We start from the raw sequence: 144179 nt of genomic DNA, 5'->3' as shown, positions 1-144179 counted from the left end.
CTATTCATTATACACCACTGTATCAGATACCTCCTTTAGTACAGACACTGCAAAAAAAGGAGCAACTAAAGTCTATCACAAACTAGAATCGGAACTTTTGGTATATGTTTTGTCCTCTTAAATGGCCACTCACCATTTAAGTGAAGCATAATCAATACAGTCAACTCTTCTTCTGGGATTTCAGTCTGAATCTCTGGCCATGCACATATTTCACTAGAAATTCAGATTTACTATGTAAAATAATTTTACATTAGCAGAATTCCAGTGTCAGTGCCCACAAACCCCCAACTTTTCCAGCTCAAACTGAACACTAAGCTACCATGCTCTCCCTTTCCTACAGCACCACAGTAGAGCACTGGGAGATTGATGTACATCAGTGAAAACATTCAGAATGGTTTTGGGTTGTTTTTTTTGTTAATATCTTCTATATGCTATTTATTGGTAAGAAGTATTGCTTGACAATAAGACTGAAGACAGCATACATGTTTATTCTACAACAGTACTGAGAAGCAAACCAGTCTTTCTTCAGTAGAAGCCTACTGAAACATGACAAAAGTGACACACACCAGGTATACTGAAAAGTGAGCAGGCCAGCTGAAATTCACCTCAATCAGCACTGACAATTAGAATGTGCCAGCTCCTACTAATTAGCTGAGGTTGTAACTTTTCCTTATTTTAATCACCAGAAAATAACACAGTGCTTCAGTGGAGTAGCAACTGACAGTTACAGTAACTTAAAGCATATAGCATTAGACAGCAATCATAACATCCTTCCCTCTCACACCTGTTTTGTAAATAGATATCTTGGAAGAGAGGATGTCAGCAACATGCCTTGGGCAGTTGAGTGTAGAAGCCACAGTGTTTATACCCTGGTGCAGCACTCAGTATCTACACTTGCATAAACTGTTTTCTATTTCAGATTACAACTTTAGATTGATTTTAATTTGGTTGGTTTTGTTTTACTTTGGTGGGGTTTGTTGTTTTTTTTTTTTTTGTTTGGGTTTTTGTTTTGTCTGGTTCATTGGTTTGGTTTTTAACTGCTCTAACAACACCTCTGAAGGTGAAGACAGCAAAAGTAGCTTCAAACTTGCCCTACATGAATGTTGCTCCCTGCTAATCCATGTTAATGACCAACTAGATGATCAGGCTATATTTTTTTCATGTTAAATTTATCATGCAGCACAGTGCTTCAGGGCAGGCAGTCATGAAGAAAAACAAGGTTACAATGTCAGCCTCAGTACTCCTATGGGCCTCCTACTCCCTTCAGAAATCAAATTACATTCAATAAGTATTTCACAGCAAGAAGTGGATGACAGCCATCTATTAAGCTTAAAGTTGAGAACAGGTTGACCAGGCAACACAGAAAAACACTAGCTTGTTCTATATCAAGCACACAGAGGGATTCAAAAGTTAGTTCTGTTTCAGCAGGACTTCAGCAGCAACATCAGCATGAAATATGCTGCCACCAGTAGGTTTTTAAACAGCACAAAAAAGTAAGAGAGGTGTGGCCCTAACTATCTTTTCAACAGTTGAACATTACAACTCCTGTAGAAGAGCCTGTCATCAGTACTGTGCTGGCCCTCCTTGGAACAGCACACAGCATTATGTAATTCACCCTTAGCCAAGCCCTGCTTGCATGCATTTCCAGTCTCCAGACATATACTCCAGATATATACAAGCATATACTGACATTTACATTCAAAGAGCAGACACGGAATAATAGAAGTCAGAGGACAGCTACACTATTTTCCTAGTCATTCCTCTATACAGAACTCTCTGTACATTATGAGACTAAAAAATTTCAGTGGTCATGGAAATCACAAGTAACATGAGCTAGCTTAAATTGACAACCTTGCGTTGTACTGAAGGACCAATTCAAATTGTGTGGAAATACAATAGGCTAGATGCTGATTTAAGCTATGATGCAATTCCTTCCATGCAAATAAAACCAATAGCAGCCTTGAAATTCCTTTAATTTGCATCAATACAGACTATGCCTTAATTCTGCAGCAAATGGGGATTACCAAAAACCTGCCCAGTGCCAGAAATATTAAAACGCTGGGTTTTCTTATTTATTTTATTAGATAATTTTTAGAGCTTTGAATGGAGCCAATTCTCAGGGTTCTATTCACTGCATGATTTTCAAGCAGTTACTCAAAAATAATGTTTTCCTTAATCCAAAAAAAGCAACACCAAACAGCAATAGCAAACTTGCTATACCATAAACGGTATTTTCATTTTCTATCTTCAAATCTTACCTGCCTCACATCACCAATATCTTAAACAGCAAGCAACTTTAAGCAATTTGTCAAATACTTAAGACAAACATCTACATAAAGCTATATGGAAAAGAATTGACAAATCTGCTCAGCATAAACTAAGCAGCAATAGATCCAGAAGCTGCTTCTGCATAAGCACTAATGCTCACTGTCCAGGGTATTATTTATAGCTTGTAATTCTCACAACAGATAGCTCAACAGACTACTTAAAGTTTCAAATTACTGATACCATCATTTACACTACCTTCCACCCTCTTGTTTAGTGCTGTCAAATTACACTGGTACCATAAACTAGCAGCACTTAAACTAACAAACCAAAATTCCTAAAAACAGCTAGAAAGGAAAACCAGAATTTTCCATGTTACTTAATATTAAATGAAAGTAGTTTAATATTTGAGGGGCTTCATGCTTTCTAACATCCACCAGGTCACTGTTAGCACTGCTTGGTAGTCTGAGCCTCCCTGTGGTGCAACTTCAGTTTCCTCAACAGCATGCACAATAACACCATTATAAGCAGGCACAGTAAGACCAGACATTCCTCTCAAAATTTTGTGTGTCTTACTCACACTGCTCACTACATTCAAGAAACCTGGAACAAAGACATACACAGTAGACAAATTAGATACTTCTGATATTGTTATAGCCTACATTTTTGAAGAGTTACTCTAAGTTAGACAAACAATTGTAGGGAAATAATTTTCTCTGATAATTTAGTTGCAATACTTTAATTGAGCAAGATCTTCAGTAAGTATCTGCAGAATATTTGAAGAGATAAGGATAGAAATCACTTTAAATTTTAGATATTTACTACAGAATGAATACTTAACCAATGAATTACCTCAGACTGCATTTAAATGACTTCCTATATAGGATGAACCAGTGCAATGTTCCTAGTTTCCTTTCTCCTTTGTTCCTACTTTTAGCTGTTTGACTAATACCAGATCTCTATATGCTACAATAAATTCTGGACCCCTGGAAGTTTCTTTTTAGTAGCCACATCATGGACCCTATTTGGCAGTGAACAGTGTACTGCTCATTTACTAATGTCCTTTGATATTTGGAATATTTGGCTGTATTTACATTTTTTCATTCAAATCTAATGGGGAGGGATGGTGGTGTTGGGTTATCAGTCCATTTTCCTATATTTCAAGTTTGAAAATATTTCCCAAAATGCTTTGCATAAGAATTCTAATCCTTTGTAGCCCAAAGAAAAGTTACATCTAAATCAAAACACACTGGACTTTCCACTTGATACAATGTATCTTTGATGTTTTAAAATAGCTTGACTCCCAACCCTAAGGCTTACTAAATTAAAAATGTGTTCATATGGAATTTAGTGCTTGCAACAGTCACCTTCATAAATTACAACCTGGTACACATGAGGGTGTAAGCTAGCTTAGTTTACTTACAGTACACACAGCACATCAAGAAAAAAAAAATAACACTAGATGGACTGAATGAGTTTTTAAGTCAGGTTTACATAGATCTATAAGTAACAGTACCAAAACAGATTCATGAAGATGCTTTAAAAAGGTCATCCATTTACTACTCTAAACTACCTGGTGGAAAAATTATTGAATTATGTCTATTTCAATAACCACCAAAATCTTCAGCTATTCTTTACCTACCTTCAGATGTCTTCCAACGTTTCCACAGATCCTCAATGGTGATATGCTTGTCTTCTCTGTGCAGGTGACTATGTTTATTAGAGGCATCCTTGTATTGCATATCTTCTCTTAGAAACTGAAGGAAAAGGAAAACGTCTTCAATGACAAAACAAAAGAACTACAAGGAAATCAGGCAGAGCAGAATCTTTAGGAGCTCTTCCCCATGCAAGCAACACACAATTCACATAAGTTGACCACATCAAAGACTCAGAAAGCAAGTTAAACACCCTTACAGGGATTCATTTTCACAATGATTAAATCCTAGTATACTAGTAATTTCTAGTTTTTCTAAGTTCAACATTATAAGTATGCCTTACATTTACAGTGATTACAAGAATGCACCACACAAGTCATACTACATACTTCTCTATTCTCAACATATTTAACCAGCTTCACCTACTTGAAGATCATTTAAGATCTGAAAATGTACCAGTCCTTTATAAAGGAGTAATACTTGAACCCTTCTATATCAGATAAAGCAACTGCTTGAGGTATGAAAGAAAAGTGGTGACTAAATATAAACAGTCTTTTGATTAGACAACAAAAATTTTACTTCTGTCTCATCAAATTAAAAAACAGAAGTCCATCTTAGGGCAAATTTTCTTCTTGCTAACCATCCCTCAGTGGTTATACTCCTAGTATAGAAGCATTAAACAGAGCTGTTTCATTCTCAGTAATTAATAGGAAGCCTATGTCAAAATACCACTTTTTGCCTTTCAGTAAAAGAAAAGGAAAATAAGATGACAAAAAGGAATAGCCTGGAATCTCGTCATACATAGCAGTGTTGTATCAGTATTTCACAAGTCACTACAAACAGGATCTCCAAATACATCCAAGGGAAAAAAAAAAAAAAAAGCATTGAACTGTAAAAAGCCCATTTTGCTTTTACTTCATGCAGGCCTAGAAAAGTTGGAATCCTGGTTAGCAAACCACCTCTCATTAATAGTGGAAAACTACCAGACACATCAGTCCCTAAAAGCACAGCATGAGCCATGTCTGTGGGTGGAGATCTTAGTATTAGTACCAGAAAGCTAACATGGGAGCTAAGTCACCTTCCATAGCAGATTGCTTGCTTTCTTCATTTCCTGAAGATTAAAGCTGCTCAGACAGGAACAGCTATAGGCAGTCATGACACTAAATCAAAAACCAGCTTTTTATGTGGCTGGTCATATGCCATCATCACCACTTCAAGCAGACGTGAAGAAGAAAGCCAAACTAGTGATGCACTGCAGAAGAACCCCCCACTTAAAATTTAGCCTTGCTTTATCTGCAAAGTATCCTGTACAGACCCCATTTCTAACAAATCAAGAGACTTAGACACTCAAAAAACTGAAAAGCAGTCAATTGTAAACCATAATATTAACTCTTAATAAAAGGAGGCAGTGTATGTTAGCAGAAATATGCAAGAAAAGAAAACACAAATTCCCCTTATTAAAAACTTCAATCATACTTGTAAGAAGGGAATCTAAACATATGGGAAGGGATTCAAGTTTCTCCTCTAACTGCTAGACTTGGGATAAAGTACTATTTGCCTTCCCTAATCCAGTCAAAGTCCTGTGTGTCTTTTGGTTTCAGGTTGAATGCAAGCCCTCTCTCACTCATCTATCACTTCAAAACTTGTCAGACATTAAATTTCTAAAGCCTTTTGATTCCTAAAATAGTTCCATTTAACCCATACAAATTGCATGGCACTTTTAACTCCTCTTCCCTACATATATGAGAGAGGCATAAATACAGGTATTTATAGATACACAGAGATACATATATACATGAGAAATACAGGAGCAATTTATTAAATATATGAAAACAAATGAAAATAGCAGCCTGTTAGAGCAATTACAGAACTTCTGAAACACCATGGACCAGCAACTGCAAAAAAAGTACAATAAGCACAGAAAAGGACTGGCTGCTGTAGCTATAGGCAAATGTAAAAATACCTCTTGCATATTCCACCATACAAGTATGAACTCCAAGTACTTCCCCAATTAGTACAGCTACCATGAAGCTCACAATTTCCATAGCTAACATGCAATCAAAGCTGGATTACCTTATTGGTTCCCACTTCATTTTTATTAAAGGCTAAATTGAAGAAAAGGAACTAAACAATAGGGAAACAATCATCTTATTCACCAATGTCTCTAAAACTTTCCAGATTCAAATACAGTCTCGCAGCTGGACCAGCAGGAAAGAACTGATGTTTGCCTACCTCAACTTTTCCCTTCACACTGCAAGTACCTACTGTCAACTACCATCCCCTGCACACCTTTTGGGAACAATGTACTAAAACAGTAAAAAATACATTACAGTGCCCTCCCTGTAAAAGCTATCTTACTTCATATGGGGGTTAAGGTACATGTTAACACTTCAGCTTTCTAGTGACTGGTGATGCAGTGCCCTTGGAGACTTCAAATATCAGGTGTGGACATTAGTTTTAAAAACAAACGTTGTAGGCAATCAAGTTTCTGAAGAGGAACAGCATGAGATATATACTACACTTCAAAGGTCTTAGCAGATTTTGCACCTCCTCTGCTAATAGTCACTTCAGATCAGTTTTGTTATTAAGAAATAAACTTGCTTCTATCTTTACTGCTAGTTATCATAAAAAGTTGTAAAATACTTCAGGACAGGAACATGTGAACAGCTGCAGGTGCTGTCAAGTAAAATCTGAATTGCTGTTAACAATACTACATACAGGAATAAAGAAGATTCCAACTGATATACTAAAAAAACTTCAAGATGTTACAACTCACGCCAAAGCACTAAAAGGTACTACAAGAAAGCATTCTGGTTTTCAAAATGGGACAGGAATGGGTTACCTTGGCACCCAGATAAGAAATACAGTTTGTGGAAAACCTGCAGCATTTCATGTCATTCTGCTACAGAGCCCGCAGAGGGAGCAAGAGTTAACGCATGAATTCATAGTCTTAAAACAGTGCTAGAGCATAACCTGCTACAGGGTCAGGAAGGGGGGAATGAAAATCCCACTTTCAAATTTCATCACAAATACAGAAACAAATCCAAGTTCAAAACACAAGACTTCCTAGGAGAATAGGACAACAGTGGAAAAGATCTGGTTTATACTGACAGGCTACTCAGAATATTTGACTAAGTTCCTTTTTAGAAAAGGAGCTGTCAAGACACAAACTTATAAGCAGCTTGCATTTAGTAATCAGTATGCAGCTGCTCCTCAGGGGGAGAGATTATGCACTTGTGAGAATTTCTTCAAGAAAAGAAAGAAGCTCCTTTTCTGCTCAATGCTACCCATATTGCTCCCAGATCCTGTGAGAATAATCACAATAATTTTCTCAGTGATATTCTCTAATACCAGACAGTCACAACGGTAGTTACAGTGTGCACAGCTGGAAAGAGGACATCATGTTTCAAAGAATGAATGCATTTACTAATGACATGAAACATCACTCTTCTGTTTAAAAGATCTTTGTTTCATAACTGGCCTAATATGGAAGTGCTCCTCTAAGAAAAGGAATTGTGTCCTAAATTGAAGAAAGCCATAAAAAAGAGGACTTTTCTGTTCTTTGTCATGGCAGCTAATCTCTCTTCTGTTGCCCTGGTCATTAAGTACACAAAGAAAAGGTTAGAAAAATAACTTTAAATGGGCAGGTTAAAAGAACTAACATTTAAAAAAAAAAAAAAAAACACACAAACATTTAAGAATTATCTTAGCCAACATAATTACTCAAGAGGGAGAGAGCCATTTAAGACTACAAAGTTGAAACAAGAAAGCAGCAGGTAAGATACCTAAAAACAGTGTGGAAAAAAAAGTAATTTATCAAAATAGTTACTTCAAAAAAAGTAAAGCGTAAAAAAACCCCATCACACCTAGGCTCAAAACCAGAGCTTTGATTCCAGAAGTACCATTACAACCATGCTTCTACAAAGATTCACATCCCAAAGCCTAAGGTTCAGCAGTGTAATAGGTAGAGAGGAAACTTGCTCCCCCCTGGAAGGAACAAAACTTGTGGAGTCCTGGGAAAGAGTTACAAAGTCAGGTAGCTACACAACCACCTTTCTTCCTCTTCAGTAAGCTTTTAGTACCATAACATTCACCAAAATCCAGTCAACTCATAACCAAAAACTAACCTGAACTAAGAGCCACCAAAATAAGAAAAATAATACATTCCAATACCAGTTTGACATGAAGAGTATTAAGGTCACATGCAACAACACAATAAGTTCACGTATGTTAAAATACAGAAGTTGCAGGAGATGCCTGGTCCTTGAAGAGCAAATGAATAATTGCATTCTTCTGCAATTGCCAGTGGAAAAGTAAAAGTAACTACACTCACTAATTGCAGAAGGAAGCACTCATGCTATGTTTATGTTCTGTTCTGTGTGAAAGCTCAAGTTCATGAATTTCAGTTGCATCAATTTAACATAGACTCTTTAACTGAAAGTTCACTTTAAGAACAATTAGTAAAATCTCCTGGCTAAGTATCACTGTCTTCCTTGAGCATCTATACCTTAAACAGTGTTGTGTCCTTCAGTTTTATTCCTTTAAAGGAAAACCTGCAAAAGTTACAACTTCTGTTTTCCTGTAATCCTACTTTCAGGTACAGCCAGTCGCTGTTAGCCTCTTAATACATTCCCTCTCATCTTCTGCTACCAGACTCATTGCTGCTATCACAATGTCACACTTATTGGCAACTATGCTTCTAAAAGGCAATATATAATGATTCAGGTATGACAGCATTCTCAACTACTTACTCTTTAGAAATGGCTTCTAACAATGTTACACAGTAAAATAAGTAAATGTATTTAAGCATAATAAAAACGTCACTAGAAAAAGTTAGGACATGGTGTTACCATGTTGCCAAATATTACAAAGTGTTACCAAGTACATTTTAAGTAATCTACAAATTCTGTTAAAAAAAAAAAAAATTGCCGCTCAAAACAAAATTGTAGCTATTCTATTGCAAAGTAACCTTCACAATCTCTTCAAAGAATTTCCAAGAGGTCATTTCATTGTAGCAGGACTAAACACATGCAGTGTTACACAAATAGGTACAGAGAGCTACATATTAGCTTAAGTACCTCCAAGGAGACAAAGGCATGAAGTAGGTCTGATCCAAATCGCATTGCAACAAGTTTCTATGCAACCGTATCCATGATAACACACGCTGCCTCTCTACAGGACACCTTAGCACAGGCATAGCCACAGACTAACATGATCAGAATGTTTTGCAGACAAAATCTGGCTCTGAAAAAATCCAGAATGTGCAGACATGCTCAGAGTTGCTTACAAAACTTCAGAAGACAGCCTGAGTTATAAAATCCACTGAAAAAAAAAACAAAAACAAAACAACAAACAACATAAACCAAAGAACAACCAACCAAAAAAAAAAAAAAAAAGGCAAAAAAAAACCCAAACACCCTCTACTAACAGACCTACAACCAACTAAGGGAATCAATGTAAGCCAACAGCTCTTGGGGGAGAAAGGATTTGCTACCCTGGTTAGGAAGCTAATACACCAAGGAGCCACCCCAGTTTTATGCAAAACAGGTGTGTTCAGTTTCCAAACCACTGCAGCCGGTGTTTCTCTACATGCAGAACTTTGCCTAATCAGCTGACACTGAAGTATCAGCTAGTTTACACAAATACAAACATCAGTTTAAGGACCTTTATTATATAAATAAGGACAAAACCAGTATACCAAGGCAACTTTACAGGACATTTAACACTTGCTGAGTGTATATCTGCAGACAAAATAAAGCAAGAGCTCAGTCTATAGCAATGCTTCTCCCAGCTGAACTTAAAACACTCTGCTTAATTTTCTGCTAAAATCTCTGCTCCCTCCAACACATAACAATCAAAAGGAAGAGAAATTCTGCACATAAATTTGCTGCTGTTCAAGAATACAGGACTATTCACTTAAGTCATCAGAGTTAATATTAAAATTCTGAAAGTGTTTTTTGACCTCACACTTCATGCTCCCAATACCCAAAATATACATACTTAAAATGGGAGTATCACACTGTCCTGGTATCCAGTTCTTTGGAATTTCCTGTCACAGAATTTCTTGCCATTGTGCCCACAGTATTTAGCACTCATACTGTCCAGAACAGGTTACTGAAATGAATGGGTCTCTGGTCCAAACTAGTAAATCATGTATTATTCAATTTTTATATCTCTCAAGGAATTAAAGAACAAAGATCCATAAACTTCTTTACCAACTCATCTTTACACAAATTGAATAGGCAGGTCTGTTTCAGCAGTAATTCAGAAAATTATTTTTCAATGAGAAGATACATGTTAAATTTTATTTCTCCAGATTTTCCTAAAGTAGAAATTCTAATGTATGATATTTTAATTTAGCAAGCTTCTAAAATAGACTGTAATGTACAGACACATGTACCATTTTAATTCCTAACAGAAAGGAAGCATAAACAACCAAGAGTGGGACTAGCAAACTGATTATGTAAGAAAAGCATGAAGTGGTTCTCCTTTATAATAAAACCTTTAATCACAAAATAGCACTAATGGGAATATATATTGGAACATACATTTCTGAACTCACCCCCTTCTATAAATTATTTATTGTGAACCAAGTAATTTATACTTGACCTCTGTATCTTTCCCACTTCAATTTCCTTATGGATTCTTCCTTTGACTTTTTTCTCTTCAGACTCCACCTCTTCATCCCCTCTTAAAAAGCACATCATACTCTTCAAGATATTATGTTTGTTCCAAGTCTCTTGGATTATTTGCATCAACAAAAGATTTACAGAGGCCATCCATTCAGGAGACTGTCACTTCAGAGGAAGATCATGGGCTGTCAAAAACTCTGCCTCTATCAAACATACTGTAGCCAAAGTGCTAACAGATTATACTAGCTACTTTTTCTGCTTTAATCTCTGTATAGAAGACAATCACACTCCCTGGTTTAGACCAGTAAAACTAGGTTCTTTTCAATTCTTACCCCAAGACAACATTTTAAGTCAGGCACTTTTTTGCATGACCTCTGAGGTTCCAGCTTCTTTGTACTGTTAAAAGCTATACTCTGACTGTTTCATGTTTTCAATACTGCAGTTTCTTCCTCTTCACACAGTTTTGTGTTTGGGGGTTTTTGGGGTGGTTCTGTGTGTGGTTTGGTGCGTTGGGGTTTTTTGTTAAGTCACTATGCAAGTACACTCAAAAAGCATAAAACAAAATATTAACATATTAAGTGATCTATCCACGCAAAGTTGTAGATTTATGCCATTAGCTCTGTGTCCTGCAAGAGGCTAATGAGGAAACGCACTCGAGCCAGAAACATCCAGCTGATGTACTGGTAAAGAAGATCTCTATGGTGCTGGCAGGAAAAAGCGGCGGATCATAGTAGCAGGGGACTCTACTTTGAAAGGGACAGAAGCACTCGTCTGTCAGCCTGACTCAGACTCAAGTGAGGGGTGCTGCCTACTGGGGGCACAGATCAGGGATGTTGCAAAGAGGCTGCCTGCTCTAGTAAGTCCCACGGACTATTACCCACTCTTGGTGATACATGTGGGTGCTAGGGGCATAGATAGTAGTAGCCTGGGGAACATAAAGAAGGACTACAGAGCCCTGGGGGAGGTGGTTAGGGGCTCTGGAGCTCAGGTGGTCTTTTCATCAATTCTCCAGGATGCAGGGGAGGACTTAAAAAAAGCTAGGAGGATTGGCCAGGTTAATAAATGGTTAAAAGGGTGGTGTCATAGTCAGGGGTTTGGGTGTCTTGAACACAGGACCCAAGCTTGTAGGCCAGGTCTAGTGGGGGCTTGTGGAGCTGCTCTAAGGAAGGGAAAGAGCAGTTTTGGTAGTAGGCTTGCCAGACTGGTCAAGGAGGCTTTAAACTAGATGTGCTGGGGGAGGGGAGCATCATTCCATCCCAACACACCCAGTCAGTTGCCAGCACCTATAATAAATGCTCGGAGAAATGTAGATACATTCCAGCCGCTCCAGCCAATGAGCCGGCTTCAGTTGGTGCTTGGCTCAGATGCCTCTGCACAAATGCCCGTAGCATGGGGAACAAACAAGAGGAATTAGAGATGTGTGCACGTCTACGGGGGTATGATACAATAGGCATCACAGAAACATGGTGGGATGGCTCCTATGACTGGAGTGTTGGAATGGAAGGTTACAGGCTCTTTAGAAAAGACAGGCCTGGCAGGTGGGGAGGGGGAGTTGCCCTTTGTGTTAGGGATAGGCTGGAGAGTATGGAACTCTGTCTGGGGACAGGTGAGCAGTCCACAGAGAGTTTGTGGGTCAGGGTTAAAGGGAATATAGTTATGGGAGACATTACTGTGGGGATCTGTTACAGACCGCCTGATCAAGGAGAACCTGCAGATGAAGCACTCTATAGACAGATAGGAAAAGCCTCACGCTCACAGGCCCTTGTTCTCATGGGGGACTTCAACCACCCTGACATCTGTTGGAGCGATGTTACAGCCCAGCACAAGCAATCCAGGAGGTTCCTCGATTGTGTGGAAGACAACTTCCTTCTACAAGTAATAGAGGAGCTTACAAGGAGAGGTGCCATGCTTGACCTCGTGCTCACCAACAGGGAAGGGCTCGTTGGAAATGTGACTCTCCAAGGGCAGCCTTGGATGCAGCGATCACGAGATGCTCGAATTTGAGATCCTCAGGACAGTGAGAAGAGCGTGCAGCAAGCTCACTGCCCTGGACTTCAAAAGAGCAGACTTTGGCCTCTTCAAGAACCTGCTTAGTAAGGTTCCATGGGATACAGCCCTAGAGGGCAGGGGGGGCCAAGACTCTTGGTTGATATTCAAGGATCACCTGCTACAAGCTCAGGAGTGTCGCATCCCAACTAGAAGGAAGTGCAGCAGGAGGGCCAGGAGACCTCCTTGGATGGATAAGGAGCTGCTGAGGAAAATTCAAATGAAAATGAAAAAAGGGGCTTATAAAAGGTGGAAGCAAGGACAGGCAGCCTGGGAAAAGTACAGGGATGTTGTCTGGGAAGCTAGGGACCAGGTTAGGGAAGCCAAGGCCCAGTTAAAATTAAACTTGGCTAGGGATGTTAAGGATAACATCTGTGTGCAGTTCTGGTGTCCTCAACATAAAAAGGACATGGAACTGTTGGAACAAATCCAGAGAAGGGCCACGAGGATGATCAGGGGACTGGAGCACCTCCCGTATGAAGACAGGCTGAGAAAGTTGGAGCTGTTCAGCCTGGAGAAGAGAAGGCTGCATGGAGACCTCAGAGCAGCCTTCCAGTATCTGAAGGGGGCCTATAGGGATGCTGGGGAGGGACTCTTCATTATGGACTGTAGTGAGAGGACAAGGGGCAACGGGTTAAAACTTAAGCAGGGGAAGTTTAGATTGGATATAAGGAGGAAATTCTTTCCTGTTAGGGTGGTGAGGCACTGGAATAGGTTGCCCAGGGAGGTTGTGAATGCTCCGTCCGTGGCAGTGTTCAAGACCAGATTTGACGAAGACTTGGGTGAGATGGTTTAGTGTGAGGTGTCCCTGCCCATGGCAGGGGGGTTGGAACTAGATGATCTTAAGGTCCTTTCCAACCCTAACCATTCTATGATTCTATGACATTAAACACACAGGAAGATATTAGTATTTCAAAACATAAACTTACTCTATTTGTAAAGTGAGATTCCTTGAGAAAATTGCTTTATGTAGTATCTACATATAAAAGCTCTTTGGAAATAGGAAAAACCTGTGTAAATAGTGAACATATGATAAGCCTCACTGCTTGTGCCTCTTCGGCATTAAAACGAATCATGTACACATGGTGGAACAGATGCTTCCTGAGGCAGATAGCCTCCCACAACACATGACTAAAACCTCAGTAATGTGTCCTCCCTTTCGGTTACCCTTTTACAGCCTAACTCTAAACAAGCTTAATCAATTGCAATCTTTTGTATGCTAAGAAGTAACAACAGAAGATAGATTTGATAGAAAAAATTATATTAGCCTGCCCTAAGAAAATCAGGGCTAGTACTAGAAAGTTACATGAATCCTGACCTGAACGGAAAAAAAAAAAAATGAGTAGTAATGTCAAAATGCACTTTTCCACCAAGTATTTTGTAATAATTAGAATTAGGAAAGTATCTTCTAGTGATTTTGAAAGTTCAGGGTTTTTTTTATCACTATAAATATCTTAAGTTATACCATCAAGTCTAACTCAGGTAAGAGACTAAATAATAAGGAAAAAGCATATCTAACCAGTCCATGCTCAAACTAGAACCCCTCTATCTTCCTTAGAAGACTTTCACAAATCCCTCATGTGTTTCAATGGCTAATAGATCCCGTGTTAAAAATTCAGATCAAGTTTCCCCACATCAATTTCATCAAGGTCAAATACAAGCTTCTTTCCAGTCCACACAAGGTACATCCAACAGGCTTCTAGTATAATACAATTTTTGAGGAAATAAGTTTCTAGTAACAGGTAAAATTTTCTTATATTCTAAAGAAACTCTTCCTCTATAGAATGCTTTTATGTAAGGATTCATTTTACAGAGGAAAAACAAACTACAACATAAAACAGGGCATGACGAGCATTAGGAAAAATGGACTGCAGATGAAACGCAGCATCCCCCATGAACTGTTCTAATTTCAGTCATTTTAACAGATTTCAAGAGTAGCTTCTGATGCTGGGGTTTACCTTGACATTTCACTGGAACAAAGAGAAACTTAAGGTCAGATATAAAGATGGTCCACTTGAAACCAGGACAGATCATTTGATTATTAATAAAGTTTTTCCAATGCATAGGTATTTCAGTGTTTTCTTTTAACTTTCTTAACAAATACAGCACAAGTCAAGAGAATCACATAGTGCTGAGAAGCTCCTCAAGTAAGCTTACACTCCATCACTAATGTTTCAGTTTGCAGACTGGATTGTGCCTGTCCCAAACATTACTGGCTAACCAACCTTTCTGCAGTAACAGAGATAGTCTGCTTCTAGCATCTGAACTACCTCACACCATGACACTCATTAAGGTACAGAGCAGATTTTTTCCCTCCAAAGTTACATTATTCTGGACCATTCTCTCCATTGTACCATATTCCTTCACAAAACTCCTAGCAACAAAGCATCAGTCACTGTTGATGCTGTTTGTACATAGTCACACAGAAAGGTAAATAGCATCACGTTAAACTTGACAGTGGTAACTGACAACTTTTTCAGGGAGAACAATCTTCCCAGAGATGTTACAAAAACGGGAAGAAAAATCAGCAGTAGATACTTCTCCCACTCACCTCCAGTGAAAATGGGCTTCAGAACCACATGGCAATACCCTCTTCACTCCCCTTCCTTTCTCAAGCCTGTACCTGACAACTGCCAGAAAGCAAAATAAGCAAGAACAATGAAACTACATAGATGTTTCAATTCCTACCCAGCAACTCTAAGAACCCCAGTGGTAAAGTTGAGACCTGCCTGTGATCAGCAGGTTCAGGGTGGTGACTCTACTCCTTGGCTCTTGTGAGACTCCATCTGGAGTACTGCATACAGCCCCAACTTATAAAGGACATGGACATGTTGCAGCAAGTCCAGAGGAGGGCCACAAAGATGATGAAGTGGCTGGAGCAGCTCCCCTATGAAGACAGGCAGAGAGAGCTGGGTTTGCTCAGCCTGGAGAAGAGAAGGCTCCGGTGAGACATAAGAGCAGCCTCTCAGTACTTAAAGGGCACCTGCAAGAATACTGGAGAGGGACTTCTGACAAGGGTATATAGCAACAGGAGAAGGAGGAAGGGCTTTAAATTGAAAGAGGGTAGATTTAGATTAGGTATTAGGAAGAAATTCTTCACTACAAGATTGGTGAGGCACTGGAAGCAGCTGCCCAGAGAAGCTGTGCCTGCCCCATCCCTGGAAATGTTCAAGGCTGGGCTGGATGGGGCTTTCAGCAACCTGGTCTACTGTCAGGTATCCCTGCTCACAGCAGGGGTCTGGAACTAGATGATGATCTGTGAGGTCCCTTCCAACCCAAACCATTCCACGATTCTATGATAAGCACAAAGCCCTTTCCAGGACCACTAGAAGCCTGCCTACCAAACTCATTCAAGCAGTCACAAAAAACTTCAGGTAGGTCCATATAACCTTCCTTAGGAGGCACTTCCTACTTGCCCATAAAATGTAAGCAAAAACACAATTAAAAAAAGAAAAAAAAACCACAACACCAAAAACCAAGAACAAAAAAGCCACACCTTTCTTAACTGCTGCCTGTAACAGGTATTATTTTGCACCATGAAGTGCCAGGAACAGATCTAAAGTAAACAGCAAAGACCAACGATGACTTAAGCAGGAAAATCTTGGAGCAAACAAATTAAAATATGAGGTGGCAGATCACATCAACCTCACCGCAAGCTAAACCAACACCATTTACCTGCCTCTTACACTAATCACAAAAATAACAGCTTTTATACATAGTTGTATGAAGTTTGCCTTTAGGCTAGAACAAGGGACAATAATATTCAGTTTCAGACAATTCTAGAAGTTAGACTTTCCTTCTACATTTGGCTGTGGGAAGGTCTGAATTAAGAAAAACAGTAACAACTAAAGTGCTGGAACATGAGCAGCTATCTAAAACAGACAGACCTCATGTATGCGTAAGTGAAGGCTTTTACTCCTACCTCATCACTTTCATCTACTTCAATACCACCATCTTTGTCATCATCCATTTGCTTATGGATCATGCGGAGAGCTTCTAGACTGAATCGGTCCTCCTCAGTAAAGCACGGTGGGCTGAGTGAACTGCAGGGATCTAAAGGGAGGGGGGGAGAAAAAAAAAAACAAAACAAAAACCAGAAATATTATCTACTGTTGCACTAGAATATAAAGCTTCCAAGAAAAAGAATGGGCTTAAATTTCTGTATGTGTACATGTCCTTCACCTCACATAGCCGGGAGGTCATAGATACCAAATTCAGCTGTAGAGTTGGAGGGGAAAGGGTGTCAACTCTTTGTTAGGAGGGAAGCCCAAAGAACTAGCTAGAACAGACTGGCTCTTGGATATTTTTTTTTATCCCTGTAACTGCTATCTCTTCTATCATCCACCCTCATATCACTGCAATAGCAAATAAAGTCACTGTGCTTTCCAACCTCCTTTCTGAAAGTCTGGGCTAAACAGACCAGAGGAGGGAAAAAAAAGTGTCATTCTTATGATTATAGCTTCATAAACAGGTAACAAAGGAATGATAGCCATACTGTAGATCATATTCAAATTAGACAGTACTACTGGATGCAAAATATTCACAGTGGACTGCAAGAGAAGCAAGCAAAGAAAGCTCAAGTGGTAGCAATTCATATTCTCAGCCACATATGTTCTGATTAAAATACACTAGAATTACTGTGGAGCAGGTTTTTGGGTCAAAAATAGCACATTTTCATCTACATTCATCACCAAAGACTAATGATTTGCATGCACCTGATGGCTCTGCTTTCACCATGTCAGATTGTTATATCTCTAGTTTTTCCCTTCTACAAGGCACATGCCAAATGCTCCAAAAATTCTACAATGCATGATCAACCATTGTTAAAGATTGTCTTTCACAGACCTTGGCATTAACTAATAGCTATTTCATTAATTCTGATGTACTGAACACCATCAAAGAACAGAAGGTGGAAAAGGATACACAAATTAATTTTTGAAAGTTCAGCTTTAATAAGGTAGTGAATTCCCACTGCAATAGCCATTATAAAAATGCACTCACTAGTCCCATAAACTGGTCAACTCCAGTCACATCAATGCAAATACAAATTGAGGCAGCACAAGTAATTTTTGCTTCTTCTAGTCTACCAAAGGATTAAGATTAAATGTTACTACAGATTTTATTAAAGGCTCATTTATATAAGTAATGAAAGGGAAGCACATATAGAAATGGGTAAGATCAAGAGTTTGCACAGAAAAACAGATTTATTGGTTTAGTACTTCCATACCAATTTGCATTAGCATGATTCTGACTATTAGAAATTTCAAAACAATCAAAAGATATGGAAGCTGGTAAGACTCAGCTTGCAGAAGGCTACAAAGCAGAAATATAAAGGTGGCAGCCACAGCATAGCTGCAATCTCTAACGCGTATTAACAGGATTGAACCCTACAGCTAGACATGAGTCAATGCACTCTCACTTTATACACCAGCTTTATCACACAGAAGTTAACAGTTATCTGTTATCTGTGTCCATGTATCAATTGAAAACACAAACAAAACAAACAAAACCCAACCAAGAACCAACCACAAAAACAAACCAAATGCCTTACTGAAACCATCCCAGAATGGAGATGCTGAATTTAGTAATACTTCATAGAAAGCAGAAAAACAAATAACTAAACATTAAACAAGACCACTCTCAAACAATTTTCAGCTTTGGAACGAACAGAAGTAATGTGTCATGAAAAAAGTGAAACTGAGTAATTTTATGTTAAAAAAAAAATAATCTTCTATTTGCCCATCATCACTTCATTAGAAAAGGTTTAATTTGTACAATACACAGCCTTCAGAATTTTGCCTTGCAATGAAAATATTACTATCATTGGGGGGTTAAAGGACTTATCCTTGTAATACAGAGTATTTGTCGTAGAAAGGCTTCCCATGCAATAGTATGACTCACCTCAAAATTCTGCTAATAATTGAATTCCAATAGCCACAAAGAAGATGACATTATTTGAACACAAACATATTTCAGAAGAACATTTTGTACTGCAAGATTAGTTCTATAGTATGTTTTAAGTTAGAAGAAAGCATAATTGTCAGAACAGACGAACAGGTCCTCCAAACACACCCAACTTCATTTGTAGTTATTCCTAGACTTACACAGAAAATGTCAGACCAAGTGTTCAGTTTGCAAGCACTCACTCAAATGCTTTTCTGTTCTGTTCAGCTGAAAGCCCAGCTTTTCAATTAAAAGAAGTTCTCAGAGTACATTTTCTGAAAACTGAGGTTTTCAACTCTTTTCTCAATCAATTTCTTAATCGGAGTATTTATTTATCTTGAAGATGCCTTTTTTTGGTTATTTAAGAAGGAATGCACTTTAAAGAGCTATGGCTCTTCTTGAGAGAAGTAAACAGCCTGCTTGTGCTTCAAATGTCCCACGTCCTGGCTCCAGGAACACTTGATCTCTCTCTGGAGACAACAGAGTTCCAATTGCTCCTTTTGGAACTGAGAAACATGGAGCAGGACAACATCTTGGCTGTAATAAAAATTAACCCACTCTAAACAGAATCCAGATTTACCTTCAAGGTTATTTTCATATGGTAAAATTAAACATTCCTAGACTGACAACACCTGTCATCCCTTTATTCAGAAAACAATCTCACAACAATTTACAAAGCCACAACCTAAAGAATAAGTGAAAAACATTTCACAAGCATACCTATGAAGCCCTACCAATCCCAAAAACACCTGACAAATTTAATGACCTGCAGCTTTAGAGAGGATTCTAGCGCACATAATTTTGCCTCACTTGCATGGCAGAAACAATTCAAATTAATACTACATGAAGCATGGCTAGAAACCTCCCAAACATCCTGTTAATTAAGGTAACAGCCAAGAGGAAAAGTCTCGATATAGAACAAGCACCATAAACATAGGTCTGAGACCATGCAATAAATTATAAGACAAGTTGATAGTTTATTTTTCAATTTGAATCTATTGAAGGTGTTCTGGGATTCCAAACCTTCTATTGTACTGTAATGACAAACTATTTCACATCTGGACCAATTTCACTGTCCTAGTCTGGTATGTGTGGCATAATACACTCGTCCAAAACCATCATCACAGGAAAGATCACAGGGATACCAAGTTCATTCAGGGTTAAACTTGATATCTTAGAATCTGATCCTTCCTTTAACAAACAGCACAGAAGAATTAGCAAAGCAAACAAAAGAGATATAGGGTAGATGAGATGGACAAGAGTCATACAAGCACACCATATGTCACTCTAGGCAGGAGTTATTTTACAGACCGGTTTTTCATGTTGCTCAGAAGCAAGTTTTCAGAAATTCTGGTCATGATATGGAGAGAATTTGCTACTAAAAAAATTACATGTCAAATTTGTGGCTCAACAAATGCAGCGCAGGCTTTTGAACTGACCCTTCTACCTGCCTCAAGTAGCTCAGTAACTGATTCCTAGCTCTGAGGCAAGAGGAGAAAGTAGTCTTCACCAGTCCAAGGAGCTGCACAAGGCCACGGGTACAGACCAGTCTTACACAAGACAGTTTGATAGTAAACTGAGTACAGAGTTATCCAAGGGGGTATACAGGAAACTTTGTATTTGCAGATAAGGGGAAAGTAACACACTTTCCCCTCCCCCTTCTTTTTCCACTTCTGTTTTTCAATGAGGTTAGAATAAGGCAAGACTGCAAGAAAAACTTCAGTTTGAAACTCTCCTAAACGTTAGAATAATGTTTTTTCATCCCATTTTCTAAAAGCAACAGGGGTTAACTTAAATTGACACTGTCAACACAAACCACTAAAGAAGATTAATTACATCCATATCTTCAAGCATTCAAGCATTTCAGCAAAGCCCTTGAAATTTATTTCAGGAATACACCATTAGAAACGGTCCCAAAGCAAAAGGATACATGCACCTTGCAGTCTTTATCTATCCTGCACTCACTTTTCCCAAGTCTGTTGCAATCGTAACAGACTTCAGAATGAAAGACTGGCAGACAAACAGCTAATAATCCTGTGGTCATCACACACACACACCCTGTGGCATATGGACACTGGAGCATAGCAGCTTTGTGACAGAGGGACCCTAGCAAGTATTTGCACTTCCAATCTGGCCTCCAAAGCACTTGAGCCCTCAAGTCTTTTAAATGCCTCAAAGAGCCTTTCTAAGGAAGAATACAGGGTCACACAAAACCTTTATGATTTTCAAAGGTACCCGGAACCTGACACACACCTCCAAATTTAAGATTAAAATGCTTTTAAATTTCCCCATTAGTTCACTCAGAGCAACCTAGCCGTTGAGAGTTATTTGGATAGATTGGCTACTACGCATCAGTTCTGCCCTGTGAGGATGTTCGGCATTCACAGAGGAGGAAGCACACTTTTTTATGCTAGCATATGGCAGTCCTATGAAAGTCTGCAGCACTTCCGTGACAGCCTTTTTCTGATGTATTCAGGAGTGTACCATGTTCTTCTGGTTTTATGATTCCCTGTTCCTAAGAAGCCATCTGGGAGAAAGGGAAGCCTCACAGAAAAGGCAAGCACTATACAAAGTCTCAGCTTCCTAAGTACATACACTCATCTTAAAATAACTGTTTCCCAAGAAGTAGGATTTCTTTGCATTTTCCAGAGCAAAGCAGGTGGTCACAATATCCCCAACCCCCCCAGTGAATGGATTTTTACCTAACTAGAATTTCTATTTCATTACATTTCTTTTGTGCTTTAGCTCTACACTATAATACATGACAGTTTCTTCATCAATTTAATATATTCTTTTCAAGGCAAGACAAAAACCATAAAATAATAAAGTACAAATCTGGGTGTCAGGTACAGTAGGGATTACTCAGATTACTGAAAAACAAGTGTTTTCAAGAATTTCACCAGATCTTCAAAACAGCTATTCACAACAAAAGCAACAAACATGTTTCATTTAGCTTAAATCTTTACATAAGGTGTCATTAAAGTCTTGAAGATGCTTGAAGACACAGCCTCAAAGTAAGCTTTGTTTAATCTTTCAATTAAAAGCTCCCAAAGCAAATCACTCCTACTCTTAATAATTAAACTACTCCATATGGCAAGTAGGCTGAGCAGGATATAACTGTTAACTTGACAATGTCACCTGTGACATTTATTTAAATGATTAGAGTGGAAAATAAAATTCATCACTGCAGCACATCTTTCCAATAAAAAGATTAAAAAAAAAACTTTGACAAAAAGGGCAGAATATACTTATCTTTTAATCACAACATTGATTTACTTAAATGAGCTTCCTAAAGAGGAAAAATTGCTGTAACACTAATTACAGCAGGGAAATGGGTGCAACAGGAAAGGAGAATCAGGCCACTGTCGTCTCCAAAGAATTTTACAATGCAAAATTTCACATTAAGCTTTTCCACTACCCCATATTAGAAACTGAGACAATTTCTGAAATCATCTTTCTAAGCTCATGTAGCAACAGCAGATGAGACTCAGATAAAACTCCTGACTGCAAAGCCTGGTATCTGAAGCACTTGTTTCTGAGCATATGTGTAAGGCTTAGTGACTGGTAGCACTTCATTTAAAAAAAAAAAATTAATAAAACCAAAGATATTTGCAATTTAGCTCCATGAAAGCTGCCATAATTCTTTTTAAATCCACTAAACATCCTTCAGTAAAAACTGATCATTTTGAACAGCCTTAAAATAATTCATTACCACTTCATTATATATATAAGCAATACTCCCCATGAGAAATCCAAACCTGGCTCTGTCGCTACTGAGAAATGTCCATTTAGTCTGCTACTTCAGTACCTTTTAATACATGCAAATCAATTATATTTTTAACACTGCATGGAAACTTGAAACTTGATCAGGCAAGCAAAGCTTTGATTTTTCCTTAAATCGCCATTAGCTCATCTCTGCTTTCTCCACACCCACAAAAAAGCTGTCTAATTCTGAACTTAAATTTCCTATTTTTATGCCTAGGAAAAAAGTGAAACCAATCTGATATTTAAAGCAAAAATTCAAACAATAATGCCATTAGTAAAATCACGTGTTAAAACAGTTTTTGATTAAGGCTTTTCTAATCTTTCCTAGATAAAAAGCATAAACTGCAGAACAGCAGGGACTGTTAACTTTCTGATCACCTGTTAAGACATTTTAAACATCACATACTCTTTTAGAAAACCATTCAAGAACTTTGCAACAATAAAAATGGTTATTCAACAGGAAAGATACAAAATAAATTCTCTAGAGAGTTTTATGTCAAATCTAATTTTACTTAAACTGCAGTCAAAGCAACTATCCCAAATCAGCAATGCTTGTTTGAAAAGAAAGTTGCAATAAGGGGTTTGAATATATTAATCATGTCAAGGATTATACAGAGAAGACAGAATATCAGTATAAACACTTCATTTAGACTCTTAGGAAATTAATTATTAAATTACAACACTGTCTAATTCAAGAAGATGGTTTCATGGCTTTTCCATCTTCTTCCCACACCCTCCCTGAGCAATGATGTAGTTTGAAGGGAAGAGGAAGTTGGACAATTACTGTACATAATGGTCAAAGCAGACTGATTTAGAAGAGGAACTCCTGCCAACCCTGACAGAGCAGGATGAGAGGAAACCAGGAGATGCATTTTATATAAGCCGTGAAAAATTCACCTATTTTCCTACTTTCAGCCTTACATGTACTTTAATGGTACTTAATATAAAAACCTAAACACACATAGGAATGTTCAGTTAAAATGTAAAAAAAAATAATAACAAAAAAGGATACCAGATATCTAATACCTGCTTGCAGTAGTAGGAAAATCTGTCTCACTTACTGATACAAAAAGACCAAGGAAGGAGATATTTAATGCAGTTTAAATCCAAGTACTCATCCATATATCTTGATTTTGCAGTAAAGACTATTTAATGCACCTTTAAAAACGTATTATGTACTCTTTGCACATTATCATAATTATTACCATTTAAAATTTTAATAGCTCCAAGAAAAAACAAATTAACACAGGTTCAAAGATGATCTAAATTAGTAACTTCACCTGGAATAAAAACACACTCTTAACTCAGACAAAATGAACAAGACAGTCAATATTCTAAACACATGTTTAGAAGTTCCAGCTATCAAAGAAAGGACTATGAATTTACTATTTGAGTTCATTTCTGAACAGAACATTAATTAAGCTGATGAAATAAACTGCAGATGCGTATTCATATATATTCAGTAACTATTAATGCATATCACATCTAAGCACATAAACAACACATATCTAAGCTTCTAATACATTTTAGGTCTGACTAGTTACCTACCACTGTTCTAACAAGTTTCCCCATTTTCTAACAGCAGGAAGCTGGAAAAGATGCAGTATATCCCTGATCATATACTTTAGTCTGCCTAAGAATTTGTCAGCTCTTAAGGAAGAGCAGCAGCATAGTATTTAAGCCACTTTCTTAACTTGGTCAGGAAATTAGAAAAACAATTTACAGGTGACCCTCAAATGGCTGACAATATGCCCACATGATTTCTGAAGCAAGCTTCCTAGTAATGGTTTTCTAAATAAAACCAATAAAACCCCATCTTCTTGCTTAGAATTCTGTCCTTGTTAACACCTCTCCTGTATATTAATCTGGAACCCTCATATATAGCCTCTTAGTCAAAGTATAGGGTCAAAATTCAGTGTACCAATTTCTTTTGGGGTATGGCTCAAGAGCATAAGACACACTGAATTCCTTTCTGGAAGACACTAATCTGCAGACTACAACCATATTATGGCTGATAATGCAAAAGTCTACAAACTTTTTTCATGCTGAAATGTAGTTCACAGCTTCTTAGAATTAAAAAAAGGGGGGGGGGGGGGCTACCCTTGAAAAGCATTTTACCATCTTATGTAATCTGAAAAAAAGTTTAGTAAAGGCATCAGAAGTTTTACAGGTGTGGCTTTAAGATTAAAAAAGCATCTTTTAAGATCTAAATCCTTACACTTTCAGACAAATAAACTACTAAAATTACAAATTAGGAGTGTACTAAAGTCTTTGTTTCCACAAACTCTTGATATATCTTTAAATTCATACTATTAATCACATCAATTTTTTTCTCTGATGTATTTATTTTCATATGTGGTTCATAATCATATCCTATATCCATGAATCAGGCATGTAGCATGACATTGCTGACATTACTGTATTACTTCAGTCTTCTGGACCATCTGATCTAGTACGTATATTAACAACTGTTCTAACCAAGGAATCAAATTTAATCTTCTGTGAGCACCATCTGTAGGGTCATCAGCTCCTTCAGAGTTCCTGTAACAACATGTTGTCAGGATGTATTTATACTTCAGGAGAGCATATCAGAATTATACAACTGAAATCTAAAGTAAAAAGTTAACACTGTACTCACAATAAAGAAAGCTTAGCATCAGGGCACCTTTAAAAAAATAAAAATACACAATCTGTTTAGATTCTAGCATTTGAGTATTAAATTGTCAGCCTATGTAACATTTATACTTTCAGAAATACAAAGGCACTGAGTACATAGATTCATTTATTTAATCAATAACACCATAATGAAACACTTCCTTTTAGTATCATTCAACATATCAGTAATTTTAAGGATGTAAATAAATATTAGTTTCTTTAAATAGTTCTATTTGTTTATGTGAGGATTTAGCAGTGCAGACTGCTGCCTAGTTAAGTACTACCCTGCTTCCAGGGTAGTACATGAACTACTTTGCACTCACATCCAACTCCAGATTGCACAACTGGCAGTTTTGCTCCTACTAATATGCTGCTAAATATTTTTCTCGTGATTAATTTCACCAAGTGATAAACCAGGATGACAAACTTACTGCTGGTGTCTCAGTTCACCTTGGCTTATTTGATGCAAATGAAATCTAAAGAGTTGGGGCTTTCAAAAAGAAAACAGGTTTTCAGAATGTAAAAATGAACTGGTCACACCTATTTGGAAATAACATTATCATTATGATATTGCTCAAAAGCACAGATAGTGCTCTTCACAATTATCACGATGTCAGAATAACCATAATTGCATATATCTTGGCTACATCTTGGTTGATACTGTTTTTATAACTATATTTCTAGGCCCATAAAAACAGTATCAAATGGTATAGTTTTCCAATATGCATTCTTTTGCTGTTAAAGCAGGCAATAAAATAAAAGCCAGACCCTACACAATGAGCGTTCACGAAGTCATGCACTGGAATCACAGAGGAGAAAAAGAGGAAACTCAATTCAATTAAACAAGAACTCCAGAACTCATATAACATTAGGGAGATTTAGCTCAGATCAATTCTGGTTTAAAAATAAATAAATTAAATTCATACTGTGAGCACATGGTTTTTCCCATCCAAGAATTACATACAAGTTTAAGTAAGTAGTATTCAGCCTCTAGACAAAAGTCACACACAAAAGGAAACAGTAAGGTTCCTGAATATTCTGCATTTGCCTGAACAACGCACGTTGCCAACTACTGCTTGTACAGCACTACTTGCACACCTACCCAACAACATGAGTATATTCAGGATGCAAGGAAGAGCCAAAGACTAATGCTAAAAGGATTCCCAATTGATTGTCCCTTCCTCTTCCGTTCCTGTCTCTGTACTATATCCCCCTCCTTGTACCAACACAAGCACATTCGCGTAACCATGCTGCAGGAAGGCTCGGGTAACCGATCCTGCCTGAATTGGTTCTCTGTACACAAACACTTGTGACAGCAAAGGCACAGGCGGAGGAGGAAACACATGCAGAAGCAGTCAGAAACACATTTTACAGCCAGTGCTGATGCTAAACCTTGGTGCTTACGTGCCCTATGTTATAATTGAATCTAATCAGCAACACAGTAGTGGCCAATAAACTGAAAAACTGAATTAATGCAGTGGAACAACATGTATGCTACATGAGCAGAAAACTCCAGCTCCATTTTATATCCTTGCTTTCTCAGCTAGGAGGCATAGGACAAGGTCATGTCCTAGACAACTTGTTGCAATTAACTGTCAAGTGCAAAAATTACCTATTTACCTGCAACAAGTTGACATCATGGCTGGACTTTAAATACAGCATTGAGCTCTCTACTTATGGAAATCTGTGGAGTTTTTTTTCAAGTAGATCTCACATGGGGGCTTACAGCACTGACATCTGCGCAGATTTTACTGCCATTCAATGTGCATATCTGCTCCTCATGTGAATAGCAGTGTTTATATGCATGTATACAAATGAACTTCTCCTTAGGAACCCCTTAGCAAAATCTGGTTTTACCACCCCGCCAGTTCAAACGAATACATTGTATACGATGGAGAAAGGGAGTTTCAGCAGTACTTAATAAAGAGAACAGAGTGTAAAGAACTGGTATGCTGTACAAGCCCAGAGCTTGAAAATAGGGTGATAACCGTTCAGAAGAAAGAATTCATCACAAGTAGAAGAGGCGTTTGTTCAAGAATGAGGTTTTTTTAAAGCCATGCTGTGTTGTATAACGTTCCTTTCCATCACGTAGTTCCGTAAGAAATACTTTCACTTTAGGAGACATTTTAGACACACAACATTATAAAGACAAAAACGCTAAAATTCTATTTTACATGGCCATGTCTAGCTCTAAATAAATGACAACCTGCAGTTTCAAGTGAGACACCTATTACGAAATTCTACCTCTGTACCATGGCTAAAGCAAAGAAACTTTCTCACACTGTAAATTTTCTAAAGCTCCAAAAAGATTCAGTGGGGTTTTTTTTCACAGAAGCCTCACCTTTCTTTTCAGCAATTTAAAAATTGAGACATGATATTCTCCTGGCATGAATACATTAAAAAAAAAAAAAGTTTTAATGGCTTACACAAGTTTAAAGCTAAAGATTCTGAAAAGGGTTATTTTTCATATGCAGAAAAATAGAAGAAAAGACAGGGTTGTTTCAAAATGTTTTCACTGTTTTTATAAGCAGAAAAAGTAATTTATGAAAAAGTGTTACATAAGTTACTGCACTACAACTGCAATCTTGATCAAAAATAAGATTCAAGATGCTGTTAGCTAAGTTGCAGTCACCAGCAGGGGGAAAGGAAAGTTAAGACTGCAGAAACAGCAGAAAAGGAGATGAGATAGTAAGACATTAGTTTTATTGAACTACTTATGGCAGTGTAACGAAAACACTTTACAAAAACCCTCAACATATTAGCGAAAAATAATTATTTGTAACCTTAGACTTATTTTGATTTGGAAATCTGCAGAAATTATTGCATATATGAAATGCACTAATACAGAGAAGCAACCAAAACCAGACAAATTGAAGTGAAATTAAGGAGATATGAAGAATTAATGCAAGCAACACCCTGAAAAGGTACTCAAATCTGCTCCAATAGAGCTCAGGTGTCAAACTGAAAGAAGTTCTACCTCAACAGGAAAAATATTGAGCTCAGAATTCATTTCTGCAACTACTCACAGAAGCATCTTACAGAAGGCGCAAACCCCGAAGCAAATTCATGGCTTAAAACAGAGCACACTAACAAGAAATCATTCCAGCCTCTTCTGAACAGCATCAGCTGTTGCATGTAACTGCAGACTAAACTTGAGCATTATTTATTGAAAGGTTGGCTTTAATGCAATTAACCAAAACCATTTCTCTAACACTTGCCAGGAATAGCTTACCTAGTAAGCAGAGTAAAGCTATTAGCATTTTTAAGTAACAGGATTTAAACACTCTCAAGCAGCAAACTGACATGTAAAAATCAATGTACCAAACATTATTTAATTTATTGGTGTTGACAACTGTAAGTTTCATGGCGTTTTTTTTTTAATGTACAGGTTTTGAGAATTAAGGCAGCAGCAGCTAATGCAAATTACTGTAGTAAATTTAATCTGTGCACTGTATAAAAGCTCCTTTTTTCTTTTTTAGAAAAAAAAGTGTTATTATTTCAACGTAAGTTTTAATAAACAAACTTAAACACTGGAGTTCTTTAAATTCCAATGTTTCATACAAGATCACATGGCTTTTGATTTACTGATCCCCTACAAAGGATTATCTGTTGGATAAAACCTGATTAATAGAATAGAATTCTCTTAGCTCAGCAATTCCAGTAAATATTACACCATTATTTTAAAGCCATAGACAATACAACAAGATTACTAGACTGAGGTAAAAATTAACAACTATTGCAAGTACAGAATGCCAAAAAATTACAGAAACTGTCAAATGAAAAAAAAAGAATTATATAACAGTTGAGAGCCAACCACATTCTTTCAAATGACAACAGAATTCTGCAAATACCTGCAGACTATGAACAAAAAAAAAAAAATCTGCATTACTAAAAACTGAATCCTATGTTGCTACCAAAGCACTGCCTTGAAAAGAATCATTCCTTCCATCACCATTTAAGTGTGCCTTTCTATGAAAGGTCAAATGAACAGAAGAAATTCAGAAACGTAGATCAGTGAACTGGCAAATTAAATACCCAGCTCCAGAACATGTATTTTCAAGTAATTTTACTCTAAACATTTGTTCAAAAAACAAGTTACAAGTAATTCTTGCCCATTCTATAGACTATGAAACATCATATATATGCTTAAAAAAAAAAAATAAAAATCCTTAAATGAACACAAACACACCCCTTTCTTACCTGAAAGGGCTTTCTACCTGCAGGCCAATGTGAAAGGACACCAAAAAATTGAGACAGTAAAAGGGTAAAGGCTGTCATAAAAAGGAGATAATCTTTTATGTGTTTAAACACCCACTTGCACTTTTCAAATTAGATCAGCATTTTTCAGAATTGTATACGTCTATGAAAGCACAGAAAAGTATACTCATGAGAGCAAATACGTGTATACATAATCGCTAAAAAAAGATATCCAAAGTAACAAAAAACAAGCAACCAGATAAAATTACAATGAAGACATGCAGGATCTTGGCTGCAGTTTTTCATAGGGACATCTTGAAACAAATGGCCTCTGAAGACCTACCTTTTCTCACAATATATTTATTTTTAATCCCATAGAAATTACTACATAAATTACAATAATGTTCACATACCAATAATTGCTCACAGGCCCATTGACCTACTAAGAAAAACACCCACAGCGGCCTAGCGAAACCCAAAAGGGAGGAAGAATTTGAGAGCGGGTTTCAACCTTGTCCAAATTAAGCCCAATGGCAATTTAAAAATAACAAACTTGGGCAACAGTTTCCTGTTACATTTTCCTTCAAAAACACAGAGTCCAGAATTTGTCCAGTTACCCCCAGCACCTTGATCCAAACCTCCCAGTGCCACCCCAGCTCTGCCTGCACACTAGTCTGATTAATCCATTTCTGCATTCTAGAGAATTATCCACCCACATGAAGATGCAGCTGATAGAAGCCACGCCTTGGAGAGGTTTCAAACAGAAACAAGGAAATCAGGCCAAACATTCAGCCATGTCTGCTGCATCTTGTCTTCCTGTCACCTGTGACATTGCAAACTGACTCAAAAACCTCTCTTTTCACTAGCATCTTCCCTGTCCTGATCGAAGCTCCACTGCCCAGCCATCTCAAGGTCCCTTACAGGACAATAAAGAGCAAACTGAAGCACAAGCTGAGCATCAGCTGAAGCTGCACCCTCTGTAGTATGTCATTAACTAATTAGGAAGACAACAGAAAGCTGATTTAATAAGTCAGTCTTGAGATTTTCTGTATGGGTCCAAATATTTAACTCAGCCTGCACACGCCTTAGGCAGGACTTGCAAAGCAATCACTTGTACCACATCACTGAGCAGTTTACGATTAGAACCACCAGGCTGTGGTTTTGCATGCTCCATACACAGCCAGGAAAATAGCATGATTTGAACAAGTTGCAGAAATATTTAGTACATCAAAATACATACATCTGTTTATCCCACCTAGAACTCAAATAAAATAGGTCACAATAAAACAAAAAAACAACCAAAACAAACAAACAGAAGTAGGCATTTCGGTTTCCCTATTTATTCTGTTGTTTCCAAGAAGCAACTGGATTTCATTTTCACACAATGAAAACATGCTTATATGTGGCTGGTTTTGATTTGTCTAGGGTTTTTTTCTTGCTGTTGTTGTGGGTTTGGGGTGTTGTTTGTTGATTGTTTTTTAAGATACTTTCTCTCTGTTAGGGAACTGAAGAGAGACAAGAAATGCAATGAAGAAGTAATACTCCTGTAATTACATACTGCGTTGAAGATACTGTAAATCATTAGAATCTAAGCAACATTATTGAAGAAGATTTGTACATAAACATGCACAATGCATAAATTCACATAATATGTAATTAAAATTTTGCTTCTTAGTAGGAGCTACTCCAAAGAAGGTAATAATATTCATCACTTGGTAGGTAAAACATTTTGTTAGCAGAAATCAAGAAAACTTTCCCTTGTTCATTTCAGTTTGGATCCACAGAAATGTTTGGTCACACAGAGCCACTGGGTTCCTGATCAAATAGCCTCAATTTCTTTGCTTTTTAACATAATAAATCTATCAAAGAAGGAAAAACTGCACTGCCCCTTAATGCCTTCCTTTTTACTTGCCCTACCAGAGTAACTTCAGTTTTCTCTTCCCTTATCAATACAGTAAATATTGCATAAATATGTTCCAGAAGAAAAACAGCAACATTCAATTCTGTCTGGAAAACACTGACTTGGTTTCCTGAAGGTAATCTAGTATTTTACCTGAAGACATAGTCAACAGCCAGTAAATTGTACAAAATTCTTTTCATAAGCTGTTGTACTCAATAGAAGAGTTGGTATAGCATGTGAAACCAAACAAAAGACAACTTTTGAGAAACAGGATACAAATGCAGAGAAATACTGAACACAATATATGGGGCAAATTATTTATACTCAGAGGTTTACACCCAGGCAGCTGATACCCAAAACAAAAATTGAGACTTCCCTTTTTCTGCATCAGTGCTGAATAGCTACAAATTCAATTGCAGAAATTACATCAAGCATAACTATTCTTCCTTCATATGTAATCTTGCCGTTGACATAGCGGGTTAACAACAAATGCCATCTATGACAACTTGAAGAAAAATCCAAGCATGACCTATGGAGAAGGAGACGTGGAGAGGAAGGCACAGAAAAACTGACCATTGCTGATCTGCACAGTAGCTCACCTGAGGTTATTATACACATTGGAATGTTTTAGCAGATAATTTTTTACCAGAAAGATTGCTAATTGGTGTTAACTCCATTATTTAATAAGCAGCTATTAAAAGTTACTAAACAGAAAAAGACAGAAGTAATTACACCTCCTCTGCTTGACTACTGTGTGCTGTTTTACTCATCTCCAAACAGAATGGGCACAATTCCAAAGAAAGGAAAGAGAGAGATTTATATGCAAAAGGCATTTGATAAAAAAAAAAACAAAGTAGAGAAAAGTAAGTCATAATGACAGTATTTTCGCTTCTAGCTTAAAAATAAAAAAAAATAAAAAAAAAGCCTTTACATGGTGTAAGACAGTTATGACAGTGAGTTCTACTGCTCATCATGTCCAATGCACCAAACTTTTCCAAATGAGATTTACATGATGGCATATAAAGCCATGTTTGTATTAGGGAAGATAAAAATCAGGCAGTCTGGAACAAGTCTTCACACTTCAGGACATAAGGCAACTAGTAAATGTGTTTTGTTAGGAAGAGTTATACTGAATCAACTGTGCTTCAGCTATGCACTATACTTCTTGTGATATCTTTTTCTCAGTCCCAGGTGGGCAGTTCTTCCAAGATATTAGACAGACTGCTTCTCCAATTTTGTAAGATAATAGTTATGTTCTTAAACAAGGTTTTAACCAGTCACTTTTGGATCAGTGAGGGAGGGGAGAAGCACACAACAATATGCCTAAAAGCATATTCATGAATAGCAGGATCAGTTGGGGTCTAAGAGAGCCATGGTTCTGAATAGCATATTACAGTGATAACATGCTCTGTAGAAATGCAAGTTTGCTCTTTTATGAAGGCAGTAAAAATATTTACCAAGGTCACTTTGTTCCAAATACAACATTTCAGTGGTCTGTCAAGATCTACAATCACATCCAAAATTTTATTCCATTCATTATTTTTAAAAATTACATAACAGAATAATGTATGATACAGGTATACAATCCTCCTTGTCTCTTACCTAAGTCTTTGGAAAAAAACAAGTACTCATAAGTAAGGCTAAATTACTTACAGAAAAGTGAAAAAATAAACCCCTCGAGGATTTCCAGTGGCATAACTTTAGTACTACTCATTTGGGACAATTCCCATGCATACACTTACACAAATTCTGCTAAACCAAGTATTTTAAAAAGAAAACAAACCAATTACTAAATCCTACCCTAAAAATAAAAGGTGCTTTATCAGTGACTTAGCTAACAACTTCCAGTCATGGAACAGAAGAATGGAAAAAAAAAAATGCCATGTGTGGAATAAAGAAAACACACTGTAACCTGCCAGGCACCCTCAGAGTGGAAAATTTCAGAATCACCAAATTTCTCAAACAAAAATAAACCACATAAAAGATGTGTCTTAATTTAGCATTTCTGGTTTGCTTTATGCTTGTTTCTTAAACAGCTATGACAAAATATTGTTTATGTACATGAACAAACACACCAAAAGAATGAGACACAAGGAATAATCCTAAGAAACATTTCCCAGCTCCCCCAGCTTGTTTACTGCTGGGAACTGTGTATGCAACCCTTTAAACCCTATACAAAACAAATCTGTCACCATTGCTATCCTAATGACTTGAATGTCTAAATGCCATCAATACCAAGGTATTTCTGGTATTTTTTCCCTAGACAGATCCAGCATTTTTACAATGCATTCTGCAGCATGCTCATTCTTTGCTACCCTCCCTTGACAGAGCTTCTCTCTGGCCCACCTCTCATTCCACTGTCAACTTTTATTTAGTTTCTCTCCCAAGTGCAGCCAGCATCCATCTTCTGTTGAACATTCATGAGGCCATACTGGCATCCCTCTCTTTAGTTTCTCTTACTTGCCCCTGATTTTCCCATTTCTTCTCTTCTTTATACAATCTGGTTGGGCAACAGTGACAGCTGGTTGGGACATTAAGCATTACGCCAAGCAAGTGGATGAACAGAATGGAGGAATTAATTTTGACACACCTTTTGCTGACAGATAACCCTGCTACTTTTAATTATGGATTATTTCATATTCAAGGAATATTCAGTTACGTATTAGAATCACTTTACACAAGGCCACAGGTCAGAGGACATATTAGCACTCTAATACCACATATAAGGGCCCTTCTGCATATATTGTGTGTTAGACTGAACACAAAAAACATTTCCAACGTTAAGTCTTAGGTGAATCATAAACTCTGAATGCAATGATATAGACATTCATTAATTGTGCAGAAAATCAAAAACTCAGACAGTAATAAGGCCTTATCTAAATAGCTTTGCATAATATTTATTAAAAACAAACTCCAGATTTCTCAGGTATTCACCCCCTAATTGAACTGAACCACCCTATAAGCAACATAAAAGCAAAAGCTACACAGGGGTTTCTTGTTTGCTTGTGGTTTTTTTTTGAACACATTCCTTAGGAAGTTCCACTGGACATTCACCTGAGATAATTAACAGGTGTTAACAAAACTGAAGGCAATGTTGGATAGACATCCAAAGTCAAGAGTTCTGCCCAAGGATAAAATATATTAACTTAAATAATTATATGACAAAATAAGTCAATCTATACTAGACAAATCACTATTTTTAAGTATATTATTTAGTTATTAAAATATTTGCATATAAAGAGTTACCCTGCAGATTTCTAGAAGCCTTAATTACATGAAACATTCAGCTGTGCTTAAAAGTACAGGGCAGAACTTGGGCATAAATGTTGATTTGTTACAACTTGCTTTAGTCAGATGTAACACGTAAGAGCTGTCTGCAAACTTCAGGGTTAGTCCAAAAAGGGTATAGCAACTCAGACTCCTATCAGATGTTCTGAACTACTAATGAAAGATCCTCAGACACAGGACAACTGTAGTCTCCTAACAAGCTGCAAATTATGTGTCACCAAACATTCTTGAAGATTTTGGGTTTTCTCTGTGTTTCTGTATTTTTCAAAGACAAGCCTATGCCATCAGAAAAACAACACTGCCCACAACTCTCATCCTTCCTACTGCAGAACATGTATGAATAGTAATGAACCATGAAGAGCAAATCCAATGCTATGGTAGCTTGCAAAGACAGAGCAGGCAGGCCAGTATTCTGCTTGTGACTAAACCAATCACAGTTGCATGATACTGAACAATTGCAGGCGAGGATATCACAATTTTTAATTTAGCACAACATTCTGATATGAAGTACAAAGTGTTACTTGAAGTTCTCAGATGCAATTAATGCAGAGGTGGAATTGTTCTTTCCTTTTTCCATAGCTGTGCTTTAGTCTTATCTACAGATCTAAAATATTTTAGAGTTTCAGAACGATATTAACTGATGGCAGTCTACTCTCTACTTCTGATTTATTCCTTATAAGCACAGGCAGATAGGTCTAAAACCAGCTGAGCACCTTATATTCAAAAATGAGCAAAGCACAGAAAGTCCTTCCATGACCCACATGGTATTGTCAGCTATGTGCTGTTGTAATCAGCATTTTACAAAACGCACACAATTCCTCCATAAAAAGCTTAGCAATACAAAATGGTTGTATTTAGCTTTTCAGTATTCCTTTCCACTCTGGAGCAAAAAAAATATGTGATGAATCAAATGAGGTGAGAAGGCCTGTTAAGGAGGTTGGGGTACATAATCATAACATCCAAAACATGCTGGGGTGGAGGAGGCAAAGCAAGGCAAGGCAACAGCATGACTCAACAGATATTTAGAAGAATCTTACAAGATACATTTTGAAACATTACATAAAAAATAAATTAAAAAAAAAACCAACTTCCTAACATTGCTACCTAACCATTCCAATGAAGTCTTTAAAAGTTAAAAAGCTCAAGTGAATTCTACAATAGATCATCCTCTCTAGTAAAAAAGTAATCTACTAAGAAGTCTCAAACCTGAAAATATGGCTACCAAGGCTATCAAAGGTAGGAAGGAGTTAACACCACCTCTCCTCCCCTAAATAACATTAATTACAGCTTCCTAGGTAGTATTACTGATTGGCTGAAACCTAATTCTGCAACATTTTAAAGCTAAATGACATAGAAAACAAATCTTAAGTGCACTTAAAAAGCACTGTGAACATAAACACCAAATTAATATCCAATCTGAGCAGTGATTCTATAGTGCTCATTCTATAGCACTCAAAAAAAAAGGAAACACATTAAAAAAACATGGCAAAAATACACTTGACTCAAAAAGTATATCTGAAACTACATCTAGACTTTTTAAGTTAGTTTAAGTCTATATCTAAACACTCAACAGAAATCTAACTGACATAGTGAGTAGAGTGGGATCCACATCTCCAGACAGTGTTTCTACATCATGGTAAAAGAATTTTATTCTGTTATAGGAGCCCAGACTATCTCAAATGCTGACATCCCCAGAAATGTGAAATTAATCCCATCCTTAAAGCTGCTGATCAAATAACACCATGGGTATGCACTTGAACATGTCTGGGCCCTACAAACTCAGCAGTGTTAAAAAACAAATGAAAATAATGAATAGGTGAAGCAGGAAACTGTGCATAGTAATTGCTACTTAAGTATGGTTTTCCCTGACACATCCTGAAGTTTGCATGGTCTGAAGCACCAGCTCCCAAATGCTGCTGCATTCTCAGAGTCCAGGATAACAACAATAGCCTTGGCATGAGCAACAGCCAAGCAGAAGGAAGCAGGCTCACTGCTGGAAAGCTCCAGCACAAGCAGCAACAGGTCCTACTGGGGCTGGCTGCTTCTCCCCACGCTGGGCCCTGCACCCCACCACTAGCCATCCCACATGCATTAACTGCTTCTCAGAGCAGCACTGCAGCCAGCAGCAAATCTTTCTGCCTGCCCTGCCAAATGCAAAATCTTTATTTGCCTATTTCCCCTGAAAGGACGATAACCGGACACAAGCTGGAGAATGCCTGAAAGTCATCTTTGGATGATGACACCATAACAGAAATAAAATAGAATTTCTGATAGTAGAAATATTTAACCCACATTCAGATACCTAGGTATACCAAATCATCTTAGGAAAGAAATACTTGAGGTTGCTTTCATTACAACTAAACTTCTTATCTATTTCAACCAGTAAACAGAAAATTGCTAACATGCAATCAGTAAAATTCAGTGGGTTTGCCTGTTTAAAAAACCACTTACCTAAAACTTCCTATTTGAAGTATAATCTGTGTTTAGCAGAAGTTTGAGGTAGGCCAAAGAGGAAGCCAGTTCCAAAATATTCTTAAGTGAGAAATCCAAGACCATAAGGTGAGGCTATTTCACAAAACAAGTGACCATGTCAGAGCCAAAGGCTCATTATTCATGCAAATATAACAAGCTACTTAACTCTTGGACAAGATGCAGAGGAAAAGTAGAGTATTTACCTTGCTCTAGCACTGAAAACTGCAATACTGTGAGAACTTTATTATTAGTGTTGGCACCTGTACTTGTCAACAGTATGAACATCACAATTCACCCTCTACTATATATCCAACTTACACTTATTTCACATACTAACATTAATATCCAGGAAGCATGCTCTCTACTCGGTTTCCAACAATCCTGGGGTTAAGTAAAATACTTACAAGAAATGCCTTACATGCATTAGATCCACATAATACAGAACGCTCTATATTCAAGTTCTGATGCGAAATTTACTACCTAACCAACAAAAGGAGCTCTCTGTACAAATGACAGCCTGTGTGGTGATCCTGGGACATATGTTGTTGTTTTCCACAGCAGTTTACAGCTGATGTTCCCAGTACTCAGCTATATGCAGAAAGCAACAAAGAACTTCATATTTAAATGTCTTCTCAAATTCTGAATGCAAACCTTTCCTTTGCCAAGGAAAACACAATCATAGCTCTGCCTTGATAGTGAAATACATGCTCCTTCCTGCTCCTAATAGGTCTCTTAATACACTTCCAATAAACAGACCAGAATTAAGGTTATCTTTTATGACCACTGAAAATACAGCATGGACTTGGAAAGCAAGCTGAACTTTGACTCTTTTGAATATCACACTTCTTACTTTTCATGCACAAAATATCCTTATTACTATTAGCAGTGTTTTGCTTCCACTTTCATTTTTATTGGGCACACACAAAAAAAAAAAATTGTAAAAGGCAAACTGAACTAGACACATTCATGTAACTTTTCTGAAGTCACTTTTCAGAGCAGAACCCCTGGCAAGACCAGACAATTCCACTTAAAGTATTCACAGTCATAAGAGAAGCAGTGAAACAATCATTTTCATTCCAATAATGAAATCAATTCCTTAGAAACCTTTGGGGGGGGGGGGGGGGAACATGGGACACCAACAAGAGGTCACAAAGTCTGAAAAGTTATTTAAGGTTATCTTCAACATCCTGCAAATAAGACTGGCCTGGCAGCACCTACAGAGTGAAAAATCTGTTTTCCAAAGCAAATTGGGTTGACTGAGCCTCAGTGACAGGTTGATTGATCTTCCAAATTGTCACACTACTACCTAAAATGCTACAGCTGCCTAAAATCTCTACTTCACCCATAGTCAGATCTGAAGGTAAAAGACAAGATTGGTTCTCTAATCACAAACAGCAAGGTGCTAATGTAAACTTTAAGTAAGTTAACACTATTATAGTAATGAAAACTCAGTATCTTCAGTTGGTATGCTTAGTCCTCTGCCCACAGTCTTCTTTAATATTTCACAGACATAAAAAATGCAGTACCAGAACAAATTATCAGAATTAAAGAAGTACTTATTAAAATCTTTGTGCTAAAACTTAAAAAAAATATTTATTCAAATGAGTAATCAACTACTACGTTCATATTTAAAGAATAAAAGCAATAATTTGGGTAACAAAACAATGACTGTCTTGTTCTTTGGCTTCTGTAAGAAAGTTAATCTGCTGCTGACAGCATTTTGGGCATAGAAAACTGTAAATGGTAAAAAAAAAAAAAAATAAAAGCATCATTGTAATTTTACTAACTTCTGGCAGAAACAAATTTCAGCCCTAGGATACCATTTAGGAGGCTGCAAACAATACAAATCAACAGAAGAAACAGTTCAAAAAAACCAATTTATAAACTGAGTTAGTGCAACCTAAAATTTTGCCAGTCCTCAGTTGAAAACCTTCAACTAACACCTCCCAGAAACCATATAAATTATGACAGAGCTTACTGCAGCATTATAGCTTTCTCTGTTAAACATTTTTACCTTATTCTTTCTATGAGAGCTGTCACTATAAACATTTGCATAAAAACAAAAATCAAATGCTAATGGAAAACAGCAGGTATTTTGCCAAACCGTCTTGTCTCAAGCAACACAAGTGTACCTTGCAGCATCACAGAAGGCTAGCAAAAACATATGAATTGGCTGCACTGACTCTAAGGCGTCCAGCTACTTCAACCTTGCATAGCTCTAGTTAGCACCAGATGGTGCCATACAAGGGATAATGGCAAGAATTTTTTTTCCCCCCATAACAACTCACTCTTGGTCTGCAAGATTCCACTGTGATGCATTTCCTAGTTTAATTCTACCGGTTTACACAGGTGTGCTCTTCCCTTCCCCCAGGAAAATGGGAAGCAGGGGGCAGAGGCGAGCTAGTATCTACTTTTAAACCTTCTTCTGACTTTCAATAAATGGCCCCAGGTCTCATAGCATGAAAATAACTACCAGTGTTTCTACAGTTGCCTCTTTTATAATTAATACTCACAATTTCACAGAGGTCTACTGCATACTTACTATCACCTCCAAAGACCTGAAACCCACCTGGCTGCCACAGTGCTCTTCCATTCCTCCCTCCCTCTGCCTCCTTGGCTTTTCTTGTTTCCACCCCCAGGTTCATTTGATCTTTACTTAGTCAATTTCAGCAAGTTACCCCAGCAGATAATGAACCAAACAACTACAATGCATGAGGCAGAAAACAGGATGAAGTCCTAAACCACAGCTGCTAACATATATTGGATTTAGCTTCTGAAGAACTATTACCACAGGGCAGATCTTTTAAATCCAAGAAGTCCTAGTTTCTTTTCATGCACAAAAATGAATATACAAAAACACTGGCAAGGTTTATTCAAACCTTTTCTAGTTTTACATATCCTTTCAAGGGACAGCAATTAGTATACTACTTCCCTTTCTTCATAATCTGTAGTATTTCTTCCTGACCAACAACCAGGCTTCTTCCAAAGAAAAATCCACTCCCAAAAATCTCAAATACAACAGCTTATCAGAACTCAAATTATTTTGTTAAATCCATCCCAAGTATACACTTAACGATATGAAAGCACTGAATAAAATAAGTTCCCTCCTCCTTTCTCTCCCCACACTACTTTTTGTGCTTCAACACTACCATCTCATCACCTTGTCAAACAGTATTATGAAATACCAGATCAGATGAGATCTCTGCAGACAACAGCAGTTTATGTTAAGTTCCCCTCCATCATCCCACTATACATCAAATTTCCACTCTCTTCTAAGCTGAACAGTATAATGCTCCATTTGTAACTACCTAGTACCATGAAGATGCATCCTTTTCCTTCCCATCAGGATAATATTTTACCTGTGATTGCTTATCCATCTTACGCAAGAAAATGGCAATTTCTGTGGACCTGATCACAGCCAAGGTTGTGTACATTTCATTGAAATGAGGAAGTCTTACCACTCGTCAACATCAAGAGAAATGAGAGCCTCCACTACTGTTCAAAGGATACTATAAACAGACATGAGGCAACATAAAACAAGTTTCTGAGTGCTTTTGTGACAAAAAAAGAAACACACCACAGACACCTATTTCTTAGGAAGGATGTTTACTTAATAAAGAAAACAAACCAGTTTTACTTAGATTCCTTTATAACAAAGTTTAAAAGTAGTCAACTGGGTGCATTTAGAGCTCAGATAGGTGCTTGCTTGACTTTTTTTTTTCTTCAAACATCTACAGCTGAGTCAGAATGGGATGTGTCTTCATTATCTTGTATTAATAAAAAACACATTTCATCAGGTTTGTTTTATACAAATTCAAGACCAGGTTGGATGAGGCCTTGGGTGATATGGTTTAGTGTGGCAGGGGGGTTGGAACTAGATGACCTTAAGGTCCTTTCCAACCCTAACTATTCTATGATTCTATTCTAAGTAAATATTTACGCCAGGCAAGTGATTTTAGTTTTGAGACATGAACTCTCTCTTACAATAAATCAACTGCCAAAAAACAAATTAACTCCTGAAGCAAAGTTTTCACTCCAAAATTCACTCCTAAATTAGTATAATTTACAATAACTAATCTGTTTAAGAAACCCTACTAAAATCTTGGCTCTACTGCTAATCTAAAAGTTACCCCCTACGAATTTTATGGACTCCTGAAGTATTTCCTTACCAGTTTTGAACGTCATTTTTTAACTGCACAGTTTGTGATATCTGTGTAAAACACTTGTTTTTGTGAATAGCTAAATCTCCCTTATCCACCTTCCTCAATCACTATTTACTTGGTATGCATGGGCTTTTACTGCAATAGTTAATACTACTTTCCTCCAACGCTGTTATCGTCTCACAAATGCCCTTACAGAGCACTGCACTGAACTTAAGGACCTGACCCTGCTGAAAAACAAAAACAAACAAACAAAAAAAAAAATAAAAAATAAAAAAAACTACCAATTTTGAGTTCAATCAGTTCCCCCAAATTAACTCACGTCCAGCCACTATAACGTTAAGGTAGCAGCTGGAACACACAGAATAGGCAGGGAGGGAGAGAAAGCAACAAGCACAAAGGAAGAGCCACCCCTTGCTGCAGGACAGTTTAAACCAATAATAAAGCAACACCCTTCAAAGACTGCAGAGCTACAGGTCTCATACCACTGCCTACAACACAACCACAGTAAGACCAATTATCAGGAGTGCAGTTTCATATGACTAAAAGCAAAATACCAATTTATTTAAAATGCAGTCTTAAAATGAAATCCCAGTGAATTCATAATATAGGTTTATACACTGATGTCAATGCAATCCATCACATTGTCCCTTATCTCTACCGTAGCCTGACATTACTGCACTGCTTCCAAAGTAACTCCAATAGCCTCTATGGCTCTGACAGCAGTATTTCAGTAAATACATTCAGGGAAAATGAACCAGGTAGGAGAGAAGAGATAAAGGCAGCCATGTTCCAAGGAAGTACTGGCAAAGTTAAGTCTTTTAAAGAAAACTTAAAAATATATCCTGGGGAAGACAGAGCTGTCTTGATGCATTTCATTTGCAACTAAAAATCACAAGTAGAAGAGGATATAAATATATTTTCCCTTCCTGCCACATCATGGTATAAGTACTGGAGCTATATGATATTATATAGTCTCATTTTCAAATTTAGCAAAACAGTAAACAATACTTAGCAATAAAAAAGTAACTGGATTTTCACTTCCAAATAATTTTTAAGTCTTTAGATAATGAAAATAACCTAAGCCAACAGTATTTTTCATATAGGTATACTACATTACAGCAAGAAGCTACCTAATACAACAATTTAGAATTAAAACTACAGTAGGAGGCCTCTACTCAGAATAATTAACTTTGGTATTTATTTCAAAATCATCACAGACTACATGGTTTGAGTGGTTTTGTTTATTTGTTTACATTATAATATTTCTTGCTTGTTGCTCTTGAAATAGTGGGTAGCATATCAAATTGAGGAAAAACTAATCAAGCTTGTTATATCCAGAATAGAGAGAAACAACATAAGACTTACTCTATTTGCTTTGGATCTAGGCATAGAAACAGAAAATTCACCTGCTTACTGCATCTAGTGAGGGTAGGAGGGAGGAATGCTTTTCAAATAAGAGCCTATGGTTGGGACAGACAAAAAATTCAGCAGATTGATAAAAGTCACGTCGTTAATTCCTCAGCAAAGCTCACCGAGCGTATTTCCACAGGTAAAGAGAGGAAATATTAAAAAAAAAAACAAAAAAAAAACCCAACCCACTTATTAAGCCATTCCCTCATTCATCAAATACTACACACAGGGAGGGAAGAGTGAGGGAACAGCTGAACATTCAGGAGTTATTGATGACCAATCTCAAGGGGAGCCTAGAGAAGTTATTTACTATTAAGAATAACATAACATTTTTCTGAAGATTTCCTTTCTAAGTGACACATTAAACTCTGAATTTTAACCAATTGAGTTCACACTGTCACCTGACAGAACTGAGAAAAATTATTCCTTTAGCTATGTAACATTACCACATGTGCATAATAATTACATACAACTAACCCCTTGCTTTATTCTAAGCCACAGAGTGAGAAGGAGCATTCATACCACATCTTCACGTATGGAAAGCTTCTCATTTTAAAGAGGGACTACAGAACATAGAAATCCAAAATGTCTTCATCAAATTTTTAGTCAACAAAATCTTGTCTAAATTATTACTCTACCACAATGTTTGTTTGCTTTTAAACACAGCTTTAAACAGGTTCTAATTAACTACTGTTTACTGCTAATCTGTTTTAGAAACTGAGCAGAGGACAGTTTCTTACAAATGAACAATAACCACAGAAATAAAGTATAACAACCACCAAAAAAATAAACAAAAAAAAAAACAGGTATTAAAATTTTAACTGGCTAGAGTACTAGCAGGCTGGGCTGCTGACAAGTCTTCAATTGCTTCCTGATTCAGAAGGTAGGAAATAGAAAGCCCTGCCTGGAGGAAAAGGATCAAAGTTGTCCCTCCATTCCTATAAATTCTGAGCTACAGCAAATGCTAAAGCTGCACGTAATTCAAGTAGTCTCAGCAACCACTCCAATTTACAAAAGCTTGTTGCGCTGCTTGTGGTTTGCAATACAAGCTGAAATAGTCAGTGATGAGTTCCCTCCCACCTCTGATTCAGGAATCACCAGAGAAGCAAGAGTATAACACTATCTGCATGGAGACAAAATATTCTCCTGATATCTTTGCTAGGGACCACAGAAATGAGATTTAAAAGGTCAGTGGTTCTCACCTGCCAATTAAATCTCTGCTGACTCCAATGTGACAACAATTCTGTTACACTGAGTGCTGTTAAATTCTTAACTGTTCTGACAACCACACCATCTTCAATTTCCAAGACAGATTCTAGTTAAAACTCTGGAGAACTTTTCATTATACAGATTTAAGGATTCATCTAAGATGTCTCTGAAAAATACCATGCTTTTTGGATTGGAAGGAAAAAGGAGCAAAGCCCAAAAAAGGGTAGGGGAAGGTTAAAGATACAGTAACAAACTTAAGAGAGTTCAAAGTGCCTGAAGAAATCAAGTAAACAAATGTAAATTTTATGGCACACAGACAATCATCACATTCTGTTTATGCTGATTTTAATTTTTAACAACACATTATCATTTTATTCACCCCTCTCCCCCTTTCAGATATGCGAAGACAGTTTCCATAGTAACAGGAGAGACTTAGTAGTATCCAAAGGCAGAATAGCACTAACATGTTATTACATAACATGAAACTCATCTTGGTTTGTAAAATGTTTATATGCTTTTTTTTAGGACAAGATACATAATGGTTATTTACTCTTAACACATACCATATTTGTTCAGATTATCATCTCAAATTCCTAAATTTCAAAGAGCCAGTTTCACAGCTAGGATATAACAGACTAATCCCAATGAAGTCTTCTCATGTATCAGGATTTCTGCATTAAATTAGAGTCAACTCTTATGTAAAATAATACACTTTCAACTTCTTAGGTTTTGACAACGCATTAAAAAAATAATAGAAAACTAGTAATTTTCCTAGCTTTCTCCCCCAGTGCTGAGGACATATATTAAATATAAAGAGAGCATACAAGTTACAACACACAAGCTAAAAATCAACTAAAAGGATATAAATTGCTTTCTTTATGCAAATTAAAAAAAATAAAAGGGGGGGGGGGGGCAAGAAAACTACATTTTCAGGCATTTTTGACAGTGATGCTGTCATCATGGAAGATCTTTTCAACTGCCTCTGTCACTGGCTCCAGTTCTCCGACAAATACATGGCAGCTCAACCCAGTTATGATACACCAGTATCACTGAGGTTAGTTAGAATAAAATGAGTCACGACCAAGGTGCGTAGGACCAGCTAGCCAGAATCTGGTAGGAGGTCCCCAGAAAAGCAGAGCTGTCTTCAGAAAGCTTATAGCTGAAGAGGCAACACAAAAACTGAGGAAGGATGATGTTGAGTCAAAAAAAACAACTCAGGGAAGGCCACTGAGGGGTTTTAAGAAAGAGTCTGCTACAGACTACTACTGTAAGACAAGAAAAAGAAAGTATCAGCTAAATAGCCTGGCTAATTCCCAACAGTAAGACAAAAGAAATCTTCAGAAGAGGTAAAGCTGACAAGTCAAAAAGCTCACAGGACACCAGGTGCAAAACACACTAACAGAAGCCCTGAAGAGTTACAATTAAAACACTGGAAGGCTGTAGAGCAAAAATACTCAGCTATGGCCAAAGGAAGTTACAAGTGCTTGAGGTCTTATCCCTGAATGGGAGCTACATAAAGACCAAGATTTTTCCTTATTGAGTGGTTTTTAATATTTGTTTCATAAAACTCTACAAATCCAGCCAATTACAGCTTTTTTTTTTTTAGCTGTATCTAGTAGTTATGGCAATTCAACAGCTTCTGATTGAGCTATAAAAAACAAGAAACCTTGCTGCACAAGGATTTTTTTTGCTGGATGGCTCCTATTATCACTAAAAATAAAGAATATGCTAAGAATTAAAAACCTAATGAAAGTGAGAACAGAGCAGAAACTAATTAGATTCCAGGGACAGACCACTGCATTGAGATGCTAGCAGAAAGTAAATGACAGCTTGAAGTAGCCATTAATGCAGAAAGGACTTGAAACTTCTGTCTTCCCAACAGAAATAGTAAGCCCAGATCATGAAAGAGCTTAAGTAGAAACAAACAAAGCAGTGGAATTAAAAAAAAAAAAAGCCTGCAATGCTGTTTTCAGCACTAAAGAAATCCACTAGCCTTGAAAAGCAGTTTGCTAGGGAAGCGACAGTAACCTCACAGCTCACAATCTTTTAAGAGCATTGCATGCCAAAATAATTATGCAAAGATCATTCTGCTATGTGACCAAAATCACTGCACTCTTTATACACTACAGGGGATAGAATATGGCCAGATGGCTACTTAGTTCACTATATATGAAGTCTCATATACAACCACTAACTTCTAAATGGATTACTCAAACCCAAAAAGGTCACAACTGTAGTTTTCAGTCACTTAAGAGATGCAATTCTATGGACAACTATGTTAAAACCACATTTCTTCCCCAATGCTGACCCCACCTGCAGAGTCCCATCCTCCCTCTTTGCAGTGGTGCTAGTGCTGAAAGCATGTCAGGAAAGATTCTGATTTTGAAAAAAAAAGAAAAAATCCATACTGTTTTCTGTTTCCCATGTTTCTTTTCATGCTCCTGTAAGCTAAAGCAACATACAGGGCTCATCACAACACTGAGGGCAAGCAGGGTACAAAGTAGAAAGAGCAGGAACTCCCTCCCTCCTCGTAGGTTGGAAGTACTGAGATGAGCACGCCTACTACTAGCTCCCCTGTGCTAACAATACTGCTCACATGGCCAGCTGGGGTTAACCCCAAAGAAGAAAGCTACTTTTTAACAGCCACCCACGTTAGAATGCCTTAAACCAGCTGCACAGCTGCAGATAAAAATACATGTTTTCTTGAAACCATCACCTCTCAAATGCCAAAGTCTAATTAATTTGAAGAGCTCAGAGTGTTAGGATGATGGGTAAGCTCCGGAATGGAAACTCATTTAAAAACTAAGAATTAGTTTAAAAATTTAAAAATTAAGAATTACTATTTCCTGAATAGTAATTCAGGAAAAGGTTGCATTGTGCTGTCCATTGCTTCTTCAGTAAATTCAGTGTAGTGAATTTAAATGCTCTAGCCCAATATTATAAGCCATTATTTGAGATATTTATTAGCCAAATACAGGTTCAGGTTCACTCTCTCACCTGAAAGGCAGCCAAATTAATCCATGATCATGAACTAAATTTAGACTTTTAAACAAAAATCCTCAATTATCCAGGATTACAAAGCAATTTAATTTAAAGTCAATGAATAAACTAATGTGAAAACCCAGTGTTATCTTAAGGCTCAGAACAGAAGGTTCCTTAAAACTTTCTACCAAATTAAGATGTGAAGGCGCAGAGCCAGTATGAGCAGAAAATAGCTTCCTGGTTTTCTACCCTGTGAAAACAGTTTTGTTGATCTGATTTTCATCACTGCAACTAAATACACTCAGCGTAGTGTCAGATGTTACATATAGAGCTCTCATTTATAAATTACAATGGCACATTCACAACAAACAACATCAGTAATGATAATCTAGATAAACCATTAAGAAAATCCACGAATATCTGATGAAATATGGCAGAAATAGAATTTCAGGCTCTTTAGGAAAGAGCTAAAATTCATTGTACATCCTTTTTCTGTCAAGTGTCTAGATTACCTTTGCCAGTTTCTCTAACCCAGTAAGGGGAACTTGCCGAACAACCTACGTAATTTGACTGTTATAGGTGAAAACTTTCCAGCCTATATTTAACCTAAATCTCACCTACTACAATTTACGTCCTCTTAGCGTACATCTTAACCACAGATCAAATGGATAAAGTTTTTTTTTTTTAAATTAATATCAATATGCTTCTGTGAACCATTTCTCACGTACACAACCCTCCCACAGCCTTTTCCACTCCCCCCCCCAAAAAAAAAATCAATACCTTTTTTTTTTTATCAGTCATAGGTTCTGAGCCTCTCAATCCACACTGGTACTTTCCTCTGTAATTTCTGGATTGTTTAATACTCAAGACTAGACACAAAAGTGCAATCAAAAAGAAAAAAAGTAAAAGCCTTTTGTAAATAAAACTGGATCAGTCTATCAAAGGATAGCACTTCTGCCAGCAGCATAAGGTTGCTTAGCCACATCAACTTTTGACTTGGCCTCCTGGATTATTCCCTGCAGCTGTGCTGCCCATACACCTCTACTTGAGCATCTGATTGCCTCTTCCCAGAGCAGCATTATATACTCAGCAGCTTTTTATCTTCTGGATTGTACTTCTCAAACCTAGCAAAATGACTGAATTGAAAGTTTATTTCATTCCTCTCCAGATGAGTATTGGCAATCCTTCCTAACTCAACTGCAGATCTGCAAGTTTTATCTTTTAAGGAAAGAATGATAGATAATATCACTAAAATAACCCCATGCATGTCATCTGGTTTTCTCCCAACCTTCAAGGTTCCAGCTTTGCAAAGGGTAACTTACAAGATCAACTGAAACACGACATTTATCCAGCAGATGAACACAGAACTATGTTAAAAATCTCCTAAAAAGTTGATCCTAAAATGGCTTTTAACCATACATATTTTCCACACCAAACTATCCTGTAACACAATAAATCCACCTATAACATGTTATATTTCTCAAATAAACGTATTTCTTCACCAGGTTCACTGCTGGGGGGGAAGGTGGGAAGGACAGTACAATAGCTGACAAACATCTCTGTACTTTCACAGTCTATAAAATATAAATAAATAAAAATAAACCACTTTCTTTTTTTCCATACAGACTGACACATCAGAACTGATTAAGTGTGGAACGTAGACAGCATCAGCACTATACATAGCAAGAACTGTTTAATACCACCTACAACTAGATTAATTATGGTCTTGGGGAAAAAAAAAAAAAAGCGCTGTTCCAATACAGCATTTTCACAACACCCCTGGGAAGCTTGACTGCTGCTTCAGACTGCGGATGTTCCAACTTCCTTAGTTTTATACGGCAAGCCAAAAGATTAGACAATTTAGATTGCAGAAATGCTGTCTGCAAACAAGATCGCTAGCTAACATAGCCTTGCACCTCCTTTCAGAAACACCACTGAAGTTTCGTTAATTGAAACTCGTCTTTTTAAGTGTTACATGAGAGAAGAAACCCATGCACATTTCACCCACTAAAATCCAGTAATTTTAGCTCAGTCGACACTATTCCAAACATCATCAGAAGGTTTTCTCTGATAAGAAATGAAGGGTACTTTGATTCTGAAGGGGTATGTTTCTTTCTTCCAAGTTCCATACTGTCCAATTAGAGAGCTTTCTGATAAGCACATTATGAGACATGACAAACTTCTAAATGCTTTTGACTATTTCCTGAGATAAAAAAAAAAAAAACATTTTCTTAAGTGAAGATTCTAGAGATCATAAAGCTTCCTACTATTCATTACAAGATACATTCAGAATGCTTACAAGCAATTCAGAGCCGTCAAAGCTGGCTGAAATTAGACTATTTTAAACGTTTCAGTGCCACGGCTGTTTTTAACTGCAGACGTTACCATTTGCCGTTAAATACGGTAGAATGAACATGCTCCTGGAGGAATTAAAGTGACGGAAAAAAAAGCTTTCCGCGCTTCTGAGAACTAACCCCCTCCGAGAGCACCGGATAAACACCTCGGGCTCCGCAGCACGGGGGCTCGGGGGCAACCAGCTGCGGCTGGTCACCTCGCCTCTCGTAGCCTCCTCTCCGGGGCCGCAGCCGCGCCCTCCCCACACGGAGGGTGTCCGGCACCCCTCCTGGCAGCGGCCCGCGGGTGCCGGGGCCGGGCCGGTGGCTCGGGGCCGTGGCTGGCGGCACCGCGGGAGCCGAGGCGGAAGCGGCGCCTCCAGATCCCAACAATATCGCTATTCAACAGGATCCTGCACACATCCTGCGGCGGGCTCCGTCCCGGGGAGGGGCCAGCCGGGGCAGTACCGCAGTGCCGCAGCCGGACCCCCTGCGAACCGGACCGGCGCCCTCTGCAGAGCAGGGAGAAGAGAAAAGGAGCGAGGCGAGGCGGCTCAGAGCACCGCAGGGCCCCGGCAGGAAGGCGTCCGTCCGCCCGTTCGTGTCTGCCCATGCCGCCCCCCTCAGCGGGATGCTCCCCCCACCACCACCCCGCCGGTAGCACGCGCGGGAGCCGTTACCTGTCACAACCGCCGCCGTCTCCACCCCAGAGGAGGTGGCACCTACTCGTCCTCCTCGCCGGCCACCGCCGCCGTCCGCAGCCTCCAGCGCGCACCCCCCGCTGGCGGCAGCGGCGGGCAGGAGCAGCCCCAGCAGAAGTAAGCAGGTAGGCACCGGAGTGGCCGCTGGCCGCCCACCGGGCGCTCGGACCCCGCTCATCAGTACTGCCGCTACAGTGAGGCGAAGCGAAGCTGAGGGAGGGAGGGAGGGAGGAAGGAAGAAAGGAAGGGGCTGGAGCTCCGCCGCTACGACGCTGCCCACTCTGGCAACACAAACCCGCCTTAGCGCCTGCCCCACGCTACCTCCGGCTGCTTCCGGCGGCCGCCGCCGAGCCGCCCCAGTGACACGTCACCGCGCGGTGACGTCACCAGGAGGGGCGGGGCGAGTCCAGGGGGCATCGGACCAGGGCGGGAAGCTGCGGGTGGTGATTTCGCTGCTGTGAGGGGACGGAGTGGGGTGTGTGTTCTGCCCGATGGTTCGGTTCCCCCGGCAGTCCTTAACCGGGTCCCTGAATGGGCTGCCCCTGATCGAGACTGGTTTGGGAAGGTTCAACATCCCATGACAAGACACGTTAGCTGTGGGCGTCCTGGGAGTTTTAAATATGCCGTTGTGACAGCAGTGCGAGTGGTGCGGTCACCTGAGGAGAGCCGGATAAAGGGGGAGATGTATGAGAGAAGTTTGAGTTCTGCTACAGCCCTGTCAAAACAAACACGGAAAATACGGTGTTTTAAATCTGATCCCATACAACTGAAATCAGGAAAACCCTCGCAGAGATTGAACCCTGATTTCATTGTGCTTAAGACTTTGGCAAAAATTCCTCCAAAAATGCTTTTCCTTGAGATGTTTCCATGGGATAAAATGGTAATGAATAGCAATAAAATCTATTTTGGGCTTTATCGTTTCTCAGTCTTCAGGATTTTCAATCGTTCTGTTTAGAGACATTTAATGAGAATAAAAGCCTTTAAACACCAAATTCAATATAGTATCTCACATACACAATATGTGAGAAAATCATGCAGTATGGCTGGTAAGGCAATATAAACATTGTATTTAGTATTAACTGTTGCAGTCACCTGAGAGATACCAGAAGTGTTATGAAAGGGTCTTGAGAAAAGCCTTTGGCTGCTTTGCAGACCCTGCAGGAAGCGGGAAGGTAAACCAGAGTGGCACAAGCTGCTTTTGCAGGGCAGCAGACTCCACAAAGCTAACTGTGAAGCGGTTGTAGTACAATGAAACAAAGCAGGAAATAATTTCTCTGGCAACACAGTTAATGTGCATTGTCCACTCCAGCTGTATTTTTAATGGGAGAGGGAACAACATGCAACAGACAAAACACTGTAAATTAGCCATATGGCAGGCAAAGATTGGGAAAATGTGTCTAAACCTGATGAATTCTCTTTGAACTGTGAAGTCTGTGCATAACCTTATCATTGCTGTTGCTGAATACAACAGCCTTTAAAGACCAATGATATCTGACCAGATCTTGTACAAAGAGAACAATGGCATGCCTGCATCTTATGAAAAAGCTTGTTCAGCATTGTTTAACTTCAGGGAGGAAAACTGGAGCAGAATAAATTCCCCAAACAGAAACAAAGAAAACAGCTGTTAATTTAATTAATTAGTTAATTTTAAAACACAAAGGGAGAGTTATTCATAAAGTGAGTACAAAACCAGCAGGTTTTCTGGATGTGTGTGAACTAACACACTAACTAACTAACTGACAGCCACTGGAGTCAAAGGCATCCCATGGAGAAATGCCCGATATCAGAATAGCTAAGAGATGAGAATGCTGACAGAGTACACTTGGATGAAAATGATATAGGCCTGAAGTAGAAAATGATCCTTGTTAAAAATCCCTTACAAAGTGGGTTCATTTTCACCTCTTGCTTTCAAATACAAGTCCCCAGATTGGGAAGCATGGAAAAAATTTTTTTCAAGCAATGCTTGTATCCTGGAGTTGGGGGATGGTCGTTGCCGGTCAGGGCACCTTTGCTCATAGTGAGAAGCATATTGAATGGGAACACTTTGTGATGCACTGCCACTTCACATCATGCAAACTCAGCTGTGTAAATTCAGAATCAAAGTAGGTACCTACCCTGGGCTGCAGCCTAACCCACCAACCCACAGAAACCAAAATTACTTGTGGTTTTAATAGGAGGAGCCAAATATTACAGAGTGCCCCTGCAAGGCCTGAGCACAGAATGCTAGAAAAATCTATGATCTCTAGAGTTCATCTATTCAACCCTGAGCAACACCACTCATAAACTCATTGCTGGTTTCATTTTGGACTGTTGACTATTACATTTTGAATAGAATGGTTCACACTCTTTTCCACCCACCTTGTCCACTTACTCAGTCCCTAATGGACTACAAAGATGCTATGGATACCTAGCAAAAGTCTTTCTAAAATTAATGTGTGATGCGCCTATCACCTCATCTCATCACAGAAGACAATCGTGTTGGTAGAACAGTGATGTTTTTTTCTGAATCAACTTCTTGTCCTTCATCACCCCAGAAATGGCTTACAGAAAGGTTTGCTTCACAATCTTCTCAGAGAGAGAGACTGGGTAAGGATGACTATCTTGTAGTTTCCTGCACTTTGCTTTGATGATGGATGGGACATTTGCTTTTTTCCAGTAACTGGAAATCCCACATGATTGCCACAGCCTTCAAAGGTGCTAGGAAGCAGCACAGTGACATCAGACAGCCTCCCACCACCTTTACAAGTATCTTCTGCCCAACCCTAAGGACTTGTAAACACCTAATTTGGTAAAGTGGCTTTAATTCAACCTTCCTCTACAACTGGTATTAGTCTCCTCCTCCAAACTTTGCCAGTAGGCATAGAGAGCTCTGTGAGGACCAAGGGCTGGGCTGACCTTGCTAGTAAAGAACAAGGGAAGGAGGGCTTTGAGTACCTCAGCCTTTTCCTTGTCCTTCATCACTAGGTCACCTACGCCATTCAGTAGCAGCAAACCTGTGGTTCTTAGGGTTAGTATGCTTGTAATTAAAATTATTTAGATTGTTTTCTCTACCTCAAGGTGTAAACAGCTGTAACAGGAACGTTGGGATTGGTGCGGAACATGAATGAATATCTGGGTCTGGATCACTGAACACTTTGTGTGCTCTACACACCTACAAAAGGGCTCTGGCTCATAGTTCATAGACTATTTCAATGGCTAATTAGCAGGTCATCAGGACCCCAGCATACCCTTGTGCACTTTCACAAGACACCTAGAGGTGGAGAAAAAGAGCAGTGAAGAAATCCCCATGATTCACAGAGGTGGGACAGGATGGAGACACTGATCACTGTCAGCTACTCAAGGCTACAGAGATGTAAAAAGATCCAAAACCTGTGTGTGGTTGCCAGCCTCAGAAGAACCTGGGATACAAGAGGAGGACTTCACAGGTGGTGTCACTTTCCCTCCATGTAATCGCAATGGATGCTGGACATAACATCTGGACATGGGCATTGCAGTATATATGCATGGGCATATATTTTTATCTTTGCAGAGCGCAAACTGGTCTCAAGGCCTAGAGTTCAGCCATTTCTTATTTTCAGTCATGAGTCCTGCACTCAGTATTAATGGACACATACATTCTTGGTCAAATTTTCTGAGTGTACTTTGCTGCATGGATAACCCAAGCTACTTTTTTGAGTCCCGTCCTCCATCCTTCCATTGATCTTCACAGCAGAAAGCTATTTTTTTTTTATCTGGTGTGTATTTTACTGCTTTGAGTTGTCATTTCTGACAGCAGTTCCATCATTCACCAAGCCTTGTGCACACTGGTATATCTAAACAGATAAATGGAGAAGAAATAATCTTCAGAGTTGTTTAATGCCCACAGTTCTTTCCAATATTACATTTGGCCAGTCCTAAAAAACTCTGGAAGCAGGTTTGAACAGTAGAATAAAGGATAAATTAATATTTTTACTGCTATTTCTTGCTATTAGAGTTTCCCCAAACTACAAGCTGGGAATGCTTTAGGTAAATGTGAGAACTCAAGAGGAAAAACACTAACCAAGCAAAGAAACAGACAAGAGACTAACCTGGTGAGCAAAACAGAACCAAAGCACAAGCTGAGAAAATGCTGAGAGGTCACATTACAGAAAAGAAGACATAGAAATAATAAGCAAAAGCTCAGGTAGAAACTGATACAATCAAATTTATTTCTTAAAAAAAAAACAAAACAATGCAAATACAAACTGGCAGGAAGTTAATGTAAATTCACATAAGTGATGACCACCAGATTACTGGTAAATTGTCCAAAAAGCATTTGATTCTGTGAAAAGAAACAATCACTTTGAACAGGCTTGAAAGTAAAATTCAAATGTCTTATCTTGATTTGGGAAATTACTCATATCGGCACCCATATGAAAAAAAAAAAAATGTACTAATTACAACCTTCTGGTTCTCTGATTTCATGTGCTTATACAATCTCAAATGAAGGTGGAATTCTATACGCTTCATATTTGCCAAGATGGAAGGATTAGTTTAGGAACCTCTTCTCAGTTGTTTTTGAGTTACTGAAGTTTATGGTTTGAGGAGGGAAAATAGTTAGCATTTTAAGTGGTCTTGTATTCCCAGCTAAAAATGGACTAAAAAGCTATGGGCCATAGATGTTATCTCAGTCCAGTAATTAAATTGAAACTGAGAGAATGGAAGTGAATTAAACATTTTCCTTATCTGATGGGAGTATTAGTCTTTATGATCTTCTTATCAATGACCAACAGTCTTGGTATGGCTCAGATGAGCAAATTGCCTGGTAATATGGTGAAATGCTACTAAAATGACAAAGTCTCTTTCAACCGGTGAGAAAGAGCAGTCATTAACTGCAAACTAGAGTTGTAGATCTGCAAAGAGCTTTCTGATTATGTCTCCTAATTTTAGATATTTTATTTTCAATCAGTTTTGTCACTGCAAAGATTATTTTTTCTTAACACTTAACAAGTAAAGTCCAAATATTAAAAAAAGTCTTGAAAAATACAGAATGGTCAGCGAATGTTCATTGCAGCTGAATCTCTTATTCATGTGGAAGCTTTGCTTGTCCCTTTTTTCAGTATGTTGAGTTCGTTATGGGAACAAGGTTGCCATTCCAGCTAGATGATGTTGGCTAGGCAGACTGTGGTTGCATTTTGTTTATGTCAAAAATAAACAAAGACTCAATATGTTTACACAAGACCTGGAGGCGCATTGAGAGATACCAAACCTGAAGGAAAACAATGGCAGAATGAATGAATAAAACATTTCAGGCACCAGCACCTTGATTTCTGGAATCTTCAGTAGGAGTCAAACAGTTGCCAGGACACCGTCTTACAAGTGATGGAGGAGCAGGGATCTTGCTATCTGACTAGATTTTTTTTTTTGGTAGATGTAAGTACTCAAGAGGAAAAACAGATTACAACAGCAGTTAGATTACAACACAGTGATGGGTTGGTTTATGTTTTCACAGGTAAAGGATGTTGGAGAGCAACACAAGAACAGTTGTGGAAATTAATTCATTACAGATTAAGGTGATTAGAACTGTATTAAAAACTGCCAGGGGACAGTCTTGGAGATCATGATGTGACTGAGTCCCCTCTCCTCACCTGATCTACTCAGAGCATTCCTCACTGTCACTTTTTTTACCGAAATTGATTACCGTACTGTAAAAAGCCAGAGCGGCTTTGAATGTGGCAATTTTGCTTCCCCAGTAAAGTAATGATCATTACATTTGTAGTTCAAACTGTCTTTACATGATCGATGTAACCATTCTTGATGCTTAATGAACAGCAATATTGCACAACCAATCCAAGCATTACAAATAATTTGCTTGCCATCTTTCTGTTTCCGTTTTCAAGCAATGTGAAAATTCAACACATTTCAACACAGAAGTGAAAGCTACAGAGATGACTTACTGAAAAAGGCTATCTCAGAGGAAAGGGAGTACAGATAATTTCATTGCCATATGACAAAAACTAATCCAATGTGTACATAATCTTTCTTTCACCTTCTCTGAATCTCAGTAAATAAATGCAGCCTTACCTAGAGCAGAGACAGTCACTGCTTTGTGTCTGCTTATTCCCTCCCTTCCTGCTAGACAAGAAACAAAGAAAAAAACTACAATCAGGTGATGAGACTCACTACTGCACATGACTAGCTTCTATCTTACAACAAGCATGCTGACCATTTGAAAAAATAGAATAAAAGTAACAATTAAAAACCCTATCATTTAGACATAATAACTCAGCACATACTTGTGATCGCAGCAAGCATCAAAGACTGCCTCCTGGGGCATGTTTGGGTATGTTTTCACTGAGAAAAACATTCCTATTTGCTTGTGACAGGAACTGTCAGGATGAAATCTGCCTATTCAGACTGGTTGAGGTGTTTTGGGGGATCAGTTGTAATCATTTCAGTGGCTATATGGTAAATGGTTGCATTAAAATTAACGTAAGTAGTAACTTCCAGAATGTTGGGGTTTTTTTCTAAATAAGGAGCTAAATCTCTGTTAGCTGGTAATGTATAGAGCTGTTCTTTGTCTGAATGAGCATGCTCAAAGAAATGCTGTCAAATTTATTATTTCTAATGGAAATCATTTGCTCCTCTAAATATTTGGGATAAGAATGAGAAATAGTTAGGACCTTATGAAGAAGCAAGAAGGAAGTGGCCAGAGCTTTTACTTCAAATGTGGTTCTGGTAGTTTTAACAGCTGTTAAATAAAAAACGGAATGAACAATCACACAGAGCAATCACTCAATCAGAGGGCAGAGATTGAGTGAGTGGGAGATCACATTCTCATGATCTCTGACTAACAGACAGTAATAAAAAGTCTACTGAATGTGTGTATCAGGTAAATACAATTCTATTGTCAGGTGGTTTGTGGTAGGATGAAATGGCTGCTCTGGGGTCAGAGCAAGCAGGCTGTTTCCTGGAATTTCTGCAGGCAAGTTGCACATCCTGTAAACAGGAGCTCTAGATCCGTGGCATATACTGCCAGTTACTGTGAGCAACACGGCACCTAATAAATAAGATCATTCTGCAGAGGCAGAGACAGCTTGTCTCAAATCACCCAGAAAGTTGAAGGGAATACGGAAACTACTGCTGAGAAAATAAATTAACAGGTATTTTGCCTTTGTCTCAATTTTTTAATGTTTGGTTTGGGTAACAGGGGGAAAAAAGCATCAAAGACCATATCCTCGGTTACAAGGTAATCGGAAAGAGGTCATCTTCCTACTTTTAAACACAACCTGAGGCATTTGGCATTGTGACTTACTACAAACAGTTGTATTTCTTGTGGAGGAGGGGAAGTGAGAGTGAAATTTCATCCATTGCTTACACCTTTAGAAATGGTACATGCATTTTTATTGCAACTTCCTTTGCAGGTTGTGGTACTTGGAAGATGGTGTGCGATGTGCTAAGCTTCCCCGAGCACTGGAGCTGGACAAGCTTTCACGCTCTTCCTTAGATCTGGATTTTTTTTATTCTTTCATCTGCCTTCATGATGAAATTAGGAGAGCTTTGGTTAGGGGTGGGACAAAAAAAGTTCTGCATTCAGTGAAGTTTGCTAGCTTTCTCTCATATGACCTGTATAGGACAGGTCATATTATTCATTATATATCTACTATTTAATGAGCTTTAGCAGTTCTTTTTAAACTATTCATGGTAGTTAACAGGAAACACAGGGAAGGGCTCAACTGAAAGTTAGACATATAAATCTGAGACAGCCAACTCCTAATCCCTTTAGAATCAATAAAGAGTAATGGGAACTTCCAGAATGTTGTTCATATCATCACAAAATAAGCACTTAAGATCAGCCAACTTTTCCTTTTAAACCCTTGTTTCTCCTCACTGTCAATAAAGGGAGACTTGCAAAACTATTATAGCCATTTAACTGCTAGATTTCTAAAATAAGTTGAACTAGATCCTGCTCTATACATCTTGCTATTAGAAAAGAAGGGTTGAGAAAGGAGTTCAAAAGAGAGAAGTAAAGAAAAGCAAATCAAAGCAAAGATTGAAGAGGAGACAAGAGAGGAGAAGAGGCAAACCAACTTCCAGAAAAAAAAGAAAGTGATTTTTTGTCTCTGATCCTCTAGGGAATGACCCACAGAAAGTTGTCCTGATGCTTTTCCATATACTTTATTTCACATCCTTGGGACACAGGAATCCAAATAATTTTTAGTCCTTACTGGGAGTTATATACCTACAAAACAACCATAAAGGTAAATACATAGAGCATGAAAGAGCTGGAACACACATCTGGTAGCAATGGGCAAATCTTTGCTATCTGCCATCATGTTTATGCTGGAGTTAGTTCAGTACCTTTAGAACCAGTCTTTAAGGGTTAAAGAGAGACTCAGAGAAATATGTGGCTCCAAAGATATATTCACAGTGGGATTAGCTGTGCTAACACCAGCAGTGTCCCCTTTCACCCGGAACCAGTGATTGTGATCATTCCATGTTGAAACTTTCAGTAACATTCCGGGACTGGTACGTTCTACACAATCTTGATATTTTTGTAGTCTGAAAAAGAAAAGCTCAAGAAACAGTTAGCTACAAGACCATAAAATGAGTTTGCCAGTGCCTGCTGAATTATAAAGGCTTGAGGTAGATGTGACACCTACCCAGAGTTACTGGAGAAAGATTGCAGCAAACCATGAACTATGGCAATTAGTGTTGTTCCTTAAAGCAGGGTGGTTGCATTCTCCCACGAACTATGGCAATTAGTGTTGTTCCTTAAAGCAGGGTGGTTGCATTCTCCTGGGAGTTTTAAGCTGGAAAAAAATGTGTGGTTTGGTTCTTAAGTTCTAACTGCTCCTTTTAGATCTAAATGATGGCCTGAAAGCTCACACTTCAAACAGGGCAGGTAGTGAAAATTTAAACTAAATAGGTAAAATAAAAGAAAAAGGTAAAATGACTAGCATTAATTCCATTAAAATCTTAACACAACACTAAGTCTTGAAAGAATGCTCCTGTCCCATAATAACCCTGCCTTGGAATGGCCCAGTCCCACCAAAAGCAGAGTGCACAGCATTGACCTGTTTGCATTGGAACAATTTTCTGAGCAGTATCAGGAACCATCTTTTTGTTTACATATCTGAACATGAGTGAAGTCAGTAAAGAGAGATTTATCCCACACTTGCCATTTAATAATCTCACCGTGGTGTTTCTTAAAAAGGGGCAAAATTTCAGTCTGGAGAGAATTGAAAAGATGGCTCACATTTGGGCTGAAAACACACATTCCGGTTGGGTTGTGTCCAATGTTCTGGGAGATCTGCAGTAAATTTTACAAAAACAGAACAAAAAAGACCAGTTTAACTGAGAATATTCTTCATTAAACTGTTTGGAACTTGTGAACAAAAAAAAATCTGCATCTATGAAGGGCTATTACTTCTATAACATTTTACATTACATTGCAGATATCTTTATGCTGCTGAAAAATGGTGATATTTCCCTTTGTAAAAGTACAACAGACTGAGCTGAGATTTAAAAAAAATCCTCAGGATTGTCTAGCTATGGGAATACTAGTCTTGAGTGGAAAACATAGAATACCTGGGAGAATTACAGTTCAAGCTTTTAAAAATACATATTTTTATAAATTCCTTTGTTTAATGAGAAAAAAGAAAAAGGCAAAGATGGACCTGATGTGTGAGAGAGATCCTTACTCATTATTACTCATTATCCCCCCTACATTTGACTTAAAAAAGATTTTGATCAACTTCTCGGGGAGAATTTTACCATTTTGCAGAGACCAGGAAGGATTTGACAAACCAGAAAAAATTCATCACAAATTACTTTTGTACATATATTGTATATCATGTAAGATGATGTTTGATTTTTTCTTTGCCCAGTTTTCACTGTTCTTGATTTGTTCTCTGGAAATGATACTTTTATTTTGCTCTATCCTCCTGTTCTAGAATACTGTGTCAAGACCTAGAGTATGCAAAACAAAGAAATTTATTTGTACAAGCTACCACTTTGTCCCTTCCCTCAGCCACAGTCTAGTAGTAGGGATGAGTTTTCTGAGTAGAATAACTGGAATATATACCATTACCTGATTGAGAGTTAGTACATACACTGCTGTGTGTGACTTCTTTCAAAGCCAGGGCACTCAACAACATCTTAGCCAGGTTTCTGCCAACTTTGAGTGAATGCATAGGCTAATATCCAGCCTGAGAAAATTTGCACTCATTACAGCGTCTGTAGCTTCACTGCTCCTCTCTCATTATCTACTTCTAACTGAAAAACTGGTAGGTACACAGTGCACTCCTTCTTCAAAGTTTTTCCAGTGTCTACATTCAGAATGGTGACACAGAATGTTCAAGAAAACATCCTGGGCATCAGTCCCTTCTGTTTCAGGAGGGCTGCACTTGACAGGAAGGTCTTCGATGGATACAGCTTTCTAAAAGATTTCAAACCTCTGTTTAGGTCTTTACTAACCTAGATTGTCGCAAAGCCCAAATACCCACTACTTTCAGCTTTTAATTGTGTGTTTTCAGGTCTGAATATTGATCACCTACCTAAACAAATAAAACCTGATGTAAACCAACATTCCACTGTAATACTTACCCTTTATCCATGTCACCACCCAGTGCAGGAATGGACTGATACCAAATCTTCACAGTTTTCCCACGATTTCTTCACAACAGATTAGAATCATTGTCTTTCTTAGGGAAAGATAAGTCTACACAGTTTGAGCCCTTTTCCACAAGCCCTTTCTTTCCCCATAGTGGAAGTGAGTTTTGTGAGCACAGGGCAGAGGTGGGAGACAGGCTTTCCCATCTGTATGGTAATGGTGAGGGGTGTTATCACTAGTAACACTACTTTCCCATGTCTATCAGTTAACTGTAATGCCTTAGAAACTCCTTATGGTAGTAGCACAAATGTATTACAAAATAAAATTGAATATCTAAATATGCCTTTATGTCAGAAACTATAGAAAGAACTTCTTCACCACTAATGTGAGTGCTGAAAGCAACTTGAACTTCCTTCACAAGCTGTAGCTATGCCAGTTTTCCACAGTTAGAACTTGATGTTAACATTAATGAACCAGGACTGGGCTTTCAAAGCGATGATGATGTTTTTGTAACCCAGATGCACTTAAATAAAAAAAAACAGAAAAGGGAAAATGTTGTGACACTAGACATATTATACAAGAAATTGAGATAATAAATCTGAACAGATATAAAATTAAATATTATTGCTTTTTACAACATATATTTGTGATAATTTACTGTTTCTAATTTGACTTACTAAAAGCATAATCATCCTAAATACAGCTTTGTAGGAATAAAATCATAGAATGTACCTTTCATGGAACACACAACTGTTGAATAAGATGAACTATCAGCTACCTACTAAAACATATTCTGTGGCTATACCACAATATTTTGTCTTTGACTATAGAATTCCAATTTGTATCTTAGCAACATGATACAGACTTTCTTGATTAAAATAAAGCACAGAAATTGGTCACATGCTTTGTCTCCCACAGACTGTGAGCTTTAACTCCATTGTTAAATATTCCATTTATTTTGGTCATAATTCCAAAAGAAACAATTTGTTCAAACTGTTCAGCCAAACACAATGTCATTTGGCAAAGCATTGATGTAAACGTTGACTCCATAAAGCCAGTTCTCTAGAGATAATTGTTGGTACATAGCAGTAGTCCAACATCTAGAACAACACTGATTTTGAAATATGGGCACACAGAGGCCCCACTACATCCTCCTTCAGAAACCCTGAAGTTCACCGTCTGTAACCAGCAATGTCTGACAATATACAGAATCAGGTGAACCCCCCAGGCTTAAAAACTCAAAATCAGGGTTTGCTAGAAAGAGGTATTTCTTCCACCACGTGTTAATTTTAAGGCTGATCCCCAATCAGTATTTAGCACAATTAGGCTGCATTACAATTGTTTATGTGTTGCAGCCTGACAATGTGTGGTGAACCCAAGGCAAACATCCTATTCTAACCGTTTATTCATTCTGTCCCCATTAACATCTGCTGACTTTTGCTCCACTGTGTGCCATCAACGGAAGACACAAATATCCTGAGATGATTCTCAAAAGTGTAATTGGTCTGTATGGCAATCATTTGGTAGGTAGACTGTTAACAGCCTAACTAAAGAAATACTAAGATGAGTCATTTTAACACTGTTTTAAAGGAGATCACAGATGTTACACTGCTGGATCAAATGCATCTTCCCTACATTGACAGTTTTGTGAAGATATTGAAAAAGCTGAGCACGAGGCATGCAGGAAAATTAATTCTTTCAGTGATTTCTATTAGCAGCACATCTTATTCTGGATTCTGGAGATTTCAGATTATCATGTGGTTATTTACTACAAGAACAGATCTTGCAGAACTGCTCACAGACATGGAGTCCCTCACAGCAAGTCTAGCCTTGTGCTGCAATTCTGAAGCTTCCAGAACGGGTATTTTTTACCCTCCTGTACTGGGTCCTAGTGCTGTAAAAAAACTCCCAAAGCATAAAAAACCCCCAAAACTCAACCTCACCACAGTTGCTCTTCAGCACAACTGTCTGTTGTGCTGTTTTCTTCTGAAACCCTGTGTGGTTAATTCGGCTGTCTGGAGGGGCATTATTCACAGGGGTGGTTTCTCCTGCTGGTGCTACCCAGGGGGACAGGAAGGCTGGCTAATGCCCTTGCAGCTGGCCATGCCCTCGCCTTGGTCCTGGCTCTCCTGCATTCCCCTGCCTATGGGGCAGCTTCCAGGGCTGGAAGAAGCCAGCTGTAGCTGGCTGTACAAAACACAAAGCTCTGTTGATCCCAAATACACACGCCAGCTAATTGTCTTTCCTGTGTGGGCTTTGGGGATGAAAGCAGCCGCTGCAGCAGCATCTGCCAGCAGCCAGGCATGGACAAGAACAGCCTTCAGGAAAGAAGGGAAAAGGAAGAGCCCAGGAGCTCCCGCCACCCCTGCTGCATCCTCCCTGCCCTCCCCCGCTTCCTCACATGAAATACTGGACACAGTATTTTACTGATCTGTTTCAACGTCAAAAGGCTCTTCCCCTTCCTCGCTGAAGATATGGCCCTATAGTTTTGCAATGCATTCCAGTATCTTTTAAAGAAATGCTTATTTTAATAAGCTGTTCACTGTATTGCTCTCCCCTAAACCCATCTTTATGTGGCAATTCTGTTTAATGAAATCCCTTCAGTCTTGTTGGAAGAATTTTATGAAATTCATTAGGAAACAGTAAAAGAGACACGTCCTTGGGCAGACTCTTTTTTTTTTTTTTTTTTTTTCCTGGTTTCTTGTAAGAAGTAGAAATGTGCCTTAAACTGGTGTCTTTTTCCAGCCTTTTCCCATTGCTGGGATATCAACTGTTCTACAGTCTCCATACTCTCTCCATGTCTCTTAATAAAATTTGTTACTATGATAAAAAAATTCCACTAAAAAGTAGAAACTGTTCTTGTTACTCAACTGTTCCATTACTCAGGCATCAAGATTTACATTTCAGTATTTTTTTGGAAGTACTGAATGGAGATAACTTGGGTACATTTTTAGACAAGCCTATTTACATTTACATTTTTTAAACAGTCTATCTGACATTACAAGCAACCTTTGAGAGACCGCAGCCAGAATTCCAAGGTCAGCAGCAAAAAAATCGATCTTTATCTATAAATGTGGAGACAATTGATTCTTGTACTGAAATGACTCTTTCTATTGATTTCAGATAGGGAGGAACGGACCAAGAAAAACAATCTGACTAAATTGAGCCATTAAGGGTTCAGCTCAGCCTTTTAAATTAATGTCATTATCAATTTAGATATAATTCTATTATCAAAATCTGGCCATTACTTAAAACAGCGAAAATGAGAAGGGAGTTTTAGGAATTTGAAAGTCAAATGATAAGAGTACAGACATCAACAGGTTTGAACTGGTTAAATAAATATATCTTAAATAACTGATATTACCTATATATATAAGAGAAGTATCTAGCTATCCTTTTAACATATTTTAATATGTTAAAAAAATTTACATGAAAGAATGTTATTTAAGCAAGGGACATTAAAAATACAAATATAAACCAGAATTTGAAACACAATATTTTGTTGGAATTAAAATGAGAAACTGAGGGGAACATGAGAATAATACCTCTTCAGTAAAAGCAATTTTTAAAAATATATTTAAAAAAGGATGGAGAAATCTAACAGTATAGTTTGAAGTCTAAGGACAGGATCTGGTTCATTTTTAATCTCATCTTAATCTCATTTTTAAAGCAGTTATACTCTTATTCCTGTGTACATCTATCTGTATGTGTATGCATCTTTCTATACCTCAAAAAAAATCTGACCCAAGGCAGCAGAGGTCTTCAAGAAATTTCCTGCTACAGGTCCATATGATACCCATCTCAAGAGCTGCATGCAGGCCAGAAAGTAAGAGTCACAGCATCACCCCAGGCTGATGGAGCATCCAGCCTGGGCAGACAGCATGAGAAGTCTAGCCAAAGACATGTTGTTGACCCGCCCTGGCTGCAGAGCAGCACAAGGTCACCTGCTCAGCCACCAGGAGAAACAAGGGTGGGGAAGAGGAGTTTCAGTTCTCCAGTGAGGAAGGCAGAGGGGACACAAGGGAGATGAGAGACCGTTAGGGTGAATAACAAGATGCCAAGTCAGAGGAAAACAGATCATATTCTGCTAGTCACAGAACTGCTTGCTCACACAAGAACCCAGCAGTCTCTATCTCTGCCTACTTGTAACATATTCAAAACTATTGAAAATGAAAAGAGGGAAAAAAACCTACTCAAAAATCCCAGTATGGTATGGGTCAGAGTAACATTCAGATTTTACACCATGTACTTGCACAGAGCAATGGGAATTAAGAGGGTCAGCAGGGCTCCAAGGAATCTCCCTTGCTATTTAGTAAATACTTTTAATTCCCTAGAAGACGCTGGTAACCTTGTAATGACCTTACTAAGCCACACTCCTTGTGACTGCTTTGTAATGTTAAAATTTCTGAAGCACAAGCCAATTTTATGGATTTTAAAATCTGCAAAAGGTAGATGTGCCTCGTGTTGTTCTGAAGAGGAAACAAGGTCCTGTGGTTAATACACAAACATCAGCTTATATTTCAGAGCATCCGGAAGTATAAACTGGAATTTAGGAGAGCAGAGACTGCTCACTTCTGTCAGGAATTTACTCTGTAATCTTTAGCAAATCACTTAATCTTTCTATGCCTCCCTTTCCCGTATATAAAAGAGGGTAATACCTGCTGCAATAATAAAAGCTGTCACTTGTGTCCTCTTTCTACAAACTAAATGTCATAGAAAAGCCTCTAGTTAAACAGTTAACACCATTTATTACAAATATTTAGGAAAAGATCAATTCCCTTTCTTATTTAGAACAAAATTTCTCCAAATATTCTTATTCACTATGTCATATCTGTTAAGCAGTTTGGTTCTTTATATAAGAAGTAATCATACTGAGACCACAACTTTACCTTTTAAAAAATTAGCCTTGTAAATTTACTAGCAGTCTATTAAAGCCCAGTAAGTTTCTTACTACATTATCCTGACAGAGACAACAAGAATCAGACATAAAGCTCATAACCCTATCTGAGAATACAGCTTAGATCAGTTGGCAGCTAACTTCTGAGGAAACTATGAAGGATTCATGTTTCACTGTCATACATTCAGTATGTATGACAAATGATAACAACTACATGTATGTAAATTAGGTGAAGATAAAAGTCCTATGGCTGTGGCTTTATGACCCATTATGTTCTTTGATTTTGATCCTTCTTCAGGTATTAAAATATGCTTTACCAAAACAGATTCCAACTTTGTTATTAAACAAATCAGTGGAAAAAGCTGGAAGACCTCACAAAAATGCACGATCACAAGAGACAACGAGCCAGCCTGACCGTGCAGTGACAATCTGTCACGCATCAGTGAGTCTGGATTCTGAATTGAAGACTGAGCTGTTGAATCAGAGAGACTGGAAAACCAGCCAAGGCCTAGCACTGCTCTTCCAAAGAGGGTGTGGGGCACAGTGAAAGGACTCTTGGCACTGTTCTCGAGGGGAATATTTTGGCTCATGCAAGGACTGGCTCCAACAAGCTCTGAAGGAAGCTATGCTCAGGCCTTCTCTGCAGGGGAACATATTTTATGACACGGGACCTTTGATGGGATGCTGGGTAGGACTTTTTAGAAGACGCCTGAGATAGCTGTATACCTAACTGAAGATGAATGGGGAATGTGTGACTACATCTCTCTATGTGAAAAGAATAGCGGAAGTAGCTAACATGAGAAAGAACATGGAGAAAATTTCTGAGAAGATTATAAATGAGAGATAACAGAACTGGTGCATGATCCTATCTTTTTCTTAGAAAATGATAAAAAATTCTTACAAGTTAAAAGTATCTTAATTTTCTCAATTGACAGTATTTGAGCTGATATCCTCTGAGAGCTTGAAAAAGTAATTTCATATTAAAAGAGAGCTTTTAGAACTCCAACATTAACATCACAGAACTCAGATCACAAATTACATTTACTTTATTTAATTTAATATTACATGCATTTTAGATACTGATTCATATTGTTTAGTTGCACAGGTAATCATTCTCAATGTACAGCAATAACCATTGCTGCTATGGTGAAATTCAGTAGCATGCACTGCCCACGCTCATCTGCAAAATTACTGTTTTCAGTTAAAAAAATTTAAGGTCATGGTTTCTAAATTAATATTGTACATACAGCTTAATTTTGGTTTTATGCAGATATTGCATAGTTGATGATTAGCTTCTCAAGAAAGGCAGAAATTGTGGTACCAGTATGGCTGAAGCAGATCAAGTGACTGTAGCAAACAAGAAGATTTGAAGAAGAGGCATAACTTTCAGGGTTGAAAGGTCAGCAAGTACAGCCTACAATAAAAACCAAGAAGGCTGGTTAAACTTGACATTTGAATCAGATTTCTTTAAAGCAAGTCAAGAAATCAGAAAAAGATTAAAATACTGACTACAATACTACTAACAATTAGACTCAGACTTGGCTGGAACAAATTCTGCCGAACAAATTAGGTCCGATTGCATTATTTTTCATTCTAACATTTCAAAGAAAAATATGTATATAAACCAAGTATCTTTATTTTAGCCTTTAGCCTTACTTCAAATATACACGGCATCATGGGTGAATAAGGGGTCTAACATTTCAACTTGCTTCTAAAAATAATTGGGAATTAAGAATCCTTATCCTGTGGCTTGGCTAGTACTTGTGAAGTAAGTCCAACGTAATGACTCAAATAGTCAATTTCTTCTCATGAAAGTATGTTTAAAAAAAAAAAATTCATCACGAGATCTCAAAGTTTGAAAAAAAAAAACAAAATACACCACCAGATTTTGGAAAAAAAAAGAAAGAAAAGTATTTTGACAAATTACTAGACATAAACAATAACAATCTTCATCTTACTGACTGAATTTTCTTCATTTCCCATGACAGTACTCACAGTGAAATTTCAGGTTCAATATTGACATAAGTAATCTTGTTAAATCTTGGAAATATGAAAAAGCACAGAAGGAACTACATTAAAACATACTGAGAAAAGAGGTACAAGCCTCTACAATATTTTAAAAATAACATAACCCACAAACACAGATCATATATAAAATTAGGAAAAAAACAACCTAATTGTACAAAATGATTTGATAATACTGCATTTTTGTAGCAAATATACTCTTTGATTCCCTCTTACTCCAGAATAGCAGTGTTGTGTACTGCATATTCACAATTTCCTTAGTTTTTTATCTAAGGTAAGAACTTAGGCACAAAGATTTGCACTATGTACCACGTGCCATATGAAGCTTAGGTTACTCTTGTTGGCAAAGCATCAGAAACTATTTCAATCTCCTCCAAATGAAACTTATCCTTACTTCAGCTGCAGCCAGTGATGTCACCTCCATCAGGTTGACTGCTCGGAAAGCAAACACAGCAGCTGCCAGGACTGAAAGAAAATGCCCAATATTTAAGTTGCTGACCTGGTTAGGATTAATATTGTAGGTAAAATACCAATTCTTACTCCCTTAGAGTAATTATGTCGATTCTCAGGAATAATAAACAATGGATGACTGTGGCTGAGTTTCATTGGCCACTCTTCAAACCAGACAGGAAAAACACAACATTCTTTCAGAAAAGTCTGAGTGAAAAGGCTGGAGTTTAAGACGAATAGCTTTTAATTAAAAAGGACAAGGTGGTTTACAATTAGTTAATTTCTAAACAAATAATTTTAATGTATTTAAATAGCAATATTTCATTTGTATTATGTAACATGAAAAAGTTAATTTATTTTGTATTACCTTGTATAATTATATCTCTCTACATAGCTGTCTTATACATGCAAACAGGACCAAACCATTTTCTCTTCTATTTACCTACTTTGTATTTAAAAACTGATCCAACTGAAGATACATGTCTTCTTTAGAACCCCATCTTAAACCCTGCCTAAATTCTGGGACAATATTTCCTTTATTAAAAAAAGCTACAAAAACTTCAAAGTCTCTTAAAAGATGGGACTTCAAAAGAAACCAGGAGAACTCTCAATTGCTGTAAGTACTAAAGCAGTACTTGCCAGAGATGAGGAACATGAATCGTGTTATTTTGTGAAAGGTGATGAACTCATTTATTGTTACCACTGAAGCTGGGAGAACATCTTGTGTTCTGTTCAGAAAGCACTTAGTGGTAAAATACCTCCCATATTTTGCTAGAGATGGAGTACTTACACAATTCTAGTTTTCTAAAAGTTATACTCTGACATATATGTAATTTGCTTTCAGCATTCAAAGAGCAACTATTTTCTTCTTGTCATAAAATACACTGAAGCTAATGTATTTGCCTTACATCCACCCGGACTCAACATGTTTTGCAAAAATAATTCTATATTACCAGCAAGAATTTCTAAGGAATTGTATCCCAGGATCCTGTCCCACAGAAGTAAGAGCTGATCTGTAGCTAAATAACCAGAAAATGCTCGTACCATCCATTTAAATGAAATTCGTAGCCTGCAAAAAAGTGATAAACAACAGATATTATATTTCTGTCTCCCCTAATGATCAGACAGATCCTCTATAAACTGAAAATATTTATTATTCTTCTGCATTTCTCTTCCAGGAAGAACAGCCATTTTCCCTTGCTGCTTTAATTATCAATATTGTCCTTTGCAACAGCCATCAGAAAACTATTCGGCATCTGATATTATTAAAATATTCTGACCGAATAATCACATTAGAGGGATCCTCACCTATTGAGACCCCAAATGTTTCATCCTTTCTGCTATTATGCTATTATGATAGGTAACGATTGTAACAGCAAGATTTTCAGGTTCTTTTGTACTTGGTGCCAAGAGTACACTACGGAATGACAGCATCTTGTTCTCTCTCCCCTTCCAGTAGCTTCTGCTGTAATTAACGTATCTCTGTGTCTTCTGTATATTTCCTATGTAAGGAAATAAGTCACTTAGCTCCACCAGATCTGACATGAATAACTGGAACTTAGCTGAATAATGCAGCTTTTCTCATAGAGCAGTTCTCTCTTTTTCTCAGAACATATAAAGAAATGCACAACTCACACAAACATTAGAAAAAGGACTCCAATTGACTTTTAAGGAAAAATAGCACATCAATGTTTGCACTTTTGAGTAATTTCCCATATATTTAAAATCAAAATACTATAGAACAGCATTTTCAGAGCAATGAATCTGCAACATCTGTAGCAAGTCAGAAGGAAGTACTTACGGCTGAGCCCCAATTTCTCGAAGGTGATAAAAGAGCTGGGGCAGATGGGTTTGTAGAAGAGTTTCAAACAGCAAACACAACGATACAATGCCCTAACGAAACAAGATCATATCCTGAATACTTACACTCATCCTGTCAAATCTGAGAAAACAGTATCAGCATGTAAGTACACATGAATTGTTAACTGAAGCAATAAAACACTATTAATGATATAACACACAGCTTAGGTAGACAGGGCACAAGCAGCTCTAATACCTTCAGTCACTAAAGGCTTGCTCCTACAATTTTGTTTATGTATTAGGAACATAATATGTTGCGATAGTCCCTTTCAACTCTTAAGTTACTTATGGTATTTGTATGTCAAGGTCTAAGTACTTAGTGGGTTATTATAATATGACCTACTTGAAATATTTCCACCTTGATGAAATAAACCACAGTTGTACTAAAAAAACAGGATGGGAGAAAGAGTATCTGACAACTGAAAACAAAACCAGCAATAGGGGTAACTAGAAAAGAGTTAAATGCAAATATATTTTAAAATTTCTGTTACTAGTTACCATGAAAATGAATAGATTCCTGTTTGATCCATTTCTCTGCAATGACTGGGAATGCACAGCCTTGAAATGGTATATCAAGGAAAGGATTAACCAGGAAATTAATTTCTTTTAACCAGGAAACATTTTCAAAGCGTAATATAACTATTCAGCAATTTGTGAGGGAGAAAAAAAATTACTAAATTTTGTTGTTCAAAAATAGAAGATAAACCAATTTCTACATTTGTTTTACATTCAAGAGAGCTAGTCTTGGTCACAAACATAACCAAATTATTTAAAGTCATCTAGTAGTGCTAAAAAGCACTTGCTGTCACACTAAGCTACTTGAGATAAAGAAACAGACATCAACATGATATCACTGAAGCAATATCTGACTGGATATTTCCCTCTACCCTGGAAAATACTTAAGTGTGCACTTACATGTTATTGATTAAAATGAAAGTGAGTATCAACTCATGTGACTTCCGGAACCTGAGAAACCCATTACATAAAGACTTGACTCACAAAAAAAAACCCAAACCCTTAGAAAACCGAGAACTGTACTATTATAAATTACATAATATTCTATAGCAAAGACTAACATTGATGTAGAAAACCAAAATATCAAACCTGGATTTACTTAATCATTTTTCCAAGCTTGCCTGAAATACGTTATTATATTTAAACGGATATATTTCCATCACATAGAAAATCATGTCACTGTACATCACTGTTCCATAGCAAACAGAATATCAAGTGAGTGGGTTTTAATTCCTAACAAACTTACAGAGGGATGAGAAGAGATGGAATGGAGTCTGAAGAAAAAACGCACATACATCTCACGGAATATCTGATACAATTTGGAAGGTTCATGGTACAGAAAACAAAGTGGAGCAACTGAAAGGATAAGAGAATTATAATTGACTCAACACTGTAAACTGCTAGAAGAGTTCAATGATTAAGTGCATGAAGTATGAGGAAAAAACAAGTAATTTATAGTAGCACAATTTACAAACACAATACAAAATCAATTATTTAGAAAGAAGTCTTTTATATCTATCATTTGATGCAAACAGTTACGAAAGGAAGTACAATACATTCTAGGTAATAGTTCTATGTATTTCAAGAATCTAAACTAAGCAGAACCTGCTTACTACAGTGTTTGCTTCCAAAGCAATAAGGAATATGCCTTAAGGAAACTTCTGTGGGCTGTAGGGCAATGGTATATTGAGCAGCACAAGTTTTTGATTCAACCATCTATAACTTCCAATGTGCCCTTTGGGTAGTGACCATCTCCAAACTGGTTCCCCATTTGTAAGACTGGAATAAGTTTACTGCTTGCAAATGGATATTGTGAAAAACAAAATACAAAATATAGCTTTTGGTTGCTACAATAACCACATAAATATGACAGACTGATACAGAGACCTGTTTATTTCTTGTAAGATCTGAAAACCATGGACATTTGGTAGTTTACAGTTTAGAAGTATTTTAGTTTATCTGATTCAAGATAAGAGTTGGCTACACTTGTAAAGCAGCAATTCTCAAGCAACAATTCTCACTTTTTTTCAATCAGTCCTTTTCTTGGTTTTGTAAAAGTCTCTCATATAGATAAATCTGTTGTATGCATATGCTGCACAGACATAATCAGTTCCTTCTGATTGCTACTCCATTCATTCAATGTATGTTTCACAGACAGTTCTTCTACATACATTTCTGTAAACAGCCTTTTTATCTGTCCACTCATCGCATCTCCTGCTTCATTTTAGAGGTGCATTCGCTATGGATGACAGCTTACATTTTAATAAGCTCACAGTCTCTGTCTCTACATTCACCTTTCCTTCCAGTTTTATTTACACAAAGCTAGGGATGTGGATACATTTGTCTGCATACATACGTATATATATGCACATATATATATGTACTTTTACATATGTCTATACACAAACACACACACACACACACACAGAGGTGTATGCATTTGTGAATTCATTTTCATATATATAGATCTCAGAGAAGGTGGCTTAATAGAAAATAGTGGTGTGTATGAGAGGTGAGGTGCTAAGGTAAGGTGAGATGCTCACAGAAATGTGTATTTACGTAGGGGTAAGAAAAGCAGAGGGTGTTACTAGATTGAAGATGGAGGTGGAAGATTTGGCAGCATGCATATGTACATAAAGACCAGGAGGATAACAGAACAGTGCCTAAGAGTTGACACTCTATGAGCATATGCATGCAAACATGCAAAAAGGTACAGGATTTACATAAAGACCCAGATACTTCCTCCTAGCATGGAGTACACAGGATGCTCTGCTTGTCCCCAGCTACCGCACCGACAGCCTGAAGTGACACTACTGTATTTCTGCTGCCTTGTTTTCCAGCCTCCCTCCTACCCACAAGCAGTGTATTCTGAGCCCTTGCAAAAACAGAGGACAGGACAAGGGAAGCAGCTCCCACTTGGTTTGAGACACAGTTCTCAAGGGCAAAGCCAAATCCAAACACTTTGAAAAGCAGTTTCACACAGAAAAGAGCAAAAGCCCCTTAGTGAGTACCTAAGGAAGAGTTTGTAACTAAGCTGTTCACTACCTCATAGACTTAAGATTCCCTACCTGGGTTCAAATTTGTATTTCATATTTAATTGCCTGGTTTTAATGATGATGTGATCATTAAACGTTATTAATAGCAAAATGTAGCATTTTAAGTATAATCTTAAAATTTGCTTGCTCTGTGTTCCCACAAACACCTTTCATCAATCTAAGGAAAATGCTGAAAAGCTGTAACAAATAGTCTGAATTTGTTGGACTATCTCTGCCTTGTCACCTCTGAGACCTGAGGAGATTTTTCTGCTTTTTTCCTAAAAATCCTGTTGATACTTCAGTTGAGTTGTGCAGTGAAGTAGCAACCATTCTATTATTTAATCCTCTTTTAACACCTGTTGCAAGCAAGCGGATACAGTAACAGGCCTTTCACATAGTTTGGTTTTTTTTTAAGGACTCTTTTCACAGGTAACATATTCTACCCAAAGTGAAACACAAGAAAACAGCACTCTGTCAACTGTGTCCCTCTATTCACATACATTAAGATGTACAACTCAGCTGTTACCTCTCAAAGATGGAACTCCCACAAGGTAGTGAGCTGTAATGTATGTAAATAGAAACAGTTTGGAATTTTTTAAATTATATAGAACAGTCTTCATACACAGATATGTGCAAGTGGAAAAGCTGCAGAAAAATACATGTTAAATTGCAACATGATATAAAGGTTTTAAGAGTTTATGAGAGTCACACTTACCATACATAGAAAAGCCGTGAAAAGGAATTACACCTACGAAACAAAAATAATTCTTTTTTGTTCTTTCATATTTCTTTTATCCATGTAAGAAAAAGATACATTTTCCTCCCTAAGTTTCTAGATTATACTCTACCTACCACAGGAATAAAATATTTCCTTGTAATGGTACCTGCAGCCTTAGATCTAGATCTTGTAAATATTTAAGTACAGGAATTGTATCACTTACTTCAGTACAACCAACTACATGCTTAAACACATGCTATAGTTCCTGGAAAGCCAAGTAAAGCTCTGTTTCCATGAAGTTACTACATACAAGCTTTGCTGAAATTAGAACCTAATTTCAGATAAATGACAACCTGTAAATGTCATGTACTGACAAGGAGGGAGCAGGAAAAAAGGAGGCCAAGTGATTCATGTAGTACAAGAGCACTTGGCAGTCGTATGACGACAGTTCTCCTTTCCAGCTGATCTTGGATCCCATTCATTAATTTTCATATAGGACCAGTAAAAGGGAGCTGCTTTGGCAAAAGGTCATAAAGGCAATGCTTCATGACTACAAAGCGGCAGAAAACTTCAGAGGCAAAAATGAAAGAAGAGAGAACAAAAGTATGTGTTACAACTGGCACAACTGACATGAAGAAGACATAAATACAAGGCCAGAGACACAGATGCAAGACTGGTGACATACTGTCTTGAAAGCAAGAGCAAAGAGCTGAATTTAAAATGCAAATGCAGTGCAAAACCAGGAAAAGGACTCAAGAGGCATGGATTGAAATGGTCAACATAAGAGCTGAAAAAATAATTTTAATAACTGAAATAACAGCAAAAGCAATAATAAGATTATATAGATAAGTTACATCTGAATTTTTAAAATGAACACAAATTTTGAAAGAAAAATACTTTAACGTCTGAGTACTAAAAAGCTGGGGGTCAGAGAGTTTCAGCGGTGTCATTCAGATCCTCTAAGTAGTGATACAAGACTGGAATACAAGCTGCTGCACCAGAAGTTTTCCTGCTCCTTCCCACCTACATAGACAAATTCTGTATGTGAATACGAACACCAACCTGAATGTTTTTTTGGAGTAGCTTCAGTCCATCTTACTCCTTTAAATTAATGAATTTCAGAGAATAACAGCAAAACATAATTTGTAATAGAAGAAGTCAGCATGTATTTCAGGAAAAAAGCCACAAACCTGTATCTTTTCAATCTACCACTAGAGGAGGCAATAGCATAATTCTTACCATTTGGAGGATAGAAAACGGCATATTCTTCCATTCCAAGTTTTCCTGTGAATCATCAAACCACAATTAAAATATGATTAAACTGTTAAGAGGTATAGTGTTTTAAATTAAAAAGGTAGATTGTTAGTTATAATTGTAAAAATCGTAATTAATTACATTATTGATCATTTTATAGTCTTTAGAACAAGCAAGAAATCCATTAGGACAGGTATAGTTTTAGATATAAACCTAATATGCAGCACCAGTAAGGAAGGACGACAAACAGCAAAACAGAGGAGGAAGATTTTAGCAATACTATCCCATAGTGATCTTATCTGGCTGTATCTTAGAAGCTCTAAAGGTGTTGCTGCAAACTTTGAAGCCAGTGAAGCTCTATGAGGGTATAAGGTTAAGGGGTAAATCTGTCATGTGGCAGACTGACCTAGGTACAGAAAAGGCGTTTAAAAAGATCTAAGACCAGATAGAAAAATATTCAAGGCTTCATGAAGCCTGCAGCATAGAGAAAAGATGGGTGGTAAAACTGTGATACAACAAAAAAACACTTAAGTAACCTGTTGAATACAAAAAATTAAGTCTAGACAATCATTAATAGTACAGACTGACCATATAACTTTTTATCTTCCCTTCAAAATGAACGTTATATTAGTTAATCATATTTTAACTACAGAACCTAATAATTTAAAATCCACTATTAAAAAATAAACTATTTATTTAGAAATATAAAAGTGGTTTTAAGCATAATTACAACTAATTAAAAACTACTTATTTTAGTTTTAAAATTAGAAAGATCAACTAGAAAACGTAATTATTTATATGAAAATGTATAGAATATTCAGAGATTTTTTTAGATCTCTGTAATTTGTTTACTGTATGCAGAAGAATTTAGTACAGGGAACTTCTGTCAGGTTCAATGGAATCTGGATACAAGATATTTTCCCATAGCATGAACTGACTGAATTAAACTCAAATTTACCCTGAGAAGCTTTGCCTACTACCCCATGAAAATAAAATCCTGTGTTTTCTAATTACAGAAATCAGTTGTTTCATTAAACTAAAAAATATTTTTCACTTTTCCTTTCAAAAGTTTCCTTCCTGTACAGCCAGGAGCAGTAATCTGAAAGGAGATTATTTTTAGCATAAATCACATCTCTTGGAAAATTAGCCAAAAATAGGACCAAGAAGCCTTCTGGATATACACTACACTGGTTCAGCAGAGATTTAGATTTCAGTAACTTCATTCCACAGATTTTTCTAGGACTAAGTAGGACATTCCCCATAACTGCATTTCTCGGCTGCCATGGCTGCCTGAGAAGAGAGCCCAGGGAGACCTGGGATCCCGCTGCTATTCTGCTCTCAGGTGAGCCTTTTGCTTGTTTAAGAAATAGGTAAAGTCCCTAATTCAGTTCAAGAGAGAGGAAAGACCAAAAAAGCAATGAAGTAGGAAGAAAAAAAAAAAAAAAAGAAAACAAGCATTGCCTCTAGTGACATACAAAGCAGCAAGAGGAAAACTGCCAGCACATGTCCTGCTCAAAAAAAGTACTTGGTATGGGGATCCCATTTGGCTAAAAAAACTGGCAGAATGCAGAAGGTAAAGGTATGGGGTGGAGGGAAAGGTGACTGGATGGCTGACTAATTCAAGAAGGAAGATAAAATTAGGAATCTCTTGGTAAAGCCAAGGCAGGTGAGGATCTAAGAAGCAAGGAAAGAGTCTGGATGCAGCATGAGAATTTAGCAGAGAAGGCAAGTAAGATTGTTAAGAAAGACTCACATGAGAACTTAAACCAAAGAAAATCCAGCAGTAAGCTGACACTCTGGAAGATGCCATGCTTTACAAAAAATCAGCGTAAGTCTGCTTGGTAAAGCTCTACTCTCCCAGGCCTTTCAACAGAGCCCACAATTCTCCAGCAACATCTTCTGCTTCTGTCTACAAGTATCTGCAAAGCATACTGCTTTGGGAAGATCACATCCTACCATCACTTCCAGTCCTAAATTTATTGAGGTTGCAGAGCACAACGCCATGTATTTAAATTTCTGGCTGTGATGAAGGTAGATGTTGTCAAGAGTTTACCATTATTGTCAGAGTTGTGTGTTCAATTCCTTTTGGTAAAGCACTGGAGAATTATACACATAAAACTACAATAAAAGAACACTGCAATCTGCCCTTCATGTGAGCAGCTTCTAAGCTGTCAGAATCAGTGCTGATGTCAACTGGACACATGAAGTATTTATAAATGTTCTTTTAAATGTAGTCTACTACATCTCTACAATCTTTTTTTTTAAAAACTCCTTTTACCTCGTATGTATGATTTGGGTGGGGTGGCACTACTGTAAGTAAAGTGCTCCAATACAGACGTATCTCGGGAAAAACAAAGTAATACCTGTTAGAAAAGACAGCATATAAGAATCAGCTGATTTATTGGATTAACAAAGCAATGTCAAATACATTTAAAGACCTGCCTGAATTAGCACCTACTGGATGCTATTGAAGAGAACTAAAAAGGCTGGAAGCCCTTGACCGAGTTAATTTACTTTCCTGTTCAAATTTCCAGGCTTGCTTTGAACTTTGATTTTAGCTTCACATCCATTTGTTGTCAGTAAAATATCCTCATTCTCCAACCCTTTTCTTTGCCTCTCAGCAAGGGTTTATCCTCTTCTGTCACATCATTAGTGACTGTGCATGCACCTGGCTGCTTTGATGTCTATTAGCTTATTTTTCTATTCAGTTACTATGACTTGAGGAAGTCCTAGTAAGTGAATAAGCAAATGAAACATTTCCATTTTAGCATGTGTGCAGTTCTGGAAGACTGATCCTTACATTTGCTTTTGTTCGCAGGAGCTTTACAGAATGTTTGCATGATATCAATATTCTTTCAAAAAGCATAAAGTATAATTTTTACCTCATATCCAAAGTTCTGAAATGTACATTGTATTTTGTAAAATATATTTGCATTTTTTGTTTACATAAACAAAAAGCACAGCATTCACAGCAGTGGAGTATAAAATTAAACAGTGAAAGCATTCATAGGAAAAAATAATAAAGTCTTGCCCTATATGCAGTTGTAAAAGTGTAATAATTAGTATTGCACTTTAAAATGTTCGTGTTTTCATGCACCATTAAGAATGTACACAAGAGGGCAGAAGTTAGACAGACTTCAACTTGCTGACTTCTTTTTTGCCTTCCTTAAACCTTCTCTACTCTTGCAGATTTTAACTGTTTGTTTTCTTTAACTGTAGCCAAGGTGAAAAGGCAGAAACATTTTAAATGGTGTTTCACTACATAATTTGTCGTGAAGAAAAACAAATGGCTTCTTCCTTCAACTAATTATTGCAAGTATTTACCAGGTAACAGCATTTGTCAAAAGGGAACATGCAAAACCAAAACACTGACATCTGAACATCCTTGCTTTTATCAGCTTTTTATGGAAGCAGGTCTTATTTTGAGACTTTTCTTCTGAATCTCCAAACTATTTCTCAGATGCAAATGTCTTTTAAAAAATAAATAAGTTCTTTATCTCAAACAGTTTAAGCTAAATATTATTTTTTGTGCAATATACAGTCATTTTTGTAGCTGCCAAAATACAGCTGACAATAACAATACACAGGCAAATGTAATGCTCTGTATATGTTAACTGAGGTGAAAGAGAAGGAACTAATCTAAGAGGGGCATTAATTATCTACTTTCATAGGGGAAAGAACGTAACTTTCATTTGAGGCCCCCTTTTTTAAGAATACAGTGTCCAGTACCAGTATTTGGAAGTCTTTAAGACTCTGCATCTTTATAAGAGATAGACTCTAGTTCAAACATAAGTTATGACTATACCTAAAATCTGGATGTTCTTTGCATGTATTCATCATGCAGGATGTAAGACTAAAGTATTCAAATTGAACCTCTGGCATGAAAAAATGAATTTAAACATGCATTAATCCACATACTATGTTTCTAATTCACAAAATGATAATGCTAAAGAAAGAAATGACACAAACCCCTTTTAGTACAGAAATGTTTGACAAACTATTGGACATTTATAATCAAAATCGAAAAAAACCCTGCGGATCTCAAAGGACTGGGAAAAAGAAAAAAAACCCAAAGCCAAAGCTTTTATCAAAAATAAATTACTATATTCAAAGTAACTGTATTCTATTTCAATACTTACAAAGAAGTAATAAAAACATGTAAACTTTGGGACAAAGAAAGCAAAGCTATTAAAGGAAATAAATGACATAATTTCACAGTGTTCTTCCCAAAAAGAATTGCATGCTACAAAAGAGGTACTAATAATCCAAGCAAATATCCTCATTGCTATTTTACCCCCAAGTTTTCTCATTTTGATGGATGCTTTGTCTGGTAAGTAATAGACAGACAAATGCCACATTTTTCTCAGTGACTTGGAAAATTTAGAGGCAGTAAGCAGTCATGAGAAAAAAAAAAACAACAATCAAAACACAAACCCAGTGGAAGCATAGAAATAATTAATCTGGTTTAAACTAACATTTTCATTACCTATTTTATTTAGCCAATATTTAATCCCAGTTATCATATGAAATCAATAAATAATATTCCATATCAGAGTGACTCATGCTGCAGAATTTTTCCAGGGGCCATAGCACAAAATCATTTGGCATCAACGCATTTGCAAATCAGGTTGAAAGAGAAAATGATCAAGGAAAATTGATAACTTATTTCTAGAAAATAGTCTGAAGAATACCACAAAGTACCAAACAAACCTAGAGCAACTAATAGAAGCTTGAGATATTTTTTGCCTCAAAGACTTGCAGTGAAACCATCCAATTTTTCAAATATTTTTGTCGACTCTCCTTCAAATTACTAAGGATAATTCAGTCCTTTTTATGTTTTTCCTTCTGTACTCATTCTTTCAGTTAACAGAGATATATATAAAAAAATTAAATATTCAATTGTGCCGTATATTAAGAATGATAAACAAAATCTATTTCTGATGGTATTAAATCAAAAGATTATACTGTATACTAGTTCATACTCCTTCATAGATTATAATACTGTGTCTACTGGAACTGACTAATTAATATGCCTTAGTAGTCTATATAATGAACAAAGCAGAAATACGAATGAGATTTTCAACATCCTGTGTTGAAGAGATGTTACAATAATGATCATGTTTGACCCTTAAATCAAGAAAAACTTCTACATGTAAGTATTTTAGTGAATAAACATCAATGTTTGTCATTATGTAGTCACTTCTCAAATTTTAATTCAGAAACAAATTCAGATACAGATCTGCAATTAGCTTTAAGTAAAAAAGCCTATACTTCAATGAGGTTATAATTTTAAGTATTAATGTTGAAATGCTTATTACACTAAAATATTTTCCATAGATATGATTGAATAGTATGCTTAAGTAGTAATGCATATTTTTATATCTCTATGGACTAAACAGCATTAAGGACAGCTTCTTGCTTAGTTAATTTACTAGCAGTTTTACTTATTGCCATCAAAGAAAAAAATCATTTAGTTTCATATAGCTCAAAACCAAAAAATTAAGCAAGTCTAACCTAACTGATGTGACTAATGAAATTGAAAGCACTGTGGAAATGGTAAGTTTGCTGCATGACATTTATGTTGACACTGCAATCAACTATATATTAGGAAATTCAGAAATGTAATCTCCATCTATTTAAGGGCATTTGACAGGCAGTAATGAAGATAATTCTTTATAAATTAGCAGGGTTCTCCATTGCTAGAAGCAGCTTTGGATTGAGATCAGTCCTGAAAGTAACCATACATATCACTACCTTATTCAGAACCAATGTCTTCAATTTCAAAATATACCAACACAGTACCTTTTATGCTTACTGCAGTAGGTCACTGTATTTTTATAACTGAAACCCTGAATATACTTCTCAAGTCTTAATATCTCTGTAAACCACAGCTGTTCATAATTTTGTTACTGCAAAGCTGGAGAGGGGAAGAATATAGCTGACTTCATATTTTCCAATTTACTGCATTAGAAAGACATCGTGTAGAATCCTTCAGAGCATGAGCTTTAGAAGCCTGTCCTACTTAATCTGTTTAAGTGCATAAGACTGTTATTCAGAAGAGAAAGTATACGCAAACCAGCAAACAGATCTGTCTAGGTTACTGCTGTACTCTGCCTATACATGAAACACAAAGGCAGCCCTTACTTCAAAGGGGATATAATCCCACTGGAGTACACTTTGTAGCTTTTCGAGGAAAAAAATAGTGACATACCTGATATAAATAATCCTCAAATACAAAATAATAGTCATCGTTGCTTGCTGTCAGCTTTACATCCTGTAATTAAAAAAGCACAGAAGTTAGCTTGAAAAGATGTATTTTGGTTTCAGACTCCCATAGAAGCTAAACTTAACACAGTGCTAGAAGACACTGTTTCACCACTGAATCATGAAAGAGCTGTAGTTGAGCATATACTCCATATTTGAAAATTAAAAAATGTTGTGGTAACTTGATAATTAAAGTATTCAGAATTGAAACCATCTAACTTTTTTCTGTTTAAAAAAACAAGATGAGTGTATAAATCATCTAATCACTGCTTAGTGAATTACTTACTTTGTAAATCAGACTGTCCACTAAAAGGTCGTGCTGAATCACATTTGACTTAAGCTGTTCATAGTACAAGATATCCTGAAATTAAAAATATTATCATCATCAGGCTGAGACACAACTTTATATTTAAACTAACAAAGCCAATTCTTAACTGCTAAAAAAATACATATAAATAGTGTTCAGCTGAAGAACCCACTGCATAATTTATGAAGCATTCTATCATGGTTTATTCTAGTTTAAGCCTTAAGCAGATATTTGAGACATTAGAAAATTACTTCTGCTTTAGAAATAATGAGAATGAAGGAATTGGTTCAAATAAGAGATCTGCATTTCCAACCTTTGGGTCTTTCTACACATAAAACATTTTCAATCCTCAAACTCATTATGCTTTTTTCCTTTGTTACCCTCTATTTGCATGCACCTCTCCATCAATAGGTTCTGTTGTATCTTCTAGTATTAGTGAGTTGCTGCAAGTATTTGATGTTAATCTGACTCTCCAAATAGTTTAAATTTGTGTAAAGATGAAATTGTATATATATTAAAAAAAAATCTTGTGAAGAATATAAAGAACTCAGACCTTTTTTTAAACTCCAATTACTTCCCAATATCTACAGAACATACTACACAAAGGTGAAATGATGGGAAAGAATCAGAACAAGCACTTCTCTGCTTTTGCTTATTTTATCCCTTTCTTCTTAGAAAGAGCTTGCAAAGGAAAAAAAGAATTAAATATCACACTATCATCATGTAATTCTAAATCTCTGAATACCTCTCTGCCATTATACGATTCAACAACAGTTTCAGATTGAATAACACAGCTTCAGACAGTTTTGGAATCACTCGTTAAGATAAATCAGCAGTCCCAAAGCTCCTTCCCACTTCACAAAACTATTCTGATTTCAGTGTCCCTGTGGACACCACACAAATGCTTGCATATTCCAACATATTCTTTACATAACATTTATTCCTGATTTATTTGCAAAAAGGGTTAGTCTGGAGTAAGGATTTAAAGAGAAAATGGGAAGTAAGACAGAATTCTGAGAGGGAGAAATTTGAGGAAAAAAAAAAAAAAAAATTAAGAGAAGGCCAGGCAACACTGGAAGTGTTCTTTGTATTAACCCAAAATTGAGAAGTGGTGAATGGTATACACTCAAAAAATATTAGAATTGATATATTATTAAACTAATAAGTTGAAATGAGGACAAACCCTGTGCTTATTAACCACTTATAAATACCACAGGGAAAAAACTTGCGTTTTTCTTTCTGAGAAATAAAAAGCAGAGGTATAAATACTGCACTATTTCTTTACAGAGAATCAGACATAAATATTTACTAAATGTAAATTTACAGTATGAATACAACACTATGTAAATATCTTTAAAGCTACAGAGAACTAACTCTATTATTAAAGTCACAATTTAGAAGTATCAATACTGTAGTCTAATTACGTGTAACACTGGCAAATGAATAATGTCTATGGGCTTTTTTTTTCCATATCAAATTACTGTATATATTAGAACAGAAGAAGCTAATACTAAAAAAATACAACAAGCCAAATTTTTTTTTCACGCTAAGCAGACAGCATGATTAACTGTTTCTGTTGCACAGGCAAGTACTCCTGCATGAAGAAAGCTACATTGAAACTCATGGCTACAAGTGTACTAGATAATGCAACTACTTATCTATTGTAACTTGGGAAAGAGATTCTAATAACCTCATGGTTTCCCTGTTAGTATTTCCTAGTTTTCAGTTCTCTAGAACTTCCTTGAACTGCTAAAACGCTGTTTGGAAGTGGGAGATGAAAGTGGTATGAAAAAATGAGTAATCTTTTGCAACACATATATACAGCATACTTTAAATTTATATACAGAAACAAGTTTTCTTTTTAAAATACTTTCATCTGAGGTCACACAGTGGGTCCAAGCCACAAATGAACTTTATCACTAGTGTTCTGCGCTAAGCTTCTCCATTCTAAATTATCACAGACTCTTAAGACCGGTTAGGGTTGGAAGGGACCTTAAAGATCATCTAGTTACAACCCTCTGCCATGGGCAGGGACACCTTCCCTTAGACCAGGTTGCTCAAAGCCCCGTCCAGCGTGGCCTTGAACACTTACAGGGATAAAGCATCCACGACTTCTTTGGTCAACCTGTTCCAGTAAATTGTTTCCAATTAGAAAGCCTTTCAATTATGTTTTACATTTGCTTACAAGAGTCCATAGATCTTCCTGTTATGAAAATTAAAGTCACAACTCAAAACTAATCATTTAAGTACATGGACCATTCATCTTAACAGTCAGAATAACTTGGTATTAAGTTTAATAGCAGCTGATTTATTCACACTTAGAATAGATGTCATGATTTGGTATGCAAGAAATGACTTTACTGAATGTATGAAGAACAAATTTCTTCACAAGAAAAGAGATATTCATAAATGATGCTCTACTCCACTGACATCCTAAGTTTAGAATGCTAGTTTCAGTGCAGTTTTGCTTATGGCATCATATCAAACTATGATTGTTATGTCATTAATTTCTTAAAATGTTTATTAGCTTCCTATGCCTTAATTCAACTGCATTAATTGAAATGCAAAGAATTATGTTAATTGCAATACCAATAGTCAGGGAATAATATCGTCCACAAAATAACCCCAGAAATCTGCCAAAAGAAATAGAAATTCAATACTTTAAACCAGAACACAGGATCTGCTATTTGTTAATCCAGAATGATACACACATTTAATACATTTTGTAACATATATTTTTGCTTTCATAAAGTTACAGTGTAGAAACTTTTAATTTCCTACCTTGTGTACTGATTTTAGAAAACAACCTACTTGTAAGAATATGGACAAATACTATTTGAGAACAGAGATTTGAATTACTTAACCAATAGTATGCACAGTTTCAGAAATATATATCCTTCCCAATCTTCCTCAATTTGTTTCAGTTGGGGTAAATATTTTAAGCAATTAAAAAGGTGGTAAGAATAAGCAACATGATATTTTGGGCACTGTCTTAAAAGAGACAACAATTGGGCTCAGATTCTTCAGCAACTCCCAGAAACTGAATGCAAGCTCTTTATAACTCAGTTGATATGATCTTAAATGAAAAGGGTCAACAGCTCATCAACTTTTCTTTTTTCAGAAGTAATCGTCAGTTTCTCCTTTACTCTTACAAAACCCCACTGTGGCAATTTGGTCATTACTGAGAAAATCAAACACCGTTTGCTGCTGCTTTTTTAATTTCAGCATGAACTAAAATTTCAAACACAACTCAAAACTGCCCTGAAAAAATTAATAGCAAATTTACATTGCAAATATTAGCAGAGTAAAACAATACTTAAATATTTTAAGAGTTCAGTAATTTAGTAAAAAGACCAGAAGGACAAGCTGTGCACCTGAACTAGAACTGACAAGAAGAAGTTTGGGAAACAAATCAGAAATCACTAAAAAGTGACTTGTAAGGCAAAACCAGTCATAACCATTCTAGGACTAAATGTTTTAACTCAGAACTCATCATTCATTTTCTCTTAAATTGTGATTATTGTGATGCAAAATAAAAGTCTGGGCTTAGGAATCATGCCAGGTTTTTTTCAGCCGTAAATTGCCTACAAGAGGATCTTGCCCATGCCTCTTAGTAAGACATGAAGCTTGAGATTCATGCTGTATTAGTAATTTCTTCCTTATATCTGAAGCATAAACAGGATTGGTCACAGATTTACTTTCAAGTCACATGACTCTCTCTGTGATCAGTTTTTCTCACTTTCTAAAAGTTTCACTCAGGCTGCAAAAAAGATTCAGGTCGCATTTTACTATTTTATTGGCTGCATTTTTCAGTAGTGTCCAAAAATACGGTACCTTTCTTAGCCTAAAATTAGCTAAGAATTTAATTAAATTTATAAAAAAAAAAATTCTTAGCATTTTCATCCAACTCAACCTTTCTCCTCTGCCTGCCAAATTTTAACATAACCTTGATTTGTAAACTTTTTCCTTTTTAAAAACATGTTGCATTTTTATAAGGACTGTAGCTTTCAGTACTGCAGTGCTTAGCCCTCTTGACCTTGCAAAGCCACATACCACAGTTCCTACCCAAACCCCTCATACTGTGTCCACCTGAGAGCATAAGGAAAAGGGAGCTCTGAAAGCAGCGCACAGGCAAGAGAGAAGAGTATCTTTCACCAGCACACAGCGAAGCTAGTTTAAGCACAGTTTGGTGATTCACCTTCTCTGAAATTAAGGTTTTGATCACTCAGCATCTTCTGTGTAGGCACAGTCCAGCTGTGGCCTGTCATGAAATCCTTGGCACTGGAGCTGCACACTCACTTTTGAACTATAGGCAGCTCATGATTGATTCCTAGGTCACCCTTGTCATGCAATTGCACTATCTATACTTGCCTCTCAAATCTAATTCAAGACATGGATGAGTGCAGCATCCATTTCTTCACATTGAAGGAATGTGAAGAAAGACTGACACTCAGGAGTCTAGAAAGAAGGCACTAAGATTTGTAGGAACTGGATGAAGCCTAAAAAATGGCAACCAGCATTAATTAGGTGAGCTGTAGATTTTGGAACAGAAGTGCCAGAAACAAGGACAAACCAAAAACTAGCCAGATTAAACAAAGAAATAATGGACAAAAGAGTTAAAGAAATTTCCTCCTGGCAAATCCTTGAAAAGGATCCAAAGCTTATTCTCCTTTTACCATACACCCATGAAATCTACTTGTAAAGTACATTCTTCTCCAGTCAAAGATAACAGTACATTATTGCTACTGGCTTTCTCTGCTGTTTCAATAGTACAGTGGGTACCTTAGGCTACTGATCCTAACCTAAAAAACCTGATAAGGCACAGAATTACACAATGCTCCATTATGGACCTGCCACCTTGCCTATTTATTAAACTTTTCAAACCTAGGAAGTTACATTCAGTAAAAGCTGCAGTAAAACAGCACACTCATTTTTGCACACTGGAATTTTCAGAATTAGGATTTATTTTCAACCTATTAACTCAAAAAAAAAAAAAAACTAGAAGGGCAAAAAAGCCTATGAGATAATGAACAACTTTGGTTTTTTAGCAATGCTTGAAGAGCATGCAGTGAATAAATCATAGGAAACAGAAGGGAAAAGAAATTAAACATTCTCAGTAAGTGTGTGCCACCCATTTTGTGCAATGAATAAGGCAGATTTTTCCCATGAAAAAACTATGACTGTATGACTCAAGATTGTACACTAAAATGCATATATACACAGCAAATTCCACTGGTTGCAGAGACAATATTAACAGTGACACTGTTTGGCTTTTAAATGTTTGACTTTGCAACCTTCAAAATTTTCTTTTAACATAATTCCTCTAAAAGGTATCATTACAAATGAAAACCAACAATTCATTGTCAGGCAATGTGTTTATACATTTCTAAATAAACCTGCATATAGAGCGTACAGTTTATCATTTTTATGATTGCGATGCGAGATTGCTAATATTGTCCCTTGCTTGGCTCTATATTAGCTTTATACAGAGGTTGAGCTTTACTGAACAAAATTTTCCAAACAATATTGGATGCTAATAAACACCACGCTGCCCATACCAAACCCTCATAACGTTTTACATTACAGAAAGAAAATTCACAGTCCTTATGAGTTACAGATTCATACAACTATAAATGGAATAGAGCCTGAACTGCTAATCAGAAATATTACAGCAGGAAATCTCTGCAACCACATGATTCAACTCCAACAAACAGTACACAAGAGGTAGAGAAATGTTAGATAAATCAATAAAGTCTATATGAAATACAGTAGATCATAAAGCAGCTACATGTATACGAAAACTGCTTTGCTATACTTTACAAAAAATAAAGCAGTGTATTCAGCATATGCAAGAATGTCTCGGGGTGTTAGTATTCTGGCACTAGTTGCAGCCTTACCTGTATGAAATGCTAATAAATGCAATGTTTAAAATGAACTATAGACATCCAACTTATAGCTATAGTAATCAGTGTGCTCTCCTGCCTGATCCATGGGCAGTCTCCTAGGTCTCAGTCAGAAAGCCTATCCTTTTAGTGCATTTATTTTTTTAGTACTCAAAGTCAATTAAAACAACTGTAGCTTAGAGCCCAGGAAAACAAATACTATACTATACTATGCAAAAATAGTCCTGGAAAATAAGATAAGAAGCTCCAATAGCTGTTGCATTAGAAGATACAGTCTCAGTTTAATATGACAGAAAAACATTCATATGCACTTACATCACCAGCTTAGATGAATTACTCCAACACAGGATATCTTGTCCACAGACTTGATAATTTCTGTTCTCTTTTGCAAGGGAGGGTTGATTTTGTATTTTACCCTTTCCCAATCCTTTATTTCAACAATCTCAAAGCAGTGACAATTTTTCAGTCAGCATCACTTCATCCATCCTTACTTACCACTTTCTCTTGATGTTATTATTAACATTTTCCACCCACTTATCCTCATCTTTCCAGGGTTATTTCAGTATCATCACAAAATACTGCTTCACCAGTAACTCCCTGCACACAGTTCACTCAGTTCACTCTCAAGGCTCTGGACCCTGCAGAATGTCTCCTAAAGGAGACTGCCTACTGCACCACATCTCAGAATACTGGATGTGTATACAACTTTTTCTTCTTAATCTATAGTTCACAAGTATCATTCGCTAAGTGCGTAGAAAGTTATCTCAACATAAAATATTATGTCAACGAGAAAGTAATAGCTGCCCTAACACAAGTGTACACATGCATCCTTGCAGTAAGTTGGAGATAAATTACCATTTATTACACAGTAAAGGCACACACATGGCACTTGTGATCAATTAGCATACTGTTCTCTATGTTACCTGAGAGTAAACGGAGTTAATAAACTCACAGCAGACTAACCTTTTGAGAACATCTAAAATATTCACTCTTCAGGCATAGTATAAACATATATTAAAAACAACTATAAACTAGAGTTAACTTCTAAAGGAACTAATGGAGTGGCTGGCAAATATATTAATAGACAGACATGGCTTGGTCCTCTTTAAAAAAGGTAACTTGAAAATTGTCCATGTGAATTTCAAGGAAACGGGTTTTAATAAATCTATTTCTGTAACAACCCATGCTTTACATGAACACAGAATATTTTATCATCTTTCTGATTATTATCTTGACTTTCACTAATCCAAACAGAATATCTGGCGCTTTTTTATTCAGTTATTTCATTTTCCACATTAAAATGAAAATGCTCTTACAGCATACACAGATTAACAGAATATAAATACATGAGATGTAACCAACATCGATTTCACACCTCTCATATTCCTGCTCTCAGAAAGACTTCCAAAATTCAAGCTGTCCTGATAATTAAAAATAACTTAAATCTAGTGTTGAACATCTTAAGTAAGATGTATAGTATTTCATTATTTCAATAGCTCTTTCTTCTACAGAAAATTCAAACTTTACTAAAAACAAAAACTTATTTTATTTTTTAGAAAGGAATAAACTAAGTAAACCAGACCAAGTAACTTCAGCTCCTTAGGTAAGCTGCCAATGAACAAGATTTACATTTGTTTCTAAGGGCAAGATCATATGATTGCACTGTTACCAATAAATGCCCTGGTATTACAAGAAAATGGCTACATCCTCAAAGGACATGAGACACTAAAATTCTCACATTCATGAGCAAATTAATGAATGTCATTTTTTATTGCAACAAAAGCCTCGCATCAAACTATTCACAATTCTGCAAAGATTTAGATAGGATGTAACTTTTTAAGTTATATTAGATGGATTTGCTATAGTATGGCTTTGGATACCGCAAAAGATTTCATTGTTGAGGACTTGAGTCAAATACAAAGTACTATAAAAAACTGCTGCTGTACAAGGGAGTAGGAAAACAATCCACATCTTATCAGGTTTCCTTGTCTTTTAGAATGTACTTATATAGACTATATGCAATAATATATGAAGCAATTTACAAGGTATCTTTAAGGTTCCTTCCAACCCTAACCATATCACAACAGATTTAAATAACCAGGAAAAAGGTATAGCACATCTTTTTATAAAACTCAGCAAAGATAACAGAGGTTCAGTCTTCTTTCCAGGACTTTAATCTTGCCTCCTTCTGAAAAAAGTCAGCACCACACAAGAAAACCTCAGGAGCTAGCCAGATCAATTTAATAGTTTGTTCCTAAGTATTTGGTCATGTTTCTGTTAAAAAAAATCGGGAACAGCCTTAAAGACTTTACCTGTGAAAGACTTTACAGCATGGAGTTTTTTTACAGAAATGCATACTTCTCATAAAACGTTTACCAATTTCTGTGACAATTCCGTAAACCATTTCTATTTTGGAAAAAGATCACCCGAAGATATGTGCTTGCACTTCTGTGTTTTCACCTGGTCTTCATATTTTATTGTCACTTTGCTCCTTACCTCTGGCTGATTAGAAATATTGAGAATGAGGGCCCACAGATCAGCTCGGAGTGCTGTTGGACATCCCTGACGAACATATTGTTGAGCAGCAGCACTATCTTGCTCTGCTAAAACTGTAAGAAACAAAGCAGGTAAGGAATTGATGTTTAAGACTTCCAAAGTTTATCGAATTATCAAATACTTTAATTTTTACTTTACAAACTGGTTTATCATGCTGTAAGCATTAGCATTTAGAAAACATCTAAAAGGTCTGTTTCCACAAAGCAATTTTGAAGTAGTTCCCTGGGAAATGAGGCGATTGGTATTAATAGTCAAGACTGTACTACCTTCTGTCATAAAATAGCACTTAGTATCTATCTCTTAGTATGTATCTATGACTATATCAAAGCTAATTGCAGCTAGCAGGCTGCCAACAAGTGGAAAAAGCAGCTGTATATAGCCACAAAATAATTCTGTTTAACTATGAGTGGTATCTCAGTTCAAATAGGAGATTGCCACTCATTCCGGTTTTTCGACTTCTCTATTTTTATGTGAATTATACAAGTATCTTCACAGATAACCATGGGGCAAGAATTTTCCATTTCAAATGTACTATCATGTTCTCTCACTATTGGTATACATACTCTGGAGGATAAACACTTTTTTTCTCAAAGACTTAGTTTTTCCTTCAGAATAACATAAAACAAATAATCTGCTGTTGATAGGTTTATTTAGATGGGTCACTGTTGTGAAGCTTTAGGCAAGCTACCCTTGCGACAACGGCCTCATCCTGAATACAGTACTGTACATACCTTTGGGCAGATATTAGAAAGAAGCTCTGTACTGTGAGGGTGGTGAGACACTAGAGGGTGCCCAGAGGAGTTGTGTTGCCCCATCCCCGAAGTGTTCAAGGCCAGGTTGGATGGGGCTTTGAGAGACCTGTCTAGTGGAACGTGTCCCTACCCATGGCAGGGGGTTGGAACTGGACGATCTTTAAGGTCCCTTCCAACCCAAACTGTTGTATGATTCTGTAATTATCTCATTCCTTATTCAAATTGATAAACATGAAAGACATGCATCTTTAGCTATCCCAGTGTAGTAGAAGTGCTGTTTGTCATCAAGGTTATGTGATTAACTATACCCTCATACTTGAAATGTCTTTCAAAACAGAGAGAATTCTGAGAATGCTTCTGTGATATTATCTAGACATTAGGTAGGTGGTGTACTGGTACTCAGAACTTCTGAAATCTGTATCCTCAGATTTTTTTGAAGTCTCTCAGAAACAACTTGCTTTTCTGAATTTCACTAAATTCAATATTCACAGTATCTGTGCTGTCATGACTTTGAAGGCTTGAGGTTTGGAATTATAAATCTATTTAATTGATTCCTCCCTCCTTCCTTCTCATCTTAGATACTGAATAGAAGTCTGCCAATTTTCTGTTTAACCTGCAGAGCTCTAACACAGATGGTGTGTGATCCCATCTTCCTAAACTAAGAGGGCAAAAATTAAAAACAGTCTTACATTCCCCACAAAACCTCAGAAAAAGGCTGTGATTCATCTCAGTGTCCAGGAGTGTCTACCTTAATTTTTTTTCTTACTGAGACACAAAACATTAAGAAGTAGGTCTGCTATATACAAGATGGGGTTTGCTACATACAATAAGGAAAATTCCCCAATTTTGGCAATACATCTACTGTAAAAACAAAATCAATATATCAGTGGCTACCAAAGTCGTAACAAACACCCAACAGAGCATTCAGTAAGATTCCCACTGAATAAACTGAGATTTCAGTTTATGGTCAAGACTTTTAACTTATATTTTTACAAAATTTGTGTCTTTGCATATAGGAAAAGCTAACACAGTATCTGTAACAGGGGCTGCTCTACACACACAAGAGGTGAGGAGTGAGAATTATATTGTGGAGTTGAATGGCTGGCTCAGGAAGTCTGGTTGGGGAATTTATTTGAAAGAACTGGAAAAGAACAGGGAGATGGATAGTAAAATAATGAGTTGCTCTTGGATCAGAAAAGAGATGATGAGGGATAGAAGGAGGACCACAAAAGGAGAAGAAAGAAAGGTCACTGTTTTGTTACTGCAACAAAAAAAAAAAAAGGCATGGAGGAGTTTTTTGGATGGTATCCACTCCATTTTTTTTGATGGTGATACTATTTAGCAGGAATTTCAAGAGACTGTAAAGTGCAGATATGGATGAATTTCAAACATTCCTTGTGTATTTCTTTTATCTTTTCTTTTCTTTGGTAGGTTAGTCCTTAACCTACAAAAAAACTTCTTTAGGAAAAGCAATATACAAAGACAAATGAGTGAATTTTCCACAGTGGCTAAGTACTGCAATATTTAGCAAGCTGTACGATTGCAAATAACCATTAAAAAGACAGTTTTGAAGCACAGGCGTAAATCCCATTACACTAATAAGAACTTTGTGTGCAGAGAAGGGAGTCCAGTCTTTTGATTTTAAAATGAAATTCAGTAGTGGCATAAGTTATTATCATAAAGTTATGTCTCTATGCTTCCTATTTCATTTTTAATGAAATATCTGTGGAGCCATGTATCTGGTAGCTACCAGTAGATTGCAAATGCTTGCTTTTCTGTCTCTGTCTAAATGACAACAGTATTACTGACTGTCTCTGTCTAAATTACAAAGGTTTTGCTGGAATGCTTTATATTACTCTAATTTCTTAAAATTCTAAGAGGTACACTTAACAGATACAAATTTTCTAAATATATTCCTAACTACTCAGTTAATTACAGATGAAAACAGATCCATACCTTTCTGTCCAACACGTACATGTTCATTTTCAAAGAACTCTAGAAAATAAATAGAAAAGAATGGCAAAGAATAAATGAAAAAAAAAATAAAGATACTCCAGCCAGTAGCAGTCTTCATAATTTTACTCCACACCATTACATTCAGCTGATTTTTACTGCTAATGTCACTAACAATTAATCTGCATCACCATCAGTCTTCTTTTTCAAAAACTAAGAAGGAATCATACTACAGATTTTTTGTCTGAAGGACTCAAATACCAAAGCAGCACTATACTACATGAATGTAGCCTTTTAATAATGTAACTTTCCACTTAAAATGAAAAATCACTTGATACTACAGAGTTTTTCATTTTGATATGGACAGACCATTTACAAACCTGTTTCTACACGAATAAATGCACACATGGAAAAACAACAGAAACTATGCACTTTTAAAGCTCCTTAATATTAATATATGGACATTTCCATATATTTCCACAGAGAGTTTGAGCAGCCTGGTCCAGTAGCAGGTGTCCCTGCTTATGGTAGGGGGGTTGGAACTAGATGATCTTTAAGGTCCCTTGCAACCCCAAACCATTCTATGATTCTATGATATATGCATATCTGTTAGTTGGCTTAACATTTTTTGATACCTTCTGTATTTTTGGACAGACAATTTGGTTCTTTTGACCCTGAAGTTTTCAAAGACACTGAAATTAACGTTTTTCAACTTAAGGTGAAGATTTTACATGTTCTCCAAATCTGACCCTTCATATTTACAACGTTTTCCATTATTTCTATTTCTACGTTTTACTAAGAAAATAACTACAATCACAGTTACAGAACAAATATTTATGGTTTATTATGGGGCAAAATATACAAATTACTTGATAATTGTAAAGTATTCTACTCATTAGTGTTCTATTTAAATGACTGAAGCACAGCATTAGCTAACCAGGAGGCACTTGTGCTGAATCATCAATACCCAGCTGTCCTATATTTAAGCCTAGTTCAGTGAAGTCTTCTTTCTGAAAAGAAACAAAACCATAAAACAGTAATTAACAATGTTTAATTCTCTAAATCACCAGAGATTTCTTCTGAAGGCTTAATGCAAATATTTTCTAAACCAAAAATAGCTCTTTTAAGTGCCTAAATATGAAGTATGAGCTCAGGTTTTTAAAGAGAAGAATCTCACATCAGTTCTTACTCTAGTTTTAGCTATAGGCCCCAGTTTTCATGTCAACTATGAGCTACACCTGGATGTAATAAAGTGGTCAATTAAAAATCAGCTTAAGGATCTCTAATTCTCTGCTCTTGTCCAACCCAGGTGCCAGCTTTTCTACAAGCATAAAATCATCAGGAGCCTTATCACTGAAGCATTAAGAGCTCTCCTATTTACCAATTATACCCAAGCATCTTCTTTCATACACAATCTGACAAAACAGAGATTTAAAATTACTTTGACAATAAAAACAGAAGCTAACTGATTTTGTACAGCATTAAACAGAACTCTAGAATTAAGATAAGCTGCACTGAAAAAAAAAAAAAGAGTAAGTGAATAACACATACAGAAGTACATTTCTGGCACAAATCAAACCTATGTGGCATAAAATAAAAACCTTCCTACCTGCAGGTAATTTGCTGTTTGGTTTTATTTTTCATTAAAAATGCCTTTTCATAAAACTTTCTTATCATCCATATTTTAACTGCTTGTTTAAATTGATTTACACTTTCAAAAGGAGAAACTTATCATTATACTAAAATTCTTTCTTATTGTTTAGAATCTTATTCATTAGCAAGGCAAAAATAATTATTACAGAACAATAATCTTGTAAGATAAAATATACTTACCAATTCTGGGATATCTTTAACTTTTAGAGGAACCTGAATTAGGCCCAGATGATTTCTGAAACTAGGCTGGTCTCCATTTTCATAATTTGGGTTTCGAAGATTCATCAGTACCTTAAAAATGGTAGCTCTGTCATTCCTTGAGTATATTTAGAAATTTACATTCAGAACTCTTCTTAACATCATCAGCATTACAAACAATACACTCACTCAGTAAAAAAACATTTTCTGCAACTATCATATATACAGGCCCAAATTCTCAAATTGTATCTCAACATTTTCAAAATCAAAAAGAACCCAAACTTTTAAGGAGCAAAGAAAAAGGTCAATTTATGAAATAAAAAAGCAGAATGTATCAAATTATCAGCTTAACATTGCAATTTAAAATGTAAAATTATTTATGAAATCAGAAGGAGAATGGGTCTCAGGAGGTAAAAAGTTAGCTCCAAACTCCTCTTTAGAGAAAGATAAGTTTGTCAGAAACATGCCAAATTTCACTTGCTGTAAAGGACAAATTGTCTGAAAAACAATTATTTTTCCCACTTCACATAAAAGACTATAATGGATCCAAGTCAATGGCTGAGTCATTGTCTCATAAACGCTTACCTCAAGAAAATCTTTAGGTGCATAAACAGGGCGAAAGAGACTTAGATCTGAAATAAGATTAGAGCAAAGATTAAATTAACAATATCACAGATACCACGGCTACAACCACCACATATTCTCCAAATATTCCAATCTTTGGATCAAACCATTCTTAGATATGGGAGAGAGATGATTTTCAAGAGTTTTGTTTTTTTTTAACAGATTGTTAAATTAAATATACTGCTGTCAAATAAAAAATAGGGGCTAGCCATAAATGATCCATGAAAAGTGTTTGCCATCACAAAGGTGGTGCTGCGACACAAAGCAGTACCTTTGCAAAAATAATTTAAGGAACTTGGCTGTCAGCAAGGCAGCTACCCTTACTCTCCAAAAGTGTGATGTAACTGACTATTCTGTGCAAATTATATTTTTGTATTTTATTAATAAAATGTCTGAGCTTAATTATCCAAATTTCTGAACACCTTCTTTCTATTAGCCTGAGCTAACATGAAGAGGAGCTGTGCCCTAGCTGTATAAATCCCTAATGAGAGGCATTACACCATAACCTCTCTGTGATGATTCAAAGCTAATAAAATTATTTGAAACAAAAAACCCAATGAAATAAATATTTATTTATGCATAATGAAACACTAACAATAAGAAAAAAATATTTAAATCAGTTTATCTTGAAGTGATTACATTGATCTTTGACTGATAAATGAGATGTATATGCTATTTTTTCCATGTACAAAAATTTAATGCACATAAATTTAGTGGATCTTACCTGGCTCATCAGTTCCCATTTCATTCCATTTATTAAGCAGTTCTTTCTGTTCACTTGCAGGCCTCTGAAAGGCACAAGAAAGTAACTTTTTTTTAAATAGAATCAGTAAAACCATACCTATTTCAAATACATAAATTAGTGTAACACATAAAAAAAAAAAAAAGACTGCACTAGCAACACAAACTTATTTTGCTTACAGATTATCCTCAGCCTGAAGGTATATTCTACTGCAGAATGTCCAAGTTCCAGTTCAAGGAAAAAAGGAGCCTAGGTTTTTACTAATGAATTTTAGGCTGTTCAGTAGTCAGTTGCATATTATTGAAGATTTATTGCTCATTCCATTGAGCTGTTGGACTTCACCATCAAATTCCTGTCCCTAACTCCATCATTAAAAGCACACACAGCTATATCCTTAAACTTGTTTCCATTATTTCCCAATTCCATGCTCTTTAAAATTAAAGTCTCTAAATTAATAAAAAACAAAAACAGAGCAGAATGAATGACACTGAAATTAGCAATGTACCAATCAGTATCTCTCTCCAAAGTACCTGTTCAGATATAGTTTCCTCCAGTACACAAAGTATATCTCCATTGTGTACAGGCTGTACAATTAGAAGTTACACAATTGAGTCTGCACACAAACACGCTCTAATACAAACAATAAAAATAGCAATTAGCTTTACAACATGCTGATGCTCCCTCAAGAGGATAATTACTGCAACAGCAGAGGAAGATTTACTTATAGACTTCCGTTTTCTCCCAAATTGATCTGCTGCAAACACAGCTACTATCCCCAAAAATTATTCTGCATTAAAATTACCTGGATAACAGCCTTTCTGCTCTTAATAACCATGTGTAAAATGAACATGTGTTACAAGTGTGCAAGATGAGGCTTAATTTCCAAAAACTGTCAGTTTGGAAGCAAAAAGTTAATATATTACCTTCTGTGCTAATGGGATACCGAGTTCTGTGCACATGCTGTTTAGACTTTTTAGGATTCTCTTCTCCCAGCTTCCCTAAAAAACACAAAAATTAAATTATATGGAATTACTTTTTCCTCCAATTGCATTTATCATGTAATAGCAAGCAACTTTTAAAAGTTATATATAAGAAAAGCTAGCAAGAATCACTGACTGAATCTGAAAAACCATGAAGAGAATATTTACATGCTTGTTTAAATGGAAACAACAGAGCAACCAAATTACATCATTGACATAATAATAAAGAAGCAGAAAATTGAGTTGTTCACATTTCAAATCTCCAAAAACTCATGTATTTCACAATTATTTTGTTTTGACATATGCCTAATGCTCAAGCTTCCCTCCATATTAACACACAACATTTTTCAAATGATTATAAGCAGGACAATCAACTGTGGAGAATACCTTCTCCACTTTCCAACCTGAAGAAAGTGCAATTCTTTCTAAAAAACAAGGTATCTTAAATGTTCTCAGAAGTTAAGGAAGTAAGAAATCTGGTATTCTGTAAAGCTAAAAAAAAACAAAAAAAACCAAAACCAAACCATAATTTAAAATTTCTTGTAAAATAATGCTCAGGAAATTGTTCTCTAAACAGAAAATCACAAGTAGACAATACTTCAGCAGCAAATGTACAGCCTAAAGAGCAATCCAGGTTCTTCTGACTACTGCATTAGACTTCAAACACACCATATGGTGCCTAATCCACGGCTAATTCCTCTGAAGTTAATGCCAACTAGGACTGACTTCCTTGTCAACAGACTTAGGATTTTGCTTCCGTGATTATAGCGCTACGGGTGGGTTGCATATTTAATTAAGTTTTCTGTGGACCATGAGTCAGGCCTCAATCAAATGAATGCAAAGACTCCTCTTAATGTCATTTACCTCTATTTATTATTTGTGATTTGCTTTAGACGCAAATTCTACAGCAGTTAGTTACGGTCTAACCACATGTTCCTCAAAGTTCTGTCCAAAAGAGGCTGCAGTTTATTAAACAGGAAGTGAATGAAGGGCAGATGTTCAAACGTTCAGTAAAAAAGTAAAAATTAGATCTTGTCTGTAACTGTTTCATTTTAGCTTTCATTTACAAGGCCCTCCCATGACTTTTTCCATCAAATGAAATACCTATCTTTTGATAAAAATTTCATTCCTTCACCTTCTCTTGCATAAACAAAGCAGGTTTGAGTTTCAACTGTAAGGAATGTTTTTCAAATTGCAGTATTTCTATAATATTCTGTACAATATTTTAACTGAATTATCGTGTTCAAATGCCTTGCAAATGCTGCAGTTAAATAAATTGGCTATTCTCTCAGGGAGGGATGGTGCAGAGCATTTACAGTATCCTATTTTTGCTGAAAAGTGGTTTTGTTGCTGAAAGAAATGAGAAGCAACAGAGCAGAAAGACTGCTCAACCATACAGTTTAAGAAAGTGGAAACGAAGAGAGAATACAGAAGTGTTAGTAGCAGTTCAAAAAACAAACTGAAATAATCAAGATCAGTCACAGAATCACAGAAAACCAGGTTGGAAGGGACTTCAAGGATCACCTGGTCCAACCTTTCCTGGCACAAGCACAGTCCAGATTAGATATCCCAGCACCCCGTCCAGCTGAATCTCAAAGGTGTCCAACACTGGGGAATCCACCACTTCCCTGGGGATACTATTCCAGTGGCTGATTGTCCTGATTCTGAAAAATCTCCCGAGGAGTAACTTGAGCCGATTACCCCTGTCTTTTCCATGTGACTCCTCATAAAAAAACTCCTCATAAAAAAAGAAGTCTCCACCTTTGTGGCTACTCTTTAAATACTGTAGCAGGGTGGTAAGGTCTCCCCTCAGCCTTCTTTCCTCAAGGCTGAACAAATCCAATCCCCTGTGCCTTTCCTCATGCAGCAGCTTCCCAGTCCTTAGATCATCTTTGTGGCCCTTCTCTGAATCCTCTTCAGCCTGTCCACATCTTTCTCATGCAGCAGGGACCAAAATTGAATACAGTATTCCAGGTATGGCCTGACAAGTGCTGAGTAAAGTGGGATAAGGACTTCTTTATCTCTGGTGATGCCTGTGTTGATGTAATCCAGCATCCTGCTGGCTTTCTTTGCCACAACTGCAGACTGCTCATTCATACTGAGCTTGCTGTTCACCAGGACCTACAGGTCCCTTTCCATAGAGCTGCTCCCCAGCTGGGTAAATCCCAGCTCGTGCTGCACTCCTCTATTGCTTTCCCAGGTGCAAGATCTTACATTTGTCTTCACTGAACTTTATAAGGTTCTTGTTAGCCCACTTTTCCAGCCTATCAAGGTCTCCCTGCAGAGTGGCTCATCCTTCCAAAGTGTCTACTTCCCCATCAGTTTGGTATTCATCAGGGTACACTTGATCCCATCAAAATTAAGGGGTGAAAACCACACAAACAAAAAAGGCAGGTATGCTCCAAGACAGAAAAGCTACGGAAGAAGCACAGAGCAGACAGATGGCAGCTTTGCAAGCTCATTCCAAGGAGAAACAGAAGTCAATACTCTTGATGTGACCGACAATCGCCAAACCAGGCATTAACTCACTTATTGCACTGGGGATGCAACATGTGAGTAATAAATCTCTTTGAGATACTCATAAACTGTGCCATAATTCATCCTTCAAGACTCTGCCCAGTAAAAGATGCTCAAATAAAAGCAACCAAGTGAGGGCTACACAGCTGGATGCCCCCTCTCCCCAGGACAGTGTAGTTACCTGCAGTAAGCAGAAACAGAATGAAGCATCCTCAACTGAAATAAAAGGCAGAGTTCAAAAAGTAATTTCATTAATGGGAACAATACATTTTCCAAGACGATTCCTCTAATCTTATGAAGAAATTTAACACAAAGGAAACACGTTGCTGGGACTGCTATGGTTACAATGAAAACCTTCACCACTTAGTTGAAACCAAGGAAGGCAGTACTGGAATTTGTGAGCAATTTCATAGAGTCATTGAATGGTTTGGGTTAGAAGAGGCTTTCAAGAGCATTGAATTCTAAGCCCCCCGCCAAAGGCAGGGACACCTTCCAATAGACCAGGTTGCTCAAAGCCCCACCCAGTCTGGCCTTGAATACTGCCAGGGATGGGATATTCACAACTTCTCAGGGCAACTGTTTCCAGGGCCTCACCACCCTCATAGTGAAGAATTTCTTCTGAATGTCTAATCTAAATCCACCTTTTTTTCAGTTTAACGACATTTCCCCTTGTCCTGTCACTACGTGCCCTTGTAAAAAGTCCTTCTCCAGATTTCTTGTTAGGTCCCCTTTAGGTCTCCCCTGAGCCTTCTCTTCTCCAGACTGAACAAACCCAACTCTCAGCCTATCTTCACAGAAGTGCTCCAGCACCCTGATCATCTTCATGGCCCTCACAAGCCCAACAGGTCCATGTCCTTCAAACATGTCTATTACAGACATGTAATATCAGATTTATCTTGTCCTGTAGAAAGTAATTTATAAAATTCCGCTGCAGTTAAATGAATCTGGGTGGACAACAAATAAATAGAAATATGTCACAACTGCACAAACTAGCCAAGATTAGTTACAGTTTTTTTCCACAATAACGAATCCTAGAATTCTTTCTTCTAGAACCCTAGAAATATGTTTTCTCAGGGTGCCCTAATAAGACCTACTCTGCTGGAAGAATTCAAGGTGTCTGGAGACAGATTTCATTTGGTACATTTTGTCTAATAAAAACCTGTAAATTTCAAGCAGAAGACAGCGTTTAGCTTGTTGCGAACTTTGTAAAATCTACATAGGACACTATCAGAAGACAGCTTTATGGAAGATATTAGACTGTGAAAACACTTGCTAACATTTCTTTAGACTCAGCTTTTTATGCTACTCTTTACCTCTTTTTTTGCTCTTATTTTTATGTTATCCATTCCATTTCTTCATTACTGTTTTCAGCAAAGTTGTCCTAAATCTAGCAAAGGCTTTCCCAGTGAACTCTGGGAGCAATACAGTCGAAGAGGTCTGCAATCATTTACCCTCATTAAAATGTAGATATGAAAATAGTCGATACAGCAGTCCAATGGATTCAGGAATGTTTCAACTCACATCGGTCACTGCTGGGGAGGTAAAGCTAATTAGTAAAGTTCAGATTTTTAATCCTAGCATCTAGTGTTAACACCTTGTCTACATTAAGATGCATAAGCTTTAAGCAATAATTCTGCTGTTTAGCAAGGTAGGAAGAAGTGAGCTATCTCCAAAAAACTGTAAGCAGACCAAACACCTCAGAAAACACCAGGGATGCATGTTTTAAAGAAAGGTCCTAAATATTGTATCTGACATTTTTCATTAAACAAAATTCCAAAACATAGGACTTCTCTGTCTAGGAAAGACCTAAACGATGATAGACTAAAGCAGCCGTTCCCAGTGATCTATCTCAACCCACACAGGACCAGCTCTCGAGAACGCAAAATTAGAAAATACACATTATGTTACACCATTATTCAAAGATATGTAATATTAATGACAGTATTTTTTTCTACACTAGACAATACCACAACTGCATGAATGATTTACGGCATTACTACTCCTTGTCGTTAACGCTTTATCCTGTCCTAGAAAGCTGTTTTTCTTTTGAGGTAATGACAGGAATACTGTATAAAAACTTCAGGTCTGCCACCTAAGAATGAGAGAACAGATCAATTTGAGGAGAAAAAGGGTTAATTACACGCATTTTTATATCTACTTAGAAAAATACTAATATAGTTTTAATTAATGATTCAAAGTCATTCCAATAACTGATATCAAAGTAAGATGGTTTTCAGACAGTATTACCCTTCTTTCCAGAATTCTTAAGTAAAGCAAAATTAATTAAGATAGAAAAGGATGAAAAAAATGTCAACAAGCTCATAACAACGGAAACAACATCCTAAATGGTGGCTGTGCCTAATTTAACTAGACTATGATTTACATGGAAAACATTTTTCTGCCAGGACAAATTTTGTTGATAGCACCAAAATATTCTTTTCCAACTGCTGGGATGCTAAAAGACAAAGTGGAAAAAAAAAAAAAAAATTCTGCCTACAAATAAAAAAAAGTCTTCTCCCTTAAAAAAAAAAAAAAAAATTAGATTTCCAATACCTAATCAAAAGAAGTTGGTAAATTTCCACTTATACTTCTCTCCCAAAAGGTACTAACAACCTGTATGTTTTCATTTTAGCCATTTCCAAATATTTTAAACAAAATTATTGAAACACTAACTTTGTAAGATTTTTACATTGTTTACTGCTCTTTAATCAAATAAAGTAACAAAATAAAACCTAGCTGTAATTCAACTGATCTGGTCATGATTGTTTTCTTACAGACCTATTTCCTATAATGACAAATGTATGCGCATCTTGAAAATCAAAATATTTAGAAAATACTATGTTAATTCCTGTGTATTTATTACTATTTCACAACTATACCATCTAACAATATTTCTATATGAAAAGGATTCCTATGTCTTTATTGAAGAGCTGCATTTCGAGAAAGGATTTGAAGGAGGATCCACTGCTTTTGGTTGGGATGTAGTTTTTCTTCGTAGTAGCTGGTATAGTGCCATGTTTTGGATTTGTGACCAAAAAAGTGTTGATAACACACCAATGTTTTTGCTACTGCTGAGAAGTGAGTACATAGCATGCAGGCCTTTTCTGTTTCTCATGCTTCCCACCAGGGAGTAGCCTGGAGATGTACAAGGAGTTTGGAAGGAACAAAGCTGTGACAGCTGACCACAACTGAGCAAAGGGATATTCCAGAGCATATGACATCATGCTCTAAATAAAAAGGCTGGGAGAAAGAAGGAGGAAGGGAAGCATTTGGAGTTACAGTGTTTGCCTGCCCAAGTTAACTGTTATAACTGTTGGAGCCCTGCTTTCCTGGAGATGACTGAACACCGGCCTGCTGATGGGAAGCGGTAAATGAGTTCCTTGTGTTGCTTTGCTGGAATGTGCAGTTTCTGCTTTACTCTTAAACTGTCTTTATCAAAAGTTTTCTCACTTTTGCCCTGCTGATTCTCCACCTGATCCCACTGGGGGAGAGTGGATGAGTGGCTGAGCTGCTACCATGGTTAACCAACCCAAGAGGATATGGATGCCTAATATTCTTTGAAACAGGGATAAGAAAATTTGAAACTAGTAAAGTCAGGACTTCTACTCATTCCTAAACTATTAGAAAAACAGTCCTTCCCACAGAGAGCTAAAAATATTGGTTACTGTAAGTACTGTATACGCTTTTACAAAATAATAGTCAATGAAACTGGTTTAGACAAACATACACATAGATACACCTCTGTGGTTTTCCCATTAGTAAACTGATAAGAGTGATTATTTTCAGGCAGTAAATTGTGGAATTACATTTCACACCACAGAGGAAAAATTGTCTAATACAATACGATCCCCAAATGCTAACAACTGAAATGCAGGACAGCCAGATAAATCTTACTGAAATAAGAAACCATTAGATTGAAAAGAAACACAATTTGTTGAATACCTTGTAAAAGAATACTGCAATATATTTCTAGGCACGCCTGAGTTAATTTCATCCTTACCTCAGATACTTGGGTTAGATCACATTCTTCAAGCATTCTTTTTTAATGTGGATTTTTTTTTTAATTTATTTCAAATGTAATATATTGGTGAAGAAATAAAACCAGTGAAGCAAAAATATTTTTTCATGACACCAAAAATTCTCATTTAATCTTCTATAGTTCAGTTTCTCTTATCGTCCTTCAATGTGCCTTAAGCTCCTTAGTTCTATACTTTTCATTTTTCTTTCAAATTTCTAAGTACTAAATGTATCCCTCCTTTCTTTCCTGTGTCTGCAGCCTGTTCTCCTTCATTGCAAAACTGCCTGTGTCTCCTCAAAACAATATTTTTGTAACCGTAAGTGAAAAGATCTATAGCTACACTTTTCCTTCCTGCCAACAAAATAAAATTCTCCTCCTTGACCTATTTCACATTATCTCCATTCTACAATTTTCACCTACCTGCCATTATATCCTAATTCTTTCATTCTTGAACATTTCCTGTCTGTAGGTAAAATGTCACACATACAATATTATTAACTTTGATGTAATTACACAATTTTTTTCCTAAGGTATAAGCCCCAGAAATTGTACAACAACATTATACACAGTAAATCTAAAATAGTCTAATCAAAGATCTGATGCAAATGGTAAAATTGACAACAACCAACCTGTGCTTTCCTCATATAAGCTAATGGTTCTTTCATATGCTCAGGTGGTGCTGCAGGATGGCAGGGTGAAGGAAACCTTAAAGAAAGTATAGCACATTTTAAATGTTCAGATTTTTTTTTTTTTGCAGATTTTTATTAACCCTGTATTCATAAACCCAAACATAACTTCTTTCATGAGAGCACTAGTAATGTGGATCAGAACTAAAAATAGACATTATTTTTGGATACATTTCTTCCACATCTTTTCCTACGAACACAAACAATGTAAAGTTATGTTAGTTTTAATGTTTCAACATAAGTTCTTCTTATATTAAAGATAATACTTCCTCATAATTTCACATATTTGTAAAATAAAATAATTCTGTGAACAAATCCCCTATTTTAAAAGTGCATCCTTTTCACATCATGCCATCTTTATAACCCCTGAAACTTTTACTATTCAGGATATTATATTTTTTACAAGAGACAATATAGGGTTTGGAGGAGTTCCTTTTAAAAATCAATACTGAACACGTACATATCCAATATGGCGTTGACCTAAGCAAAGCTGAATATCCATTCATAAACTGCATATGCCAAAATATAAAAGCTGGAACAGAAATAAGAAAAAAACCCCACATGACTAATTTATCTTCCAGTACTGCAGATTATTTCCAATGGGTTATTACCAAACATTTTATCCAGCTTAATTTTAACTGTCTCAAACGCCCTTCAGGAAACAAAATTTACACAAAGCTTCTCTCATAGCTACCCTAAATTTTCATTTGTTTAAATGCATTCAAGCAGCTCACAGAATCATAGAATGATTCGGGTTGGAAGGACCTCGAAGATCATCTAGTTCCAATCCCCTGCCACAGGCAGGGACACCTTCTACTAGACCATAGATAAAGAACTGGCTGGATGGCCGCACACAAAGAGTTGTGGTCAATGGCTCAATGTCCAGCTGGAGACCAGTAATGTGTGGTGTCCCTCAGGGATCGGTGTTGGGACCGGTCTTGTTCAACATCTTTGTCGCTGGCATGGACAGTGGGATTGAGTGCACCCTCAGCAAGTCTGCCGATGACACCAAGCTGTGTGGTTCAGTTGATACGCTGGAGGGAAGGAATGCCATCCAGAGGGACCTTGACACGCTTGTGAGGTGGGCTGATGCCAACCTCATGAGGTTTAACCATGACAAGTGCAAGGTCCTACACCTGGGTCGGAACAATCCAAGGCAAAGCTACAGGTTGGGCAGAGAAGAGATTCAGAGCAGCCCTGCAGAGAAGGACTTGGGGGTGCTGGTCGATGAGAAAATGAACATGAGCAGGCAGTGTGTGCCTGCAGCCCAGAAAGCCAACTGTATCCTGGGCTGCATCAAAAGGAGCGTGACCAGCAGGTCGAAGGAGGTGATCCTGCCCCTCTACTCTGCTCTTGTGAGACCTCACTTGGAGTATTGTGTGCAGTTCTGGTGTCCTCAACATAAAAAGGACATTGAACTGTTGGAACAAGTCCAGAGAAGGGCCACGAGGATGATCAGGGGACTGGAGCACCTCCTGTGTGAAGACAGGCTGAGGAAGTTGGAGCTGTTCAGCCTGGAGAAGAGAAGGCTGCTTGGAGACCTCATAGCAGCCTTCCAGTATCTGAAGGGGGCCTATAGGGATGCTGGGGAGGGACTCTTCATTAGAGACTGTAGTGACAGGACAAGGGGTAACGGGTTAAAACTTAAACAGGGGAAGTTTAGGTTGGATATAAGAAGGAAGTTCTTTCCTGTTAGGGTGGTGAGGCACTGGAATGGGTTGCCCAGGGATGTTGTGAATACTCCACCCCTGGCAGTGTTCAAGGCCAGGTTGGACGAGGCCTTGGGTGATATGATTTAGTGTAAGGTGTCCCTGCCCACGGCAGGGGGGTTGGAACTATATGATCTTAAGGTCCTTTCCAACCCTAATGATTCTATGATTCTATGTTGCTCAAAGCCCCATCCAACCTTGCCAGTTCTTATCATATGATTTTGGGAGCCCTCCCCAAATTTCTTCCCATTTTTAACTGGGAAGGTCATTCTTGTACTTGATGCTTCGTACTACACAATTCCGTCCCTATGTGTAGAATGGAAGTAATAAAAATAAATTTCAGCAATGCTGTTTCTTGGCTTTTCCACAATGCTCCTAAAATCATGCTATTCTTAGTTTCAAATTTACAGGGCTAATTTCATTATTTTGCAGCTTACATCCATGAACTCTAAAAAAGCATAGGCATTAGTCCAAAACACAGGTAAGTATTTTTCCTATGAAAGGTACAATGACAATGAATCCTTACTAACAGATACAAGTACAGCTGAAATGAGTTCCTCATACAACTGACACATTGTTCAAAACCAGTAACTCTAATAAGCTTATTTAAATTAGCACAAATAGATTTGCATACATATTTTTTATTATACAGTTGCATTTAAGGCTATATCTGTTATGAAATTCACCTTTCCTCCTTGTCAGAATGTACAGATAATTTACACTTCCCACAAGTCTAATACAAAGTCTGCAGAACAAAAATAACAAAGGATTTTCAGAAATTTCAGTGTGTTTATAACCATAGCCCAAGTATGATGAACACTGACCTGGTAAGTCTAGAGATTTAATATCTTATGACTTATTCAAATAATTAATACAACAAATATGTGCAATGCTGTCATAAACACCTGAAAATCATTAAAATTAATTTGCAGCACCTACCTCAGCTACACATGAATCACATTATGACTGTTGGTACTTTGGACATAAACCAGCAAATTACTAAAGTTACAAAAAAATTTGGTGATATTTATTTCACTCATTCCTTAAAACATATCTGAGTCCAGTATTTTCACTAGGATTAAAAAGAAATAATGGCATTTTAAAGACAGAAATGAAGCAGGTACCCTTGGTATGACAGATCTTGCAGTTAACAGTAACATACACCTACATACACAAATGAATCAGAAGTAAAACATGCGAGTACATCTTATTAAATAAAAATACTAAATAAACTCACACGTTGAGTTGGCTATAAACAGCATTCTGAAGCTTCTTTTCCCAACCTGTTAAAATAAAAAAAGTACCCAGAACACAACTTTAGGAAATAAGACTAACAGAATGTGAATCGGAGGTTGCTTTGCAGTCACCAGTTTTCTGTCCTGTTCTAATTCATGTCTACATACCAGAGAGGCAGAGATGAAAAATCCTTATCAAGATAGGAAAAACTACAAGTTGAGACCTGTATAAAGGTTGAATAGCCTTTATTTTCATCTACTGTTCAAATAATTCAACACAGTTTGGGTTAAATAATTATATGCTATTTTTTCAAAGCCATCATATTATTATAACAACTATAAATATTAAGAGACACAGTGTTTCTGATTATTATTTATCACTTATGATCAAATCTTAATAACTTATCAAATCTTCACATTATAGTTACATAGCCTGCAACTTCCTACGGAAATAGGAAATTTAACTAAGGATAAAATATTCAAGAGTACCTCCATGAATGCTACTTTCCACTTTCAGAAGTGACTGAACTCTCGTATTATTCAGAACTTTCAGAAAAATTACCAGTATCTTTTAAAAGTATAAAATCCCTTCTTCACACAGTATGTTTTTCAAAATTCTGCTGAAATCCAAGAACTGTTTCCCTTTTAATTTTTTCTTTCTTGTTTAATACTCTGGAATCACTGAATGCTTACTTCTGGATATTGTCAGCAACAAGACACTAAGCTGCATAAACTACTACTTTCATCATGTATGTTGCATATGTTCTTACACAGATCTATACTATTCACAAGTGCATCAATGAAATAATACAAACCTGATGTCTTCAGAAAATCCTTAATGTCTTCTTTTAGTGATTCCAGTTTAATTTCTGGTTTGTGTAGACTAACCTAATGTGAAAAATTAATAAACAAGCATCAAGCAAGCACTAAAAAAGTAACTTGTATATAGTAATATATAGTTATATACACAATATATCTATATAGTGAAATAACACACATGCTTAAGGTTACACACAAAGCAATCTGCTTCCTACTAACTTGACAATGGTAACTGCAGCCAAAAATATTAACCAACTTTCCCCTCACTCGATGTCTTTTCTTTCACATCAGTGCTAAATGCTGTATGTGGGGAAGGAGAGAGAAGAAGGGAGTGGGATTATGGAGTGGCATATATCTTTAATATTCTGAGCAAGCACAAATGCTAGACTACACATTAAAGGACTGGTCATAAGGTACATAATTAAATAACTAGAAGTCACTCACTGTATTCTACATGAAAGAAACGAACTAAAAATATTCCCCAACTCTTCATTTAACCTCCCACAGTTCACCTCTTTCAGATACGAAATGACATCTTCAAACTTCAGATAAAAACTGTGGACCAAACATTTCTCACTGCAGCTGTGACCACCGGCTTTATACAGCCTCTTGTAATGAAATATACTCAAAACAGACAATTAGGTACCAACCAGCTTTACAACCGTACCATGACGCTACCACCCAGGTGCTGCTGCAGACTTTTCAGCACCAGCAGGAGCAGCTGCACTAGCATCTCCTGCTTCTTCTACAGCTAGACGAAGAGGAGAAAACAAATAGACCATAAAGGTCTACAAGGACAACAATCAGAAACTCAGGAATTTCTGTAACTTCTAATACATATTTTCCTAAAAGTGGCATGTGACAATAGCTGATTTACACCAGAGGATATAGCTAGAGGCTTAGAAAAGAATAGCAACCCTGGCTGCTAACTAGAAAATAACACTGGGAGATCTGTGTGCAACTTACTCCGCTTTCGTGACAGCTCAAGGCATATGTTAGAAGCATATGGCCACATAATCTGCCCCAAAATGTGAGATGTCTCTTACAAAAAGCAACTCAGCAATATGCTATAGACATATCAGTTGCTGATTCAACTGCAGTAAGTTATGCTGCAATTAAAAATAAATTTCCATCAGTCTGTGCACTTTGCCAGCCCTAAGAGCACTGCAGACAGCATGGCATGCTTTAGGTCCATCACACACAACTAACAAACTTCACATTCCTTACCGTTAACACACAAGGAAATTTGCTGTGCTTGCTGGAAAGGTTGGTCTACATGAACTCACAATGCAGAATTTTAAGGAAATCTTTCAATTTTCCCTACCTGAAAGGAGGAATGCCCAATAATGCAGAGACTGATAGCATCAGCAGTTCTGCTCTTACCCTGCCACTACAGGTAAGGAAGGCTTTTACATTTGGTTTACCAACTGCAATAGCAAAGAGACTGTAAGCATGCTTTCTCAGAAAGAAAGTGATCCTAAGCACAAACCATGAGGTGTGGGGAATTGCATAACTTTCATGTCATGTATCCTGTTCAGCGCAATGGTAAAAGGTGGCAAAGGGTCATCACTAAAGGTAGGAAATCCAAGGTTTTCATGGGGGTTCTTGGGCAGCTCACAATTGGCCCTTAACAGCCTCAAGGAGTATTTTATGAATGGCTCCTTCTGAGCCTGCTTTTGTGAAAAGTCCTGTCTGGTTTGGACTGACACATGCCAGGCAGTGGTTCAGTAACTCTCCTGTATGTATTTTAAACAAAGTAACACACACCAAACTGGGCAAACTCTGCCTTACTGTTCCTCAGTTTTTGTGCACACTTTTATAAATGCTCAGCTTTGTATTCTGGGTTAAATATGGCCAATCCAAAGGTCCATGGGTTGCCCACCTTTAAAATCCTTTACAGATATTCGAAAAACACCTCAAAAATACAACTCATCAACAGGTGATAAATCACACACACACAAAAAGCTTTAGAATCTATTAAAAAGAGGGTTCATTGTCTTAACACTGTGAGTAGTGAAAGAAGTGACAAAAGTGCAACCAGGAGAACAATATTTTAATCCTCTGCTGGTCACACATCTGTAATTTTTGTGGGCTCACGGCTCATTAAGGAAGGTCTGACACTCATACTGACTTTTTCTTATGTGTGGATTCCTGGAAATTATGGCTACTCATATAATATATTGCATTAGAGGATATAAAGAGTTCAGTCCACACAGACGACTTCCCATTTTTCCTGTCAGGCCTAAAGATACAACAGAGGACCTTCCTGTGAACTGGAGCTCTCAACAGAGCCTGTTCCCCAGCTGCAGAACAAAGAAACAGTGACTCTTTTGTATGCAGCAAGGCAGCAGTCGAAAAAGAAGCAGGACAGCACCCTGGGGATAACTTTCTCCAAGGATTACTTTTAATGCATCAATCAGTTACCTTCATGTCTTCAATCCCATTTATGCAGCCAAATTCTATTTCACTATTCCTAGCCCTGCTGCAGCTGTAGCAAATACTCCTGTCCTAATCTTTAATTTACCAAAACTTCGACTACTACACTCTTTCCTGTATCCTTTTCCTTCTTTTGACTGCAAAATGCCCTACTGAGACAAATTTTCATACAGGAAACGTGAAAATTCTCCCTCCCCCCCAAATTATGGTGGCATTTCTGTCCCTACTGTTGCCATTTCAGGATGCAACTGCCAAAGAGTCCTCCCATTTCCACTTTTCCTTTTATTTACTTCTGGATTATGATAAATACATTCCTACAGTGCTAAACAGAGCTACAGAGCCACTGAAACACCTACTGTTAGGGACTCATTGCATACTGGACTGCTGCTCCGTCTTCAGAGTCAGATTTTTCACCTGAAAGGGGAGAATATGGTAGATGGCTCAGACACCTGCTGCAGGCAGTACAGAAGAACGTACCTCTTTGGAATTTATATGAGTGTTTAAGGGAACTAAATTGCAGAGTCAAGCAGACTTAGCAGAGATGATGTACCAAAATCACCAGACCAGGTTTACCACACACTTTTATTTTTCCCTTTGGACTAACTGATCATATTTCTGTGTTGTACTGTGTGGCAAAATGCATTTAGGTATTTATATTTTAAGTAGGGTTTGTTTGTTGTAAACTGCTTGGTACAACATGCTGCCTAAGTCTCATTTGCATTTTCATCCCTATGAGGGTTTGGTAGAATGAAAAGTATGCTGCAAAAATTTTCTTTATATAAAAAGTATTACTGTGATTTACACTGATAAAAATGCCTGGCTAAGGTTTATTAGGAAAAAAACACCTTGATGAGATTTGTACTGATGAGCTGAATTCATTTCCTGCATAATCAAAATGCAGCATACACCCAGGTACAACTACAGACTGCAATTTCAATGCACACATCTTGATGAAAGAGCATCTTTCTTTTAAAAGAAAATAAAATCTGGTACTATAAGGAGGCTATCACAAGCAGGGTAAAAGAGAGTGAACAATACAGGGGAGCAACCCACGATGGGAGAGTGACAACCAGACCAGGGAAGAATTCATGCTATTCAGAGGTTCAATCAGGCCAACAATCCTGAAAGGAGACAGGGATTAATGCAGCATATTTCAGCAAGCAATAACACATTATTTTTAATAACAGTTGATGCCTACCAGTTTTTTTTTCCCATATAACTGGCATTGTGAATTCTTATGGATATACTGGGGTTCAGGCACTGGGTGTCTGTGTTCATCTACAGTCATGGTCAGCTTCTTGCAAATCAAGGAGCAACTGGCTGTTAGACATTCTTTCATAAAACAAGCTATTATTACAATATTCGTCGGCACCCTCTTCTCCTTCAGCTGTACAGAAGAGAAAGGATAGTTTTGGGAATCGAAATTCTGCCAAACCTTCAGAAAGCTGGCTAAGGTACCACTAGCAATCCTTCGTGTACATCTTCTTTGCCTTTGGTTTTAGCAAGGTATCCCACTGAGATCTGGGTAGTCACCACCATAAGTAATACTCTAAATGTACACTTCCTGTGTACTTGGATGCCAAGACAGAAGAAAACCCAGACACTCAACAGTGATCTGGCTGAAAGCAAGCAAAAGAATAGCACAGCACTTAGGTGGAAAACGCTGGTGGGCATAGTAAATTGATTGGTAGAGCAACTGAACAGAGAGACAAATCTAGGTGCAAACTAGCATCTGAATTTGGAAATGGCATTTAGTCACCATGACTGAGGCCGCATTGACCATGCAAGAGGACAGATGAGCCTTCAAGGCACAGCACTCAAATAAGTATAGGAAAATAGCTAGAGCACCAGCAACATACTACAAAGGGGAGGTCTGACAGAACAAAGTGTTCCAGCTTAACTCTTGTGATAAACTATTTCTTTTCTCAACAAGAATAATCACTGCAGAGAAGTGACCCAACTACACTGAAATGTGGAACTGTATCAGGTGAACACATATTTTTATCCTGCTGCAAACAGTTCTGCAAACAACTTTACACAATCTAAATATTTTTACAGGCTATTTGCCATAATTTCTCTTCAAAGCCTTTTTGGTTTAGATAAGTATGTACACTCCTAGAGCAGTTATTACTGTTCATTATGGTTTTGCACAAGTGCATAATGTTTTTAGCTTTTCTTGCTATTTCCTAATTTATTAATAAAGGAAATAAAATATTTCCTAAAAAAATAAAGCACACACTCCCAAATGCGGTCCAACTTTAGCAGAAGTGAATTCAATGAAAGCTAATAAACATTCATCTTTTCTCACATAATCCATTCTGCCATAACTTGATTTTATCAGGATGAAGCCCACCTGTTAAAAACTACTTCAAGTACGACCACAGCAATTTCAAGATAACACTCTCTAAACACTTTAAATCCTACAAATTTTAAGGGAATGGTTTTGGTTTATACCTTTCTGTAATAGAAGGAGGAATTATTCTGAGCATAACTAAAACAAATCTCAGGAAGGGTAAAACCCTGATTACATTGACAATTTTCCAACCCTTCTACATTTCTGCACTAATTACACTATGTGAAAAAGTATTGTGAACTTCATTATGCAAGTAAAAATAACCTAGCACTTGTAACAGAGAGCTTCAATTAGCCTTATACAAGAATAAACAGCTTCAAATGTCATGTTCTTCTGAAAGATGCACAAGATAAATTTTTAATAATATAATGTTGATGTTTTAATAGTTTTTCTAGGTTTTATTTGAATATAATATTAGTGCTGCAAATAAAATACACAAAAGGTAAAACATACAATGTACATTACTAAAAAAAAAAATCTGTGAATCAAGCTTGCACTGCTTCTGAATTCCATAATTTGTCCAATGTATACACAACTCCATTCAATTTAAAACTCACTGTACTGCAAATGTTACTGCTGAACATTTAAACTAAAGTGCAAGCTCTATCAATAAGCCCTTTGTTAAATACAATGCATGAAAAGGAATCATTAATTATCCAGGATGACTCATGAGCCTATGTTTATTTGCTAAGTTTTATTAAATAAATGCTACATTTCACAGAAACATTCACCTCCTTAATTTGATCTTCTACTTAAGTAGTGATCAGTACAAATTTATTTTTTTAACTGTTGGAGAAAAATGTCATGCAAATAACACCTTCAGATATCTTGGAAACTGTTCACTCCACATAAATTCTAAGATGTGTACCTGTACTCCCTTTAGAAGCACACAGTCAGCCAATACCCCAGCTGCAGTGCTCCTAGCACTCCCAAAGCAAGCTCCTCTGCTTCATTCAGCTGAAGTCTTGTGTACCCCAGTAACCCCAGCAGCAATTCTACCTGTTGAAAACCTAGTATCTAATATTTTGGCTCTTTGTAACTGTTACTATTTCCTTTCCAACACACTACAAAATACGCTCAAAAGAAATTCCAAAGCAAATGACAGGCTCAGCAACACTCCTTCCGGCATTCACCTCTTTGCATTAACTGCAGGCATGTCACCAGTATACCAGAACTCAACCCACAAAATCAACCTTACATTGATTTTCCAAATTGTTGCTAACAAGCACATAACCCTACCTCTACCTCAGTTCTCAGGACAAAATGTGATTATCTTGGTAACCCCAGAGCTAAAGCTGTAGCAGCAAATCATTTGGTGCCATGACAAACTTTATTTCAAAGAGATTGTGTATCACAGTCCTTGACACTTGCTCAGGCTCTCAGTGACAGCCAAGCACAGCACTGGTGTGATTAGTTCATAAGCACAGCACTGGTGTGATCAGTTCATAACCACAGGGCTACTCTATCATCTCTCACAAATAATGCCAGGATATTGTGTCTTCCCCAAAATTCTATTAACTTGTGAAAGAAACTGCTCGTTTTCACCTCTCCTTCCTAGACATTAAAAGAGATGACTTTACAAAACAGTTTTTGTTAATATTTAAAATACTGTTTGTGAGACTACAGGAACTCTCAAAAATCACAGGTAATATAATGGACCTTATGATCCATTCCGACTCTCTTGTTTTCAGAGACAGTAAATAGTTTTGATGAAACAGCATCAACAAGGTCATTTTCTATACTGACAAGATGAAGAGGAATCTTTGTAAAGGTAAAATACAACTGTAGTATAAATACCCAAAAAATGTAGGTTTTATTCTAAGGCACTGCCTCAAGAGATTTCTCATAATACTATATGCATCCCCCAAAACAGTTTAAAATCACCTAAAAAGGGACCACCTGTATAACAATACTGCAACCAGTGCAGAGGAAGCATTGTTCAGAAACTGACTGTTAACCAGGAGAAGGAAAAATAAACATCACCTCCTATCAATAAACTTGAGTTCAGGTGTGATGCACAGCCACAGCAAAGTTTTCCTATTTGGTAATGCAACTTAGGAAATACACCATGTAATGGAAGGGAAATCAAACTTTAACACAGAGAGAAGCAATTCAGAATTCTGCTGCTAAGTGATAAAGATCAGGGACTCACTGACTGGGTCTTTGCAACTGCGTAGTATAGCAATAATATGACTATACAAGCATTACAAATAAAACAAATCTATACTGTGCATGAAAGAACATAAATGCGTGGAAGGTCAATAAAAAAATTTCAAGATCAAGGAGAACATAAAGATTCCTGACAAACAGGGTGTACAACTCTCTACACTGAGAAATCCTTCTGTTGATGTAGCTATATTTTTTCGAGTCTTTCAGATCACTACACTGAACTATAGATCTTCTATTAATCTTCTATTACAAACTCTGCAAACACCTACTCTAAGAGTCAACCCGAGTATTTGTTGCCCTGATTATTTTCTCTCACTTTAACACCTTGTGTGATTAGATTAATCTTCTGACCTCCATACATACATGGGGGGTTATTTGTAAAACAGTGCTCTGCAAAGCTATCATGACAAATTTGGCTGTGGTGATTAGATCATGTTTTATTTATTTTATAGGTTACCTTTATGCTTTGATTATGCAGAGTTTCTGCTTGTATTGAATAAATCGAAATGCTACAGAGTCAGGGAGGATTTAGGGATTTAACTGCTCTTCCAGATATCAAACACCACCATGGAAGGGCACTGCTAAGGCCCTCAGAGTGTCTGTCTGTATGAAAAGGCTGTACAAAACGGCCATCCGCCAGCAGAGTTTAAACACCCCGCTAAGTCCTGATAACATCTAGCTTCCTAGATGTTCCTGTTTCAAAACAAACACGCAAAGTATGAAATGACTGTGAAATCAGGCCTCAAGGGAGAGAGAGACAAAAGAATGAATGCGGAGGTGAGAACATAAAGGTTTTATTATAACCAGTAACAGAGTTGAACCCTTCTTGAGGGCAAGGCCTTGAACTTGACTTTCCACACCTCATGTCAGGCTACGTGGGCTGATGAATTGCCCAACACTTAGGAGAACCCAACATCTACACTCTTACAATTCCAGCCCGCTTCAAGTTAGGCACATTTGCTTACTCATACATCCAGAGCGCAGTCAACACGAGCAAAGCAGAGGTACATTTAGAAAAGCAGCTAGACACGAAATTGGCAATTAAAAACAAATAAAAAACCAAACCCAAAACCGCAAACACCCCCAACCCCCCCGAATTTCATAAGACTCAACCCAAAACATTTCAGTAGCACCCAATAGCACCAACATTTCAGCACCACTACTGTTATTATGGTTCCAACGACTGACACAATTTTCATCTGAAACATCCTAAATGAAGCTCAGCTGACACACAAAAATCTGGTTTCAAGTGCAGAGAAATTATTAAATTTTAAAAAGCAACTGCCTTCCCAGCTACAAAAACGAACTTTAATATGCACTTCCATCTATTTTAATTTCCTTTCACCAAACCCTCATTTTCTCAGGGTCACTCTGGAGGGGTGGGCCTGTATTTAAAGCTTCCCAAATTAGTGCTTAAAAGACAGATTCATTTTCGGAACTACATGAAGCAGGGAGATTTCAAAAGGACAGTCTTCATATTCATTGTGAAACCCTTCAGTCCCAAGGGGAGAAACTAACAATACAGTTGTAGAAACCAACCAGACCCCTCTCCGGCCCCGTCGAGGAGGGGAGGAAAGGGGAAGGAAGGGGAAACAAGGCCTCTGGCCCCCCCAGCGGAGGCCGCATGGGCTAGGCCGGGCTGGGCTGGGCAGGGCTGGGGCGACGGCCGGGAACAAAAGACCGGGAAGGGGAAACGGGCAAGGGAGGTGGGCCTGGGGGGCACGGCGCCAGGTCTGGGCTCACCCGGGCTTGTCGCTCCAGCTGGGAGTGGAGGCTGGAGCCCTTCAGCCGCTGCACGATCCGCGCTATGGTGAGAGAAATCCCGCTGTCCGGATCCAGCATCGCGACACGAAGCCCCTGGCCACTGGAGGGCTGCTGCACCGGACCGCTTTCGCCGAGGCACCGCGCCTCGGTAACCGGCGTTACCAGGCAACTGCGGGACCCGGGGTTGGTCCTTTGGATGCGTCCGGCTGGAAACTGATGCCGCACAGAAAGGTTCCCGCATCTGATCATGACCCGAGCGGGGCAGCGTCGCCTGCCGTGTATGCCCAAACCCTCGTGGCCACCTCGCAGCTCAGCAAGCCTTAATTAATGTCTGGCTTTGCCTTGTAAAGGACCAAATTTTCTCTTGCAGTCAGCTATTGCACCTAGCCGAGCTGTTGTTATAAGTAGCTTACAATGCAGCATCTTCTTGCACGGCTGCTCAGAGAGAGCTGGCAGTGAAAGTGCTTTAAACCCGTTGCAGTGCAGTCAGAAAGGTTAGCTTAGAAAACATCTTTAGCTGCATTTTAAGTGACTTTGCACGCTATGAGGTAGCAGAAGTCATATTCACATAATTAAAGCTTGAGATACAGTTAAAAAGCTGCTTTTTAGGACCTGAGGTATCACATCCAGCTGGTGTGAACAGCAAATTCAGCCGTGAGGCTCGTTTCTGTGTGCTCCTTGAGGAATTCAGGTGAAGTTTTATTGCGCTGTTGACTATTTTAGCCCTCTCTGCTCAGCATAAAGAAGCATTAATTCATGCGCAGTAACAGGAACCAGCACAGCCCTCATTTAAGCAAAGCAGCTGCATGGCACTATGTACCCCTCACCGGGTGATGTAAATGCAAGGGACTTTAATCCACTTAGCCTTTATGGGAAAATCTATTCCTATGTGCATCAGTAACAGGACCATGTAATGAGATTCTCACTTAATAAACTAATTTACTAAGCCAAAGTACTAATTTTGAAGATCCCAGAATAAATAATAAATAAGGTAAGAGAGTTCAAGGAGGTAACATGGAAAAGCTGAGCTCTGACCTCCAAAGCTAAGCATTAATACTCATTTTCAGTTCTGAGGATGTCAATACCTCTGTAAAACAAGGAATGTGTCAAGATTCTGAAACATCAGGTTGCAACTTTTTCACTGCTGTGAGTGATGCAGATGTGAGGAAATGAAGACAGATGTCGTCAGTTACCTTGCTAGAAAAAAACAACTAGGTATAATAGGTATAAAACCACACTGGAACTCATCTGTCTGCAGCCTTTTTCGACTGATCTGTGAGCATTTCTGGACAAAATTAAGTTTAAAGAAGAATAGTAGTAGAATATTAGAGATATTTAACAAACAGTAAAGAAACCTGGAAAAGTCACTTAGGCTAAATCAAAACACTGAGGAGAACTCACTTTTTAATTCATGGAGAGCATGGAAATCAAATGTCCAGATACCAATGCCTTGAATATCTGTTCTAATTTACACCAAGTTTTCTGTCAGTTCTGGTCTTACATGCATATATGAAGTTGGGGACAACAGTGAGCACGCTTTATTTTATTTTATTTATTTTTATTTTATGTGTATAGGGAGTTAATTCGCCCACATTCCCAACTGGACAAGCATACAAAGTGTAATAGCTTTGTGTGCTAGTTCATAATAAAATTCTGCAAAGAGTTCACACTGAGGCAGTACCTCTCCTTGTTTTTCTTTTATTGAGGAGAATAATTTCTTTGTGCAGGAACTTTATCTGCTAAGACAAGCACATGCAGAAGAAAAGATCATGCCACTAAGCTCCACAGCAAAATGCCTCTAAGTCCAGAGTTTTACATTGCTGCTGCAAGTGTGAGAATAAGTCCTACCCCTTTGCCTGGTACAGTGCTCAGCAGCATTTTCTTTTCTAGTTTTTGAGAGAACCTGTGGACTGCCATAGGGATAGCAAACTTATATTGCATTTGGCAAGTGTGTTGCTTGATATGTAGGGACTCACAAGTTGGGTACATTCCTGCTGGTAACACAACATGATGTCTGGCTGCTTTCCATGCTGTGATCTGCAGGCACCACGTTCAGCCAGATGGCAGGTTGTGGAGTGGGATGGAAGCCACAGCACCTTGCTGGATAGAAGTGTGTGTTCTCTTACTCCTGGGGAATACGGGGCAACAATACATCCAGGTGAGTTTCATTTGCAATGCGTAAGAATTTGCAGGTCTGCAAAAGCCACCTTTATCTCTATAGGTCAACAAAACAGCAGAAAAAGCTAATGTCAGCTGCAGATGGGTAATTTCCTCCAGCTGACTACCTCTGCTGCAAGTTTGCCTTTGTTTGTTACCCTCTACATGTGCATGTCTGTCACTTTTCATTCCCTGTTTTTCTAGGCTATTTCTAGTCTGGTTTCCTTTCTCCTATGCACTGGGTTTCTCTTTTGCTGGTTATGTCTCCAGTATGGGTAGGAAAATTTACTTCTTGTAAATGCCAATCAAAGATAAAAAGGAAGGCAATATAAAGAAATAATCTTCACAGAATCTTACTAAGGCCTGTTAACAGCTTCTTGTGTATCCTTACCATATCCAGTTAAGAAATCTCATGCTTCTTTTTTGCTTCCTTACAAGGAGCTTACTGCATAGCAGCTTGAGAAATGCAGGGTCATTGGTAAAAAATATTACTTAAATAACAGGCATTGGCAGAAATCCCAACCATCTCTTTAGTCTGTCACCCTGGTATCACATGACTAGTTTAACTTGGTTCATGTGATAAGTGTTTGACAATTACTGCTTTTTCATCGTGATTTACTTTTAAATTGCAAGTAAGCAACTGCATAGGCTGGTTTTATGATGTCCAGTACCACATACCAGAGGAGCCTGCAGGTTTGATCAGAGGTTCTGGTGTAGGTGTCATTGTTTTTCTGGTTTGGGTTGTTTATTTTTGTGGTCTTTCCCTCTCTTTTCTCAGTCTTGCACTCCTGAACACTAATTCTCTTCACCACTGTATTCCTCCTCCATTTACAGCTGCAGTGCTCTACAGTGTTATACCTTTCCTTACTGTATTTTGTGTCAAGTTACTGCAGTTAGTTGTACCTGATACTAGTATCCCAATTATTTATCTGCCACTTCAGGTTTGGAAAGCATCAAGAGTTTGGCAAGAGATGGTAAAAACTGCATAATCAGTATTTGAAATATTTCACCCATATTCTCTCCATCTTTCCTTGGTGGATTTTCGATTGAGGAGAGGATACTAAGCAACAGATGCATCATACTGTCATATTGAAGTCACATGAGACAAAATGCATTTTAACCCTTTCAGGTGATTCTGAAGACCAGTTTATTTCCTGGAGTGTAAATGCAGTCAGTAAAAAGGCAAAACAATCAAAGGATGCACTGCATGCCTGGAAGTTGGCTTTTTTCCCATGTTAGTTGACCTAATTAAAACCAGGGCTGTCTGCAGTCACCAAAGGAGGCAGTTGCCTTTTAAGACAGAATAATGGTGAAGGAAGTCAACAAAATCCCAGCAGTGTCAATAAAATCCCAGCAGTCCCAATTCCAGACTCCCAGCAGTCAACAAAATCCCAGCACTTTCAGTCACCTGCTCCCAAGACAACAGTCTTCCCCGTAGCAATTTGCAACATTCGTGCTGCCCTGATCCCACCTTCATCTTTCATTCTCTTGCTGGTAGAAATGCTAAGTTATGAAGTCTCCTCTCAGGCCTGCTTTTTCTGCTGGGGGAACAGGGGTGGGGAGGGACTGGAGGGGGACACTGCCCCTTAACCTGTGCTGAAGGTGGATACAGTCATGCAGTCAGTGCTGGCAGGGTAAGGGAAGGAGGGATAGTGCAGAATACGACTAAGCATGCAAGCATTGTCACTTATTACAGTACATAAGGCACTTACCGTTTCTTGACACCCTGAGTAGCAGGGAGTTAAGCTGTCCAGGGGAGCTACACATTTCAGTCACCCTGATAAAGTATCATAAATATTGTGCAGATCTCTAAGTTGTCCCCCTTTTTTGCTACATGAGACGCTGCCAGGAGAATGACATTTTGTGCAGTCCCTAGTGGTAGACTGGGTCATGTGTAAGGATGGCTGTGCCCCAGCCAGATCAGTCAAGTGCCATCACAAGAGTGTAAGGCATTAAAGGAAAGTAACAAAAACCAAACACAAATACACCCCACACACACCCCCCCCCCCCCCCCCCCCCCATTTGCTCTACTTCTCTACTTCAAACAGGTGAGTGGGGGATTTTTATCACCCCTTAGGTAAACTGATTTTTTTGTTGTTGTTATTTTGGACATTTTTCATCTAAAAAGCTACTCCTGCCCAGACCTTCATTTCTTTCTCCACTTAGGGCCATTTTAACTCATGAAGGTTTAAATATCCATATTCCTGATCCTCAGTCTCAAGCCATTAGCAGAATATTACCTGTGAACTAAATTGTCAGGTTCAAAAAGCTACTCCTTCGATTTTTCATCCAAGCAGGTTCTTTCAGTGAACATCATATTCATTCCTTTGCTCAGTGTGCCCACTCTCTATATTAGACTAGTGGATATTAAACTTTAATCTCAGTTATGGGCCAATCCTGCAAGCTCACCTTTATAACATACACTTGTTTCCTTGTGCAGTCAGAAGAATTGTTTGGAGCTGATAACACAGAGGTGTGACAGAAAAGAGATTTATATCAGTGACTCACCCTCATCAGTTTCAAGCTTTATACAAATTACTGCCCAAATAGTGACAGTGTGTATTTTGACAAGTTTCAATACTTTATTTAAAATAATCAGTTCCTGTAACGAGATATTTTTCCCAAATGCCACTGATACAGGAAGCCTAGATGATGTATATTCACTCTTCAGGGCAGAAAACCTCTCTTATTGCAGACTACTGTTCATGAGAAGTTATATATTTTATCTAACATGTGGCTGAACTTGAGAGCTAGACTTTGACTATCAACAACATTAAGGATTATCAGTCTAATTTTAGGAGTTTCACATTGCTTCATTTCTTGATCTTAGGTAATGTCCCACCAGACAACGGAAATGCTGAATGAACTGAACATAGCAAGCAGAACCTTATGAGTTTCTCACAGTTTTTTCTCCACTGATGGTGCTGACGACACTTTTCTTTCCTTGTACAGATAAATGCTTTATGCCATTGGAAGAGAGCACTGAGCGCTGAATGAATATCTTCACCAACTACGGAATAGAGTCTCCTCTAATTGATCTCAGGCCATGGCAGGGGCCTAAAGAATTGTCTATCAAAAGATTTGCAATTGTCCTGTATTAGTTCAAAAAAGATTAAGCCAAAATATAAAACTGATCCCTAATTTCTACACTAATTCTCTGCTTATATACAGGAATATATTATTGCAGAAAATAATCCTAAAGCAGTGAGCACTAATGCTGCTTGTTAAAAGAATCACTACTAAATGATCAGTTTTTACTGTGGAAATAAGCTTATAGCAAGAACATTCACAAGATTTCAAAGCAACCACCTGAAAAGAGTGGAACAGTGAGGTGGAAGAGAAAACATATGTAAACCACAGCTCTGAAGGCTGGATTAAGAGCCATTGAATAGCAAGCTACCCTGCTCTCACTAACCCCAAAAGTACAAACTAGTGTACACATCTGCTTAAAGGAAAAATGGCACTGAAATATTGTACCTGGCTCTAGGGAGCACAAACAAACCCAGATGACTTGATTTCAGTTGAAGCTTTCCACACTGAAAGCAAAGGAGTTTAAATATGCAAATGCAGTCAGGTTTTTTGTTTTGCATCACTGTTCAGAGGTCTGTAAAGAAATCTTTCTAGTGAAAAAACAGATTTGCTACATCAAAAAAAGGACAGAGGTACTACATTAAAAAAATGTATTACTTTGTTAATGAACAGGATGCAGGATTGAATCTTACAATCTGTACTGCAGCATGTTCCCAGAAAGACCAGGAAGGAAAACTAGAAACCATTCACAAAGGTCATAGTGCTAAAGAGCTGAAGAAAGGTTGGGATTATTTGTATTCATGGCAAAAAAAAGAAAGTGAAGAGACATATTATGAAGCTGGTAAAACAATATAGCAAAACTGCACAGATTTGCTCTAGCTGAAGCTATCAGTCATTACTGTGAATAAACAGTCATATAGCAATGTAATTGGAGGAATATGTAATGTCAGGATGACTGCGATTCATTAGAGAGCTAAGGTGTGGAATATTTTAAAGTCAGATTTTCCCTGATCCAGCTCCAGGAGCCCACATGCCTGAGCTGAAGTTTGTCAGTAACTTGCAATAATCCAACCTCCTCTCAGCAGGATACCTCCCTGCCTATCCTGGTGACTTTTATCATGAATCACTTTAGTTCTTCATAGGAAGGACCCCTGCAGCCAACATTCCTACCCACTGTTTTCCAGAGCAGATGGGATAAAAGGTGCTCCCACCTTAAATGAATATGTAGATATACACTAGTAGTCAGTGGACAAAAAAATTCCTGGTCTTTGTCTGAATCTGCATTCAGGCTTGCACCCACAGAGAGGCGAGCAAGGTAAATTTTTTTCTGGGTAGGATGTATAGCATCAACCTAAAATATAGCATTAAAATACCTCACTGGAGGTGTTCAACAGCAGAAAGGCTCACCCTCACTTACGAGGATTTTGATTTTGGTAAAAATGATACAGATTTTGATCAACGAAGTGACACATAAACTTGTCCCCCACACATGTACTGACCTAAAGGGAAATATCAGTGGGAGATGACACTGATTCTTTGAAGTAATCTATTTTCAAAATGTAGTTAATTTTTTCCCTAACTATAACTGTGAAGATTTGCAATAAGAATGGGGCAAAGACTTAAAATAGCCTATAGAGCAGATTTAGTAAGGGATTTTGAGGAGAAAATATATGTATGCGTATTGATTTTATAATCAAAAGCTCACTTAGAAAAACACTTTGCTTTGGCATCATTATGCAGTGGTTTAGGACACCAAAACCCCCAAATGCCCATAGCCATGCAGTGGTTTTAACTTTTAGTGCATTCAACTGTGACAAGAGTTAATATGCTTTACTTTTTAAATTTAATATGTATATATATATTTTAATTTCCTTATGCAGTGAGGTGCTACAGGCTTTCATACCTTTTTCCAAGAGGAACAAGTCTGAGACCTAACCATTTATTTACTCCTTTGCACTGGATAAGAACTCTTTTGAAGGTACTGAATACAGCTCAGTTGCATGGGCTAAGGGATGAACAGTCGGGACTTAAGATGCTCTTTGCAAATTCACAGTTTTGGTTAAATTGGTTTAAAGAAGGAGAAATCACACAGATAGGAAGGGCAATAGCTAAAGAAGTGCTCATGAAGATGCATCAAAGAAAGTACAGAGGAAAAGGAGTCCTTATCATGTTATTAACTAAATGGGTCACTATGTAGTGAACAGCATGATGGGAAAAGTGTAACCAAGGAAAGAACCTGTTTTGTTTCTCATTCCCCTGTACTATTCAGGGAAATGAAATTTACTGCCTTCTTGATAAGGAAGATGGGTTTCATCACAGACATATCAATTTGTACTGCCAGTTTCTTCTCAAACAGCATTAAATCTGGAAGGTCTTGGATATTTTGTAATATGTCAGACCAGAAAAACAAGTTTCCTATCTTCTTAGGAGTGATGATATTGTGTATGACCTACCACCTACTCCTTCCTAAAACTAAAAATGTATTTAGAAAATTATATCATAATCTGATTTTTTTAGAATTTGACTATTTCCCACAGAATCCAATCTTAAATTTCCAGCTTTCTCTATATAAGGTCTTGTGAACAAGATATTCCAGTATGAAATGACTCACTTTAACAGCTAAAGAAATAAATAGTGCTTTACTTTTTATTTTGCTGGAGCATTCCTGTTTGACTTCTAATAACTACTTTTGTGAACAGTCATTGAGAATTAAGTGAAGACTTTGGAGAGAACTGTCTTTAGAAAGTATAAAATTGCAGCTGACAGTTCTGGCTTTCTAACTGAAATGTAAATGAAATATAAAGAGATAAGATTACTGTAAGATTATGGTTTGAGCAATATTATACTTCTCATACTGCTGGGTTTAAAAGCAGAATGAGTGAGAGTAGAATCTGGGAGCATTTCACTAGCATGTCACTTAAATTATTTAAAACCCCTTTACTTGCTCCAGCAACTTTGAAACAAAGCTTTTAAAAACAAAATACTAATTGTTACTGATCTTTTGTCATGGTCTCATCAGAAGTACTTCTCCTACTTCAATTTATTTATTTTCCCCACATTGCAGGAGTGCAAAATGAATGCACTAGAATAAAAGGAGAACACTGGGAAAAAATAAGGTATCCAAGAAGTGACACAGTAGCCACAGTTGCTATGACCTGTGACTGTTTTGCACTGCTTTGTCTGTACAGAGCATGCTTAATGCCAGTGTAGTTGATTATAGAAAGGGCCAAACCAGTATGCATGAAATTGCAAATGTAAGACAATGACATCAGGCACACAAAAATTATTGAGAGAAATCATCCACATGAGTTGCAATTTTTCAAATATTTGTTAAAGCAAAATGAACAATGTATCGTGCAACTTTCTGTATACAGGGATTACATCCCAAAGATCCAACTTCTAATATGTTCCTCTGATTTAAAAGCCCCTTCCAATCCAAATCATTGTATGCTTCTATGATTCTATGTATATCTGGGAATACCATGGCCTCTTAACTGAGTCTGGCTCTATCAAGAAGGGAGTGTAGGGAATTCAGAGCAGAATTTGTCCTTGGACTTTTGTTTCTCCCTTGTTTTGAGAGTTGTGTCTTCTCCATGGCAGCTTTAAAACAGTTTTGTACCATAAGCAAAGACTAAACAATGAAAATGAATTTAAAACTTGCGTGCTTTCAGTCACATTAACTCCCTGCACAATGTAATATTGTATAAACACAGACAAATAGTCCAAATTAACTACAGCAGTTCTTCCTTGGAGTGTGTTTTCTTAAGAATTATATAGACAAAAACTACTGCAAGTAAGGCCAATAATACCACCATTTAACAGCCAGTCTGTGCTGAAACTCTAGAAATTATTATTTTCACTGAATAATATTGTGAAATCAGTCTGTATGGAAATACTGTCAAATACTCCCAGGAGTGGTTAGCACAATAGTCAAAATAAGGCAGTATTTGAGCTTGATCCACCTCTTTCATTTTCTCAAAGAATTATAACTGACAGCTTTCAATGTTCAGTTATTGGACAGCAATTATACTATCAAAGAAGTCCAAAATGCAAAGACAATTTGGCTAATTTACAAATAAAGATAAGCATCCCAGAAATAAAGACCTAGAAAAGAACTTCAGCAGGGGTAAATTATCTTCACTCCCGATGGTCTCCCTGTACCTCATCTTACTTGTTCAATAGTTAGTCCAAACTATCAGCCACAGAGTTCCAAAACAAAAAAAAACCCTGGCCTTCAGATTGTCACAGTAAAAGACCAAGAGTCAAACAGTAAAATACTTAATTGTGTGCAACAAAATGCATAGTCATGAGCCTGGCTTAAAATCTTACTTTTATTTTAGGAGCCCCAGAACTTGGGGACAACCCACCATCTCACTGCCTGAGTACCCTTCCATGCAAAATCATGACAGTGGAAAACCGACAAAATTCTAGATGTCACACACTGATTTGCTCTTCATTAGATCAAAATCCTACTTGGGTTAAGTACTTTCAAGGAGGGAGTATTTTTTCTTTGTGGAGATAACTGGAAGGGGTTTGTAGACAATAGTAGCTGTCTATGTTGTACCAATAGTAATAAAAAGGTCTTCTAAACATGTCCTAAAATTTTTAGATAGAGCTCTAGATTTAGAAATAGCTCTGATAGCTATTTCATAACTAGATACCCTCCTGCAAATACTCTATTTCCTGTTCTTCTTTTTTTTCTTATTCTTTGCCCTTACTTCATGGTCTGAATTGTCCCAAATGACTAAAATTCATACTCAGTTCTTGATAAGACACTTAGCCAGTTAGTTACTTTGAAAAAGTGAGGCTGTATATGCCCCTCTTTAGCTACAGAATAATACAGTATTCATCAAAATATAAGCAAATTTTATGTTCAATTTCTTGTGCAGACGTGCAGATTTGTGAAATCAGGTCACTGCTGTTCACAGAAAGTTATGATTCCTATAAAACCTGAAACTTGCAAGAACTACTGTTGGTGATTAAGTGAATGTAAGTGTAATTTTCAGTATTTTTCTAATGGAGACAATGCTCTTGCTTCACATACTTCAGGTTCTCTTAAGCCAAGGGTCATACAGTTCTTGGGAAGTCAGACATCAATGAACAAATTTCAGTAGTATTACCTTAAAGGTGTTTATATATATTACAGAAACTGATACTCCTCAGAAATGTAGATGTCAGCTCGGATGTCATGAAACACAAAGTAACTTCTCTCCATACATAGTAAGACACGTAAACTTTGGATTCTTAAATTAAAGCCCTGGCTTCAGACATGCTGGTACCAATTCACCCAATAATACGTCAGCTGACTTTCTCTATTTCCTCCCAATTAATTGTTCAGCCAGTCACTTAATGACTTAGTTGGTGTTGTGAAACTAACATCTCTATCTAATTCTGTGGAAATGTGGAAATCTATTTGATCTTAACGTCACGAGTGTAGGAGGGCTTCTTCTGAGAGAAGAGCTGTCTGATAAACATAACACGGGATCAAGTCTGAAGAGACTGCCTTCCTTTTCCTGACTCTTCCACCAGCCCATTGAGTGGCCTGTGTCAAATATTTCACTTTCCTGTGTTTCTTTTTTTTCATCTTTAAGTTGAAACTCACAGTGACTGCAGTTAACATAACTGGCTTTTTTTGTATACTTCTGAGTATATTTCATAATGATGAAAACCTCTAGAAGTAAAACAGTAGTGACTCTTTGTTATGTGCTTGACTGGAATCTTAAACAGAAAAGACTACAGTTCTCAGTTGTTACAGGTAGAGGTTTATTTTATTGTTCCAATTTTGAGTTTTATTAAGGAGTTGAATACCATCCTGAACAGTTACACTGTTCTGTTGCTGACATTTCGACCTATGGGGGCTGTTTCTAGTGGCAGCCCATATCTTTTATCTGTTTGTTACAAACTGTGTCATGACTGTACCTCAGAAACCAGTCTCAGGGGACTGGTACCTTAGAACATGTGATGGATTCTGACTTTGACTGATGGTGGTTTAGTATGCAAAAATACGCTCAAATGAGCACATTAATGGTTACAACACCTGATGGTGTTTAGATAATCCAAAAAAAGTGACCTCTTTGGCCATGTGTTAAATCATCCCAAACATCCAAGAAGTTAAAATACTGTGAATTGGCATTTCCACAGAAAGAAAAGTAGTCACCCCCAAAATAATTTAAAAGATACCTTGAGAGATATCCAGATCTGTGGCATCTTCCAGGCATTTATTAAGCTACATGCCACAGCACTGTCATACATGACCACTGGAAATGCACTGCAGGAGCAGCAAGAGCAACTTGCTTGCCTTTGATCCCCTTTACAGTTGCTGAATGCTATTTCAGAAATCACTGATGATACGTCAAGGTGCTCTGAAGTACATTTCATCCTTCTGTTACTGAGTTCAGATGACTATGATAGACACTGGTCTTAATCGTAGTTACTGTGGGACACTGATAAGACTGAAGCTCAGATCACCTTGAAAAGGCTTAAAATCAGTGTTTTCCTGAGAATTTTGTGTGTTCCCCAGAGGATGGCCTAATCAAGATCTCCTTGTAGTTTGTATCTATGTGAGTAACAACACTGACTCAGTGGCCTAATGCCAACATAACCCTGGCAAGTGAACAGAAATAGATCATGACTTTCCATATATATTTCTTCTCGTTCATTTACTTTATTTCATCTGCCAGGACAAAAAAGGTCTGGCAATAAAGCAAAAATATTTGTAGGTTTGACACAAGATAAACATAAGCGTTTCCAAATTCATAATTTTACAAGTGGCATTTCTATTTAAATTTAAGTAAAGATCTTTGTCAAATTAATGAAAAAAAAAGAGCAGATGATTATTCTTCAGGAAAAAGAACAAGACAACTGTAAATTGATGTGGCTTGGTTTTGGACAAGAAAAGCGTTATATGCATAGCATGAAATGACAGCACAACAACTGTTTAGGCTGCAAAGACAGTGTGTGTTCAGTTTTTGACATTATAGGGGGACAAAAGCATTAAGGCTAAAATAATAAAAAAAGAAATAAAATGTCAGATTCTTTTGTTACCAAAGGGGAGCCTGCTCCCCTTTGAATACAGGGAACTTCTGTATACTTTTCTCTAAACTATCTGCAGTGGTAAACTACAGTACCTATCCTAATTAACAAAGCCAATTTTATTAATAAATTAGTGTTGCCAGTAAAGCAGCCAACTCAAAGGAAGTTCTTGCCTAAAACTCCCAACATCTCAGATAATGGATGACTAAGTTCAAGTGGGACAGACAGCCAGGTTCTTTGGTTTCTCCTAAATAATAAAATTCCCTCAGTGATTAGCAAGCATTTCATTAAAGCAGCATCCTTTTGTCTCTTTCTTAAAGCTTGCAGGGAGATAATGAGATGATACTGATCTGCACAGAGAGTGACCTATCATACAATTAGCTAAAGGTAGTGGAGAGAAATGATGCTAAAAAGGCAAGTCAGAACTGTCCAAATGTTATGATTATTGGCTGTACATTTGAGTAAATCTATCCAAAAAGATGCCGAGAAAAACAAAACTCTTTGATCTTTGCATATTTCATGCAGAAATCCACTCCAAAAGGGGAATCAAGAGTTTATAGCAAACTCTTACTCATTTAGTCTGCAAATTAACCAGCAGACGTTGAATCCAGCTCAGCCCAGGGCCAGATGGTATTCATCCAAAGCTTCTAAAGGAAATAGTAAAATTATTAAACATGATATGTAATCTCTTGCTTAAAATTATGCTGTTGCCAGAGAGAAAAAAATGGGCCAATGTGATGCCAATGTTTAAAAAGCATTCCAGGGGAACTAAACCCTCAGAATTACGAGCCAGTCTGTAAGCCTGGCACCCACAGGAGGGAAATGGGTAAAAATATCTCTGGACACATGGTCTGCACAAATTTTGTAAAGGAAAGCTACACCTTACAGAGCATGTGAACAGGATGATCCAGAGTGGTTTAAACAGTAACTACACAGTTAATATTTGCACAGGATAGCATTCCATCACTTGTCCCAGACTTGCTTTTGGTTGAAATTAGAACCCTCTGGAGTCAATCATGGCTCAGTACTTACCCCTCAGCTCTTCAAGTCTATACTCCACATGCTGCCTTCCACCACTGTGGTCTCCAGTGCATTTGCTTTCTGCATGGTATGTGACTATACTGAGAGCCTTCACAAAGCAGGATGCATCTAAGGCAGGTCCATTTTGCATTTCTGCTGAATACATGAAGTCTCTGGCTGCAGTTGTTGGCCTCATCAATTTCAGCCCTCTTGCATGTGCTTAGGATGTATGTCTTAACACTGTAGTGGGCCCACCCTTTGGGATGGGGCTAGGTACTCTCTCAGGAAAGATGGCCCTTCACACCTTCCCACACACAGTTGAGACTGTATGAGGTGAGAGATATGCACTGGCTTTATGGTGTTTGCTGTACTGAACTGCAGCCATGGTCAGACTCTCACCCCACTGAGAGCAAGAGGGTTAGTGGGACCTTGCAGTGGTAGGTACCACTGAAGGCCAGCTGTGTCCAGGACTTCCAAAGGAGAAGAACATTGTATGAAGTCCTCCACAAAAGCCCACCGCTCTCTGACAGTTCAGCCTTCTCTATGTAGCACAGCCATGGCAGGCTTTTTTATGCACAGCCTGGCACTGCCACTGCCACCACCAGCGGGCTTGTATTGGGAAGACATGAATGGCAACAGATGAAGCCATCTGCTCACACGTAATTCAGGACAATAAACTTGAGAAATATCATCTGAATTTGCACATCCAGAAAAACTGAGCTGCAATGCAAACATGACTCTGGGCTTCCTCTGAAAAAGTGTAACAGAAAGGTCTGGTTTCCTTCCATCCCTGGAAAAGACAAGTAAAAAAGGCACTCTCCCCTTATACTGACAATCAGAGGCAAATCCTTGGAAGCCACGTTCCTGGCATCCATGACCATCCTGTGAACACAGAGCCAGTGATCCATGAATAACTGGTGATTTAGTGGTGCAATGCTGGTAAAAGTCTTAATAACTTAGTAGAATACATGCTGAGTTTTCCAATGGTTTGCATGCATGCTTCAGGCTTCGTGTTTTGTTTCTTTAACTTGAAACTTTATTGCCTCATGCTGTGAGCACAACCCACAGCACTGAGCTACTGTATCACTTCTTGGTTTGTTTCTTCATTGCTTATCTAGATTGAGCTTCTTAAGACCTAAGACTTCTTAAGACCTAAGATGATTTGACACATGGCAATCAATGTTCATGGATAATCCTGGAAGACTTCTCTGGGCTGAGGGAGCAAAGCTGGCATAGATTTGCTTGCCAGAAAGAACAAGAAGAATTAGGGAAGAAGAAGTTCAGGAGTGATTTCTAACACCATGGACAAGTAGACCATTGGTCTGGAGTGAAACAGAGAATGGTATGATTAGGACATTGGAAATAAAAAGTAGGAATGGAAAGTAGGAGTGAAAGGCAATTATGAATGGAGCCCCACAGGAAGCTTTGCTACAGCGGTTTGTCTCTTTCAAAAGCTCCAGAAATGGGAAGAGGGGTGAGGTTGAAGAGTTTTGTACTGATGCCAAGTCATTCAAGGAGAAGAGATGAAAAAAATACTTTGGAGAACTGAAGAAAGTTCTTTCTGATAAAATGGGAGAATAAAAATCATTGCAAAGCAGAAAACAATTGTAATTTTTCCTGAATAACGTAGGGCTCTAAATTAGACATTACTATGCAAGAAAGAGACTGCTGAACTTACAGTAGGTTCTTCCATGAAAACATCAGTTCAATTCTCAATAGCCATAAGAAAGGCAAATAGAATTACAAGAATTATTAGGAAGGAAATGGGAAAAAACACAAAAACTTAATATGCCGTTACTTAAATCCTTGGTTCCTCTTTATGTGTCAGCATCTGTGGAAGACTATAGAATAACTAGAAAATATTTTAGACCTGGGCCATGATGCTAATGGAAGGTATGAAGCTACTTGTTTACATGGAATGAATAATCAACCTGAAAAAATCATGACAGGTACATAGAAGATAACTTCAGAATGATAATTCACTGATGCAGTGAGAGACAATAGCCCCAGTATAATCTCTTAGACTGAAATGATCCCCCTAATGACCCCCCCCAGTCTTGTCTTCCCTCCTGATCACTGACCATGTCTCCCCCAGACCTTCATTCATTCCATTTCTTTTCTTCCTTTTAACCAGGTCCTGAACACTTCATGGAAGACTTTATGCAACCCAGTTTAGCAAGTCTGGAAACCCAGCAGATGTTGACAAGTGCACAATCTCAGTTTATATTTGACAACATAAATAAAAGTTAATCTTTCTGCTTACTGTAATGTTGCTTCCTCAAGGTACAGGAATAACCAAGCTGTAACTCATCAGAACACCAGCAATGAACCCCTGACCCCACAGTACAATCAGTGTACAAACTGTAGATTAAAAATTAGTACAGGGAGAAGCCAATCTCAAATAGCAACTCATCTATGATAAATAAATAATACAGTAAATAAAAATGCTGGTAATATCAGTCATTCAACACAGCTGCAGCTGAATACATATCCAATAATTTCTCTAATGTAGATCTAATAGAAGGTGCCAGGAATCCAAAAAGATCTCTTCCGCATTAAGACTAAGCCCAGAACAACAATCTGACATCTTATTTACAGAAAGACTTAAACTCCATTACAGGCTATTTAATTCAGTAAAGAAATTGCTGAACACAATTACACAGCCTGTGCTTTGCAGCACATCAGACCATTATAATAATTATAAATAATTATAGTTATTTCTTTTGATACATAAAGGTTTCTCAAAGCTCAAAATTGTTCAGACCAAATGCTACTTGATGACAAAAGAAAATGCTCTAAAACGTAAAGACTTCATTGAAGTGAGTCTCATATGCATATAGAAAGCAGGATTATATCTCAGATGTAAAGGGCACCTTAGAAAGGCAGACATAGGCTACAAAATTTGGTCTGCCTTGGTTTGCCCTTGATTTTTGTTCTATAGGAAGTAATTTCTGTAGGAAAGATCAGTTGTTAACCAGAAATCTGGGCAGCTTAGACTAGTCTGCATCTTGCTGTCTTACCTGAAGATAAGCGAAAGAGCAACTTAAGCTCACTAGCCTTTCCAAAAAGCATCCATTCCTTTTTCTGCACATTACCATTACTATATAGGCACCTGTCTTGGCTGACATCCCAGCTGTTTGGGATATTATAATAACTTTAAAATACCAGAGAAAATGTTCAGGAAATACTGGAATAATTACAAATAAATTCAAAACTAAAACAACAAAAAACAATACTATGTTTAATGAAATGGGTGTTTGTCATTTAATAGAGTGGTTGATTAGTAACACCCATCAATTTAACCATAGAACATATTAAAAAAAACAATTAATTGGGCAGGTAAGAAATGAATGGGTTTCAGAGATGTTGGTACCTAATATTCAAACTTAATGGTCAATCATTGCTGAAATGGAAACATATTTTAGTTTCTTCAATATGATTTTCTCCCATTTTGAGAACATGTCATAGAATCATATCATCAAGTTCCAACCCCCCTGCCATGGGCAGGGACACCTCACACTAAACCATACCCCCCAAGGTCTCGTCCAAATTGGTCTTGAACACCGCCATGGATGGAGAATTCACAGCCTCCTTGGGCAACCCATTCCAGTGCCTGACCACCCTAACAGGAAAGAGTTTCCTCCTTATATCCAATCCAAACCTCCCCTGGTTTTAATTTTTAACCCGTTACCCCTTGTCCTGTCACTACAGTCCCTAATGAAGAGTCCCTCCCCAGCATCCCTGTAGGCCCCCTTCAGATACTGGAAGGCTGCTCTGAGGTCTCCACGCAGCCTTCTCTTCTCCAGGCTGAACAGCCCCAACTTTCTCAGCCTGTCTTCACACAGGAGGTGCTCCAGTCCCCTGATCATCCTCGTGGCCCTCCTCTGGACTTGTTCCAACAGTTCCATGTCCTTTTTATGTTGAGGACACCAGAACTGCACACAATACTTCAGGTGAGGTCTCATGTCATTCTAGATTAATTTCCTACCAATAGGTTGCACCTTTGAAAATGGAATTGAGTCCTGCTGGACTGAATATTTCTTTCAGCTGAGACAGTCACACATGGTATACACCGATCACTGGCTTAAGTAATTTTATCTCAAATTTTCAAAAACTGCAAAAAATCTGTAAAAGAAATTGAAAAAATATAATTAATCTGCTAAAGAAAAGATAATTTAGTAATTAGAACTTTAGGTGTAACTAGTCATCCCTACTCTCCTACATACCTATTCCCATTAATGGCATGATAAAGCAAAGCTGTCGAGACTGGAAAAGAAGTCCAGGCCTTCCAGTCTCTGTATATGAACTTTAAGGGGGCTAGACTTGTTGTTAGGAACCTGTTATTGCTTTGCCTATTTAAGTAGAAGAGATTTTAAATGTGAGGTTTGTTTTCATTGAGTTATAGCAGAGATTCATTTATAACACTAATTTACATTTTTTGCCACAAACAATCTGTATACTGGAAGCTAAAAGCACATAACTTTGTGAAAGCACCAGAGAGGACGATATTTATGTATTCAAAAGCAGAATTCAGAAGACAGGGTTTCTTCTAAACAAACAAGATCATTGTGTTTTTACACTAATGCGAACTAAAGTGCCACAGTTTATCAGTTCATCAAGTTTGTATCTGAGTCACATACAAGTCCTTGCACTGAGAAAATGTGTAGGCTTGTGCTTATATTAACCAACAATTCTGATATCGTACTTTCATAAGGCTTGATCCAAGAACACTGACATTAGTGGATCTTTCTATTAACTTGCAGGGGTGTGGATCAGGTGAGTACAGTGCTTTTGTATGAAGCCAGCATTTCACCAAAAGAGATAAATGTAACAGCTCTTGTTTTTCTGAGCATACCCAGTCTTTAGTCTGCTCTGAAAAACATGAAGGTAAGAATTTTGTTCATGTATGGCATAAAAAACCTTCAGTATGTTTTTCTTTTCTCTGCACTTTTATTCAGCTACTCTTACCATTTTAAATGTTGTTGATTGAGAGGTGGCTTCATCACTCTGATCACTCACTGGTTGTGATTTGTTTGCTGTGGCATAACAGAGTATCTCTGGTAATATTGCAGAGCTGTGAGTAGGAGCAATCTTGCAAGGGGTTAATGCTGTAATCTTTTTCTAGTCTGTTTATAATCCCCACAGTGGTCCAGTGACAGAAAAGGGTGGATCTAAAAAAGTACCAGAGGGGATGTGTGTGTGTGTGGATGTGTGTGCGTATGCATGAGCGTGTTTGTGCATTCATGCTTTGCTTTTCTGGACTGCCTTCTGTGCCCCTGGAATAAATCTTGTTCAGCCTCAACAGGACCTGTGTGCCAGGTGCTTCTGACAGAGTTAGAAGAGCTTCCTTGCACAACTGCCTGTCTTGTGTTTCTCCTGGAGATTTCATTCAGAAATGTATTTGTTTACTGCAAGAATGGGCAGATAGTCACAAACCCACCCTCTTCTTCATCAAAGCTAACCTGTGGACACTGAAGAATGGAAATAGTTGATGCTAACTTCCTCGGGAACAGTACCAATTTTACTGCTTTCCTGTGCGATATCATCTTGGAAAATGACACTTTTTTCTGTGTGGATGATCCACCTTATCCTTCTAAAGGTATGTATAGAGGAACAGGTTTTTCCAGGCAGTTTTAGTTCTAGCTGGAAATAGAGATATTATGGAAAGAAACAGACACAAAAAGCTTTTTCTGTGAGTGTAAAATCAACTGCTTGCTGATAAGTTAGGATGAGAAACAGGCAGGAAAGAATTTAGTATGTGCTGGTTTTCCAAGGTAAAATTCATTACAAAAAGATCTGGATATAATGCAGAACTAAAACAATAGCAGTACTGGGCACAAAATGTAAACAGCTCTGCTAAGGATTTGGAGAAACATAATTTATACTCTTTAAGCAATTCAATAACAATGAAGATACCTGATCTGATGCCATGTAGGAAAGTGATTATGAATGAAAATATAGCAATCTGAGGGTAGAAAAAATATGCATATACTAAACCATTTTGATTGCTGCATCGTTCCTTACTTCTGCATAAAGGAGGATCTCCTGTGGTGAGTGAGTTGTGCACCCAAAATGCTGTGGGCTTTTAAGGAATCGAATTTGGCTCTCCAAATGCACACGTTATTGCATCTATTATATTTTAACAATATAAAATTCAGGTAGATCAGAACAAGTTTAAAAACTGCAGCATTTCCATTGATTTCGCATTGGTATAAAGACATAAACCTTAATAAAACTGAATACAGAAATACTTTTAACTTTTGATTAAAGGCTGAAACACGATATTAGTCTATGAGCTGTATGCTGCATACCTGATCTTTCCCTGTGACAATTTTCAGATTTGCATCAGATAATTCGAATTCTACTGTATTGTCTGATATTTCTACTCAGCGTTTTGGGGAACATCCTGGTAATCACAGTGCTGATAAGAAACAAGCGGATGAGAACAGTCACCAACACGTTTCTGCTGTCACTAGCAGTCAGTGACCTGATGCTCTGCCTGTTCTGCATGCCATTCACCCTCATCCCCAACCTGCTGAAAGATTTTATTTTTGGAAGCACTGTTTGCAAAACTGCCACTTATTTCATGGGTAAGTCCTGGAGATCTATACTTATTTTGAAGACTGACTAATGAGATAGGTGAGAAGGTCATTAGAGACCTGTAAAATACTGACCATTTCCATCTGCCATTGAACAGTTACCAAAACCACAAAGGAACAGCTTCGTAATGTCATAATGGTTCTGGTTTCTTCATCCTGATCTGACAAAATGCAGAGGCACCCACTTAATTTTAGCAACATATAGAAGTCTTTTGCTGGATCAAGTGAGAATTTAAGTGAGAAGTATGTTGCATGATCAAGCCTTAATGAGGAGCCCAGCACATGTGCTTGCTTACCTGTCGCTGACAGGTTTATTAGCAGTGGTCAGGTCACCCACCAGAAGTGACAGGGTTGTACATTCCTCACTAAGGGCAGATTTTGCCCACAGATTTTTGGTAGCAGTGACACATGAAAAAAGAAATAAAACCAGACAAAGTCAGTGCCATTTGTGGAGCTGGAAGTTAGAGCAGGCACTTTCTGAGAACAGACCAGGTGTGATCAGAGCTCACCAGGAGATCACGAAGTACAGATACAGGTATCAGAGGCTGGCTTTAAGAAACAACACTTTTATATGCCTTGCCATACTCCCTTTACTTGTGGAGCCAGGAGTTTCAGAATGCCTGGATTACGTACTTGTGTGTAAGTGATTTTCTGTCACTTCCAGAACTTCCTGTGCATTTGTTGTTTCTTAAAAACGCAAAAACCGAGAACTGTGTGTAAAGCTTTTGCTACCCTGGGACACCTTCAGTCCCTTACAGAAACCTTGGGTACCCTTTCGACCAGTGTCCTTGAGAACTTTGCTGTGTTGTGAAAGTACACAGCTAAAGTGTGCGAATGAGAAATCAACATCTTTTTGTAGATAAAACCAATAAAACTAAAGGCCATGTTTAAACAATTATAATGAATTGCTGCCATAAATACCACAAACCACTACCAAAGCATTGCTGTATTCCTCTTACTTCACGCTGTGTAAATTACTTAAAAAAAAAAAATCCAGTGAAATATATTCAAACATGAAGTTTTTCATTATGAAGGTGTTTTAAGAGACAGAATGTTGATATTTCCCATTATCAGTTCAGCTTGACAGGGTCTTCAATTGACACTGACATGCATTGCATCATCTATGCTCCATTTTTCATTTTAAGATGTGGGATCACTTGTATTAAATTACAGATAAATTGTGTACAGCAAACTGTACAGATATTGGCATTTTATATTTTGACCCACATTAGAACATTCACAAAGACTATTAAATGAAACTCCTTTACTGAAGGAAAAAACTGCAACAAGAAGAAATATTTATAATCTTGCAGTGATAACTGGGGCACCTCAGTGACAGAAATACAGACCACTGCTACATTTTGTAATATATAATCAGGAGAAGTTAAGGGCATTTGAAGGACAAAGATTCTGCTTCATGACTTCAGTTTTACCTTGTAACTCTATTAGCACCTAATTTAAAAAGTGATAGGATATTTAATTCTCCTGAATGAGAAAATCAGATCTCCAGTCAAGCAGGATGCTTAAAAAAAATAAAGCAGTAGAAGAGGGATTGTGAACTTCTGTGTTAAAAGAATAGTTAACAGCATAATGTCACTGATTACAAATGCTTGTTTCAATTTCAGTCCAATTAGTGGAGTGGATAAACCACAGTAGTAAAGAGAAGAATTAGGAGAAGTGTCTTCTTTCCCTACTATCAGAATTTCATGGTTTAACAGAACTAATCTTTTGTCTTGGACTTCTGGCATTAGAGAAATGCAGAGCAGAAACATCAGTCTGGAGACCCAGACCTGTTGCCCACATATTCTTCACTGACTTTATCAGCATGATATTTATACACATTTTGGATTATAAATAATCCTATATTTCATTTTCCTTATGCATTCGGAAAGTTAGATAGACTATTTGAAAATGAACCTTTAAAACAAATGATTAGCCTTTTTCTTTATTTTATATATGTAGGTGTCTCTGTAAGTGTGTCTACATTCAACCTGGTTGCCATATCTTTGGAGAGATACAGTGCCATTTGCAAACCTCTGCAGTCCAGGGTCTGGCAGACAAAATCTCATGCCTTGAAGGTGATTGCTGCTACCTGGTGTGTTTCCTTTACCATCATGGCACCATACCCAATTTACAGCAAGCTGGTACCTTTCACCAAGTATAACAACACCACAGCAAATATGTGTCGGCTCCTTTGGCCAAGTGATGTCATTCAACAGTCTTGGTAAGACATAAGTGACTGTTAGCAAATGTATAATTATCTGGCAGAAAACAGGATTTCATGGTAGCATTAAGACTATTGAAAATCAAGTATTAACCTTCAGCATACATTTACACTTCTAGCATGCTTATTGAAGAAGGAAAAAAAAAAGTATTTTTAGGCTGCTTACATTTGACACTTGTATGGCTTTTCCCTTGTCATAGGAATGATACCCAACATGGCAATGATTCTCACACTGTGGTCTGCTAAAGCTACTGTTGCTGTAAAGCAAGCATCTGTCACTCCTCAAGTAGGAGTACTGCTTTGACTCATTTATACACAAACTTAAATATTTTTCAGACAACTCCGTGATTAATCTTTGAGAGATGCAGGCACATACAAGTGCCCCTCTGTGTGCTGCCTTGCCCATTAATTTGTTTGTCTGAAGGTCCTCTGAAGCAGAGAAGCAGCAATATTACTTAGACATTGTGTCCTTGCACAATGACTGAACATTTTAACTGGCACTGAGAAGATGTAAGAGTTTTTTGGATACTGACTGTCAATTGGAACTGGGAACAAGATTAAAGTGTACACCACTTCAGGATGGTGTATCCACAAACAGCAGATTTGTACTAATGCTTTCATAGTCTCAGGTACTCAGCAGTGTGAGTATAGATGAGGATGGAGGTACAGGGAAAAATTCTCTCTCCCTGGTGTTGTGGATTCCCAGGTGCATTAGTGAGTTTGCACTAAATTCCCAGGGAGCAGAAAAGACACAGGCTCATGAATGCAGTTAAACATAATTATTTCCCCAACTTGTAATCACATTACAGAAGCTGCCTAGAAGATTAAGAGAAGTGCAACCAAGTAAAAGCTGCTTCCTTTAGCAGCAGGGTGGCTGGACCTGGGATCCCTCCCTGAGGGCTCTGCATGGTTGCAGGGATGAAAGCCCAGGTCGTGGCTGCCCTGTCCCTGCCCGTATGTGCCATGGCCATTGGCATGTAAGAGCTCATGGAAGAAATGACTGCCAATACCAGGGGCTCCTTTGAGAATCAGCAGTGGCTCATTTGGCTTCTGCAAGGCAAATCTTACATCCTTCAAAAGTACAGGGCATCCGATGCTCACCTGGTAACAGCAGTGAGCCCTGCTCTTGGGCAGAGAAACCTTCTGCTCCCTCTGACCACTATGGGGGTGCCCATCTCCTCAGGGCCTGCAGATATTGGGTGATGAATGTTTTGCAGCCACAGTAGCCTTGTTCCTGCTGTACTTTTTGGGGCAAGAAGCAGAAGACTTGAGAAGCTCCTGATTCCCAGTGCTGTCAAAACAATGCTTTGTATTAGCATGAAAAAATGTCAGAAAAAATCTTGACATGCCATACATACACATATATACCCCCAGTTCTCACCTGGAGCAAAAGGAGCTCTTCTGGTTTTGTGCTGTTCCCTGGTCTCAGTTTCTCTTTTGATTCTTTAGGTACACTTTCCTGCTGCTCATACTTTTTCTTATACCTGGGATTATAATGATGGTTGCATATGGCCTCATTTCTTTGGAACTCTACAGAGGAATAAAATTTGATGCCAGCCAGAGAAAACCTTCACGAGGTAACAATACATTTATACCCAGGGTTGGGGTTCTTTTAAGTTAGAGTTGAAGATCTGAGCAGTCATTTTGAGGTTACTGAAAGCAAAACTGTCTACTTGCAAAAATGATCAGCTATGGTTGTGAACCTGCCAGATGCATTTGTTGACTGCAGTTATTGCATTCTTCACTAGCAGATAATTCCTCATCTATGACTTGTTTACAAAGACTCTGGGCAGGATATATCAAATTTTAATTTTCTTATTATGGAAATACCAAGATTTATTTCTTTTTCTGGCCATGGATGAGGACCATTCCTGGCAATAAACACCACAAAATTTGTCAAATTTAGATAGAAGCACGTAATTTTGAAAATTATCTTCAGTGAATACTAGAGCAAACAGCGTTCTTACATCCTTTGCATCAATTTTTATGGAGCTAGGATGTAAGAATATTGGGAGATAGTGGACACAGAGCAGTTGGTATTTGACTGACTCAGAAGTAGGCCAGTGCTTTCTCTGCAGCAGCTGTCCAGCCATGAATAAGGGTTTTTATTTAGACTTAGACTGCATTCTCAATTTCTTATTTTGAATCACTGTTCAGAGATGTTTTGCCGACCATTTAAGCACTAACTTATATGTACAGAAAGAAAAACAAGTACCTGCAGTGCCAAATACGAGGATGGAGATGGATGCTACCTCAACAAAACCAAGAGAAAAAGGAAAATGCCATTGCAACAGCTCTCTGCTACCAGCCATAGCAAAATAGACAGGGTGAGAAGCAGCAGCTCTTCTGCCAACTTAATGGCCAAGAAACTTGTCATCCGCATGTTGATGGTGATAGTGGTTTTGTTCTTCCTTTGCTGGACTCCCATCTTCAGTGTCAACGCCTGGCGTGCATTTGACACCACTTCAGCAGACCAGCGTCTCTCAGGGGCTCCCATCTCCTTTATCCACCTGTTGTCCTACACCTCTGCCTGCGTGAACCCCATCATATACTGTTTTATGAACAAGCGCTTCCGCATGGGTTTTCTGGACACTTTCACCTGCTGTGCAAAGCAAAAGCCCCCTGCGATACGGGGAGAGGTTGGTGATGAAGAGGAGGGCAAGACAACAGGGGCCTCACTCTCCAAATGTTCTTACATGCACATGAATGTGTCTGCACCCCTGTGAGCTGTGTCAGAAGAGGCAACAAGTGGTCTACAGAAATACAAGTGTCTATCATCTGATCTTGGAAAGTGACTGTGGCATCAGCTGAATGTGATTTAGTTCTGAGGTAAAGAAACACTTCAGCTGACAGTAAATGCAGTGAGAGTTTTATGGGAAATGGATGTTATCACTGTCTGAGCTTTTTATCGTTTCCTCTTCAAAAGTAGAAAGGAGGAAGAGGGCTCTTTGAAGATAAGAGACTTTATAAAAAGCCTTAGAAGATGCTCTATTTGTCATAAATTCTCCTGTAAAAAATTGGTGTCCTCTGCATCAATGGGTTTGCTCAGTTTTCAGCTGCCGTCTGAGTATCTCTTAAAATTTCCAAGACACTAATAGATCCTCCTCAAACATGGATACATGTATTGCAGTCTTCAATATCTATGCCTCAAAATCAAAACCTTTCCATTACATTTGTAGTATTTCTTCGTATTATTTTATCTGAGCTAATCCATGTTGAGATCATTTTGGTGTCATGGTCAGTTAAACGAAGAATTCTGGCATGGGGAGAATGGGCTTGTCCATGTGCAAATAATGCTTTTAAGTCAAATAATTTCATCTTTTTCTTAATAAAATGAAAATAAATATTGGTGACTTTGTGGACAGAATGCATTCTTCACTTCGGCAACAACCTAAATCAGCATAATTTAATGTATTTTTGGTTTAAATAAACTCCATCAAATAAGCACAAAGAAGTGGTTTTCTTCTGCGCAGCTGCAAGCACTCACACTTGAATGTGGCAAGGTCTTAGATGACTCCCAAAGGCTTGTGTGGAAATAATCACACTGGGTTAAATGGATAATTTAGACTAGGGATAAATGCTTGGGATAAAGGCAAAGAGGTGATTTTACAAAAGATATGGGACTGAAGATGTAGGATGATGCCCAGTGTAGTCACATCGTTCAGATGTATATTTGTAGTCGCTCCTGGCATGGTACTGCCCATGTGGAAATAGAAGCCATTGGATGTATAAAGGCAGAAAGAACACACACAATGAGCAAAAGTGGAAAGACTTTGTCAGAAAACACAGTTTTCTAAGCTTTTTCTCCTTATATGAGATTTTCTTGAAGCACACTTATTTGTAACTGTGACTCAGCACTTGGAATGATGCAATTGTTGGTGTTTTGGTGAGTGAGGATCACAGTCTCTTTCCTGTGCAGCGCACAGGTGAGTGTGGGTGTTCAGGTCATTTATTTTGTTTTGTGAAAATATCCTGTTGGAAACATCTTCCACCTGAATCAATATTATTTAAAAAACTTGTTATTAGACAGAGATTAAATTTGAGCAGAGCACAGAATGTAGATGTGGATATTAAATATCATCTTTCTCAAGGTTTTTAATCAGGAAAATCTGATCTCTTTACAGAATGGTTTTAAATTGGAAATACAGTTTGATTTCCAGGCACTCAGATCCATGTTCTGCACTCAGATAATGCCTGACATGGTTTACCCGTACAACTTAGCACACCACTTTGGCCATTCTTTTTGTTGCATCCAGCTTGTCCACAGACAGGAAATTAAAACAAAAATAATTCCAAACAGTATTTATGCACAATCCATAGAAACAATGTTTTCCCTGCACAGTAATAAAGTGCCACTGTTCCTGGAACGGTGCTGAGACTGCTGATACCAGCCTGACCTTCTGCAAATACTCGCCAAATTAAATTATGGGCTTTAATTCACAACAGTGAGATGAAAATTTTACTTCACTGAAGGATGCAGGATAAGACCCTCTAGAAACCTGCCCTGTGTGCTGAAAATGAGGGAACAAATTTCACTGCTTTGGGATTTATGTAAAACAGTGAGAGCAGAAAAAAATATTTGTGAAGTATTTTACAGCATTCAAAAGTCTGGTTTTATTACAGGAGATAGTTTAAAAATTGTTGTTTAAGTAAAAATATATATAAATCACATTTTATAATAGAAAGGATGCGAATTTTGCTATGTGCTGTACAGTGAAACCATGTAATTCAGTACTCTCTATGCAGTTTAAAAGGTAAATTCCTTTTTGTAGCTGTAGATGCTCCTGTACCTTTAGAGCCTAAGTAGCAGTATGCGCAGCATTACCAGCTCCAACTGATTTAGTCGAGGAATAGTGGTTTCAGATGAAAGGTAAAAGCTATTTTCAACAATGCCTTAATCAGATCACAGCCCCCTGTGGCCTCCATTCAGTACCTGCAGCTGAAAGGAGTGGAGTCACTTGATTGATTCCCCACTCTTGACTATGAGAGAGCACAATTTGGAGGTGATGAAGTGAGAGAGGCAGAAGATGCTGATGGAGTGGCAGTTGGGCGACAATCAGGGGAGGGTTAGAAATGTGCCCGAACAGGCACGTTTCCTTTTCTCCAAGGCTTGTCTGTGCATGTGTCACTCTTCCCTTCCATTGCCCCTACGCACATATTGCTTTTTTAAATGATGTATTAACTCTTTGACCAAGCTCCTAGAGTCATGAGCCTTAAGACAAATTCCAGCAAGGGGGAGGAATCAAGTTTTTAGAATACAATATTGCAATCCAGTCATTTTGTCTCCTTCTGCCCTGCTTTCCTAGCACAGGAAATTTCAGCCTTCCTGCAACCTGCATGCATCATAATGACATTTACCTGATCTGTGCATTGCAGAAGTCATTCCTGGCTCCAAATGTTGAGCTGTGGAATTGTCCCAGCATCTTTAACTCAGATACTGCTTTGTGTGGAAATGTACTTCAGAAATAAATGTGGGTGGAATAAATATATCAAAATAAAAGAGACCATGAAATCTCCTTGTTTTAACATTAGATTATACGGGCTGGGGGGGAGAAATCCTGCCCCAAAAGTCTTCTTCTACAACGCATGGGCAGTACCTAACCTAAAGGCAATCTGTTTCCCAGATGTAGCACATAAATGACAAACCAAAATCTTTCAGATGTATAATGCCTGTAAATCTCTGAAATCTTTCTCTTCTTCCCCTTCTCCCTGACTCCAGTTTTTTTGTCTCCCTTTGTCTTCCTGTTATCTCTTTCAGCTGCATGTCACCATCGTTTTTTTCTTCTGCACCCTTCCCAGTCTCCAGGTTACTTTCCCCCCATCAACAATTGCTAGGTTTTCATTCCTCTTTGACAGGTTTATTTTCCTTTCCAGATTTACTTTCCCAGAAAGCACTTTCATCTTCATTTCCCCCTATCACCCACAGTTGACAGACTCCTGAAACACATTGTTCCAAGCAATATATCCTGCCCACAATGCAACAGCTCTGCAATAGTCTCTTACAACCTTATGTCTAAGTTCACACATTGTGTCTCT

The 144179-nt window shown here is 37.6% G+C and overlaps 3 protein-coding genes and 1 long non-coding RNA gene across 9 annotated transcripts in view; 1 reads left to right on the top strand and 3 right to left on the bottom strand.

The window, feature by feature from the left end:
* The window catches only part of STIM2 (stromal interaction molecule 2), a 61721-nt gene extending 11721 nt beyond the window's left edge, over positions 1-50000 (bottom strand). Inside the window, exons 1-3 of one of the 4 annotated variants that reach the window (XM_062636543.1) lie at positions 49596-50000; positions 16521-16651; positions 3908-4022 (exon numbers count right to left, since the gene is read on the bottom strand). In XM_062636543.1, coding sequence (XP_062492527.1) covers positions 3908-4022; positions 16521-16651; positions 49596-49794 — 445 coding nt within the window. In that variant the 5' untranslated portion in view covers positions 49795-50000. Of the gene's footprint in view, positions 1-3907; positions 4023-10884; positions 10971-16520; positions 16652-49595 lie in introns of those variants that run through there. The other 3 variants (XM_062636542.1, XM_062636544.1, XM_062636545.1) reach the window with 3 other exon arrangements.
* Positions 50001-66114: 16114 nt separating this feature from the next.
* Positions 66115-116236, bottom strand: TBC1D19 (TBC1 domain family member 19). Of its 3 annotated transcripts, none has more exons than XM_062636538.1 (21): positions 116061-116236; positions 107356-107428; positions 106543-106588; positions 103540-103615; positions 96319-96393; positions 95378-95441; positions 94615-94661; positions 94012-94122; positions 93116-93188; positions 92182-92220; positions 89414-89526; positions 80994-81068; positions 80655-80717; positions 76722-76806; positions 74429-74473; positions 73187-73219; positions 70683-70792; positions 69363-69454; positions 68515-68630; positions 67506-67576; positions 66115-66500 (listed from the first exon to the last, which is right to left on the bottom strand). In XM_062636538.1, exons 1-21 carry the CDS (start codon positions 116157-116159, stop codon positions 66426-66428), a joined length of 1581 nt encoding a protein of 526 aa, XP_062492522.1. In that variant the 5' UTR covers positions 116160-116236; the 3' UTR covers positions 66115-66425. The 3 variants fall into 3 exon arrangements, with proteins under 3 accessions (XP_062492522.1, XP_062492523.1, XP_062492525.1); XM_062636539.1 differs by having other exon boundaries at positions 107356-107423; positions 116061-116196; XM_062636541.1 differs by lacking the exon at positions 106543-106588 and having other exon boundaries at positions 107356-107423; positions 116061-116196.
* A 17077-nt stretch (positions 116237-133313) lies between these two features.
* LOC134172927 (uncharacterized) lies at positions 133314-135742 on the bottom strand. The gene is made up of 3 exons (XR_009968062.1): positions 135632-135742; positions 133547-133672; positions 133314-133445 (listed from the first exon to the last, which is right to left on the bottom strand). It is a non-coding gene; the product is annotated as an uncharacterized LOC134172927 (long non-coding RNA).
* On the top strand, positions 134496-141496 carry CCKAR (cholecystokinin A receptor). The gene is made up of 5 exons (XM_062636537.1): positions 134496-134919; positions 135659-135910; positions 137882-138143; positions 139593-139720; positions 140343-141496. The coding sequence occupies exons 1-5, from the start codon at positions 134799-134801 to the stop codon at positions 140867-140869; spliced, it is 1290 nt and encodes a 429-aa protein (XP_062492521.1). The 5' UTR covers positions 134496-134798; the 3' UTR covers positions 140870-141496.
* Positions 141497-144179: the final 2683 nt, after the last annotated feature.

Source organism: Pezoporus occidentalis, unplaced genomic scaffold (genome assembly GCF_034315485.1).
Source record: "Pezoporus occidentalis ecotype Australia unplaced genomic scaffold, CSIRO_AGI_Poc_V1 ctg48, whole genome shotgun sequence".
Taxonomy (NCBI): Eukaryota; Metazoa; Chordata; class Aves; order Psittaciformes; family Psittacidae; genus Pezoporus; species Pezoporus occidentalis.
The sequence above is the reverse complement of the archived record's forward strand: the minus strand, read 5'-3'. Positions and strand labels throughout refer to the sequence as shown.

Coding starts and splice junctions, on each gene's coding strand:
- TBC1D19 (XM_062636538.1), bottom strand. CDS start 116,159: ATGCTGGATCCGGACAGCGGGATTTCTCTCACCATAGCGCGGATCGTG. Junction 103,616..106,542: donor GTTTATAGCCAACTCAACGT/GTGAGTTTATTT, acceptor ACTTTCTTTAAG/GTTTCCTTCACCCTGCCATC. Junction 95,442..96,318: donor GTATCCCATTAGCACAGAAG/GTAATATATTAA, acceptor TGTGCCTTTCAG/AGGCCTGCAAGTGAACAGAA.
- CCKAR (XM_062636537.1), top strand. CDS start 134,799: ATGGAAATAGTTGATGCTAACTTCCTCGGGAACAGTACCAATTTTACT. Junction 135,911..137,881: donor AACTGCCACTTATTTCATGG/GTAAGTCCTGGA, acceptor TTATATATGTAG/GTGTCTCTGTAAGTGTGTCT. Junction 139,721..140,342: donor CCAGAGAAAACCTTCACGAG/GTAACAATACAT, acceptor TTATATGTACAG/AAAGAAAAACAAGTACCTGC.